The following is a 124879-nucleotide window of genomic DNA, read 5'->3' as shown; positions in this document are numbered from 1 at the left end:
CACATGTCATCCATACTGGTAAACACAAGTGGCAACAATCAAATACAAATAGAGAAAACATGTCATTGATTAAACACAACCACTCAAAATTGATTTCACTTGTATCAAATGATGTGACACAACCAGGGGCGGCCCTAGCACATTTGGCGCTCTAGGCGAGCTTCACTACTGGCGCCCCCCCCCCCCCCCCCCCCCCCCCAAATAAAATATATGTTTTTCCCCCACGAAAACGGAATTGCAACTTTCAAACGCTATTTTGCCCTGTAAGACTGCATTTCTTTCACACAAACACAACAACGATCGCGACGATGAACAAACATTAATTCAAGAACAAATCACTGAGAAAATGTCACCCCTGTGCTGGACTACGCTCCGGCCACGCCCCCTGTTCAACTGTTTATGGACACACACACACCACCACGTCATCTTCCAAATCGCCTGCAAATAATGTTTTCTTAGTCTTCTAAAAGTGAATCTAAAATGATATAACAAAAGTATGTATAATCATAATTTGTTAAATGTAGCTATTATGTAGTTATTAAGCATTTTGGTGTATTTGGACAGTCTGACATTTTTTTATTCCAAGATGCATAGCTCTTGATTAGTTGAATCATGTCTAATTAAACTGGCTAGCTCGCTCCACCTAAACTAAAGCTGTCCAAATGTGATTACTTTTTATGACACAAAATGACGCAAATTGCGGTACAGCTGAACTTGAACTGATGTTTCGACTGAATGGCAATAACAAGGAACGTCACAAGTCACTGGCTAGCTAGCGTTAGCTAACTGGCAAGATTACATATTCAATCCATACAATAGTTGACAATACAACACTTGGATTTTTACCAGTATTCCTCACTTGTTGACAAGTTGCCGTGTTTGGCTTCCTTAATGGGTGTGCTATGCAACGAGTAAGATATGTGTAGTGTTGTTGCACTGGCTATTGGCTTTATATGTGCGCCCCTATTTTAGTCTTTTTTTGTATAATGTAGAATAAATGGACATATCATTTTTTATATACCCGCCTCTGTAAAATCCTTAAAGAACTATGTGACAGGGAGTAGGAAAACTTTCAATGATAAGGTACATCTTTTCTTCTTAACTCCACTAAAGTGCCAGGGGCAATTCACGCATTGTGAACGTTTTCTTATCTGGAATTCGTTCTTGGCTAGAACAGGATTTAAGGATGTACCTTTCTCCTTGGCACGTTTCTCTTCTTCTTCCTTTCTTTTCTTCTTAAATTGCGCCCCGGATGGCTTTTGACTCTAACCAAACGCCTCACTGTGCTAGCATGTTCTGACAACACCAAGGACGTACGTACCCCTTCCGTTTTCGATTTTTGGCTCATTTTACCCTAATGTTAGATTTTTTTTTTTAAGTCAAAATATTGGTTGGAGATATAAAAGGGGGCGCAGTTTTTTGCGCCCCCCTCTGAGTGGCGCCCTAGGCGACCGCCTATACCGCCTGTAGGAAAAACCGCCCCTGGACACAACCAATATAAGCCAGTTTAGAGAGAAAACAGGTTGTTGAAGGTGGGAAGGAGAAAGTCTGAGAATGGATAGAAGAAACAATGTGAGAGGACGAGTGCGTATGCGAGGTGGGCGACGATGAGGAAGAGGGCAAGAAAGAGGAAGAGGAGGACAAAGAGGAAGACAAAGAGTGGAAATATCTGATGAAATTAGAGGCTTCTTCCCCCGTTGCCTCAGGAGAGAAAATATTGCTTGTGATGTCGACAAAGTGCTCTGGCCTGACCCAGCCCAAAGACAAGAAGAAGCACATTGATGACATGTTGACTCCTTTGATTTTTTTTCCCTTTTACTGTAGTAGTGTATACTGTAGTAGGCCTACAGTGAATTGTAGTCTGTATAATAAGTTATATGGCCCTGAACATTGTGCTTTCTATTTGTTACAGTAACAGTACTGACTGCTCAATAGATTTTGACTGGTTGCAGGTTCATATCAACAAAGAACAAGAGTGAGTGTGAGTAGTGAGATGCAGGGTACAGTACTATAGGGGTACAAGGAGGAGAAAGAACCAACAAAAATTAGAGCAAAGCAGAGTAGTAATTTCTGATACATTTTTAGCTACTATGAGAGAACATGTTTGCGTTCATCAAAAGACAATGACGGATGAAATTTGTTTTGAGATTAAAAATGTACTTCTGTGTGTTTTATATTTTTTGGTGTATTGTTTACTGACTGCTTGAAAGTGTACATCATTTTGATCACTTTGTTTATGATTTGAGAGCAATGCTTGATTTTGAGCACAGGTAAAACTGTTTTGAAGTGAAAGTTTCATTTTGCAAGAGGATTCAGAGGTTTTGTAAATAGTGCTTGAAGATGAGGTTTTGTGTTTACAGTTTCGAGAAAATGGGTGACTGTTTCAAGAAATCCAATCGTGAAAAACTGTAATGAGAACATTTCAGGAGCAGCCCCCGAAGTCTTTGTGTGTCTACTAAAGTATTAATATTGTCACATATTCCAACTGGTAATGGAATGAAGGTCTTTTATTTTCAACGTGGAATCCACCACTTTCAGTAAAACTTCATGAAGGGGTTTGCCTCACACTTTGTGACCACTGGAGGGCACTGTTTAATCATTTTACCCTTTTCTGGCCCACATTTTTTTAAAATCTTGTAATGCTTCTATGCCTTTCTAAGTGTTAGTATCTGTTTGTTAGTGTTTCACATGCATTTATGTCCCGTTTTGTGTCAGCTATCCAGATTCCCAGGTCCGATCAACCTATGTCACCAGTACTTCCTGGATTTTTGTTTCGGTGTAGTCCCAGATGGGGGCAGTATGACCTAAATGATGGCACCTGTAAGTGTCTCTTACCAAAGGGGTCATGAAATAGTTTGTTTTAGCACAGTGTGAAACAGTATCCTAGTGTTACCTCAGAAGGATCATTTGCAATTCTTTGCCTTGTATCTCATAGAACAGTTGTGCTGTTGGCCTTATGCAGGGTTTGCACAGAACCATACATGTCAAATAGTTTATCACACCTGCTTTTGAATAAGGAATTGCATAGGAGAAATAGTTGTTGTTTTTTTTGGCTGGGATGGTTTATAATAAGATTATATATACGATTATAATACTTTGAGATGAGAAGTATTCTTTTTGTGCTTATGGGTGTCCCATTTATGACCTGATGGAAAAGAAAAGAAGGAAAGACATCAGACAGCGGTATTGGCTCTAAAATATGTTCATGAATTATTCATGTAATTTTAGTTATCCCCCAGAAGCACCCCCTTCCCCCCACCCCCCACCAATCATCTCAGTCCATACGAAGACAAAGAAGTCAAGGAAATGTAGCATGCATAGCTTCTTGTTGCCTGTTTCTGACATTTTCAAAGCTTTTCAAAGTCATTATATTATTTATTACAAATTTGACATTGGTGTGAAATATTTGACACCTTAAATATTTAGATGAAACCCCCATCAAAATATGTTTCTGTGGAAAAAAAAAGATTATCCATCATTTCACTCAGCAGGCTAGAAATATAAACCTTTCTAAATATGGATTTGCCATGTGGCACAAAAAAAATGTGTCTGGACAGGTGCCATATTGGTGGAGAGCAGACTGGCCATTGTCCACCAGGAAGAGGAGGCGACTGGCGAGTTGCTGCAGCACTGTGGTCAACACGGAGTTAATCCTTAGCCTAGAAGGGGGTGGGGGTTGGGGGATCCATGAGAATGATTGGCTGGCCCAACGCCTGGGGGAGGGCCGTGGCAGATTACAGCTCTCTCTCTCTCTTTCTCTCTCTCTCTCTCTCTCTCTCTCTCTCCCCATCTCTAATGAAAGGAACAGCAGCTGTGATGGAGCTGCACCATCCATTTGCCAACTATCACTCTGTCCCTCCTTCTCTTTCTTTCCCTCCCTCTCTCTCTCTCTCACTCTCTTCCTCTCCCTTCCTTCATCTCTGACAGTGACTGACAGGTTAGAGGGAGTGTCACGTGACGTTTAAATACCCTGTGATTTTCAGCTCCGCCACCGCTCTCTTGAGCAACCCTCCCTCTCTCCTCCTCCTCCCGCTCTGTCACTCCCCTTCTTTATCCATCCTTTTTTTTCTGAGCACAGGAGGATTGTTATTGTGCAGCATCCCCTGCCAGTCCGACACTGCCTCTGGGCCGATGCTGCATCCCCCCCCCCCTCCTCCTCCTCCCACACTGGCAGACGCGGGAAGAACTGGACCAACCTGCTCGCCCTCCCTCCCTCATCCAGCCTGATCTAAAGCCTGACTTGGACTGACGTCTCGAGGGATACACAAGCTTTCTTCTGGACACATCCAAAGGACTGCCATCTTTACAGGAGAGAAAAAAAAAGTATTAATTCATCATTCAGTAATTCTTCCGTTTGACACCTTATTTAAACCTAGCATCTTTTCTTTTCTATTTGGACATATCCCAGGACTGCTATTTCTGCAAACACAAAGCTTTAGGACATATCCCTGTGCTACTATATTATCAAACTCGCTTTTTGGAAATATCACAGGGGATAAAGGCATAATCCATCAGACGATCAGAGCTGGACAAATAGACTGGTGAGTGCACTATTGGCAGTTCATCTTGATCGGTGTCTGACAGTGCGTGTGTGTGCGTGCGTGTGTGTGCTAGTGTGAGACTGGTGTCGTTCATCTCTGCAGCACCACAGCTACTGTTCTCCACATTGGTAACAGCTACTGTGCCTAATCTATTCCTGTTTGAGTAATGAGCTCTCACATGTGCGTGTGTGCTTGCATGCGTGTGTTTTTGGTTCTGTTTGCTGTGTCTGTGTAGATTTTCATTTATACGTGTCTGCTAAATCTCACAGTTTTATTTCTGATTGTGTGTAATTAAGGATGATGTTTTGAAAGCTGTGCGACACCTGTGTGTGTGTGTGTGTGTGTGTGTGTGTGTGTGTGTGTGTGCGTGTGTGTGGTGGAAATTATCCGATTTGTGAATCCAACAGGTTCAACATCAGCGTGAGTCAAGTCAGTATTCATGGCGCAAGTGTGTACATTTTTTGAGCTGTGTGCGTGAGCTGGGTAAAGCATGTGTGTTGATCTTAGTATGTTAACGTGTTTCGTGTGTGTGTGTGTGTGTGCGTGTGTGTGTGTGCGTGTGTGTGTTGGGCGAGTGTCAGTGGCAGCAGCACAGATGCCTGACTGTTGGCAGATGGGCCTCACTGTCCCTTGAGCGGGACACCACCTGCCACTCAAACTCACACACACACACACATTCACACAGACACACTTGCATGTTCAAGCACTGGAACACACGCACACACGCACACACGCACACACACGCATAATCTCCACTGTAATCTCAGTCCTCCTGATCACTCATGCGGTGATGTGAATGCTTGGACAATGGACATGCTTGGAATCTAACACAGCCCAGCCCAGCCCACCACAGCACAGCACAGCACAGCACACAGCCCTTATATGAATGCATCTCACTGAAGAAACCATGACCTTCACCCTGGAGCTGGGGCTGACGTGCTACTGGCATTTCTACTCTAGACAGGAGGAGGCATCCTGCGGGATCTTCAGTCACCCTAATCACACAATGCCTTTCATAAGGGTCTAATGCTGCCACTGAGGCTTTGGTGGTGTGTTGATGCGATTAGTCTGATGAGAGTCAGGGTGGTCAGGCCTGAAGGTGCTCGGGATTAAACAGCATTAGAGGAGATTTGCACGGGCCTGCTAGCCATGAATGAGAGGGCCGTGTGTAGGAGGTGTGAGCGGGAGGGGACCGAGAGGACAGGACGGAGGCGCAGGGTGGAGAACACTTGTATGGTGGAGCTATGAGGGAAGATCGTAGAAGGTAGGTGTTTGTGTGTGTGTGTGTGTGTGTGTGTGTGTGTGTGTGTGTGTGTGTGTGTGTGTGTGTGTGTGTGTGTGTGGAGCAAACAGAATGGAACAAATGGATGATCCTCCCTAGATTAAGTTTGTGTGAGTGCACATGTCTTCTGTAAAGGCTACATTTAGCAAGAGCTACGTTCTCAAATCTCAAAGTGAAATCATGATCAGGAGTGCATGTTTCAGCGTGCATACTCTCTCTCTCTCTTTCTTTCTTTCTCAGTCTCTTTCTTGCACGCACACACACACACACACACAGAGTAACTCAGGCATGCTACTCCTTGAAGTTGTGTTGCGGTCTACATAATCAAAACAGTGCAGCAGGGGTAGCTAGCGAGGAGAGTGAGGCAGCGCTTCACTGCAGAGCCCAGCAGGATTCCCCCTGCACAGAACAGACACACACACAGACCTGCAGCACAGCCCTTATTCAGCATCCGCCGTTTCCCTCCGTCCTCCGCCGGGCTGTTTCTCTTATTCACGATGACACACGTCATGTCCACTCATGTCCCTCGGAGGTGAGTGGTTGCCATGAAGTATGCATGGGTTAAGTCATGGTTGCTTACATAACCCTGCTGCAGGGGCATGGGAATCACACACACACACACACACACACACACATACACACACACACACACACACACACACACACACACACACACACACACACACACTCACACACACACTCGACCTGCTACAGTGTTCCACATTGACCCACTTGTGTTGGCCATGTAATGTGTTGGTAAACTGTAAAATACTGTACAGTGAATGGTACAATACTGAGTACAGGTGTGGACCGAGCCCAAGGCAGTCAGGTTGCACAGGTAGTTTATGTGTCACCTGAAATGGAGAGAAATAGATGGGCTGTGCCCTTAATACCTTAGTAGTATCTAGTGTTTCTGAAAGTTGACTTCAGTGGCCTATAGACATTCACTTCTGTTTTGTAGCTAGGATAGGAACACCAATGATGGATGGATGAACGATGCAATATCTGGTCAAATGTAGTTTGTTTTTTGTTGCAGTTTCACAACCAGTTTCAAACAAGTCAGATGAATGATGCATGTTTTATTGTATGTTTTATATCTATATACACATTTTATATCTAGATATACTTTGCTGAGGCACAGGGTTTTTGCCAGTGATTTTCTCAATTATCATGTGGCATTGAAAAGGACAAACCCGCCTACTCATCCAGTGGTGGGTTTGCACAGGGGCCTGATGATTCACAATACCCCCCACCCTTCACCTCAACAAACAGACACACACACACACACACACACACACACACACACACACACACACACACACACACACACACACACACACACACACACACACACACACACACACACACACGCTCACTTGAACACACGCACACCAACACCGACCCCCCACCAGCCTTGGAGGTCTCCATGGCAACCCATTAAGGAAGGCAATCTGGAGCCACAGTCAAGGAGACGACAGAGGAAAGGGAAGGACAAAGGAGAGAGAAGGTGGTGTGGCAAGCCTAGGGGAGGAGACAAAAAGAGAGACAGAACCAGAGGGAGGAGAGGAGTGGAGATTGTGAGGCCATGTTATTGTTCGCTCTGAAGTGTTTTATGGTGATAGGTTTAGCATGGGATCTATGAAACGAGGGCCGTTCGGCGACACCCTTTTTGTCCGCCGATGTTGTAAATATTTTTAGTAGCCATCAAACATATTATTTAACTGACTATGGATACTTGTGTATACTCCATTATTGCTGGAGATAAAAGCAGTAATATGAAACTGGAGTAATATGGAGTTAATAGCACCTCACTTGGGGCTCTAGGTGTGATTCAGTTCATAATACGTTACTTTTTGACAGTTAAATACCATTTAATACTTAAGTTCACATCTTCACATCTATGTCCTCGGTTTTACTACATCACAGCGTTGGGCTTTCCACTGCTCAGGGATATGATTAGTTATTCCTATGAGTCGGAACTGACATTTAGGATTTTAATCTCAATGAATAAATGATTCATAAGATAATTAAGAAGTCTGTCACTTCCTGTTTTGTTCTGCCTACTGCAGTCCATTTAAATGTACCCTGTAATTTGGATTTGAACAATGGTCCCCTGCACTGTGATAAAAAAGGAACTTATTAATATATTTCAATTTGGAAGTTTTTTGTTGACCTTTTATCGCATTAAACTAATAGGTTTGTGTCACCTAAAATGTACTCAATGTTAGGTACCTAGATAAAGCTAGATTATTTTAAACAATCAGTATATACAAGTATTCTAAAGCAACACACACATGCTTTACTTCTGACAGTATAACAATAGAGAGCAGACAGTAATAGTTACTGATGCACCCCAGAACGTCAATAGTAATTTTAGGGGTGAGGGTGCACATATTTATCTCACTACTAACAATAGCCGAACAATAACCAGGAAATATTCTGTTTTCGTGGATGAGAAGATACAAAAGACCGTCAGTTTTCCTCAGTGGAGATAGGACTGAATGATCATCTGCAAAACGTGTGAATGGACAGCAGCATGTAAGTAACCACAGGGAATTGCTGTGTTGACCATGCACCACAGAAAGGTGTTTATTATCGTGCCATCTTGCTAATGTGGCAGCTGCGCTCTATAAAAGGTGGTTGTGTTGGTCTTCTGGGCTTCTGCATCACCGATCCTGGGAATGGCAGCGCTGACAGGAGCCAGAGTGACCCAGGTGAGAATGGCACCTGCTGGGTGAGTGGGGTGAGGACGACACGAGATAAATGCAGATTAGCTCCGGCGGGCTAACTGAATCATGGCCATCACCGGCTACACGGCCGGAGCTTGGCTAGCGTTGTGCTGGTCTCTGTCCTCGGAGTTTAGATCGTGTTTGCTCCCCATGCGTGGAATCACTGAAAGTAGAAAGAAAGGACATTCGAGGAAATGTTCTTGTATTTACGTTATAATAGAGGCAGAGGACAGAGACAGGATTGCTTTCATGGGCAATGTTTCCACCATATTACACATGTGCTATCTGTGCTGTCTTGGGTGATGCAATTCAGGGTTGGGTTATGGTAAGAGTAGGTTGTATAAGCACAACCCGTTGCTGCTCTTTGGATGTCTTTGACCCCCCGCCACCACCTTCCTAAAAAACGTTGCCTCACTGTCTTATGCTGGTTCAGTCCATCATTTATTCATGATGCTCTCTATTAATATTAATAAGACAGAACATGGCAGAGAGCCAAGAGTTTATGAGGGAGATACTAGCAGACCTCAGGGGACTGCGCCTGTAGACAAAGCTAAGTGCACAAATAACTGCAAGTTAAATATTTTCCCAAAAAGGCGCCCCTGTCCTTGTCCCTTCTGCTTTGCAATGTCTGAGTGACTGCTTTATTGCAATTCACTGCACGGTCCTTTAGTGGTCGGAAATTGCATGAGGAGAGGAAGCTGAGGGGCTGGAGGGTCGGGGTGCTGGTGGCTGATTGGGGATGCAGGCTTGGCAGATGCTCGAGCGGTGGGTGCTACCTCAGGTGGCTGAATATTCCTCCCTCACCACACGGCCGCCAATGCCCGCCAAGCCAAATGGGAAGGAAATGCCTCCTGACAGCCTCATTAATACAAACCCCCATCTATCAGCAGGCACACATATGCATAGCCACATATGCATGGCACGCAGACAGACAGACAGACAGACAGACAGACACACACACACACACACACACACACACACACACACACACACACACACACACACACACACACGCTTTTCCTCTGTGCATATCGGTGTGACTGGAGAACATCCATCTTTGTCAGCAGTTACAGCACTTGGACTCTCTGTTCTTGCTTGTCACCACACGTCCGGAGACGGGCGCTCGTTCAACCCTTTGTTCCCTTCCCTGCTCTAAGATGCTGGGTGTCACACACACAGCCATTGATGGCTAATGCGTCAGACTATTAGTCTCAGTCTCTGTGTTCAGTAGCTCGTTGTTGACTCCTAGCAGTACCACTGGTGCCATTGTTGGAATATATCAAGCCGGTTAGACTGATGCTGTGTCATGTGAGGTGTAGTGCACGTATAAAGAGGAAAGTACAGGAAGCTTCTTCAGATTCACAATCAGTTCAGATCACAGTATACCAGTGAGCATCTAGGCTACTGCAGCAAAAAAGTCAGAGATCACACTTTCCATTGTTTGAGTTTTGGTTGTAATATCCATGAAATTAGATTCATTATTATTCCAAATGGCAGACAGCAATATTTACTGCAAGATAACAAACTTCCATAATCCATTCCAAACAGTACGTTTACTATACATACATTTTTAAAACTACTCGCTATTTATCAGTATTCAGGATGTCACAAACAGAATCATGTACTGCAGATGTTTTGATGAATCGCCAGACTTCACCAGACGATTCCAGAGTGTTCATAAAATGTGCCTCCTCATCTCAAGTGGGAAATTGTTCTCTCTTCTGTCTAGTTCCTCTTTTCACTTTTGGAGACTCGTCGAGATGAGCTGTTCTCTCTTAGGTGAAGAACAGACCAAAACACCTGTTGATTTTTCTCTTGTCGGAGAAACTGTGCAGCTTGACTTTTTCCTATTTTTCAAGGTGAAAGTCTGATCTGTTTCATCCGTGTTTTAATAATTTAGGCATCAATTTTAAATTTGAAGTTTTTTTTTAAGCTGTAGTGATGAATGCTTAAATGCATATTTCTAACATTATGCCAAATATCTCAATAAACTGCACCAAATTACTATTTTCACCTTAAGTAAACGAAAGGTTGAAGTCGGACTTTTGCATTATACTCTTTGAGTTTGATCAGAATAGGCCATATGGTGTGTGCATGCCTGGTCAGCGTCTGTGTGACATGACACTAGGGACTGTTTCAGTCCTTTTAACAGAATAGAGTCCAACTGCTCAATACAGGGTTCATTTTTGTTCACCTTCCTGTCTCTGACATTCACATCTGTGACCTTCACCACTCCCTGTGTGATGTTCCCTACCCATCCCCTAGTCTCTCTCTCTCTCTCTCTCTTGTAGGATGTCTTTAGTATCCAGTGAGTATGGCAGGGATCAGGGCAAGCTGATGATCTGGCCGGGAGGCCGGCTGCCTTGGACCTGGGAGGTGTCTGCTGACCCAGCAAAGACTCCTTAGCTCTGATTATTCCCTTTATCCCACCCTCTCTGGTGGAAGTGTGTCTGCTGTTTATTCCCTTCTGGCAGCCGCCCCCCATCCTCACCCCCACCCCTCCCGGGCTGAGGTTTCTTGCAATGTCTCACCGCTCTCTGTCCTTCAGTGTCATTGCGTGAGTTTTTAGTTTTGTTTGTCCAACACAACGCCTCTCTGTTGGTCCAACTCAGGAAGTCAGACAGTCTACTGTGAGGACAGGCAGGGTTGTAGATGCAGGGGCTTGCTTGAGTCAGACAAGAAAGTGCAAGAAAGGTTACCAAAACCACTAAGGCCAAATTAATGTAAACAAATGTTATTTAAACAAACGTAAATGTGAGTTCACAGCCTCCCTGTTACCAAAGCGGACACGCGGCGGTCCCTCCCTGAAGGATATCCATTGCGGCTCCAGACTGCATGCTGACTGCCTCTCCTTCAGCTTCCTCTCCTTCTGTTTCTCCTCAACTAATTCAGCTGCCCAGAGGCCAAGGCCCATCCCAAAAGAAAATGCCATTTGACCCTTGTTTTTTCGTCTTACAATCATCCGGAGCGCTAAAATCCTTTGAGGCACATTCTCCACTAATGAAGATGCATTTTCCGAATCACTCGGGAAGTGCAGGCTAATCCCTGAGCCATGTCCTCAGGCCTAAACATCCACCAATGATGGGAGCACCTAACGCATTGGTCTACAAAGCCCCAAACCACAAACAAATTAGTTGAAGGTATTGGTTAAGACTTTTTGTTTTCCTTTTTCCTGAATGAGTTTATTAAAAGGCTCCACAGCGCTCTGTAATTACAGAGCAGAGGACTTGCGGTGGTTTCAGGGTTTGGAATGGATGGGGTGGGGAGAGAGAGGGCACGGGCTGATCATGGGGTTGTCTTGTGCTCTTTGGCGCTGAGAGTATAAATCTGTGGGGAACGGCTCGGCCGAGCACGCCCTGAGAAAAAGCCATGCAACCCCTATAAAGCCGACTGATAAAACAATACCAGCGCTCCCTTTTACAAGGTCTCTAATCCTAATCCCTAGGTCCATTATGATCACCACATGTACACATGGTTAGCCATGAGACCAGTAAAACTTCCAGAGAAAAAGTGTAAATGGTATTATTCACATGGCTAAATCGTTGGGTTTTGAGGTCTAGTGGGTACTGAGTTTACTTTGGCTTTAGGGCTTTTGTCGCCTTTGTTCCAGCCCTTAATTGTAGAATTGGTTGAGAACCGAATAGGTCCAGGTTAACACATTATCTCACTAGTGCTGCCAAATTTGTGTTTTTAGAAAGTAACACAAATCACTTAAACCACAATGCAATGTAAATGTGTTTTCAGAAGAAAGAATGGTATGAATCACCTTTGCGGAGTGATTGACATCTTGTGATAGTGTGCTCAAATGCCAGAATCCCTGTGCCTGAAAAAGGAGATTTTCAAGATGGTCAGTACTTTTGTCTGTGGGGACATTTTCTTGTGAGAAGGGTATATCAACTGACATGAAAAAGGACTGGCTCCCGTCAGTAAAACTGCAGACTGACAGAAATAGTAGCATAAGGTAATAGCACCCAAAAGTGCAGATGCAGTCATCCAAAATGTACTGCTGAAATCCCTTCATCCAATATTTATAGTGATGAGCACTTTTTGAAGCTACAGGCCACCCCCATTATGTAATAATAACTTTCCATTTTGTCATAGGGGTGTAAGAACATCTTGATACACGTGAATATTACGATATGATGTTTTGTGATACTGTATCGATTTGTTTCAACAGAGATAGGCAAGTGTTAATACCTTTGCTTAGATTACCCAAGATGTAGTGCTGTGATGTTGGCAGTCCACCTTTTAACTCAGATTTCATACGATTTCATATACCACAATATATTGAATCATAACCCCTGTATCATGATACATATCACATTACCAGATTCCTGCCAATACACAGCCCTATTTTGTAATTTGGGCTACATTTCACAACTTAACAAGTTGGAGTTATTATGTTGTAACGACCTGGAGTGTTATAAGTTATTGCATGTAGGGTCCTTTACAATGGCAGTGATAAGGAGCAAGATGACCTCATCTTCCTATCCTGTAATTTGAACCCTGCCCACTTCTATGTTTATCTTATGAAAAACGCTGCCTATTATGCCTTCAAAGGTTACTGCACACTTGTGTTAACCTGAGACATGCTAAGGCGTGTTGTGCATACCTGAGTCACAACGTATTGTCCTGCCCTCTGTAGCAGGATTCAAGTACTGAGCTTATCTGTCCCCTGCTGCAACAAAGGAGACATGAGCTATACACTACATATACTACAGCTACTACATATATACTACAGCTATAATACATATATACTACAGCTATACAACATATATACTACAGTAGTAGCAAACGGATGTGCTTACCCTTAGCACTCAGTAGAGTTAACAATCTGTACAAAGTCTGATAAAAAAAAGTCTGGCTTGTCTAGCCACATGAGGAGTCGCTGCTAGGAAACCACTCCTTCGGGCAACACTGATGTTGAACACACCCTATTCCATAACAGGTGGGGCTGAGTTTTGGACAGCTAAGCACTGATTGTGCGGTGGTGTATGCTTCACACAGTGATTTTGGAAGGGGCGTGGAGAAGGGGGGGTAGGCAGAGGCGGGAACGCTCGTGGAGAAGCTAGCCACAGGCGCCACACTTCCCCCCAGTGTCTCTCCAGGTGTGAGTGACTCAGCAAGCGGTTGAGCTGCGAAGGCAAAGCTTTTGCTAGAGCGTGTGCCGGCTCGACAGACACAACGCTAGCGTCACCGCACACTGAAAGGACCTGTGTTTGGGCTTGAAGGATGAGGTGAGCCAGACTGAGCCAGGGGCATGTGGTGGTGATGGTGCTGCCTGGGAGGGGGAGGTGGGGGGGTAGGAGTGGGAGGACTGCCGGCTCTGACTCATCCACAGGCTGGGTCCTCTGGGGTCTGCTGTTGTCTCAACAGGTCTGAGCTTCTGACTCTGGAAGGTGTGGGATTTAGGTAGAGCATGGCATTTAACATGTTGGCTATTCTAAGCATCCTATTCTTTGTAGTTAAACCTGTTTTGAACTTGCTGTCTTTCTGTATGCTGTGAGACGATTGATTGACCTCCACTGCCTCTTACATGATGGATACTGATAGGAGATTATGTAGTCTTTTTCAGGAAGTTAATAATCAAATTTGACAAATGTATTTAATCTGTGAGTATTCATGTGATTACTGAGTTTAGACAGGCAGGAAGAGACATGGGGTCTTAAATTGGGCAGCTTTCATCTGATTCAGCTTTCATTTGATTGCGGTCACAAATCTGGACAGCCCAATTTTAAAGTAGTAATCTACAATTTGATGTGTTTTTTAAACAGAATATGAACTCTGCATTAAATACAATAGCAACTAGCCACTTAGCATGGATAGAATAACGCCTCATGTATTTACTCAGTTACTTGAATGTTGTAGCTGAAACCATGGATGCTCTTGAGGCAGAAGGAAAAGGTCACATCGTTTCTGTTCATAGCCTGTAAAATAAATGTGACTTGATTTGATTCGACAGCAATGCAAATGAACTGCCCTCATCTGGAGCATGGAGGGTGGTTGAAAAAGACTGCATCGTTGCCCTGGTAGCCCTCTGTTTGAATGGGAAGAGGTCAGCATGCCTACACAGACCACAGAGACCACAGCAAAACAACGATATGGGTTTTCATTTCACCACTGCTCCCTCAGTGAGAACACTATACAGCATAGACTGATTAGCTGCTTAGTTGCCAATTCACTTCAACAACGCCAGCCTCGGGCTGTTTTGCAGCTAAAATAGCTAGCTGGTTCATCCAGTCTTGTGTGTTGCTGTTGTTGCTTACCCATACCTCTAACCACATTCTGCCATGTGAACGCAGAGTTTTGTAAGCGTCATCACTGGGAATCTGGTATAGTCTGACAGTCTCTAGACGATCTCTGCCAAGTATATTATATACAAGGCTCTGCATCTGCAGGAAGTAGCCTTTGTTGGTTCTTGTGTTTTGTCAGAGAGAAGAAAAGAATAATAATGTTTTTTTTTCTTTCAATTTTATAAAATTCAGGTGCTATTTCTGTTCTGTGTAGTTGAATTAACTGTGGCTTGACTCCCTTTGTGTGTATTCTGATTGCTGTGATGCTGGGTTCTAAGGTTGTGTTGTTAGTTTTGTGTTGACATCACACAATCCTGAGTTTCTGGGCATTGAACAAGTTTATGCCCAAGGCAGACAATGCAGCTTTCTATCACTGCCTCAGAGTTTCTCAATGGCTCCAAAATAACATTCTGGGCATTGCATGGATGTACGTGGGTGGTTGCAAGTTAGGCAGTTGGCCCATAGCTTGCTTTGTTGACGGTACAGCGCATTGTGAACTGAAGTGTCGTGGTTGGACAGAGAGATAGTGAAAAACATGCATCAGTCGCCTCGAGATTCATGGCAGTTCTGTTTAATGCTCCTCCCCATCCACGTCTTACAGTGGCAGCAGTGACTGTGTGACAACTAAGCTCCAGGGTCCATTTCACTCCAGCAAATACTAACGCTCCCAGATTCCACTTCACATTTGCACACACTTGGAGTAATCCCTGACGCCATCTTGTCCAGCGTTCGTGGTGGTGAGAAGTACCAAACGTACTATAAAGAAGAGAGCGCTTACAAAACAGGAACACGATGTACGTGCAAAGTGAGGATGGCGCAGGAGATGCGAGGCAGATGAAAAAGGAGTGGAGTGGAAGCTCAGAGTGGTTCGTGCTTCATCCTATCCTATCTGCTCAATACGTTCATATAACATTAATAATGTTAATATAACATTTAAACTCATCACAAATGTGGCAATCTTTTGTGTTCTATTTCACCAATTTTTTGCAATACATTTGAGTTTTTGTATTGAGCATTTGAACACAAAAATAACTTTAAAAAGTGAATACTATATTTTATATCTGAAAGTGATATTGCAATATGATGTCTCTGTGAACTGAAGGTGTCCTATATTGAATGACACTCCCAAAGCCGGGGTTTGTGAAGTTAATACTGTGCTCAGATCTAGATCATAATACTGCCCAGTGCTGCTCAGGGCTTTTCAGACTGATGTCAGCTCAATTGGCACTCACAGTGACCTATATCATTGCCATATACACGGGGCTGCCTCGTGCAACTGACAACTGACGTGACCCACTAAGGACTGTGGTTCTGTGATTGTTTCTGCTGCACAAATTCTTTCTCTGTGTGTCTCAGAGTACCTCGGCCATGTCTAAATCATGAGTGTGTGTGTGTGTGTGTGTGTGTGTGTGTGTGTGTGTGTCTGGTGTGTGTGTGCGTGCGTGTGTGTGTCTGTGTGTCTGTGCTGTCAGTACTTTTGTAATCAACTTGACTAATTGTCTGTCATTGCAATCAAAATGTGGGTTTTTTTGTTGCTTTGATGGTGTTGTATTTATGAATCATTTCCTGGTGCTGTTATTTTGCCTGTGGGTCTGGAGACATTTTGGCCTTGAATGCTGAAACACTTGGCACAAAAAGAAAGCTGGTATTGTGAGACAGTCTGTTGTGAAATATTAGCACTTGTCATGACATCTCACAATGTCTTTTCCATCCTTTCTGTGTTTGCCAGCATTGTCAAGCCTAGTTTGTTAATGAGAGAGCGAAAGAGAGAGAGAGAGAGAGAGAGAGAGAGAGAGAGTGTGTGTGCGTGATGTTTGTGTGTGTATGTTTGTGTGTGTGGATGCTTTATATAACTCCTACTCCTACGCTGCAGTTGGTCTCCACAGACTGGCCACTGATGCTGTAGCTTCCGGACGTCTCTTCCCTTGGGGGACCTTGGTCTCTCTCTCCCCCAGATCCCACACTTCCTCTCAGGCTCAGGCTCTCAGGCTGCACCCCACCCCACCAGACCAGTCCACTGCCACTCATATGCAAGCAGGCTTTCAGTGAATCTTATTGATTTATCGCAAACGAGCATCTGCATTGCATTCGATACATGCTCAAACAGCCGCATAATTGGCACTAATATGATGGGAGAGGTGTGAATCGCAGAGGTAATGTCCCAGGCTCCCTGCCTAAGCTGTGAGGGACAAAGGCAGAGTGACCGCCCCTCTCCCTGGTCCTCTGTGCATGACCACAACACTGCCCCTCTCTCTGGTCCTCTGTGCATGACCACAACACTGCCCCTCTCCCTGGTCCTCTGTGCATGACCACAACACTGCCCCTCTCCCTGGTCCTCTGTGCATGACCACAACACTGCCCCTCTCCCTGTCACTCAGTTGGAAGACAGGATGGATAGAAGAAAGGAGGAAAAGAATGCTGATTCTCTGCCATGATATTTACTCTATTGATCCCCTTGATCACACAAACACACACACTCACAAACAAACACACACATAAACACACACGGCTACCAACGCCATCCCTCTTTTCATTTCCAGGACAGGCAGGGGGGATTAAGGCGCTCTGCATTTTAAGGCGAGCTCTAATCTGTTCTGTGAAAGGAGGGGGGTTGGGAGGAGAAGTCAGCGGCTGCCCAAGTCGAGGGCTTGCTGTGGATCTGGTTTCTCTTTTGATGGCAAAGCGGTCTCTCAAAAGTGCACTGGCATGATAGAGAAAGAAAAAAAAAAAAAACGAGGGCCAAGGATTTTCCACATCCTTGTTCTGCCAACATTGCGTCCTCAGGCACGCTCCTGCCCTCTTCAGGGGAACTAAACACTCTACCGTGGCATTTCCATCCTATGGCTGTTAAGAAGCGCTTCCGTTTCACTGGAAAGTCTAAGAGAGGTTGGGTAAGAGCATTGTAATAGCATTGTTTCTGGGTTAGTGTCCTACACTGAGCTGGCCAGCTTCTAAGTCTGGGAAAGCACAGACCTTTGAATGATGACATTTTTGCTCCCATGTGACGGTGGGTGTGTTGGGGAGGACAGGCGGTAGAGGGGGGGGGGGGGGGGGGGTTATATCATGTTCCTCTTGGACTCTGATGACCAGATCAAGAGAGTAGAGACAGAGAGGGAGAGGAAGATAGCAGATGTAAAGTGAAAAAAACAGAGAGAATTAATTAATGTGAGAGCTCACTGTGATTGAAAAAAAAGAGAGGAGAGAGAGAGAGAGAGAAAACTGATACGAAGAAGACAGCCAGCCAATGTGACTACACAAGACATTGTAAATGTTTCTTACGTTTTTATTTCTCTTGGCGCACACTAAATATTTCAACGTTAATATATCATAACAAACCATCGGCAATAGACAAAGTAACGGTGTAATGCACAGCTAAAGGAGAAAGAGTGAGATATTACCCTGAGAGTGTTAGCAGTACATATGAGACGGGGTCTGACTGCGGAAGGATCAGTTGTCAGACCTCATTGGCTCCAGTCCACTAACTGAAACTCCCATAGGCTTTACAGTGTACAATGATTGTCAGACTTCTGTCATTGGCTGCTTGGCTACCCATATGACCTGTCGCCCTAAACTTCTGGAGTATGGTAACGTGAGGCAGGTGACACAGCCCTTCCTCCACCGGTCCACGGTCAAGTTACCCAGTGACTTGGTTTTTATCACCTAGTCTCTAGCGAGTCGACTATAAGCTCACAAGTGTGAATGTTTAAAGTGTCTGAACAAGATGAGAACATCTCAAAGTGCCTCCATGTCCTCTCTGTATATCCCCAGTGTGACTGTAAAGCAAGTGGGTAGGGATGACTAACTCATTATTGGGTCATCCGTAGCTACAAGCCTTGCCTTCAACAATCCCTCATCTTGTGATTGAAGGTTTGTGTGTTGCAAACTGGCACAGACAGTGAACAAGAGCTGTCAGCTGGGACGCCTCTCCAGATTTGAATCTTTCACTGATCCCACCCCATCACCACAATTGTGTAGGCAGTATCAGAAGGCCTACAAATCTGATCCACCTTTAGTGCAGAGTAGAGAAAATGAAACTGTTTGGGCTCTTGAATTTAGTCTCACATCATCTGTTTTTGACTTTCTGTCTCTATTTCTCTCTCTTCTCTCCTCCTCTTTACTCCCCTTCCCTTTTCTCTCCATGTATCTGTCTCCTGTCATGCACCACACTGATGTCCTACCCTATGTTCTTGTGAAGCATGCGGTCCTCTGCCTGGGTTGTATCCAGAGGCAGAGACCTTATGCCCATTGCTCAATGACACATTTCCATACGGCCATGTGCATCTGCACTCAAACTGCCCCCCAGCACACTCACTCTTCTAGCGAACAGACTGTTCAAGGCCCCCTGTCCTCTTTCTCTCTCTCTTCCTCTTTCACTCCCTCTGGCTTTCTGTTTCTTTCTATCTCTTTTCCTCTCTTGATTTCTCTCTGCCAATCTTTTTTTACTCTAACTCTTATCTCCGCTCTGACTCTCAGCCCTCAACTCCAGTGAAAGCATTAAAGCATGCATGACTTGTTTGCAAGTCCCCATTCTCTAATCACCAGCCTCAAAAAAAAAGGGGAAAACAGCATGGAGACTCACTACAGCTTATGGACTCCACGTGCTGGCGATAGTGAATGTTACAGCAGTGGCTACTGCGGATTATGAACTTCTGAGACAAGAGGATAAGTGTCCTTTTGTCTTTTTTTAGGTTTAAATCTTCAGCTTAGTTTTACCCCCCAGCCCCTCCCCCCACCCGAGACCACGATGGCCAGCTTTGCCTTGAATTCGGATCCTCAGGATTGCCCAATAAAGCTAACAGCCGTCGCCGTGCCAGCCAAATCAATTTATCTTGATGTACCATCATTTACGAAATCACCTTTTTGTGATTCCTGCCTTTGTGGCTGCTGTGGCTTCTCTAATGACGACGAATGATTGACTTTGTAGGGCTGTGGTTATGTAAGCTTTGCTTGTGTTGACATTGGACTCCAATGTGTCCCAGCGTGTTGTCTGATCGTACTTCTAAAAGGCTCCACCTGAGATCAACTGCAGCATCTGACTGTTGCCAGCTCCATTGCTCAATGTGCATATGTCAACATTTACGCACCCCACGGAATTAAGGTGAATGAGTTGAATGGAACTGCCCTCAAAAAGATTTAATGATGTTCTGAAATGACCATTTTAAAAAACTATGTAATGGAAAAGAAGACTGAATGCAGTATATCAGTGTCCAAGTGAGAGCCTAGATAAACACTCTGTCCTTACAGTCCCTTATCCCTGCTGAATGAAAAGAGCAGAGTGATGTTTGGGATGAAAGAGTGGATGGAGGACATGTGTGTTTTTCCTCCACAGACCTTGACGTGTTGGCCCTGTCACGTCCCTGTGCTCAAGGCCGGGACAGCTTGTCCAGTGTCAGAGCCGTGGCCCCCTCTGCTTGCTCATCATATAGACGTCCAGTGCAGGTTTACATTAGCGTCGCTACTGAGCACGCTTCTGCTCAAGTGGGCTGGGATACTGTCTGGGAACGTGGGTGTGGGGTCGCGTCAGGCTATAGGCTTATGGCCTCCACTCCTCCTACTCTCCTTCAGTCTTTTTCTATCGTTATTATCTCGTACTTCTGTCTCACTCACTCTTTCTCTCTTTTCACTATCACATACTGTACATGCTCGTGCACAGAATCTCTCATCCACTCCATTTCTCCAGTCCAGTACACAGACACTCTACCTCACAGACTGGCTCTTCTCTCTCTCTCTCTCTCTCTCTCTCTCTCTCTCTCTCTCTCTCTCTGTCGCTCATTTTCTTGTAGTCCAACAATGCACATCTGTGCTCACTCACAGGAGGTTGTGTGCATGTCTGCTTATTTGTGTCGTGTACGGGCCAGTTGGCACACAGTTCAAACAGCTTCTCAATTAGGTTCTCCCCTTTCTTTATATGCTCAATTAAACTGAACTACAGCTTACCTTGCAAATTCATCTAGATAGAATTCAAGTCTAGAAGCTTGTGAGACAGTGTGCTAGAAATGCAAATGAACCTGACACAGAAGCGGGCGACTGCCTCAGGATGATATTATACTGTATGTGCAATGATAATTACTCGCATAGTGGTAATCCTGAGTGAATGTAGGCAGTTAAGTATTTCAGACATAATGCTGTGGATCTATACACATTCAAATTATGTGAAATATAGAGACTTTTACACTGAAAAGAATCTAAATTCTTAAAACACACTCCATTCAGACTCATTCTCATCCCCAAATGGATAGGGGATGTTTCACTGTTTGCGTGATGTATGAGTGATTCTCCATGTAGGGCTCAGAACACAAACTAACCAAATAAATGAATGAAAAGTGAGTGTCCTCGACCCAGGGGAGAACTCGCTTACCACCTCCTCTCCGTGTCTGGATGGGATCCAACCTACTCTCAGACTGTGTATTGGAGGGAAAAAAGAAGAAAAAAAAAGAACAATGGATAGAAAGAGAGAAATGAGCTGACTACTATGAGTACAGCTGGCCATTTCATAGTTCTTTTCTTCCTCACTGGGAACTTTCAGTTGTCTTGCTCTCTCACTAAGTCATCTCCCTTGTTCTCTCTCTCTTTTTCCTTTCTCTCTCTCTCTCTCTCTCTCTTTCTCCCTTCCACTTTCCCCGCCCCTCTCGGTCCAGTAACCCCATGCTGTAGCAGACTGCTAGCGGGAAGCCTTCATCAGAGGGAGCACCAGAGGGACCAGAGAGAGAGAGAGGGAGCGAGAGAGAGAGCGAAAGAGCGAAAGGATAGCTGTACTCAGAAAGGTATGCGCTTTCGTCTTTTTCTCATTAAAACTATTTTCGTTCTTCTATTCACTCGTTCCCAGAAGAGGGCATGGGAAGAAACAAAGGGTGGTTTCCAGTTTCTTTCTGTTTCTCTCTTTTCAGTTTCCAAGCCTTCCTTGTGAATGGACCGTTGACTGTGTTAAGCCTGCGCAAAAATTCAGTGTCCTTAAGCCAAACTAGACATTCTACCTGCTCAAATGGCAATGGATGAATGAAAGTATGGCTGTGTGAGTGTGTGTATGCGGGTGTGTATGTGTGAGTGTGTCTGTCTTGAGGGGGTTGGCGGTGTATTATATGTCTTTCAAGGAAAATCTCAGATTTTCTGACAGTGACAGTTTGATGTGGTACTATGTGTAGAGACAGCTTCAAAGCCTCACCCTTTGGGGGAAATTGGCAGTTGATGATTGCTTCAGTATACTCGATAGAATGAGAAAATACTAAATCATTTGTTATGAATTAGGTACTGTAACAATGAGTTTGTCTTGTGAAGTTGGACATACTTTTTCAAGTCTTGAAGTCTCTTCCAAATTTAGTGTGTTTCTTTATCTGGTATCTTCCATTGTTATGTGGTGTAGCTACCACAAATCAGCCATTGGTGGTGCTTTTAACCTTTCCCAGAGAAAATGGTGTTACCAAAGTTATTTCCCCCCTCTTATTACCTGATCTTTATTGTATGCCGCTCTTACACATTGCTGTAGACTACCATTGGAACCATATTTTCAGTATCCATTAATTGTGCCCCTGGTGAGGTGGACATCTGTTTGTTTTACTCTTAGATTACAGATTCAGAACCAGTGTGTAGTTACGACTTGTACTCGATATCTACATCCGTGCGTTGGTGTTTTTGTGTGTGCCATCTGTGTAATGATGGCAGGAGCACACTACTGCCTGTGGTCTGTGTTTGTTTCAGATTACTTTGCCCACTTTCAAAAGAAATAAACAGAACCCCAGAGACTCCAGTGAAATGAAACCCTTCCACGCTTCTCTTCCTCCATGTGGTGCTGTTACAGCCCCGCTAATGTCTAATCTGCATGTGGCCATTAAAGACGATGCTTGTATGTGTGTGTTTCTAATGGGCAATGAGCCGTTAACCACATCAGTAAGGAGATGTATGCTGTATGTGAGTATATAGGAGGCGGGAGCGAGAGAAAGAAAGAAAGAAAAAAAAGAAAGAAAGAGTAGATTTAAACTGGGTGGGGACTTCTGCTAAATTATAGAGTGTTAATTGCCCCCAACAAAGCCACAGCGGGGGTGTCGCAGGTCTGGCTGTGGTTTGGGGGCCAATCTGGGGTGGTTTGGCAGGGAGTGCGCCCTGACAGAAAAGCCCTCTGCCAAACCAATTCCCTAAAGGCCATGGAAATGGGATTTGCACAATCTTTTCCTGTAGCCACCCCAGCATCACAACAGTGGGTGCAACACTAATTAGTGGGCTTTGAGCGATCATCTAATTGATAGCCTTCTCTAAATGTCTATGCGTAACAGTATTACAATGTTGGTGCACTCATCCATTCATTGTTTTCTATCAATTCCTAGTTAGAGCAAAGCTTTCCTTTCTGTGCTGAGGGAATGTGCCACAATCCTGAGATGGGTGGTGCACAGGCCCATCCTTACTGGTGCAGGGAGCATGTCTCTGGTTGTAGTGATGGCGATGGTCGTGTGGAGCACGTCAGAGGTATTGTCTGTTTAACAGTCCAGCGGAGGCGGCTTTTCCATTGGTAGCTCTGTGTTTCACTCAGTCGGTTGCCTGGAAAGACATTGGTGAGATGCCAGGAGTAATCCTCTGGGTGAGAGAGTAACCTAACCTGCCTCCTGCCCCAGTCTGAGGGGACAGGCATGCATGTGGAGACCTGCTGTCCGCCAGGAAGAGGGGGGTGGGGGTAGTTGGGGCAGCTGCAGGACTCACCTGAATACCACCCTGATGAGGCTGAGCTTGTGGTTGCCCCCCATCCCCCCCCCTCCCCCCCACCCGCATAAACACATCATGACAGAGTACAGCTGAATGGGCAGGTGGTAGGGAAACCACCGACACACACACACACACACACACACACACACACACACACTGGAATGATCATGTTATGTTCACATTATGGACATGCACACTCACACACAGACACACACACACACACACATGCGGGCATCAAACACAGGGTTTAGACACAAACAAACAGGCATTGCATCACATCAAATCTAAAACACACCAACCAGACACTTGCATGCACACTTCCCTGCATGTGCACGCAAACACACACAGACACACACAAACAAACTCCCAGAGATGCATTCCGAACACTGCTAGCACTCACTCATTGCCTCGGAAATCACAGACACATGTCTTACGAACTGACTGTGGCATTTCCCTTTGTGGCGGTGATCCTTTGCTTATTGGAAAATCAGTACAAAGACATGATACACATCTACACCAAATCTAGGGACAAAAAACTAACACTACAGCAGAAGTAGAACATTGAGCATTGTGTAGGATTCACTCTGGTGGTTTTACCATACAAAGTGGGAAAATGAAGTGAATACAGCACACATAGTATTGGCAAAAACATAGTTTTTTGTCTTCTCTGTTTGAGTGTTTTTCTGACAGTGATGTTCATAAGCCAGTAAAAAGAGTTTTCTTGGATAAATGAAGACATATAGGAACTTCTTGAACCAATTTAGCTCAAGTTTAACGTACTCTCTTTCTTTCTTGCTTGCTTGCTTGTCTGTCTGTCTGTGATTTCTTTTTGTTTTTATTCAGTCCAACTTTCCTGGAAACTATTCCCCCTCTCTCTGTCTGTCTCCACTGCTAGCCTGCTATGAAAACATCAGCAGAGTACAGTAGCTCTCTAGAGGTTCAGAAATGAGAGGCGTCGTTGTTTAGCGATTAGACAAAGGGCTTGAACCTGAGGAGGGGCCCCGCCACTGAGTCACCGCCGTGTCCAACTGCTCGAGAAGCTGCCCACATTCCTCCTCTTCCTCAGGCCTGCCTCTACCTGTCCCTGCTTAGGGCTGGCGGAAAGGGAAGAGGGAGGAGGTGACTGCTCCAACCTGTAAACCGCTCCTTTACACCTCCTCTTACTCATTCTGCCCTCAAGGCGCGTGGACATTTGAGTCATCATAATGCATGTGTCTATCAGTGAGAGAGGGAGAGAGAGAGAGAGAGAGAGAGAGAGAATAAAGGAAAGACAGAGAGAGAGAAAAAAGTAGGAAGAAAGACCCAACTCATTTATTTATTTTGGAGAAAGAAAGACAAAGTCGACATTCTTTACAAGTTGTTTTTGTTTTGGTGGTCTGCCTTGGCTTCTGTGCGCGGGCATCTAATATTGTGCTTTTGAGCGAGCCCCTCCATGTTCTTACAGATCTAATATTGTGCTTTTGAGCGAGCCCGTCCTTGTTCTTACAAATCCAAGAGTGCTTGGCTGTATTGATCCTTCCCTGATAGACAGAAAAAAACGTGTCTGTGGCATGGCTCAGATTACAGAGACACAGCGGGCGGCACTGAGCCATCAGACATCAGAGATGTGTGTGTGTGTGTGTGTGTGTGTGTGTGGGGTGGTTACAGTGGAATGGTTACAGTGGTGTGTGGAGTAGACTGACATGAAAAAGAGATGATTAAAGAACACATTTGGAAGTGAAGGGAGCATCAGTTTGCAGGTGCAGTTTAAGGTTCCAAACCTTTATTTGAAGTGGCCTTAGGGAGAACATACAATTCACAATTGAATGATTTTAAGACAAAGGTTTGGAACCTTAAATAAACATTATGGAGTTTTGGTCTAAAACTAGCAAGCTACCCTCTTAAAAAGCACGCAGACACACCTTGCAAACACCACCAGCAGGCCAGTTGGCACTGATAAAAGCTGCACCCTGTTAACAAATGATTTAGTACATCATGTGCCGCCTAAGGCTATGTAATGTACCATGCATAGTAGGGCAACTTTTCAGTGAAGAGCACAGTTGAGTATGTACTACAGGGGCGCTAACAGAGTACTGTAGGACACAGAGAACACATTAAGCTCTACAACTATGTGTATCTGTATACACCCAAACATAGGAGGTCTTCTGGAATATTCAGAGTTCAGTTCAAACATTTGGTGCATACACACATGGTTCAGCTTTGCTCTGCTTGTCATTCATTTATTCTGGCTCTTGCACACCAACCAGCAGTGGCTTTACCTGTAGCAGAGGCTTCGTTTGACTCACAGCATAACAGTGACTCTTTGTGTGATTTTCACTCATTCAAGGAGACCTCATAATTAGCCCTCAGGTTATGTCTTCATCAGTTGGCTTAATGAGTTTCACACCTTCTCAGCAGTAGACTCTAAAGTGTTTGCCTGACTGCAGACATACTGTATTGCAATGTGTCTGGAGACCACGGGGGAATTTGGCCTAAAAGTGAATTATTAGCGTGTTAACAGGGTTTGATATTTCTAAACACCTTCTGAAGCAGGATTCAAACAGAAGTCAGAAATGGGGGGTTTCTAGAGGGGGTAGGTTTCTAGAAGGAAAGTCTCCATCGTTTGCAGTGGACATGTCTTGTCACACATTCCTCAGGTCACATCTAATTATGAAACCACCCTGACTAAGGTGCTTTAGGCTGAGCGTGTGTGTGTGTCTTCACGGTCCATCCCATGTGCAAACCAATGTGTTTCAGCACTGACAACTGTGATTGATTCACCATGACCTGTTAAGGATGTACAGTATATGGGTGTTCTGTCAGGCGGTTATATTTTGCTTATGTAAGTCTTCCATGAGCAGTCCTCACATTTTTCTACTGGGTGTATGAATGTCAAGATAAGCTTTAATACACGCCCAACATTTGTACGGATGCTACGAATGTCAGAAAATGCAAATCATTGCATGGTAACTTCTGAGAAATAATTTTTTGGATGGTGAATACACAAAGATTTTTTCTTCCTTTGTGCTCTTTTAGTTCTAGCTCAATAAATCATACATAAGCATACAAATAAAAAGCCAACAAAGCAATTTTTGAATTACTTGTTAAAATATTTAGAATGGTTTCAGAAGCAGAATTTCTGACAGGGATATTGTCTCCGAAGAGAGGTCACATCTCAATTTCCTAAACAGAATTATCTGCCATGAACATTCCTTTATAGAGTAGTCTGTAAACAAAGACTAAATGGGCCTACGCTGCAAAAGAGAGTGAGACAAAGAATGAGAGAGATATAGAGGGAGAGAGAGAGAGAGACAGAGAGACAGAGACAGAGGGGGGGTGGAGGAGGGGGGAGAGAGCGTGAGTTCTTTTGGAGGATGGAATCTGTTAATTGATGGGAGCTGTGCATGGAAGCTCTATCATGCTGAAAGCTGGTTCTGGGAAGGTTCTTCCTCCCCAATGTTTAAAGATGGATGTCATCAGGAACCAGACCCTATGATAATGATGATGGAATGTGCAGCAACAGGCTGACAATGATAGCAGCTTTGGACAGCTGTGTTTTGTATGCATGCATCAGTGTGTGCACGTTTGTGTGTGCGAGTCTGTGTGTGTCTGTGTAGGAGCAGGAAAGATGCTAGAGGGGAAGTACCGCAGAGATGAAAATAACATTATGGACAGCTTGTTGTTCCAGGACAGTCCCTCTTTAATTGACACGTCAGTACAACCCCTCTGTCTCATTTCAGATTTTTCTCATACATAGGGATGCTATTTATAGACTACAACAGATTTATGACTTATTGGAACTTTCACTTATAGCTGTAAATCAGCTATGGACAGTTGAGGTGAACTGGGGAGTAAGTTGAACTTAGCAACGAAGGGGAGGCGGTTTTAAGGGAAGAGCCGTCTGAAACAGGAGCCCTCTGCTCCTCAGGCGGGGGAGAAGAGAGAGAGGAGAGTAAGTGAGAGGTGGAAGATGACGTCCCAGCGGCAATGGCTGAACTTTCATGCTGGACGCCTTAACGAGAGCATGCTGCACAGAGAGTAGAGAAGGAGCTGTGCCATATGGGAGTGATTATAGGTAGGTGTGTGTGTGTGTGTGTGTGTGTGTGTGTGTGTGTGCGTTTGTGTCTGGCTGGCCAGCACCCACCACTATTTGCATGGCTGCAGGGGCAGACTGCTAACCTTCGACCCCGCTGCCCACCACATGCTCCTGACTTGCAAACACTTTCATTTTTTCATCACGTTTCATTCCCCCCCCCCCCCCCCCATTTCATCCCCACAAAGCCATGATCCAAACCCTTTACACGCTCAATGCAGCCTTCTCCCGCAGATTAAAGACTGAGAAGAAAGAGTCACTTTGTGTGAGTCAGATTCACATTTACCAAACAAACGGTATAAACATGTTATTTTCGGATGCAAAAAATTGCATTTCACCGTGACAAATATTTTTCAGCATTTCAGCATACCCAAAAGCTATGTTTTGTCATGCCGTAATGACACGATGACAGACTTATAGGCAGTTTATAGGCAGACTGTTCGTATTTCAGAGTCTGGCGCTGTACCCACCCAGAGCTGGGACTCCAACCAGACTGGCTGAGTGCTCTTCCAGCTCCACCCGGCAGCTCTCCCCTCCCTCCCCTCCTGGTCAACACCTCACACAGAGACCGGGCTCCTTCCAGTGATGGCGGACAGCTCAGTCACCTGGCTCATGGCTCCCCTGGTGGGGGAAGGTGGAAGGGGGAAGAAGGCGCTGGCCTAAAGGGGGGTTAAGTAGCTGGCACATGCTCCGGGCGGGGTTAATGATTAAGAGGAGAGCTGGAGCAGGAGGAAAGGAGCAGGCAGGGGTCTTGTGGAGGAGTGGAGGGAGAGAAAGAGAGTCTTGTGGGGGGAGTGGACGGTGTGTGTGTGTGTGTGTGTGGAGGGGGGTAGGGTAGGGGGGCGTGGACCACGCTGCCGTGTTTAAATCCAGCTGGCCACTCCGCCGAGAATGTAATCCATATGTGTGCCGTGAGTTCAGCTGCAGGAGAGAGAGAAAGAGAGGCAGAAAAGAAAAGAAAAGATATTACCCCGCGATTGTTTCTGCTCTGCTTCTTTTTTGAAATTCCCCCTCCCTTCCTTGAAATTCCACTCATACTAGGCCCCTGCACTCTGGCAAAACTTTCGTAGTCCACACAGCGAGAGTGAGAGAGAGAGAGAGAGAGAGAGAGAGGGAGAAACGGAGTTTGTGAGGGAGAGGTAGTGAACAGCAGACAGCGTCCAACTGTCTGGAGAAACAGCACAGAGGATGAGAGAGGGAGAGCGAAACAGGACGGAAGAAGGAGAAGGAGAAGGAGAAGAAGAAGAAAGATCAGCGAGGTAGGTCCACTCTCTTCAAGCCTCTTTCTGCCATTGTTCTCTGAGAGTGATATTCAGAGAACCAGCCGCAGCAGCAGCAGCAGCAGCAGCAGAAGCCCCATTCTGCACTGGGGCAGCGTGAGCACCATCTGGATGGGGAAGGGAGTGGAGACCATGTGGTGTGTGAGGAGCGCAGAGAGGGAGAAAGGGTGGTGGGTGTGGAACTTGCCAGCCATGGCAGAAACAGGGTCCTGTGCGATCAGGCACATGGAAACCATCCCTCATTGAACAGAAAGGAATAGAACCATAACTATGTTAATCGATCTGCTTTGTTGTGTTCTTTTCTCTACTCTATTGCACTTTTGCATGTTATTGTGAGTGGTGCACACAACACTTTTTTTTGCCAGTTTGCAGGCAGTGAACCCTTTTTTATTCGGATATGAAATGCTCCTTGAGCTGTTAATGACTAACCAGTGCATTCAAAAGTCTACCTCCCATGGCTTTGCACAATTGGCTGTTCCCACTGTTTGTTTAGACCTTGAGTCACTTGCTGAGCTCTGGTATCAGCCAACATGCAAGCTCAGGTTAGATCTGGAACTATCTGTTCTTTCTAACCTGAAAGGTGACTTAAAGTCAGTGCAGATGACTTTATGTGAAGTGATTCTGATTATAACCACTAGAATAATTTGTCTGTACAAAAGTTGTTTTGCAACAGATTGATAAGGTGCTACCTTGAACAAATCTGTATAAGGTCCTCTCTCTCTTTCTCTGACCCTTGGCCTTGGCTCCTTGTAAAACACTGCTGCTAATTGCTGCCAATCTCACAAACCTGGTGACCTGCTGGGGTAAATCATCAGCAAGGCCTCTGCTGTTTGTCAAACGCTCCTGCAAGGTATGAGAGACTCCACGTAAACTTCAGTTTGCTTTGAAAGAGAAAAATCCAGCTACTGCTTGTGCTTTGATGTCTAGCTGGCGAGCCCAATTCTAACATACCTATTTTATCTTTTACTCCTGATGCAAGAAGAACATTCCATTGCATGATCAGAAATAGAATCTTGCAGGCACTGTGGTGAAGATACTGGAAAATAGATCCCAGCCCTTATTACTATAAGTAAGGGATAATTGATGCCACAGCATTGGGGTAGCAGAAAATAATGCACTTTGGAGGTGGTGATGCGGTTACGACACAAAGCGGTGTAAAAATCAGTGTGGTCCTTAGCCCAAATGTAGTGTGACGGTACTCAAAACTATTTCAGACATATGTAACAGGTTGCTACTCTCTATTCTATTGTCAGTCCACTCATTTGTAACTCTGTCATAAGGGGACAGTTCATTTAAACTTCACAACGAGATTACTTCATTAGTTAATTGACGTTCTAAAGAGTGCATCACAATAGGAAATTCAACTAAGCCGTGGTATAAGTGAGGAATATCACATGCCCATGTGGTATTGGCCAATAGGACCATTCGAGTTATGTTTTCACATGAAACCCACCCATCCAAAGAGTGTATCTCAATTAATGAATGGATTTCTTGGCCAGCCATCTGCCATAGAGTGAAGCGAGATAACTCATCATAGTTCATATTGAATTCCACTGCTGTTTTTAGGCCTTTGTACGTGCCCTTGTACATGCATGTGTGTGTGTGTGTGTTTGTGTGTGTGTGTTTGCGTGTGTGTCTTGTGGAGGGGAGTGTTCGGAAGGGGATGTGGGTACATCGTTTGTCCTTATGGACATCTCGGCCTCTGGGTTAAGGAGTGGGAGTTAAACACTCAGAAATGTAGGAGTCTCCAACTCTGCCCCAGAACTCCTGGTCTTGGCAAACAGAGATGGCTCTGGCTTCTTCCCCTCTGGAGGAATGCCTCTAATTTAAACACAGTTCACTTGAGCTCAAGTTCAAACTCTGAATGGGTCACACAGACCAATTTGCTGTACTGTCTCCCCTCCCAGTTCTCCTCTCCGCTATCTATTGGGCTTAGATGAGTTCAGACCACACTGCCTGGACAGGTGGGACCAGCTGCTGTAAGTGCTGCTGATCCATAGGAATGTCTAGTCCTACACATTCCATACTCCCCATGGTACCGGACTCCTTTCAGACAAGGCTGAGACCCTTTAAAACCTCTTTCCCAAGATAATGACAACGTTAGCGTGAGGAAGACATATACAGATGTAAAGAGAAAGAGCCTGTGATGGATGAAGATGTAGTGTAAGCAGGACTATTCTAGAAAGTTCTCTCACTCCCCCACATGAATAAGTGTTCTTACCCCCCAAGCAGGTGCCCCGCCTGAAGACAGACACCAGAAATGGTGCAGAGAGAATAGATAGATAGATAGATAGATGGATACTTTATTAATCCCGAGGGAAATTTAGGTCATCCAGTAGCTTATACACATATACACTTATACACCTCACCGACATACATACATAAATCACATATACATAGGGAGAACATATATACATACACATAGGACATAGGAATAGACATCAGTGTCAGCTGGAGAAAGCGAAGGCTCTGTTTGATCACACTAGCTTGGAAGCAGTTCTGCTGCTCTTCTGTTGCAATCCAAAGGCAGACGGGCTTTTGTCAAAACAGTGAAGGTTTTTCCTGTTTATGTATTTTGGCATTTTGAGTGCTGTGGTAAACACACGAATGTACAACTGAATAGTAGTGTCATATTTACATGTGTTTATATCTCAAAGGTCATTGGAACATTCAAGCTATCTTTGTTTATGTAAGTGCTCCACAGAACCTTGTCGCTTGCAGAGTCTGTATTTCACCAAAACGTCTGTCTCGCATCACGTCATGTAACTGCCTAGCTGCCTGGCTGTCTTGCTTGTCCCACAGCAAACTTCCCAAAAACTTGACCTGGCAGGTAATCTGTGCGTGACATCTGTTGTGTCTGCTGACGTGCCCTACATTTCCCTCCCTGCCCGCCCCGGGGGAACAGATTGGCATGGTTGACTCTTTGGCTGTCCGACTGGCCGGGTCAAACGCAAATCTGATTGGACAGCCCAGCAGGAGTAGGTTGCCGTGTCACCTGCTAGGGGCAGGGCCTGTGAGTTTGAATCGGCGCTGGGCTGTGTTGGAATGTCAGAGTGATCCATGGCATGCAGGTGTTAGGAGGGGAGGAAGCCAGTTACTCACCAGGTACGTGAGTCAGTGCCAGAATCGAGAGGATTTGTTCACAAAATACTTCCACTGTTGTTGTGGGAGGTTGAAGCCCTGTTGTTTCATCTCCTTTGAAAAGCACTTATCTGTTAGCTTGCATTTGATGAAATGAAACATTCCTTCTTTTGAAAAAAATAAAAAACCAAACAAACAAAAAAAAATAATCTTTTAAAATAGAGAGATTTCCAAATACACAAAGATCTCTGTGCTTTCTAAAGGCCTGCTTTTTTCGTCTAGTGGCCCCAGAGCTTTTAGAATCACTCCTCTGTGTTATCTCATCCAATCATCAAATCTAGCCATGAGTAATGCTGAGTGCACTGAGGACAGAATAACAAGTGAATACCAGACTGGCTGTCACCGTTTGACTTAAGGAGAAAAACATGTTTACACTGCCGGGGTATCTGAGACAATGAGCATGGTGAAGAAACGGCAGGCTAATAGATATGGTGACGGTGATCAGGGCGGTACTTTTTCTTTAGTTAGCATGGTTCTCTCTCTTATGTGCTACGGCCAGTGGGATTTGCACCAGCACCTGGAGTCAACCCATACAGTAGCAGTAACAGTTCCTGTAACAGCAGTAACAGTTCCTGAAGATCCTGCTTAGGGTTCCCACGGTTCCCATTTCAGCATGTGAAATACGCCGTCTGTTTCTCTAATATGAGTCAGCTAGAATTAAGGATAGAAGTTGTGCGGAAAGAGCCTTATGTAGAGTGTTTATATCACTCAGTTTGTACAAATACCAGAGTGAACAGTTCACAGAGAAACCAGCTGGGGTTTGTATTTATTTAAGGTTTGAAGTCCTTGTACGCATTCTGCCAGACCTTGCTAGGGAAAGATATTGCGATAGCAATGGAACATCCAGTAAATGAAAAAAGAACAGAAAAACAAAGGATTAATTTTATAAATACACAAGAGAGCATTCTCTGTAATCCCCTTTGGTTTGTATCGATGGAAATTGTACATGGACAGATTGGACTGTCTGAGTGGAGAACTGCAGAAATATGAAGGGGGAAAAGCAGGCCATGGCGGACGCATGCGCTGTAAGACTCTAACAGGCAGGTAATTCATTATTTATGGCATTTCACACTGTAACGTACATGTGTCTGACTGCTCAGAGCCGCCTCTCTGCCTCCTTCATCTTGGGTTCTGTTGTCCTGCTACTGCTAACTGGCTAGGAAAGGAATGTTCCGTCACCTTCCGTCACCCGCTGAAACATATTAAGCCTGCTACCGCTGAGAGGAATGGGGGGGGGGGGGGGGGGGGCAGAGGGTCAAGAGATAGAAGCTAAGCTAAGCTGTCAATGTGTAGAAACTACTGGGAACATGATGTCATCTGAGTCTGCCTAAGGCACAAGACTGTGTAATGTGCCGGGCAAAAAAAAAAAGACCTTCTGAGAAGCAGGTTTTTAGGTTGGGAATGCATGTTGCAATGGCTTTTGCACTGTGGTTCAATGGCAACTGCATTCCAATTCAATCTCTGCTTGTGAAAAGAGCCATTTCAGCATTCTGTCTCATTTTGTGCTTGCACTGTATATTGGAATGGTGGATTTGAATCACTGATTGGTTGCTCCACTGAACAGTAACCGAGGAGGACTAGGTCTGATAATTACATCCAGTTGACCTGTGCACAGGTATAGCTTGAGCTAAGGTTGAGTAAGGACTTGCTGTTATTGAAGAAAACCAGTGGTACGTGGAGAGGGGTCTTGAGGCAAGCCTTGACAGCATGCAACACTACACCACTGGGTATCGACGTACGTGAATGCATCATACAAATCGATACATGCAGACTCCACTTATTAGCCTGTTATCATAAATTAGGAATGGATACCAAATACTTTCCATCTCTCCGAGGACCAGAAGCGCTTCAGCGGGATGGGATTGTAAAAAGATGCCCTGAGCTTTTACACCGCTACACACACACAGATGCACACGCACGCACACACAAACACACACACACACACACACACACACACACGCACACACACACACACTCACAGATGCACACACACACAGAAAGTGATGTAACTCTAGCCATTAGGAATATTGAAGGGGGAACTCCCTGTATCACTTACCGAAACTCCTGAACAGCTCGAGGACAGGCACTACGTGTAAACAATTCCTCAGGAACTGCTCTTTTCTTCTTCTCTTTGTTGCTGCTCTCTTGCTCGCTCATTCTTTAGTTTTTTTGTATTTCTTTAAGTGAATGTCATGCTTATTGGGGTTGGCCAAGTATTATATTGACAAACATCAGCCTTTGACAATTTGATCTGGTTTGACACACATTTGCAACTCAGTGTTTTTCTGCATAGCTGTGACTGCCAAAGAACCTGGAGGGAATTCTAAGCCATCTACATTAAAAAAAAAACGGACTTGGTTGTTTTTGTGGAATAAGAAACTGTTTGGATAGGAACATCATGATACTATAATATGGGGTAGGAGGAAGATAAATTTAAGGGAACGAATGGACAACCAAAATTTACATGTAGAAGAGACAAACCACTGTGGGCCCACCTCTGGCTCGAAGATGCTTGTAGTCTTTGGAAGCCTTGTCTGTGATATTCTGAGGGATAATTGTCTTTTGCTTCAGCAGTTCATCCAAACCATCCGTCATGTAATACATCTCTTGTCATGCATCTCCTGTCATGCTTAACTTAGTACTGCTTTCCTGTCCAAGACAAATAAATCAAATATGCTATCTTGGGCAATCTTCACAATGGTTTTCATGGAGATCTGTAATTTTACTGGAGCTAAGGGTTACTTTGGTGGAGACTAGCTATTCATCAGACTCTCTCCAAGATTCTGAACTTGAATGAAATCTATGCTTGTTAATCATTGTGAGCAAATGACCCGCACTCTTTAGAAGAGAATGACTGTTCCTAAAAGGGCCTCGGACATGATTAGGAGTGTGTCTAACGTAGGTCTGAATGACATAGTGGTGCTTTAATATGACCATCAAAGCCCCAGCCAGAGCCCAGCTCTTTTTATTGCTGACCTTGTTTGAGGATGAATTACGGATTTAATTATGACCGTGTGCACCAGAGAGCCGGCCAGATCCTGACGTTCAGCTACGGCACAGTGCGGTGCGATGCGTGCCTGGGACACATAGAGAGGGGATAGGGGGGGGGGTTTAGGTGGGTGGAGCGTTCAAATTCGCTGCACCTGAGTGGCTGACATTCCTGTTCTACCTTCCCCCCCTGCCTCACGACAACCTCTGTCCTATCCGTGGGTCAAGCTGACATGACTGTTCCCAGGGGGAGGCTTGGGCATGACTCTCTCTCTCTCTCTCCCGCCGTTGGGGGGTGGGGGATGCATCCACATCTCAATCTGGGCTCTGACAGACAGGTCTCGAGTCCCACATGCATCTGTGGTCTTAAGTACCTCCGGCGGGAAAACAGAGTGGGGGGGAAAGATAGAGAGGGAGCGGGAGATAGAGAGAGGATAGAGGGATAGAAGGATAAATTGAGGAAGAGAGAGAGAGAGAGAGAGAGAGAGACCCTGCAAGCAAATAAGCTGAGTTGTGCAGTTCTGGCAGTGCCGGAGAGCTCATGAGGGAGATACAGAGAGAGGTAGAGCAGAGGGACAGTGAAGAGCGAGAGAGAGAAGGAGTGCGAGAGAGAGAGAGAGAGAGACTGGCTCGGCAACAGCATACATTCTCAAGGAGAGAAAGGAGGACGGCAATTATTACAGCCAACAGCCCGTGAGGCAGGCAGCCGTATAAGGGTCTCCCTCTGGCACTCTTTTCACCAGCTGCTTCCCAGCGTTGCCTCTCTCTCTCGTTGTCTTCCCCCTGTCCTGTGCAGTCCATCCCCAGGCTGGCTTATATATGACTGATCCGGGGGACGATGCTGAAGTTCCGAGCCGACCGGAGGGTGAGGTAGGTGGGCGGAGAGGAGTGGATGATGGGAGAAGGTCGCTACGCCTGGTGGTCCTGGAGGACAGCGGCAAGGCGGGAAGGTGAAGTTTATTGTGAGGAGGGGGGTGGGGGGGTGGGGGGGGGAGCTGGCAGCTGCAGCCGAGAGGAGAGGAGAGAAAGTCAGAGCCGTAGATTAGGGGGACGACTGCAATGCAGTGCTGGAGGGAGACGTGGAAGGTGTCTTTTTTTCCCCCGCACGTGTGTTTGTGTGTGAGGCGTGATGTGCAGAGCGTGTCTGAGCTTCATGAGCCGGGTATGTGTCTGTGTCTGTGTCTGTGTGTGGACGTGTGCATTTCTGTCTCTGCAATGACATTCGTTTTCTGCCCTAGCCATGGTGAGCATGCAGAGGGATAGCTTTGAGGGTCTGAACCCATGTGTTTACCTGTGGACTGTGTTGATATACAGACAGGGGGAATGAGTAGTCAGAACAGCTTTGAAATCTCAAATCTGCATTCTCCTCTGTTTGTATATGTTATGCAATGGCTATGTTATGCGACATGCACCAATTTAGTTTTCCTTTGGAGAAGCAAAACCTCTGAGTTTTCTATATAGGTTTGTAGGTTACTCACTTCCAGGCATGCTCAGTAGCAAGACCCTTTGAGACCAAACCAGATATACCACTGCTTTGCTGTCAAGTGCTCGACTATCAGGCACTCTGTGCTACAGTTTGATCCTTTCGAAAAGTTGTGTTCTGTTGTGTTCTGTTGTGCTCTGTTGTGTTGTGTGTTCTGGAAATACAAGTCACTGGTGTGCACTGTGTTTTGTTTCGGAGGCGTGTGCCTCCTGCTTGAGAGTGTTCTTGGCAGGAGTCCACTGTCCTTTCACCTATCAGTGTTTGTGCGTGCATGTGTCTGCGTCTTGGGGGATTGAGGCAACACAGGCCCCCTTTGAATGGTGCTTGTCTAGATGCCACATGTCCTGGGAAATAGGCTCATAACTTTTAGCCTCTCCAGGCCACTTCAAAGCCCCTTGTGGGAATAATATTGCCAAGCGGGAGAAAGGCTCATGTTTTAACTCAGCAGCCGAAACCACCAGGCCTCCTCCTGTCATGGCCCATGATCCCCCTTAGAAGCAGAACTGATAGCAGACATACACAAACATGTGTGGTCCAAAATGGGACTACAACTCCCAGCCTGCTTTGCACAGGATTGTTTTTACTGAGACTGCTGCCCTCAGTGCCAGATTTCCTGTGTTGACTCCTACCCTCAGTGCCTGAGAAAGCCCATGTTGGTGCCCACAGATGAGACTTGACATGTTGCTGGCACTGTTCACCACAACCTCAGGACCAAACTGCTGTTGTCACCGCTTGCTTTTACACAATGCTCAGTGTGCCTTAGAGTGGGATAATGTCACACCTTATCCCCTGTTAAGCTGTAACTATAGAAAAGATCCTGTTTTCTGACATGTTCTCTTAGCAGGAACAAATAAGGACAGGAAGCTGCCAGAGAAAGCAGATAGCCTGTGTTTCTACTTGCCTGTTTTTCCATATCCATATGAAAGCAACACAGCAATTGCTTTTGCTTAACATGACGCAAGAGCAAATAACATATTCAACTCAGGAAAATATTTCCAGGAAGTACAATACTGTGTTTGTTGGACACAAAACAAGCAAACCCCCCTCCTGCTTCAAAGGTGATTAGTGTATCTCAAAATTGAAATAGTATCACTGATAGAGTCTGAACTCATAATTAGCCCTGATGAATTAAGAGCGTTTGACTGCTGAGGTGTTATGATCAATACGCCTCCTACATGTGTTCAGACACAGACCCTCCCCTGACTCTTTCTCTCTCTCGCTCTCTCTCTCTCTCTCTCTCTCTCTCTCTCTCTCTCTCTCTCTCTCTCTCTCTCTTGTTATTGACATGTGTGGGTCCCTCAGCGCTGTTTTGATGGGGTTGAAATTTTAACAGACTTTCTGACCTGGTCCCTCCCTTCTTCTGTCCTCTCCTCAGTCAAAATGACCAAAATGGAACACCTGGACACCCAGTGATCCAGAGCCATTCGGAAGAGAGCGTTCTACTGCAGAAAAGCCTGTGAGTAAAAAGTCTTGCTTTCTACCTTGTTTACACTCCAACTGCTAAATAAAACATGCTTGAGACCTTGACACACACACACTAACCTTACCTGTCAAGAGTTCTGGCCATCGATCTGATGATCATTCATCATAATTGACAAAACAATGGGTTCTGGCCTTGCCCTGAGCTACCCCTGGGTCGTGTATGATCTGATGAGGGGTTGCTCTCTCAGGTTGGTATGTTGAGCGTAGGGGCTCTGGATCAGCATCTTCTCCAGGATGTTAGGCCAATTATGACAACCATTAGGGCTGCCATTTTTGTCTCCTCTGTGGCCGCTGCTACCATAACCATCCCAGTGTCTTTCACCGCTCTTATTCATATTTCAAGAAATGCTTGGCACTATTATCATCACCATCACCACAACTCTGCCACACACCACCTGTTTCTTTGTTATCTAGGCGTATCATCTCATGCTGAGCCAATCTTTTGTCAGTGTGAGCGATTAAAGAACTTTTACTCAGGGCATCCACACCTTCCTCTGTACACATAAGAACACAACCCACAGAGCAGAATATACCACAACAACACCAACAACAAAAAACAAAAACAATCAGACACAGGCCATGAACTGCACTGGTAACCTAATATCGTGATGAGAATGTTCGGCTTGTACTGCACCTTTATGCTCATATGTGAACACTTACTTAGACTAGGCACAATTCATGTCTGCTAAAAAACGATTTTTGATTAAAATTGCCGTTGCTCTGGCTGTGGGTTAAGGCACTAATACATAACATATTGCAGTAGATTATCCTCTGTAATCTGACTCTGGTGAATATTACAGTCTGTAAAATGAAGTGGCTCAGGGACAGGTCTCCAGGGAGACGCTCGTAAATCCACGAGTAGTGCTGGTCAGCGAATCCATGGCCGGGGTAGCGAGCGAGGGATGGAGGCTGTCGAGGGCCTGAGGGAGAGATCAATACCTTGACCAAAAGACTGCAGACTCGCTTCTCACTCTTCTTTTTAATGCGGGCTCTGACTCATTCATTCTATCTCTGTCTGTCTGTCTGTCTGTCTGTCTATCCTTCTGTCTCTCTCTCTCTCCCCCTCTCTCTCTCTCTCCCTCTCTCTCTCTCTCTCTCTCTCTCTCCCTTTCTCTCTCTATCTCTCTATCTCTCTCTCCCTCTCTCTCTCTCCCTCACTCCCTCTCTCTCTCTCTCCTCCCCCCTCTCTCTCTCTCTCTCCCTTTCTCTCTCTATCTCTCTCTCCCTCACTCCCTCTCTCTCTCTCTCTCTCCCCCTCTCTCTCTCTCTCCCCCCCCTCTCTCTCTCTCTCCCTCTCTCTCTCTCCCTCTCTGATCCCTCTGATGCTTCTGCACTCCAATCACATTCCTTGCAAAACCCATTGGCTGTTTTTAAACTGCAACCTCAGTGGGTGCGGCCTTTTCACTCCCTGCCAGTCGGGGCAGTAAAAATAGCACGGCTACGTGTGCTCAAGTGGAGCTCCTTCCCATGCTGCTCTGCTCTGCTCCCCTCTATCAATCAAATGTGCCACTCTCTAGCAAGAAAACAAGAAAGGGGAAGAAAAAAAAACTTCCCCCACATGTTCGGCCAGCACGAGAAGCAGATGCCGTGGAGCGCGCAGTCTTAGTCTGGTTGGGAATGGCGAGGATGGTGGGGATGGGGACTGGCGGGACTGAAGGCTTCTTGTGCGCGTGTGTTGGCAGGAGCATCGCTCTGGACATGAATGGCAAGGCTGGCCGGAGAGAGCCGGAGAACGGCACCGGCACCAACGGCAACACAAGCCACAGCAACACCGGCCACGGCAACACCGGCCACGGCAACGCCAACGGCAACAACACCGCCATGGTGATGGAGGCGCAGCCGGACACACAGCAGCCCCATGTGCGGGTCAGTAGAGGGGCGCCATTCTGCTAACGCAGCTCATGCATACACACACACTCATTCTCTCTCTGTCTTTCTCTCTCTGTCCTTCTCTCTCTCTCACACACACACACTCTCTCTCTCTCACCCACACAGATACACACACACACGCATACACACACACTCTTTCTCTCTCTCTGTCTTTCTCTCTCTGACCTTCTCTCTCTCTCACACACACACTCTCTCTCTTTCTCACCCACACAGATACACACACACACACACACACTCTCTCTTTCTCTCTGTCTTTCTCTGTCTATCCTTCTCTCTCACACACACACACACACACACACTGTCTCTCTCACACACACACAGATACACACACACACACTCTCTCTCTCTGTCTTTTCCTCACTCTCTCATGCACACACACACACACACACACACACACACACACACACACACACACACACACACACACACACACACACACACACACACACACACACACACACACACACACACACACACACTTAGACACATCAGCTCTGATGATACATCTTCTCTAGTGTCTCAGTCACGCACATCCCTCCTGCTGCAGGCTCCCTTTCAGGCTCCTGCAACTAGGGACACATCACCACTGCTGGAGCTCTCCGCTCTCCGCTCCCACAGCTCCAAAAGAACATCGCTGCTTCCGCAGTGTTCCAGTCTGACAAGCGTAAACACAACACTACCGGCGCAACTCTGCGCTGTCACAGCCTCTCTTGTACCACTAGTGATGTGCGTCACACACACACACACACACACACACACACACACACGGAGACACCGTAATTCTGCACTGTCACAGCTCCTCTTGCACCACTAGTGATGTGCTTCTTTATTCTTATAGCAGCACACACATACTCATACTCTCTCTTTCTCTTTCTCTCTCTCTCTCTCTCTCTCTCTCTCTCTCTCATACTCTCACACACACACACACACACACATACACACAGAGTTGGACACTAACCATCTCAAGTGTAAGTCTCCTCTCTACTTAGATTTGACACGTGTACACACTCACTCACATGCAGTTTCACTTTTCACTGCTGCTCGTTTCTCTGTGGAGGGGCTTGTTAAAGGGGGATTAGGCTCTTTATGTTGCGTTATCCTTTAACAGATCACTTTGCATTTCCTAATGTTTGTATTTACATCATGGGCTTTCTTCCTCTGAAACAGTTAAGCCTAATCCTTGAGATTGATTTTGTTTTCAGTGGAAAAGCAGTTGAAGTCAGGATTAGTCTTTGTTAAAACAAAACAAGTTTTCCTGGAAATTAGTCAGTTTCAATTACTCTCATCCCAAAGGCTGTTCTTAATAACCTTGGGGGGGGGTGGGGTCAAATTTGAAGTTTTAGGTTCTTCCATAATGGAAATGTGTCCACCTCATCATCATCATCATCACTAACATCACCTCAGTTTCCTGTCAGGAGTCTGTGTTTTGGGTGGACATGTGAAGTGAAGGGGCTAAGAGAGTAGCGCTAAAGAACAGCAACAATCTGATGACCATCAGTAGGCTGTACATAGACTTTAGAGCGCAGTGTGTGAAACGCTGTTGAGAAATTTAAATAACTTTGATTATATTAAGTGTTTTAACTATTTATACATCATGCCTATATCTAGTTACTGGGCTGTGCCTCGATGAACAACATAGACAGAGAATGTGTTCGAGTTCCTGGGAGTGCATGTACATGTTCCTGAGTCTTTTTGATCTTTCAGATTCTAAGGAAATAAAGGATCAGGAAATGAATGTTTTCATGTCACAGTGTAAACAGTCCATACTGAGCCCAGTGGTTTTTATGTGTCTTTATCAGTCCACAGCCACAGAGCTGAGTCACAGTGTGGCAACAGTCCTCAGACCCTTGATTTGTGTGGGATTTGTTCGTGGCTCCTCTGTGTGCGCTGCTGACAGTGTTGCGATCACAGGATCCATTGTGTGAACACATAGGTCTGAAGGGGCCACCTAGCTGTTTTTCACACCCTGTGATAAAAGCACCTCAGTGTGCAGCACTCTCTCTCTGAACCATCTGTCAAAGTGTGTGTGTGTGTGTGTGTGTGTGTGTGTGTGTGTGTGTGTGTGTGTGTGTGTGAGCGTGAGTGTCTGTCTGTGTGTGTGTCTCTCTCCCCAAGTGCACAACACATCACCAGATTTAGATTTCCTGTCCTGACACTTGTCTGTTCCTTGTTGCTTCAGGTTTCGCGGCCGTCCAAGAAGGCGGCGACATTTGGCAAGCGCTCCAACTCGATGCGCCGGAACCCCAAGGCAGAGGTCGCCAAACAAGGGTGGCTCCACAAGCAGGTGCAGAATCAAGAACTTGTCGAGTCAAGTGTCATCCTGTGACTTGAGCAAACATACTCTCCTCCTAGTCAAACAACCTCGTCATCAACACCTTATGACTTTTTGACCCAGCCACAGGCGTGCGGTACACTTTATATCCTTGTGCTTTCAGGTGATAAAGATGATTTTCTTTTCCTCGTAGGCCAGCAGTGGCGTCAAACAATGGAACAAGCGCTGGTTCGTGCTGACCGATCGATGTCTTTTCTACTATAAAGGTTTGTATTTCTTAATTAAAGTTTAATATCATATTTTGACAGTATGGTGACCAGCTGGGGAATTTCAGCAAATAAACATCCAGGATCATATCCTTTAAAGATATGTTTGCTTGTGCCAGATATATTCCTCTGTTAGCAAATCAGACAATATGATACCTGAAAATAAGGCAAATATCACCATCTGCCAAAAGATGGTCGATTGTATCTTCATTCATTGTATCTTCCTTGTCTGTTTAGCAAAAGCTAAACTGAGGAATACCTTCTTTAATTACTTAATGAAGTGCCTGCTTCCTATATCATATTACATGTAGTGCTTTCTCCCACGTATACTGCCAAAGGGTTACAGACTACCTATAGGCACCATGGGTCACCATGTTTGTGTAGACACCGAAACTCGTTGACCCACCCTATGTTTTCTGGCTCACTCCCAAAGCAAATGCAGTGTTGGAACATTTTTAGATGGAAGTGGAAAAGTTTTACTAGCCATGATACCTTAAAATTTGCAAGTCAAATGGGTTGGTATGTTGCGCTAGATATTAACAATAGGAGGGATAGTATCTTTTAGTATCTCTCAGTATCATCTGTTTGTTAATTTGAAGCTGCCAGACAAAGCAGATAGCCTGTGTTTCTACTTGCCTGTTTCTCCATCCATATGAAAGCAACACAGCAATTGCTTTTGCTTAACATGTCGCAAGAGCAAATAACTTCAACTCAGGAAAATATTTCCAGGAAATACAATACCGTGTTGGTAGTGCACACAACAAGCAAACCCCCCTCCTGCTTCAAAGATGATTAGTGTATCTCGAAATTGAAATTGTCTTTATGATCGAGTGATTCCCACAACTCAACCCACACACAAATACAAAGCACCACTGATAAAGACACGTGCTGTCAGCGCTGTGTTAGGTACAGTACTGTCCGGCTTCAGCTCTGGCGGATGCTGCCGTGGGCAGGGGCAGAACGAGGTCGTCTGCAGAGCAGAATGCTGGAGGGGCCTGGGGCTTCAGTTTGGTCCAGAGGCACTGCAGAGACATGACCTCAGAGGCTATTCAAGGAGGCTGAGTCCAAACTACAACCCAGCATCATCCACTTTGTTTCACCCCATGTTGGACTAAAGATTTGAAATGATAAAATTGCCTACATTCCCATTTTGCTGACCTATGCTGGTGTAGGCTCAAAGTATTCAAACAGCGAAAGGTTTAGTGGGAATGTCACTGCTAGTATATGTACTGTAGGTTGTAAATGGGATATGCTATATGCTAATTTAAGCATATGTTTTGATTACACTGCAAAGTCGCTCTCACCCTTCCTTGCTCTCACTCCCTCTCTTACTCCCCGTGTCTGTGACTCTTTCTCTCTCTCTCTCTTTCTCTCTCCTTATCCCTCTCTCTCTCGCTGTCTATGTGTTGTGTTGACTGTGTTGTCTCCTGGGGCGCTTTCCTCTGCCCAGTATCCGCCGCTGCACTTTTGAGACTGAGCGTGCTCCGTGCTGTCTCAGCCCATCAGCCGTCATCCCAAGGTCTTCCTCTTTCTTTTAAACGGCAGCCTCGAAACGGCTCTCTGCGACGTCACGCAAAGATTGAATGGATAATTCATCACTTTCCCACCACACCCCATCCGCGTTGAGTTGCAGTAGTAGTAGTAGACGCAGTAAACAGTCTGGAGTGTTGACTCGAAAGCAGAGCGACTTTCTTTAGGCATGAATTCTTTCCCCTGTCGTGGAGTGTTGCCTTGAACTGAATAAGCCAGAGCTCGCTGTGTGAATGTTTACAGCTTGAGCTTTACGCGGATTGAACGATGGTCCGGTCGGTTTAGCCAGGCCTCTGACACTGACACCGTGATGTAATGGGGATATGAGCGGTGTCTTTTACACCCCCAAGACCTTCAATGCCAAAATGTCACGTTGTTTTGTGTTTGTATGTGTTTTTGCTGGCTTTGTCCTTGAAATAATTTCGGCTCCACGCCCCCATCTCACTTGGCTCCTTCCTGTGAAGGGAGCCCTCTGGCAAACTTTGTGTTGTTTGCACCTCACACTGACAGTGCATTTGAACTGTTCCATCTCCCAACGCTTCAAATGTTCCGACATTATGAGTTGCCATTAGTTTAACTCAGCTGCATGTCATGCTAGAAGTAGTAAAGAGGAGAGGGGTGTAGAAAATAGACCCATACTGAACAATAGTCCCTGAGATTAATGGTACCAATAGATATCTTGTATAGGGGGACTGTAGACATGCCCCTCTGTCTGTGTGTCTTGATAAGGGGCTCAGTGACGATTCACCTCATTGTAGAGCTCCTCACAGTAATAGCCTACCGTGTTTGTCTTGTGGTTAAGGTCATATTTGAGTGGCATGAGAGCTGACATTGATTATAACATGATTATTTATGAGCTTTAATTTGGAACCTCAAAAGACCTGCAGGAACACGTGCATACCTTTTTTTTTTTTGAGACCGTGGAAGGAATGTGCTCTTCAAAGCCACAGGTTAAATGTACCTGGGGAGATGACCTTTGACCCTTCCTGCATGTGTATGCAGCGGGCCCATGCTGGGGTGGGTTTTTGAAGGTAGCGTGTTGTTGGACTGTGGCGGCCTGCCGGTGACCTGCCCAGTGTGTTCTCTAGCGTGACGGCGTAAACATGGCCAAGTAGCTGTGACCCCGACAGTCGCGCTAGTGGCAGGCATGTTTGTGCGTTTCGGGTACATGTGAGCACAGCCTGGTTGGAGAGCACGGTGTGTACGCCGACCCCGCACTTGCCATTTCTAGACCACAGCAAACACTGAGGGAGAGCTTTGAACTCTCCCCCTCTGGGCAGCTGGACTAATGGTTTTTTTTTTTTTTTTCCCCCTTTGTCACCTTGCCAATCATTTTGTCCTTGTCCTCTAAGGTATCACAGTGGGGCAACATTTTCAGTTGTGGCAGAGTAAAAACTGAAATAAATAATTAGAATGTAATCGGTCTATGCTTGTGGCTAAAGGTGCCCAGGCAGGAAGGGGTACGTAATCAGTGTTTGGTTATTCCTTATTAGAATAATCTGTGGCATAGGTGATTGTGATGTGTGGAGTTAGTGTGTAATGGGTAGCTTTGTGATAGTAATAGTGTTGTGGTGAACATATGGTATGATGCCAGCATCAGCCTAATCTCTCCTAAATAACCAAAACTCTCCTATCGGAAGGGTGTGCCGGTGTGAGAGCCGTGACTCATTCATTAATGATTTTCAACATGCTTTACATAGATTTAAAAACCAGGAGAGCATGGAAGCACGGCTTAGCTAATAAAGGAAACACAGGACTTGTTGTTCAAGTCGGCCAGTGCCATGCGGACTTAACAAGCTTTGCGACATTTCGTGCAGTGCTAATTTAAAATGTATTATTTCGGCCAAATAATGTCTGAATAGCTCTGTGGGATTCTCTTTTTAAACTAAGTAATAATCACAGATTGGCTTTGGTTCAGTTCCTCCCTTCTTCCCTCTGTCTCCATCTTTTTTTTCCCCTCCTTTTTTGTGCTTTTTTTTCCCCCTCCAGTCTCCATGCCAGCAAAGAGAAGCAGAGAAAAAATGGTTGGCCATTAGCTGCTAGTTGTTGTGGTTTAGCAGCACGCTTGCTGTGCTTGGAGATCAGGAGGACGTGAGCTCGCTGTATTAATGTGAAATGAAATGAAATGAGTAGGACAATGGGGGGATGGGCAGCTTCCATACGTTTATGTGACAGAGATCTGTCCCATTTAAACTGGTAGTCAGTACACATTTACACTGAAATTGCCAGTCTGTGGTTGTTGTGTACTATCAGCTCACTGTTGAAATGTTTTATTCTTCTCTTTATTTGACATATCACATCATTTAAAAAAGACAAGAATCATGTGAGGTCTAATTTTAAATATACTATGAGGATATGTTGGTTGACCTTGTTGGATGAAGTTTTGTTTTAAGAGTTGTTGTAGATCCATGCAGGTTTGGGAGTGGTGTCATTGTGATTTTTTTTCCCACCACTTTTCTTGTTCGACCAGACCAATAGAATACTGTATAGCCTGTGTATGTGTCTGAACAAGTGCATGTGTGGCTGTGTTTGTGTGTATGTGTGTTTGTTTGTATGAGTGTGTGTGTGCACGTGGGATCTGCCTCTCTGCTGTCACCTGTGTGATGCGGGCCCACCCATTGGCTGGGGGTGGGGCAGGTGCAGTTGGGCTGATCGCCAGGATTCCAGTAACTCTAAGCCACACACACACACACACACACAGACACACACACACACACACACACACACACACACACACATGGGGGTTGATGGCCATCTCCTCTTCTCTCCAGCTTCGTCACTGCTCAGTTCCCCTCAGCGCACTGCACAAACACAACCCCTCCCCCTCCCTCTCTCTCTCTCTCTCTCTCTTTCTCTACCTCCCTCCCTCTTTCTCTCTCTCTCTCTCACTCTGCTCTACAATACACACATGCTGTCACCAGCAGAGAGAGAGAGAAAGAGAGGGAGTGGGAGAGAGAGAGACGGCCCCTTTTGCATTCTCTCAGCAGCATACACTGACTCAGAAGCAGGAGCAGCAGCAGCAGCAGCAGCAGCAGAGCCAGAGCTGCCCGGCAGCTCGCTACGCTTGCTTTAAAATTTCATGAAGCGCTGCATTATTTAATTATCACAAGTGCTTCTTTCTATTTTCTTCCTCCTCTCTCTCCCCCCTCGTTCTCTCTTTCTCTGTCCGTCCGATTTCGCACACCGCTTGCGTCACGTTTGAGTGTGTGGCTCTCCGCGCTGGTTTGGCTCCCTCCTGGAGTGCCGTAAAATGGATATATATTATGGGATTCACCTGCAGTTTCTGTGGAGTCGGCACAGGCTGATGTGCTGCTGAGAGACCTGCAGTGGGAACGGAGAACTGCCTGCCGGTTTGTGTGTTGCCTTTTTCTTTTTTTTCTTTCTTTCATTCTTTTCTTCTTTCCTTCGGAAGGTTGGAAGCCCAAATCCCGCTTGCCTGGTTTTCAAGGATTTGAATGTTGATTCCATGCGCTAATCCAACCCCCTCTGTTTTTGTCCCCTTCTTGTTTGCTTCTCCCTCCTCCTGCGCAGACGAGAAAGAAGAAGGGGTGCTGGGGAGTCTTCCCCTGCTCAGCTTCCACGTCGGACCTTGTCAGCCCTCGGACAACATCAGCCGCAAGTACGCCTTTAAGGTCAGTATCCACTGCCTGCCTACCTGCCTTCCTTTCAGGGGTTGGGGTTGCTGACAGTGTGGGGGTTAGACACAGAGTGTGTGTGTGAGTTTACACGAGGAACGCAGTGGGACCCTTGTATGTGTGTGCAGTCGCCAAGGAAGACTTGCAAGGCGAGGACAATGAACGAGTTGTCCCTGAATTAATGAGTGCTGAAACAACAAAATGCTGCTTGGCCAGCTCTCAAAACCCTGTCTTTACACTGGCCCTGCCCCTACAGTGGACTTTGCATCTGTACTGTGTGTATGCATCTGTGTGTGTATTTAGTGTGTGCGGGAGTGTGTGTGTGTGTGTGTATGTGTCACGGGTACAAATACACAGTGTGTGCCCAGACAGGCAGAGGCAGTGTCACTTTATATTCTCCTCAGGTCGCCCAAAGTGGGGACCGTCGGTGGTGTCGCTCAGTCGTACAGTACACTAGCTCCAACAAAACATCCCCGCTTAAGTCAGTGCCTCTGTGCTCGTATTCCTCATCTCTCCCTCCCGTGGGTGGGTTCATCGCAAGGAGCTGCTAACACACAGACCTTGTTATCGCACTCCTCGTTATTACGCTGGCAGCATCATCCGGGGGACGAGCCGCTGCCCTGTAAACAGCTGATAGCTGTGGGCTCACTCGCAGTCGAGATCCCATTTCAGCTGCTCAGCCCCCAGCGCCGAGAGGACAAAACATTGAGGCAAAGCCAAGATCTGGCGACGGGACACGGTTCTGTTTCATTAGCACACAATGTAGCAGAAACACTCGCAAGAACATCAGCCCCCCCCCCCCCGCGCCTTTACACACACGCATAGACACACACTCAGAAATGAACTCTGCGGAATGAGGAATGTTTGGGTATAACAGGTGCACAGCGTTTGGCTTATGTGCTGCAGAAATGGCTCTGTATTTATGAAGGTGGCTTCATACCATTCTCTCACCACTTGAGGTATGCCTGAGGCTTCATTGCTGTGGATGTGCTGTTCAATGCGCTGCTTAGACAAATGTTGTATGAAACTACAACTCCCCTACCCCCACAGTGACATATTCTCATGGATGTATGGTGCATCTAAGCTCATTTTCAATAGGGTGCAGCTTAGAGTCTTCAGACTTTTGATGATATACTGGCAATATATGCTGGTTTCCTTGGAAGTGCTTTGTTTCTGCTGTCTTGATATGATCAGTGTTTTGTTTGGGGCAGGGACTTTTCAAGTTTGTACAGGTCTATAGCATTCTGGTGGAGCGGCTTTAAAAAAAAAAAAAAAAATGTAAACTGCCCAATGAGGCCAGGGTTTCAAAATGGGAGGTGTGTGGGGGGGGGGTATTTGTGTCAACTCTTTTCTTATCTTTTACTACTTTTGCAGAACAGGTTAGAGCACGTGGTCAGATAGAGCTCTAGGGAGGGAATAAGATGAGTTAGTGGTTGCATCATTTGAACTGGACTGTGCGTGTCAAATATGAGGCCATCACATTCCTAGGAGTTGTCATGTTTACTGCAGGTTATCGCACGTTATATCACAAAAGGGAGTGGCATTATTGTCATTACAATCCTCATTACTTTAGCTGTCCCACTGTGAGATGAAATTGACAAAGCCCTTTATAACCATTTGTAAAATACTCATAAGTTTTATAACCTTCATCTCAGTGGTCAGATTAATAAAACGTATCAAAACAACCTGATTAATGGAATGCTTCTTATTACCTGCGACTGTTTATGAGCAGAGATGTTCTCACACCCTCTGCCAGTATATCTGTTAGATTGCTGTTTGTGGCATGAGTCACTATGTGACTCCAGGGCCAGACACACTAACAGCTAGTAACAACAGACGCCCATAACACAAATGGCTTGTAGTGTAATCATGTCACATGGTTTTGATCTTCTTGGACAGATGTGTTATTTATGGTTAAGCACAGCACTCCCAGAGCGATAGTCTTATTGGGATGTCTGTACTTAGATGCCAAATGTTTACAATGCAAATGTGTTTAAGACAAATACAGTAGAGCAACTAATTTAGTTTGAAGGGGAACAGGACCCCACAGGACCCCATGCTGCACTTTGCTCTGTCGTCTGTTGTTTTGCCCTGATAAACGTTAACGTTTATGGCTGTGTTTATCTCCAGCAATCAACATTATGAGGTCATATTAAATCACTAATTGTAGGATTACTTATGCAGATAAGCCACCTGCATTTCCTTTCGTCACACCATCAGATCAGGATTTTGATTCTGGTCTATGACAGTCAATCATGCACCTAAATGATAAAATGGTGCTTCTGAAAGCATGCAGACCATGGGCGACACAGCATCTCTTTGTCTCATGTTTGTGGCCCTTGAGTGCCTGTTGCCTGAACTGCTGCCCTGTTGAAATGTAACCAAAACTGCACACGATCCCGGTGACGGCCATGAATATTGTATCATGAACTGGGTTGGCCGTGCACTGTGTTTGCTTGCTTGCCATGACTTAAAGCATGGCAAAGCAAGTCCAAGTTTTGAGGACTTATTGTGTGCTTCCCGTACAAGACTTGAGTGACAGCTGGTGTGTAATTTTAGCCTGTTGTCATTAATGGCCTTTTTTAATGATGAAACACACAGCGCTCTGTCCTTCAGAGTGTTTCAGATGTATTTTTAATGCCGTATTTTTATCATCCCATTTGAACTTAAAGCATGGACTCACGGCTAGAGTCTTGTCAGCTACTTTCATGCTTAGCTCCTCTGATAGGGATGATTTGGACCACTGTGCTGCTCGCTAAGGTAGCGCTGTGCTCCTCTTGCAGTTCTCTGGCCTAATTCTGCCAGTTAGTTTCCTGCTATGACCCTCCAATTGCTTTGCCCTTAAATCTGCTGATTGTTGATGAAGTGGAAAAACTGGTCCACGAACAATTCTCACTTTGGGGAATGTAAGTGCTGTATGTCAGTGGCGTGGATCCCATCTAGGTTCAATATTTGGTTTGAATGGGATGCATGGTAAAGCATTCAACCCCTTTTCAGTCTAAGTCTGCACATAAGAAGATGTTTGTTTTGGTAGGTCATAACCTGGACCTCAAGGAAATAAGTCTTTTACCTCTGACTCTCGCATACAGCATAACTAGTTGCATGACTATGCTTGACATTCCCATGGTTTCCCAGATGTTTGCATTGGTAAGTCTGTTATAAAGAAGTTACTGAGCATTTGTCATTTGTACTTTTTTACATTGTGGAGTATCTGAACTCAGGTGTTTGTTCACTGATGACTGCACATCTGTTTGGGGTTAAAATGTCCCTCATGAGTCTGGATCACGAATAGCATTTCTTGGGTAGACAGACCAAAATCAGAGTTGGTTTGTTGTTTCTGAAATCCCTCACACTGTTACATCTAAAATTGGCTTGTTCAAAGTCAGCTACTTTCTCTCTTGCCATGTCTCTCTACAGTACTGATGCATCTGCTTGAATATAGCTTAAAATCAAGCTCACAAGAAATTGAAAGAAGTTAGGGTAGTCTGTTGCCTTTGTTATCATTTTAAGCGGGGCTTTTCATTCATCTTTTGACAGTTTATCAGCTTTTATACTTACCAACCACATTTGAGAGAAAATAAACATATGATTTTTTATCTGAATATTTTAGTACCATGAGGTCTACGAGAGACCTTATTGACATCTAAAGCATGTAACTGCTGTAAAGTCCTGTGGTTGAAACACTCTTGAGTGTACTTGAACTAGTGCCCTCATATACTCTGTTAAGTGTTAACTGCTGAAGTATATGCTATTATCTATCCCCTCACTCATGCTAAACCATTGGGGCCCTTTAAATCATTGACTTTTGTCTCTAAAGCACTTGCAGGCAATGATAAGCATTGGTGTAGTATTGGTGTGATGAAAAACTTCATACATTTGAGAACAGTTATATCTCATTTATGTCTGAAAATATCTTTAATTGTGGAGTATTTCTCCAAGATGCCAACATTTAAAAAAATATGTACTGTATATTACTGACTCAGTTTTCAAGAGGCAGCGTTAACTTATTGTATTGATGTATTAATGTATTGATTCCTTGAGTAGGCCAATGTCTCCACTGTGTTTTGGCAGAGCGCCACCTACTGTTCCGAGACAAAAGCTGCATGATTTCGAGGGACAAGGGAAGGCGGATGTGCCTGCATGACTTAGCTCTTATCCAGAGTCCTGGCCACAGCCTGGGCAGAGTGCAGCTCTGAATATTGACGAAGGGCTTCGGTTATATAACCGAGCCGAGCAGACGCATCCTGAGTCAGTCATTTCAGCTTTCCCCCTTCCCAGCACCATCTCAGGCTTCCTCGACACCAGTCCCCGCACCTCACTTCTCACTTTCGACCAGTAATAGTGGTGACAAATGTAATTTCATAGCGTCATTTAGCGCTCATCACTTCTGGAACCATCACCAGCTCATGCAGGGTCCGGGAACAGAGAACTAGGAGCCAGCTGAGGATGTTTGTCTTTGCCTGTCTGGCAAAGGAACTCTCTCTCCCTGCCCCTCTGACCAAGATCCCAAGGCACCTTGTGATGCATGCTGGGCAAGGCCTATCTTAGGCTTCTCCCCCTGCACCCTTGCTCTGTGTGGACAATTTGTATTCTCTCTTTCCATGAGAGAGGACACACCCTGGGCAGCCAGTCAACATTTCTCAGCACTCCTCAGCTGCTCTCCCACGGTTACAGACCATGTTTGTTGGTGGTGTTGTGGGTGCTGTGTTCAAGTTCAGGATGGGGGCATCTGTATCTGCCATTTGGGAGGGAAAAAAAGGAAGTGCGAGGGCTGAGAACGAGAGCTAGACAGTGGAGGGCTGAGAGAGAGAGAGAGAGAGAGAGAGAGAGAGTTGTGTTGCCAAGTACATGTGCTGATGTGTTTTCCAAACAGGCATGGCTTTTATTTCAGTCAGTATTCTTCTCCACTGGCCTTTTAGCTTGTTGGTTCGCTGCTGTAACTGGCAGCTGGCGCTACACCGATACAAGAAACACTTAGTACCCATCGCGGTGCCAAATCCAAAGCTGGCCGTTTCACCTGTTAAGCCTACCTGAGGCAAGAAATGTACCTGGGACAAGCAGTAGGAGTGTGAAGAGCTGAATAGCGACTCTTGATGGATAGCAACTCAGAAAAAAAGCTCTCAGTTGAGCCTCATAAGTCTCAAGACTGAAGACAAAAGGAAGCCTATGGGGCTCTCCTGCTGTATTAATGGAGGCACTGAGAGGTTTTGCAGAGCAGCTCTTCCCCTTCAGTTTAAGTGCTTTATTTGTGTCTCCGCAGGATTTATGTGCCCTGGTGATGATCTGTACCCTGGGAGCAGTATTACCAAAGTCAGGGTAGCTGTGTGTGTCGTGTGTGTGTGTGTGTGTGTGTGTGTGTGTGTGTGTGTGTGGGGGGGGGGGGGGGGGGGGGGGGGGGGTGTGCCTGTGTGTGTGTGTCTTCTTTTCTGTGTGTATGAAAAGAGATAGGCAACAGGTGCACCGAGATCTTTAGGCCAAAAAATGCTCCCTTTGTCAGAAGTGTGTCTCATCCCACCGGCCGCTGATGAGTTCTGTCTTCATCTGGACTCCGGTGCCAGAGTGTAAATATAGACCACCAGCACTCTACCTATCTCAGCTCTGTCATCCAGCACTGCTACCCGTCCCAGCCTGTCTCATCTCACATGTGGATGCCAGCACAGGGGGTCAAGTTCAAACAGCTCAAGGATACGTGAGAGCAAAGAATGCCAACATTTTTTGAGCTATAAGGTTGTCCATCAAAACGCAATACTGCAGTGACGATTTGAGGCATGTTAGTTATGGGGGTAGTTGTAGATGTAAAGAACATTGGTTTCTGTAGACGGGGAAGAATGCTTTTATTGTGTATCACTTCTGCTAAACCAGTTCACGGCAGGTGAGGACATGGCCCTGGGACAACAGTTTAGTATCCTTGGCAAACCTTTTGTTTGACATTTCTGTCAGCCGGTGTGGCTGGAGTGTCATGTGACCTGACAGGTAGGGGTGTGTCAAGGGGGATGAGTAACAAACACTGACATGTGAGAGTCGTGAATGAGCTTCATTGTCAGGTGTCCTCTGGTTTAACCCTCCTATTGTCCTTGGATCACAGTGACCCAGAACTATTTTTTTTTATGGCAAAATTATAGAAATCTGTGATGAAACTCCATGGCTTTTCATATAGCTTCTTAAAATGCCCCCCCCCCCCCAAATAATATTTATAAAAAAAAAGATGTTTAATCACTTTCAGTGTACCTGCTATTAAAAAAGGAACACCTAAGTTCAAGAAAGCTGAATCTTTCGAGCAATGCATATGTTTTTCTATGGTGCATCAAAACCACTGATTCTCCCCTCCACACATTTGCCCACAAATCCTTTGTTTTTTGGATATGTTTAGACCTTAGCACTTCAGAATTTGACAGGCTCTCTGGTGATGGTGACTGCACATAATTATTAGCTACTCAAATATAGACCATTGCATCAGGGTTAGCATTAGCACATTGGTGATACCACTATTTCTAACCCTATACCTATCTTTATTGTATTACCATGTGATGTTCTTACCATTGCATTCCATTGCAGAAGACCACTTCATTACTTAATTTAGCATGAGAAGATTCAGTGGATATTCTATTTGGCTAATACATTGTATAGGCCTACCTGAGAAAGGAACCAATCAGAGGTGGCAAAATAACTAACTTTGCTGAAAAAAACTTAAGGGGCACTTGATGATGCAGGGATAGGCTGAAGCACACAACTATAATGCAGCCGTTGTAATCTAGCATCACAACATTTGACACTTCCCCAGGTTCAAATTTGGTGCCATGTGCCTACAGTGTGTTATTCGTTCGTATATGCACTCCTCATTGTGGAATATTACATAATCTACTTTATCTGGTGTAAAGGTGTATATTCCTCCTCCAAAATGGAAGATCAAGTGCATGTGGCCTCCTGGAGGCGCTAGAGAGGGACAAAATCAGCTGACTTTTCAAACACCTGTTTGGGTGAGCTGTACTTAAATATTTATGTGAGTTATAAGATGAATCCCGGGTTTTACTGCCCCAAGGGTAATACATTTGACTTTTTCTAAGGACAATAGGAGGGTTGAGGCCACAGCAGGCATTCTCCTCAGGAAGTGCCTGGTTGTTTTGGTAGGTCATTATCCAGTTGCCGCAGCTGTGAAAATTCCACGGGATTGTTTAGAGTCTCTAGCGTCCCAAACTTAACTTGATTTGTTTTCATATCTTCAGAAAAAAAAAAATCTTCAAAAACTAAAATATGTTTGCTGGACATCCCTGTCTTTTTGGCTGGCTGTCAAACTGAAACTATTACCATTCTTTTGAGTCCAATTCCCAAATGGAGTTACACACCTTACAGATGCTTATTCTGGAACGAGACTGGGCACAAGTCTAGACTGTGATCTTCTCTGCTGTGTGGGCAAACAACAGCAGAATGGAAATGAAACTGCTGCGCTGCTTCAGGGCAGATCGTTTCTCTGATTCTCTTGTAAAACACTATTGGACTTTCAAATGAGGTTTAGCCTGTGCTTTCATATATTTGGGATATGATGTTTTTGCCCTAAACCAACAAAGAAAGTCATAAATTCAAGATTTATCGAGGATGTTACTGAAATGAAGAAGTTTGTGATGCTCTTTATGTCCATGCTCCCATACACTGAATATGCGCCCCTTCTCTCTCTGTGTGCACACGTGTGTGTGTGTGTGTGTGTGTGTGTGTGTGTGTGTGTGTATGTGTGTTTGTGTCTGGCTGGCCAGCGCCCACCACTATTTGCATGGCTGCAGGGGCAGACTGCTAACCTTCGACCCCGCTGCCCACCACATGCTCCTGACTTGCAAACAAGTGTGTGTGTGGTTATGGTGCACTTTCACCAGTTCTAAATTGAACTGAATTGAATGTGAACACTAGTGCAACTAGACTCATGACTATTGTTTTCATGGAGGCAGGCTTGCTGCCATCTGACCACACCCTCTGTTGTCAGGGAACTACACATTACTTCATTCTCCTAAGTTTCCAAGGCAATGACCTCATCTGACCTCTAAATGATTAGAGTATGTGTGTATCTGTGTGTTTGTATGTGTGTCTACTAGCTATACTCTCCCCAGAAATGGTACATTTCATGTAAGAAACTGGTAGCTTTAAAAAGTAATGTTCCATGTATTATCCCCACAAGCTTGTTAATATAGCTAACCAACACTGTTGGAGATGTCTTGAGCAGGGCCTGCTAAAGACTAATGTTTTAGTTGTCCCTACAATGCTGTGGCTACATCTACATCAGATATTCTGTTGTACTACAGGACTCTTCATTAAACCTCACATATACCTGTTGTGCCCTCATGTGGTTGCTTGTTTGTACTACAGGATACTTACTACAGCGTTGGTTCAATTTGGATAAAACATTATGAATAAGCAGCCTGAATGATCTCATGTAGCTGTGTGTTTGAAGACAACTGAAATAACTCATTGCAGAGAAAATTGAAAATAACATTCTTATACAGGTTGTCATTCCTATGGTCCGCCTCAAGAAAAGTGTACAGACCCTTGGAGTCCCCTTGTAACCCCCTTCTAACATCCACACATAACTGATTAGCTGAGCCTCAGCCTACCCGTCACCCTTTTCCTCTGACACCCACTGATCCTCACCCTTTCTCTCCTCTCCGCCCTCTCCCCTGCCCGCCTGTGAGGACCTGAGTGTGGCTCTCACCGGATGTCCCTGTCTGAGCTCCCCAAAGAACCTTATGTGTAGGTAGAAGAAAGTCATCCACTCCTCTCTCTCTCTCAGAGTTTCACTCACTCCTGCATGTGGCCATTTGATGAATGGCTGGATTCACTGTCTATTCAAGAGCACCAGAGTTATAATAACAGCATGCTTTACATAGGATACAAAGGCACAGTTCATTACTGTTATAGTTTGTCCTTTGATTTAAAAAAAGGTTGATTGATGAAAGTATGATTGGCACGAACCCTGAACCCTAACAGATAACATCGGCTCACTGTCAGAAGACAATGATTGGTCGTTGTAATCTTTGGCTAATCTCCTATCATAATAAAAGTCACAGTGACAGTCAGTCTTAGACCACAGGATGCTCTTAACTAAACAGTCAAGCCAAGTGAATCCAGCAGCGCATGTCTGTCACTGTTTGAAACCAGCCGCCTCTTGGGAGCAGCCTCGATTGTGATTAGCACAAAATTCAAACAGGTCATTATGTGAATGTCACTTTATTATTGTCTTTTTTGCAGAACCGTGCAGATAGCGTTGCATAACTGCTAGTGAAAAGCCCGTATTATGCCATCCTATTTGAATGTTAAATTCAAATGCAAACTCTGAGATGGCCATATTAGGAGCTTCTTATGAAGTCAATTATAAAGGCAAAGGCAGAAAGAACAATTGGGTATTCTGTAAGTCATGATTAACTAGCCTTAAATCACTGCAATTACTGTTCAAAATGCTAACTAACTTGTCACTCACCCATGCATCCAGACAATACTTAAACAGAGCTCTTAACAACTGTGTCTGGATTTACTACCAGATGACAGAATGACAAGTAATTTGCATGTTTGCAACTGGTATGCATCATGTGATGTGAGTCTTGCATGATCTGCGCTGAAGCTGTTCTAACATGGGAAGCTACTGACCTCTGTTTACGTCTGCTGACCTTTGTTTGTGTCTGCTGACCTTTGTTTGTGTCTGCTGACCTTTGTTTACGTCTGCTGACCTTTGTTTGTGTCTGCTGACCTCTGTTTACGTCTGCTGACCTTTGTTTGTGTCTGCTGACCTCTGTTTACGTCTGCTGACCTTTGTTTGTGTCTGCTGTGTGTTGCAGGTGTGGTATGAGGAGGAGGCGGAGCAAGACGGGACAGACAGTAAGGGAAGCATTGCGTTCTGTCTGCAGGTGGGGCACCCAGGAACTCGTACCTACTACTTCAGCGCCGAGTGCCAGGAGGAACAAGAGGAGTGGGTGAATGCAATGTGGGACGCAGCCAGCGTTCAGGTCTCTCACACACCAAGGTATCACAACACTCTCTCTCTCTCACACACACACACATACTTGGACAATTACAGACTTGCATCTGACTTGCAACACTGCTGTCATGCCATTACCTGCTTGGGCAGCATTTTAATCAATACAAATTCACTGCAAACTCTGAAGTTTATTTTCCTTGCAAAATGATTGATGTCTACTTTTCCAGTGACAGTTTTGATGATTTAGTCCCAAGTGTTTTTCCACAAGATAAACACACCATCACATGTCACATACATACAGACGTAACAGGTTTTACATTTTTACAAATCCATTAAGTACCACATATATAAGCACACTGTATTTCTTACACTAGATGTCTTACTTCCCACACAAGAAGTTGCATAGAGTCATCACCCTGCGCTTCTCTTTACAGCAGGAGCGATTCTGAACTCACCCCTTCAGAGGAGCTGAACCACAACCAGGTGCCCAAAGACCCAGCGCTGGAGACCAATGGGGAGGCCGATGCCACCCAGAAACTCAGCCTATCCCCAGCCAGAGCTCGGCACCAAATGAACGGAAACGCAGACACACCGGAGAGCAGAGCACCCCCTAGGAGGCCTCAGGAGCATGATGACAGGATGGGGGGGCCTCACCGGCCTCAGCATCCCAATGGTTGGGGGAACTATGGGCCGCCCAGCAGCCCGGCTTACCCCCAGGCCCAGCAGGGGAACCAGCGGCCGGAGAGCGTGGCGATGCGGGAGAGCGTGGCGATGCGGGAGAGCGTGGCGATGCGGCAGAGCATCGCGCCCCACAACGTCCCGGAGAGGCTGGCCCAGAGGAAGAGCTCCATGACCCAGCTGCAGCAGTGGGTCAACCAGCGCCGCGGCATGGCCGCCCAGGAGGACCTGCGCAGGTGAGTGGACACATAGAAACCACAAGAATACATAACGGATAGGGGTTGGTTTTCCGAGGCTTTGCAGCGCAGGTATTGCAGGTCTCAGTAATGTTCAGCACTAGCACTGTGGGTGTCATTCCATTATGTAAATGCTATCTTGTCCTGTTACTAGTATAGTTGTGAAAGGAAATAATTTTCTCATAAGTTAGCATTATGTAGATCATATTGTTATTCATATCTAAAGCGTTTCCATATTATATTGTCTGTTTTGAGGCAGTTGGAAGTTGTGTGTAATAACTAGTTAAAACCTCTTATCTGTAACCACCCCATCCTACTGCACTCTACAGCCCCTCACGATACTACCCAGGGAACCGTGGCATGGCAGACTACTATGGTGGGTACGCTGGGCCACAGTACATGGAGGAGTACCCTATGTACCCGCCAGGCATGCGGCCGGACAGCATCTGCTCGGCCTCGACCGCGTATGAGCACCTCCCCCCACGCTGGACGGCGGAGGAGAAGCGGCGGTCCCTGCGCGATGGCGGCGCCATGTTCCGTGAGCCCCAGTGGCATCCCGGCACGCCGGCCCAGGCCTACTACGGCCCTGCGGATCCCCTGCACGGCTCCATGCGCCGCCTCTCCATCCAGCCGCGCTCCCGCTCCGTCCCGCGTTCACCCTCTTCCTCAGTCTCCGGGGGGCCCTACTCGCCGGGGCCGCACCTCTACGCCTCGCCCCTCCGCTCGCCCAGCACCCACTTCGACAGGGGGGGCCCCGGCCGGCCCCGGGACGATCTCATCTACGCCAACCCTGCGGCTTACGGCCTGCGGCGCTCGCTCAGCTCGCCAAAGGTGAGGCCCCTCTGTCTGTCAGACCCACACAACACAAAGCTTTAATGTAGTACTTCATGTTCTATAAAGTAGTACTTACTGTACATACAAATTTAAATAGTGATAACTGGGCTGTTTTTAAAGCTAAATATGTGCCTGAAACAACTTTCTGCTTTCACTTGAGAAAATAGCTTAATTTGATTAAATCATGGATTTCCTAGTTGCAGGACATGCATGACTGACAAAACCTTTTGTCCTCCCCTTTAGTATGACTATCCTGGAGATCGGCAGTCCATTAGTCAAGGACTATACCCTTACAACTACCCAGCATCACCTGCTCAGCACAATAAAATGGTATTATACTGCTCAATACTTTGCTAAAATAACTGATGTTGTTACAAATGTAATATGCACTTACTGGTGGAGTCGTTGTTATATGCACTTACTGGTGGAGTCGTACTGGTGGTGGCTTTGCGGTATCCCGGCCCATGTGTGTCTCATCATGCTGCTCCAGCTCAGCACTTTTCATGCTCATGTCCCGCCCCCCCCCCCTTCTGTCGCTCTGTCCATCTCCCCGTCTGTCTGCTGGGGCTTCTGCTCCTGTCTGCTGTCCGCCGGCTACTTGCACCAGGATGATATTTTAGACCTGCAGCTTCAGCGCAATTTGGAATACCTTGATCAACAGGTAGGAAATGCACCCTCAGCTGTTACTGCGCTTGGCCTTCTACTTTGAGAGAACTGAAAACTGATTTCCTGCCATAGTGGATTATTGACAAAGCTAGATAATTGAGTGAAACTGTTTTGGTCCTTGACAGTCCATTGTAGGGTTAAGGTTTGGGTAAGGTTTTGGAAAAAAAATATGATTTTGTCCATTTTTATTTACTATCCTATAAGGCACAGACTATGGCTATGGAACTGGAACTATTTGTAGTGCATTATTGCTACAGAATTAGATTCCGTATCAATAGTTTGAATATTATCAGTCCGTTTTTTCTTATTTCCATGAATTTTTCAGAGATTCCTTTCTGTATGGTTTATTCCCATTCCCTGGCATTAGACATGGTGTTTGTCAGTGGAAAGGGTAAAATGAACAGTTGCCTCCCCCACTGTGGTGAATCCAAGTGCGATGCTGAGTCGACACGGGGGCAATAAGGCACTGCTTGGCACGGGCACCTCTGGTCGCTAGCGCTCCCTGCTGGACGCACCTCACAGGGCCCAATGGCCCCCAGTCTGTGTACCTCTATGACTTGGCTTAGTCAGGGTAGACTGTCTCTTTAGTCAGTAACTTTGTGACAACATAAATGCAAAGTAGAAGGTAAAAGTTAATATTTAGCACACGTTTTTGTCCGTGGCGACGTACATTGACTGGGAATCAAACCCGGGTTGACTGTTTATTAGACAACAATGCTATTCACTGTACCAACTTGGGCATGAATCCTAAGGGGGTGCCGGCTATTAATGAACTATTGACAAGGATCCATAGCAATAGTGCCAATCTTATTGCCACGGAATTCCGTAGCAATAGTCACTTCGTTTCTATGGAGTGCACTTATATAAGTGGCCTGTTTTTATTCAACTGCATGAAACTACTTGCTAGTTGAGGGCCATACGCAGAGAGAGGAGGGAATGGTACTACTGTATGTTTGACGGTAAAATAATGAAGATTGATCACAAGCTGAATTGCCATTAAACAATGTAACGTGCAACTTTTTATTAACAGTATTGAAAGGATGGTCAGTAAATTGATACCATGCTACCATATAACGCAAAGGATGTAGTGCTGATCATTTAGATTCAATAGAAAACATGGTGCATTAGATGTAGTTGAGTAAGGATTCATTTTATTCTGAATTATAGGCAGACATGATCCTGATGGAACTTGCTGAATATTCTAAATGTCTCAGGGTTGTTGTCAGTGATGTTGTCTTCCCTCGACCCCACTACCTGTCACGAAGCACCTCCCACATTTGAACTGTCTTCCTCCTCCTGTGTCTCCTGTTTCCTCTCTGCTGTCTTCGTCCTAACACTGACACACCCTTACCTCCCTAAAACCCTTATCTGCTAAACACTCTTCCGGCAGTGACGGCAATACATATAAGAAAGACAAGTGTGTGTTCAGGAATGTTTGCCTGAACTAGGAAGCATCTTCTCATAGCTGTGTTTCTGTAGTTGGGTGAACATGGTGCTAGAGACACCAAGGGTGTGGATTCTGTTTACTCAACACATGCAACAATAAAGTATACATTCTCTTTGTTTAAGGTTGCTTTGAGGATTGGACCAATTAGTGTAATAAATGACTGTTCAAATATTAGTGAACGACTGGTTGCCATCTCATATTAGTGTATTTGGCAACACCATGATTCATGACTTAGTGTCGAGATTTGCGGATCACGGTTCACATGATTTGGTCCCACTGTTTTCGATCCTTTACATGACAAGAATTTCTGTTGGGGACTTTTGAACATAAAAATATATGTCTCCATGACTGATGAATGTAGTTGTTGAGTGACAGTATGTTTCACCCCAGGTGACTGAAGGAGATCACCTAATCAGCATGGTAACCAGAATGGTTGAGCGTACTTCCCCTCGACCAAAGTTATACTCACAAGTAAGAGAGAGGAGAGTCAAGCAGAGAGTCAGGCTTCATCTACTTTACTGTTTAGAGGAGCAGTACTCACCCCAGACTGCCTTGGTCCAGGCTCATTCAGGCTGAATGACTCTTAACTGGGCCATGTTTTCACTCTGCTAGTCTTGCCCCTAAAGATAGACCTGACTCTCTCTGGATGCTCTCTAGTGATGTGGCATGCTTGAGTAAATGTTGCGGTAGTTTTTTTATTTATTTATTTTTTATTTTGTTTTCATTTGAGATCACTGCGTTCTTTTTGTGTAATGCTTAATGTTCATTACGTGGCGTGAACCCTGTTTCTCCATCTCATGCTGTTTTGTTCTGTCAATTTATGTGTTCCATGTTTGTGCTGGTCATTACACAACTGTGAGTGTTCATGTCATAACTGTTGACAGTGATGGAGAAGGGGTGTGCAGCTGTTATGAAAACAATTCTGGTGGATTTTGCTTGACCATATTTTAAATGCTGGAATTTGTTTTGTTTCTTTTTTTAAGTTATCGGTGTGGTATTCGCTTCATAGCCTCAATGTTTTTGCTGCTATTTGTCTCTGGAAATGATATATCAAAGACACATTCAGTGATATAATGACGAGGAGTAATAACGAGGAGTACATTTTCTCTTCCTTTTCTGTTTGTTTTTTCTTTGTGTGTGTGTGTGTGTGTGTGTCTGTGTGTCTGTTTGTGTGTGTGTCTGTTTGTGTGTGTGTGTGTGTGTGTGTCTGTTTGTGTGTGATCCTGGTGTAGGTGCCTCCATTCCATGATGTCTATAGAGACCTTCATCCTACCCTGAAGCTCAATGAGATGGAGACAAGTGTAAGGCATTTATTAACCAAAGTTTTTAACCAAAGTTTTTCATTGCCTATTTAATTCTGTCTCTATATGTGTGACTATACAAAATGCATAGCGCTATCAAAATAATCACCATTGTCATTGTTCTTGTTGTTATATTTGAGGGGAGAGAGGAGGATGTGCTTTGTGAAACTGTGTGTGCCGAATTTGTTCTGGCAGTGAGGACACACTATGAGTTTAACCGGCATTCTGTATTTCATCATTGAGGCTATTAGACTTTATTTATCTGATATAGTAAGCATTCATAATGACTGGCATTGTACTTTATTTTACTGCAGAAACTTCTGGGCCGATTGTGTGAGCACCACCGATTTATGAAGGAACATGAGGCAGTGGTCCACCGGTTGCGGATGGATAAGGTAGGACATTTGTTTCACCGGCTGTCCAGTGCCAAAATGATGCACAAATGAGCACATAAAAAAAGCCATGTTTGAATATTCAGTGTAGTAGATGCATGACCTTGTTGTGTGCACTTCTCAGGATACCCTGGAGGAGGCGCTGGTGGCCACGCACCAGGAGATGGAGATGTACAGGAGTCAGGCCATGAGCTCAGACAAGCTGCAGATGAAGAAGGAGACTCTTCAGAGTCAGCTGATCAACATTCGTGGAGAGCTCTCCCAAGCCTCCAGTGTAAGAACAGGGGGAATGCATTGTTTGAGGACAGGGGGAAATGGGGAGCATATTATTTTAGACAGGAAAAAAAAGAGTGAAGCAAGGGAGCGGATGAGGATAGAACTGGATTTTAATCAGTGAATTTGCTTTAAAAGGGTTAGGATTCGATGCTGTAGAGCCGGGGAGGAGGGGTGTTAAGGCTGAAAGGAGGGTAATACATCACAAAAAGAGACAGGCGAAGATGGCCCAAATCACAATGGACATTTGGTATAGGGATTTAATGTTTCCAGTGGTGTTGATGTATCAAAGACTTGGACTGCATATCCATTGATAATTTTATCCGGTACAATCTTTCTGTGAGCTTTCATACATCCATACACATGTTTCACTATTTCCACCTGGTGAATAAAGTTTATGCCGCATTAAGAGCTTTTTTTGGAGTCATACCTTAGAGGAGACATTCTAAATGTGGGCCCTACTCTTCCACCAGGAGTTTAGAAGGAGTAATGTTTTAGAGTTTCAAATCAAATTACTTGATTTAAGAACATTCTTGTTCCCCTCAGGCATTGACATCCACCAGAGTGGAGTTTGAGGCTTTAGAGGATGAAGTCAACGCCATCCATGGGGACCTCTGGGAACAACTAAATGCTGGTGGGCAGGTAAGACACTTCCTGTTGTTGATTTAGGAGTAGGATTATACATAGACACAATTTTGAGGGGACTTGGGGACTTTTTTTTATATTTATAACTTATTTATGAAGGTAATCAAAAAGACTGTATGGGAGTCGATTCAGCAGGCTTTTTCAGCATGAAGACACAATCCCACTGGCAGTGTTATCAATAATTGATAGCCTCTGAATGATGGCTCATGATTAAAATATAAGTAAGCATTACAGTTCCTGACAGTATTCATGAATTACCTAGTAAGGGACATTTGAGACCCTTATACTTCTGTAGTTGACAAAAAGGGAGGGAAAGCATTATAACGAGCTACCTAAATCACTATTTAGGCTATCTAGCTAGTTAGCTAACTAATTAGCTGACTAGTTAGCTAGCTAACGAATTAGCTGACTAGTTAGCTAACTGCAACCACCTAAATGCCTTGCAAACTATTTGTCTGTGGATAGTTGATGTTTGAAAGAAAGTGAAACAAAAATATTGATACAGCCATCATAAAGGTATTTTGTTGATAAGTTGTTCCTCCACTTTCTAGTCTTCTGCTCTCCTTTCGTTCCATGTCCTTTTAATTTCCCTCACTTTTTTTCAATGCTCTTGTCCCCAGAGTGAACTGGTACACAGACACATTCAGAAGGAGTTCTGGAGGGTCCAAGATGTGTTAGAGGGGCTGCACAAGAACAACCTCTCTCGTGGGACAGACACTGCTAAGCACAGAGGTAACTGCCCACACACATCTACAACAATAAGACATAGACTGGGCCTGACACAGTTATATCAAAGCATGAATAATTAAAAAGTAAAAGTACTTTTAATGTCAGCCCTTCCAGGTGAATGTTAGCCGAGATGAGAACATTTAAGTGTGGATGTGTCACTATGACTCTACTCTGTAGTAAAATATTCCATTTCCTCTTGAAATTGCATCTGATGTGCTACAATATGGGCTCTAACATCACATACAAGACCAATGTTATTTAAGGCATTGGTTTTAACTAGCAGAGCATAACTACATAACTCTAAAAATGTATGTTTCATGAGTGAACATAACTCAGCTCTCCAGCCCTAACTCGCGTCTCTGTCTCTTCACACTTCCACAGTGGCTAGTGGGGCATCGGGTTCCTTCTGCACAAATAGTCCTGCCAGTCCCCTGAGCTCTGTTAGCCTCACTAGCCCCCTGAGCCCCTTCTCCCCTGTCTCTGGCTCCCAGGTGTCCCCCACCAAGCAGACAGGCTCAGAGGTAAGCGTCTGTGGCCCCCGGCCCTCTCACCTGCACTGAGTGAGAAACCTCATTTGCCTTCTCTTTTCTTCTCCTAGAAGCCTCCAGTAAGAGTTAATATGGGACTAGAAGTTGTTAAGGGTTGATCTCTTATCCTTCCCCTTGGCTCAAGTGTAGCATGTCAAAAATGTTCCAACTGCTAAAGTAGAAATGTTAACCTCAAAAGTCATTCAAAATAGACCTGCTCATTTCAGTTTTTGTTTGCATCTTGTTCCTGTTTTAGCTAATCCAATTAACACCATTTCTCTAAAATAGTAAGTAATTAACCATGGCCTCGTCAGGCCTATTTGTTAGAAAAATGCTCATTTGGACTGAATGATGTTCAAAAAGATTCACAATGATGAAACAAAGCACCTTTGTGCACACACAGAACTTTATTTTGTAATAGGATTAGCTGACTTACATTTTGTCTGTGAAACCTTTGAGATGCTTGGTTGGCAATATTACAGATAGGCATTTTCGGATAAGCCAGCTCTTTTCAAACTGTCATCAGCATTCTACCTTGTGATATTCTGTGCAGTAAATGCGCATCCATGATAGGCACCTATTCAGACATGTTGCTGGAGGCATATCACCGGAGCTCCATTTCTCAAAGCCTGCCATGAACCTCTCTGCGCTCCTCACAGCCTGGCTTCTGTTGCTGCTCTGATGCACAGGGCTCTCTCTTCCTCCTCTTTCTCTGCTCTCCTCTACCTCCCTCTTTTCTCTCTCCTTTCCCCCCATCTCTTCCTCTCTCTCTCTCTCTCTCTCTGCCTCTCTCTCTGCCTCTTTGTTCTTGTTGCTCTAGGACAATGGGCCTCCGAGGCCACCCCTCCCTAAGTCCTACCTCCCCTTGGAGACCTCCCCCACTGCCCCACCCTCTGTACCCCCCTTGCCCTCTTACAGCAGTGCCTGGCACTCTAGCAGCCTAGAGGACCCCTACAGAGATGACGACAATGACTACCGCGGAAGAAAGGTACCTCAGACACGGGGGCGGCCGCTCGCTCACTGAGAGAGAGGGAGAGGGCCTCAGGGGAGCCAATCCCCCACCCCTCTAAAAAGCTGGCACTGACGGACTCACCCCTCGAAACACCCCAAACACCCCCCTAATGTCACCATCCCACCCATTCCCCTCATTCCCATCACCTCTCATTTCACCCATCCTCATCTTTGCCACTCTCCCTCTATCAGTTCTTGTACCTCATTTCTTTTCTGACATCTCCTTCAGCTAGATTTACAAGCTTGTTCATCTGTGAGTAAAACTGTGGCAGACGGCCTGAGCAGGTACAGGACTGTTAAGCCTGCTTCTAAATTATATTTCAAATGACCTTCAGGTTTAAATCCATGGAACCAAATGTATGCTCTCTAATTGGGTTCAAGCCAAGGTTGTTTATTTGCACAGGGGATTTTTTAATTCTAAAAATACCCTATCACAAAGAACCTTCACAAACAACTAAAACCACGTAAATCCACCATGACAAGGAGATTCCCTCACATAAACAAAAAAGGAAAATGTAAGCACCTGACCTGCAAAAGCTGCCTTTCAATAGACAAGAGCTTCTGTGTTTAAATACACTACTGTCATGGTACTTGCACTCCACGTAATGGCAACGTTTAATCAAATTTGATTGTAAATCCAGAAGGTCCGGTTTCTCAAGCGTAGTCGTTCAGATGTTTGTGGGAAGTTGCAGGAAAAGAGCCTCGGTTTCTTGTCACTGTTGGAAATCCTGCTGGTCCAGTAGCTGCTCAGGCCCAATTGAGAGGATAGTGATCTGGTTTCGGTTAGATTGGCACTGTCTTGTGAGACCTTGGTGACAACAGAAAACTCCCATGGCCATAAACTAAAGCACCTGTCTTGAACTACTCCCTCTACACCCCTTTGAATTGGCCCATCATTCATATATAAATGCTAACTGCCTGAAGACTTTGTCTTGCCCAGATATGATGTTGTTTCTGATGACAGCATTATTTCCCATATAATGAGTTTGTAATGGTAGCAGTATCTATGTCATTGATAAGGAGAAAGCATCTCCATCAGTGAGAGTAAATGAACACATTGCCCTCCAGTGCCAACCTGACTCACAAATCCACTCCCTCTTGTATTTGCCATCCTTGATTTGTGTTGTCTGAGCTTGGTGATTTATGTGCCAGTGTTTCTGTTGCGTGTATCCGCTTGGCGAAATATTCCACTTCCTGAATCTGAGCTTCATTCAGGAAGCTTCCTGTGGTGGCCTGGAGCAAAGTACAGTTCAATTCCATCTTGCTTGTTGACGTAAATATCACCTTAACACATTTGTGTGTGTATACCTAAACTAAACACCTAGGGGATGCCCAAGACGGAGCTCTGTGTCATAGTGCAGCTGGCTTTTCACCCCCCTCTAACCAAAAATGCTGAAGTCAACTTTTTTTTTGTTCCAGCAGAGGCACTCATCTGGAGATAAGACCAGTTATAGTGACCAGTACTTGGAGCAAACTAATGTAAACAAAGGTGAGATCTTATAGGAATGCAAGCCGAATTTATTCAAATCAATTTCGATTTTTATAGAATTGCTTTTCTGGTGGTCTTTGTTTGTAGCAGATCAGACTATGTGAACTCTTAAAAGTGTTCTTGACTTTCAATGCAAAACCTAATGGCGACTCAGTGTGGCGTGTCTGGGACCTGTGCTTTTCCACCAATCTGTGCTAATGATGGTATGTCATGATGCTATGTTTCACACAGTAGGCATAGTTCCTCCAGTGGCGAGGTCTCCCAATGAGGACCACACCAGGAGCTCCGCCCCCATCCATCGGAGAAATGGAAAGGTGTCCAATGGCCATATCTCCAGGGTGAGGCTCTGCGACCTAGCTTATAGCTTCATTTAATACACAGGTCAGAAGTTAATTGAATTGAATAATTCCCTCTCTCTACATGCAGATAGATTGAGTTTTTGGACTGCAGCTTAGAACTGACATATTTACACGTGTACAGTATGTGTCTTATACGCTGACTGGATAGAAAGACAGTAGCTATGGCGATTTTCCTCTTAATGGAAAGAGATGAGGTGTGCAGCCTCAAGAACACCCATGGAGACTTCTGTCCTGCCACTCTAAGTTGGTTCTGTCTCACGCCTCAGGAGCGACCGAAGAGTGCAGTGTTCCCCGCAGAGGTGAAGTCCAAGATGAGCGTGGAGGAGCAGAACGAACGCATCAGACGGAACCTTAGCAACTCGGTCAGGGACAAGAGGCGCAGTCTGAACCTGTCCAGCTCCCAACAGTTAGACGGGGCCAAGCCCAGCTACAGGGTGGTGAGTCTGTCAGACAAATGCATGATAACGTTCTCAGGACAAAACAAACCCACAATGTGTGTGGTCACTGTAGACATGCTTCTTTAGCAGTCTTGTGGCAATTTCTTTAATTATACAGCCTTATATGGCATTTTCCCATTTTGAAAATAATGGGACAAACTACACTGGCTTTCCTACCCTTCTCCAATTATAGAGTTCATGAAAGAGTTCCATAATCTACCCATGACCCCATCGTTGGATGTAATATGTAGAAGTTGCAGTACATTCGTTGCAGACTCCTAGAAATCAGATGATCTGGATTGTAATATGATTCCGATCCCTGCCACAAATCCCTTCGTCTTATGCTCATTGTGAAGTTGTGATTATGCAATATACTTAAATGATAGGTCACATATAGGATTGTAGATGCAAAAAAGTAGGTTATAAGAAGACAGGGATCAAAGGGCAATGGGACAAAGAGGAAAACAGTCTTGATGAAAAAAAAAGAGATTGTGAAGATACCATGTGAAGTCATGTGCACCTCCTTAGCAATAGAGTTCTGTGTCATGAAGGTCAAGTTGATTGCATGTCATGTGTGTTTCTGGGATTCAAGAACATTGGGCTTAAAAATAACAGGAAACCAGTTAGGCAGTCTTTTTTTGGCACAGTCTGCAAACGCAATATTTTCTTTCAAAGAGGACTTGTTCCTTCCTTGTTTTTCAAAGGGGGTTTGACTTTTTCCACAAATTTGAAGTGATGAGTGTTGTTGTTGAATAGGTGAGGAGGAGACAAACAGCACACGAGGTCGACATTAAAGACCTGGAGGCCGCAGTTCGAGGAGAAGGGTTGGAGACGCCGCGGGAGGAGATTGCCCGCCTGCGGCGACTACAGATTGAGCCACAGCACTACGACCTGGACATCAGCAAAGAGGCAAGGATGCCCTTAGTTGTAGCCTCCCAGTGACCTGCACAAGGAAGGCTGCAAACTGCAAACCTAAATAGCAAGGTTTCTGTAGATTGACCTTCCATGGTTATATTTACAGCCCTTTGCTGAAGGGTTTTCTCTTGAATTTCCTTCTTTCTAGCCTCTACATCCAATGTTTAGTTTTAAGAAGATGTAATTTTAGAAAGTTAAGCTTTCTTAAGGGCCTTTACTTTTCTACTTATTATATCACTTAGATCTTTAACTGATGGTTCCTGAATGCTCCTTTACCTTTCAGTTATTAGCACCAGACAAGATTTTGATCCCTGAGCGGTACTTTGACGTAGATCCCAGCAAACCTCTAAGCCCTGAGGAGATGCGTGAAAAACAGAAGAAAGTGGAGAGGATCAAGACTCTTATCGCCAAATCAAAGTATGAATAAGGAGTTTTTGAAATGCTTTGATGCAATGCTGCATCCTAGCCAGTCACGAAGTATCAAAGTGTCAGCTCTTGGTCTGCTTCAATTATGTGGTAACAAATGTCTCTGTGTATACTCCCCTTCAAATATATTTGTAATGTTTATATGTTGAAACTGGTCATTTCAGGTAGATCAATGGCACAACTCTCTGGATATTTATTGTTCTTTCAAATGAGAAAACATGGATCCAATGCTTCATGGATCGATTTTAGCTGTAGTTTTCCCAGTCACCTTCATGTTAATGCAGTAATATTTGACAGTTAGTCAATTGGACATCTGACAGTTAGTTTGAAGTAAGCCAGTCCAGAGTTTTATCACATTTGTGGTTAAGGTCAGATTATGGTAAGTATGACATGTAGTTGATAGTTTAGCAGATAAATAAGTTGAAACGTTGTTGAATGTTGCATAGCTACTACTGGTTTGTCGACCATACAACACCGAACATCTGACTAAAGTGTTAGCGCTTGGTGCTAACAGCCGTCTGCTCTCTCCCAGCCTGCAGAACGTAGTTCCCCAGCTAGACGGCCCAGTTGAGGGCCAGCCCAACCCCGAGCAGCAGCTGCACGAGCAGGAGAAGCGTATCGAGATCTCCTGCGCCCTGGCTGCCGAGGCCTCGCGCCGCAGCCGCCTGCTGTCTGGTGAGGAAGCCTCCCATCCTGAAGACCACCAGAGGCAAATCGCAACCCCGAGTGTCTGACACCCCAACCTGACCCCTAACCCACTTGCTAACCATGCCCTGACCACCACCACCACCACCCCCCCCCCCCCCCCCCACACACACACACACACACCCCTTTCACCCTCACATTCACTCCTTCTCTAACACATCCTATTGTTGGATCACACCTTAGTCCACCATCATTGCCTGTGGCCCGCTATCATAATCAGTCTTTTGATTCTTCTCCCTGATGTCACTCCCACGACACCCATTCCCAGTGTCTTAGCCTTTCACTGTCTGTCCCTGTCTATGCCACATTGAGTCCTACTACCCCTGTCTGAATCATTACAAGATTTTCTGTACAATCCAGACTCCACCCTCTCTGTTACAGCCTCACCCCCACTCATTGAAGTGTCTCAGTTCCTCTGTCTGTAATCTGGGGGGTTTCGCAAGCATCACTCTCTAGAGGGCCACACACTTTACAATGTAGTGTGACTTCAGAATTGAGGTTGCAGACTCCACTTTTGACAAAATTGTTTCCGATAAACCAGACACACCTGTAAATATTTACATAATGGGTACAATTTCACCCATGCATGTTAATGACAATGTTTGCCTTTCATTTCTCTTTGTCACGAAGGCCCAGCATGGTTCACCATTAAAAGAAACTGCCATAAAATCATATCACTAAATCATGTTTTGACACCAAATATATTTATGCAACCTCTAATCTGAAGTCCATGCACTTATAATATCACATTGTTTCTTATAATGCACAGGTTTACATGTACAAACTCAACCATAATATACACTTATTGCTATTCAAATTGGGTATTATGTTGAATTATATACTCAGGCACATGGCTGTACCTATCAAACTATTAGACAAAACACCTTGGTCATGTTAATAACTCATGTTAGGTCATGTTGGTCCCTCCATAGCTAAACAGTTTGTTCCACAGTGTGAGATTATACAATGTCTTTGACTTTCCACCAAATGATTTAAGATTGTTCATTAGCAGACTGTCACCTAAAATGTCACCTAAAATGTTGGCATGAAATAGACTATACAAACTTTTTTGACAACCAAATTTGAATCCAACCTCAAAATAAGTTAACTCTCAAAAAATCTTTTGAGTATCCCCATATTTCTTCTCTGGATGCTACTTAGACTGATTGCACAAAGTGCCTTACTGTCCATTCGCAACAGTCAAATCAAATGTTGGACCTGAACTGCCTTGTGTTAGCGGATCTTTTGATTTTCTTTTGTTTTTCTTTTGTTTGATCGGTACAATGTGATTTTTGTCTGGCTTGCACACTTAACCTGTCTTAAAGACATATCTGTATACTTTTGTGACATTATATCTGAATATACACTTAAGTAACATGCTACATCTTTTATTCTTTTCGGAGCAGGTATACTTAAACGAGACTTAAAAGAGACCTATGAGTGTCTCTTTTGATCTGGTGTATGTGTATAAATCCAAGCTAAAGCCAAACTCCAAACCTGCATGTTTTTCTTAATGCTAATTTTCCAGGCATGAATCCCAACCTCTCCGTATATCCTTCCTAGCTTGATCCCTTCATTCGGCCCACATCATGTATATATATATATATATATATGTTATTTTTTGCATTCTGTTTCCCCCGTCCCCTCATCATGCCATTCTGTTCCAGCCCCGTGTGGCCCCAGCCCCCCCACCTCCCCCACCAGCCTGGCCCCTCCCCCTTCTGCTGAGTTCTCTGAATCCTCCCACGTCATGAAAGTGTGAGCCCGTGCAGGTGAGTCCCCGTCCTCCCAATGTCCCCTCTGTCCCTTGTCTGTTTGCCTGCTTCCACAAAGCTGACAACTGGCAACCTCCTTTTCATTCCCTGATATGCTTCGATGAGCCTTGTGCCTTGTGAGATGTTGTCTCGCGGTCTAAAAATGGTCACAAAATGATTCATTGGTTTAAAGCTTTTTAAAAGCTTTGTTTTACCCTACATGGGATTCTTTTTTCAAGTTTGGCTTGAAACCCCCCTTAAAGCTGACAATTTTGTGCCTCACATATAACAAATATGCAGTACCAGACAGGTTAAAAAACGACAGCCTTTTCTATAATGCATCCACTGTATCTCACTGTTGAATTTGAAGATGATAAATTTGATTAATTTACATGTTGTATTTAATCTTCTTGATGGCTTTTATGGTGTCGTGGTATTCTATAGGACTGTGCCAGAATATTTCTGCACCTGTTTAATAGTGTTGGGATGATAATTGATTTAATTTATCATAAACATTTATCATGATAATAATTATTCTATTATTATGACACTTTTCTCCAGACTCATGTGTGTGAACCTTATCCTAGAACCTTACCATTAGAAGGATAAGTTAACAACACTAAAATAAAAAAAGAATAAAAATACTGATGAATACTGAATAGCAATATGAATCATATATCATATTTATTCTCATACTTCAATTATTGACCCAATACCAATGCTGGATAAATCAATCGATCAAGCGATCAACAATAAGTTCTCAAGGAATTTGCTTAAAAATCTGTGAACTGCATTATAATGATATAAACTAAAAACAACACTGTTGAACTTGATATTTTTACACCATTTTCACTGACAGAAGAAACATGGACGGTCACATTCACTAACAGAACTACATCAATAGAACATACAGCTGAAACAGTTAACCGACTTATTTACTTATTTTTTTGTTAATGTCCAATCACATGGTCATTGCCAAACTATGCCAAATTAACTATATAATTGATTGAGGTGCAAAACATACCCACTGAAATTCAATCCCAAGCGTTTGATGTTTTTGATGTTTTTCTGACCACAATAAAGACCAGTTGGGCTGTACATGTTGGAACCAAATATAGACCATTTAGCTCACGCATTGTCCATTTTCAAGATAGGAAAACTCAGCCTGTTTCTGTTTCTTCTCTTGGTTTTGCTTCCTCCTTCTCTCCATCTTCTGTCCTTTCTTCCAGCGCAAGCCCTGGCTGCCGTGAAGTTTGATGGTGCATCCTTCTGAAGATGCACAGAGACCCACTGGACAAAGCAACTATATTTTGTCTCCCCCCAAACACTGTAATTCTCTCGATCGACCTTTCACAACAGTTGGAGAGGAAATGTGACAAGATGTTTGGAGAATAGATTACATGTCCCGTAATCATTGTGGACGCAGTCATCTGACAGGAGCGAGGCTACAGGCCACCCACCACCAGAGGGCAGCACTTCAGACCCACTTCCCCTCTATCACTCTTTGCATTGACACGCTTCTGTTGGGGCCTTATAGACATATCAGCAAACCTTGGCAGGAAAACAGCCACACTAATAACCAGTGATGTTATTTTACATTTGAAACATACTGAAACACTTTGGGTTGCAGCAGTATCATATATCAAGCTATAAAACTAGCCAGAGGAGGTCATGTTTACTTGCTCTGCCACTTTGGAAGTGACAAGCTCAGGGTAGAACCTGTGGTCAGACAAGTGAGATGAGAAGGGAGCCGCCCGAATAGAATGCAGTGGTTAGACAGGGATGTCAGACAGGTGGAATTCTGGTATGTGCCACTAGAGGGCTCTCCCAGAGAGATGAAAGTCAGTCGGACCCGGTAGTCAGTGGAGGATGCCCTTCGCCAGAGGAGACAGGACCAGTCCGAAAATGATGGTTTGAGTGGAACACGACACATGTAGCAGTAAGTGACCATTTACTTGGCGAAGCTGTTGTTTCAGTTTCAAGTCCGAAGCTTTGTACAATGCAGTACACCGAGCTCCCTGTACACAGTAGGGTAGAGACATATAGAAAAAATGTGGTCCTATTGATTTCATTTTCCCCCAGTCTGGACATAGACACAATTGCACAGGACTTCCCACAGTACCCAAAACATTACCAGAAGGGCTTCTGTGTCCAATGCTAGCGTAGGTATCCAATCTTTGACCAATTACTCTGGAGACGGAGAGTAGCCGAGGACTGTAGCGGAAAGCTAGACTCACTGTGACTCCTCTGTCCTCGTTCACCCGTCAACATAGGGCTTTCCAGTGGTCAAACATCTCAAACTCAGACAGAATCCCAACGTCCAACCAAATCCCAGCCGTCTGTCGGAAGTTAGCATATCTAATACAATACAAGTACTGATGTAAATATTAACTACACCTTCACATCAAAGCCATGTGGACTACACTTAGTGCTTCAACTGCTAGGACCATACTTTGGTGGTACCTAAATACTAATTGTTTTGGTGAACTATTATTTCAAGAGAATAGAGGTTGAAAAAGCAAAACAACAATAAAGAAGTGACCTTAGAAATGTCTGCTAGTGCAAATATGTGTCTAAGATGGGCCAGCAACTTGAAACGCAGAGATGATAATGATTATTGAAGTAATTATGACTATTATGATGAGGATTAAAGTACATAAGCATGATATGGGGCTGCATTTCACTGAGCCTGAAGCATATATCACTGTGCCATTTCTGGATGGAACTGTGCTTGGGCAAGTCCGTTTTTTGTTGATACATGGATCCTGTTTGTTACGGATATTACTATTGTAACTATTTTTCTATGTCTACAAACACCTTTTGATGTGTCATCAGCCAACAGTAGTTTTGACCATTCGGAAAAGCTGTCTGCTCCTTCCTGTGTCTTTATACCTGATTTGTTTACAAAGACGTTGTCCTTATTTCATCTCTCAGCCTCCATGTCACGTACCGAAGCATTGCCTCATCGCTCCCAAAACAGGCTCTGCATACAAGTTGTTGACCTATCAACCACTGTTGTGTCTCTGTATAGGAAGGTTCCATTTGTTGTGTGGTTCACCACCTGTGTTTTCTAAAGCGAGGTCTAAAAGTGGGTTTTCAGTGCATAGATCTAGTACGCAGGTACACAGAGAGATGTTGTTTTTCTTTCATCTGTCATTTTTCTCAGTATCATATTTACATAATAGAAAAAAATACCTACAGGAAGCTGTGCTGACTGTATCGAAATGTCATATTTGACAGCAAGAAGAGAACATTTGTATGCCACAGTCAGTTTTATTGATCCCACAAAAGATATGCAGGCAGAAGTGACTCGAAGCTATATTTTTTATTCTTTTTGAAGAAGGTTTTAAAAAACACAAAGGTCAAGAAGATGCAGTAAATATTTTTTTAAACATGGGAATTTGACGACAGGTCAGTGAATACAAAAAGAAAAAGAAACTATAGATAGTTTCTCTTTTTTTCATGTACTGGGAAGATATTTTTAATTTATTGATTCTAAGAATTGACTGAACGGCTTTGGTCAGAGACAACCGCGAAAACATATTTTTGAATAATTTGGGGGATAATGATGTGTTGAAAAAAAATGATAAAAAACATTCAAAGTACAGGTTTCCACTATTTGCAGCATATGAGGCCAAGTTGGACAGGGACAAAATGAGTATATTGGTCTGTGTACATATTTATGATCTAGGCTGTATCTGTATAAATAATACATGTTGCTACTTTTGGGAAAACAGAATTTGCTTGAACTATGCAAACATGAATAAACATGATAAATATGCTTGCTTTAGAAATACCCTCATGCAATAAAGTGAATGTATACAAAACATGTGAGTGGTTCATTTGGGGAAGGGGAAGAAGAAGAATATATTTTTTTTTAGATCAGATTCAACTTTATTGTCATTGCACAGAGTACCAGTACTGAGACAACGAAATGCAGTCTATTGCGGTATGGCTGGAATCAACATAGCATTGAAAACAGTGGTTTACAACTCAACTTTACAGAATGAAAGGTCATGGTGTGACATCTTCATACATTAGATAAGGACCACACAATCACAAACAAAATGTATCGAAGTGTTAGCACTAAAACAGCTCATCGAATACTTGCAAGTAGACTCAACTATATCCATATCAACACTTTCTTCAGTGTTCTGGCTGGTCCCCAATAGAAGTATAATTTGATTAGGCCTTTTTCTAATGACATACCGTCCCCCTGTCCTTATTAGTTCAAGTCTGTTATCTGGTTGCACTAATATACTTGAGTTCTGTTATAATAATAATAATACTTTATTTTTATATAGCGCTTTTCTAGATACTCAAAGATGCTTTACATATGGTGAAGACAAACAAAACAAAACAAAAAATAACAAGACAGGATCAAACAAAACAAACAAACAACATTTTAGTAAAAAAAACTGCGGAATGAGTCATGTAGTGGAGGGTAGGGAGCAGGGGTTAGCAGGTGAAGGCAAGTTTGAAGAGGTGAGTTTTGAGGGCTTGTTTGAATGATGATAGGGTGGGAGCCTGACGGATGTGGATGGGGAGGGCGTTCCAGAGGGAGGGTGCAGCAACTGAGAAGGCCCTCTCACCCTAGGTCCGGCGCTTGGTCCTGATGGTCTTCAGAGTTTGCGCCGGCGGACCTGAGGCAACGGGTTGAGGCGTGGAGGGGGAGGAGGTCTGAAAGGTAGGGAGGGGCCAGGTTGGTTAGGGCTTTGTAGATGGTGAGTAATATTTTAAAGTCTATCTTGTATTTGACCGGGAGCCAGTGGAGGTTGCGTAGGACCGGGGTGATGTGTTCATAGCGGCGGGTGGAGGTGAGCAGTCGAGCTGCAGAGTTCTGAACATATTGAAGTTTATTGAGGATTGTGTTGGGAGAGCCATAGAGGATGCTGTTGCAGTAGTCGAGTCTGGAGGTTCTGAGGGCATGGATGAGAATTTCAGTGGTGGCAGAGGACAGGGAGGGCTGGAGGCGTGCAATGTTCCTGAGGTGAAAGAAGGCAGTTTTGGTGATGTGGTTGGCGTGGGGTAGGAAAGAAAGGGTGGGGACGAGGAGGATACAGAGGTTGCGGACCTGGGTGGAGGGGGTGACGATGGAGCCATCAATGTTGAGAGAGAAGGTCTGGGCTGAGCGGGTGAGGGAGTTAGGCCCAATGATGAGTATTTCAGATTTATTGCAGTTGAGTTTGAGGCTCACCCGCTGTTATGACATCCATCGTTTTACATAACCGGCACATATGTTTTTAACTACAAATGACTCATCTTCCTTTTACATGTGATGCACTTTAGCCTAATACAGCTGATGACATGTAGCCAATCTGTAATTTGTCAGAGCTGTCAAGGAGCAGAAAAGCATTGTATGCATAGGCTTCTCATTTAGTTAATGTTCACCGGCAACTGTGATTGGACAGTTCAAAGGTCAATGCTGAAAGGGTGACACATCACACACTGCCTGGAGAGAAAGACAGAACTACGCCGGATGAAGCTGTAGAAAACACCATGTTGGCAATCACAGAGTTTCAGAGTGAGTTCCTTCTTCTTTCCTTTCTTTTTTTGGATTAACCGCAACCCCTCTTCTATGTAAAGTGACTTACAGTACTGGCATGGTGTATTCATTACAGTGTGTGCTCTGCAAAATAAACACACTGCAGTGTTCTGAGCAGCTTTCTCTTACCAGTTGAGCTGTCGGAAAACACATATATTAATGACATATTTATTCATTAAAAATCAATTTGTCATACAATGTAAGATTAAATATGCTCACTTTGCACACTCCTTACTCAAGCAGATCCACCAGAATAGTTTTTACAGCTTGTCTAACGATTGGCTTTTCTGACTTGACTCTCCCAAAGAGATCGGAGTGGGCTTGACAGGCTTCGGGATGTTCTTTCTGCTCTTTGGTGTGCTACTGTACTTTGACTCGGTCCTGCTGGCATTTGGAAATGTGAGTCAGTCTTCTTATCAGAAAGTGTAACATGATCTCTAGAGATTATTAGAAGATATAATTTACTTCGAATGTAATTGCTCAACATTACTTATAAAAGCAGTTATAGGGTCTTTCTGTTGGCATACTTAAAGGTGGAGTCCCTGATTCTAATCCAAATCACTGTCAGTCAAATTAAGTGAATTGTTCCCAACTGTCTGTTCAGTGTGTGTGTGCTCAGAACAATTCCAGCCAATCAACACGTTGCTTCAGGAGCATGTAAAGGGAGGGGTGCAATTTCATTGGCTGTTGAGCTCAGACAGCAACATTCTTTCACCAGATTTGCGGGCTCCACCTCTCAAGCATAATTAATATGGATCAAACATGGATAGAAACAAAAATGAAGACAAGCCTCTCCACACATTGTATGTGAATAACTCTCTGGTCATCTACAGGTGCTGTTTCTGGCTGGCTTGGCCTTCATCATTGGCCTGAGAAGGACAGCGCACTTCTTTTTCCAGAGGCACAAGCTAAAGGCATCTACCTTCTTCCTGGGTGGTGTGGTGCTGGTGCTCATGCGATGGCCAATCATTGGGATGGCAGTGGAGAGTTATGGTTTCGTATTGCTGTTCAAGTAAGTGGGTACAGGCATGGACGTAGAACTCATTTCAAGTGGCCAAAAGCCCTACGATGATGTGCTGGACCAGGCCTGTGCCATAGCCTGTACCTAAATACCTGATAAAAGACAAAGGCACTAACCATGTTCATGGTATGCATTAAAAGGGGCACTGTGGTTTGTAGCAAATCATGTTTTCTATATCCATTACCTCAAGGCAAGTCTGTGTGAATCCTAGGATGTTTGTCTAGTGTTGCCATTTCCCCATCCTCTCTATTGATTAATGTGTTTCACAGGTAGCTGAACACAGTTTTAATGGACAATGGAGGTACACAAGTTAGCTAGCAATGGTACAAATATTTAGGACATAGTATCTAAGACTACATAGGGCTTTCTTTTTTTTGTTTTACAAAACTAAAATGAATTTCTAATGTTCCCAGGTCATTCTTCCCTATGGTGTTTGGATTTTTGGGATCGCTGGTAAATATCCCTTATCTCAGCTCGGTAAGGGAACTGACCGCTTTGGCACTAATGCTCTAGTGTGGTGTGTGTGTAACAGAAGAGATAGTGGATGAAGATGTAATCATTAGGTCCTATTACCTCTGCAGTAAATACACCCACACTCCAAAGCAATCAACCACTGCATTTCTATGGCCATGTTTCAGAATTGTAATCAGTGGGTTCTAGTCAGAAATGGTCTTATCAGAGGTAGTTGTAACCCACTTCAGTTTTTGTAGACATGTAAGATAGGGTCTGCTTATTTCAATTGAACATGCCATAGGTTCATTACACTCTGACTTAGATAACCTACAGGCTGTATTACAATCAACTGTCTCTTATATTGTTTTTTATGAATACTGATCTACTCATTAAGGGGGAAATAATGTATTAAATTAGCCTAATGTTTCTGTTCCTCCAGCAAGCCTTGAGCAACTGAACACTGTCACATAGAGACTGTCAAACTGTCAAATCACTGTGTCACTGTGAGTCGCAATTCTGATTGAATTGTCAAGCAATTTAATCCTTTAACAGATTTGGTATTTATTTCCATATTTCCATAGTTCCTCAGCAGTTTATCTGGAGGCAGTCCATCTATGGTTTGAAAGCACAGAAGAGAAGGAGCAAATGCAGTCATGTTACCTGAGAACCTGAGAATGCTGCAAGTGTTTACTCAGTGTGGAAAAAAACACTGACATGGACATTTCATACACATTTTGTGTATGAATTTTTACATATTATGTATTTATGATGATGGTAAAGTTTTATTTATGATTATTTTGAAGAAAAAAAAAGAATTCATCCAGTTTGTCTTCACATGCAGCTAAATTATTGTTAAGTAAGGTGGTGAAAGTATTGTAGATAAAAAACAAAGTAGCTGCTGGATTTGTGAAATATACTGTATAGTGTACAACTGCATACGCATTATTGTTAAATACTAAATACAAATACAAATAAATAAAAATGGGACTGGTGCAAATTCAAATATTTCTGTTATTGTCTGATCTTAGAACCAAATAGCTCTTAGTAACCTTGTATCCTTCACTGCATTGGTAAATATCATAGCTAATGCTCTGCTAGATGCTAAGCATTTTACTTCTAAATTTGTATTACAGCTTAAAGGTGCAGCATGTGGGATTTAGTGGCATCTAGCAGTGAGGTTGCAGATTGCAACCGAATGAATACGAATGAATGGTGTCTGTCAGGGCCAGTAGCTAGTTCCAAAATTATGTAATCTATGACCAAGTATCAAGTGATGAGGTTACTGTAGACAGATATTTAAAAATTGTATTTACTTATTTAGTTTGGCTATGTTGGCTGACATGAGGTCCAAGCATTTTTGTTTAACATTAACATAAACACTTTTATTCACAATCATTTTTAGCAGCTACAGTATGGGCTGATCTTGGTAACACCACTAGATCTTTTGGGTCCAAATAACAAAGATAAAGTCTAGTTTGGGCGCACAAATGTAAAATTACAAACTTGGTGGCAATTCGATTTCAACTTTGACATGAGGAAATGGTTTACATTCTGGAGTGTATTTTATATGTAATGACAAACTGACCCAGTATGACAAAAATCCCTCTAAAGGCCAGATTCTAAGGCCTTTTATCAAGTCCACTCTGGTTGTTCCAGAAGAGGTGCCTAGCTGGCTAACTTTTCAGACACACTCGATGCATGACTTCTAGCCTGCCTCCTCCGCCTATTGCTCTCAGCTCATAAATTCATGTCCCCCTTTAGACTTTTGTCATGTACTGGACTTTTTCTGCATCTAGTGATCTTGAATTAATAATATATGGTGTGCGATGAGGTGAGCTACTATGATTGGATAAAGCAGGTCACTCCCATGATACTCCATGGTGATCACTGACTGTGGCATGAACATCAGGGTGCTCAGAGCAAAGGCACCCTGGGGTGGGTCGCAGCCTGTTTGAAGTCAGTACAGTCATCCACTTCAGCTTTATTCATGGGTACCAAAGACGTCACTTCCAAAAAGCCTGCTGACATATTTGTGCCCGATTCGACAATGATGTTCTATTTCAAATGCAGCATTCTATTAGTTTATATTAATATGTTCTATTCCAAATGCAGCATTGTACGATAAATGAGTCACATGAGAATGGATTTCCTTTCCAAATTTTCCAACCTTTCGCTTATCATCTGTATCATATGTAGGCACTTTTAAGCCTTCTGCTGTTACATGTCCTATACAATTGTCAAATCTATACTTTATACTATATACGTATATATGGTCCCTTCTAATTGAAGCCAACCATTTATTCCGCCGATCTAAATCCTTTGGGATAGAATACAATTGTAGATCGGGGTTTCTTTGGCGATTGTTGTTACAGCCAACAGCACAACATATCCCGGGCATGTTGAACTTTCTCTATCTTCCTCCATCTTCTCTGGTAGTTGTGGGTTGATCAAACTACATGGTAACATGGTAATAATGAGTGAGATACCATTCAACTATAAACGTGTTTCATATAGGTCTCAACCTCTTTACCATTAATGCTACTAAACTAGAGTTTTATATATAGGGTGGCCAAGGATACTTCAGGGGGTCCATAGGCCATGACCCTAACCTGCCTGGCATCTAAGGAGCATGAATGAATCCTCTGGCTGCTGATTCGAGGTAGAAGTGATAATTCCATTAGTTACTTCACGATACTTCTTAAATGCACTATGAAAAGCCACTGTCTCTATCTCGGAATGCAATTTCTTTCACACACACACACACACACACACACACACACACACACACACACACACACACACACACACACTCTGATCTGGTGGTGGTCCTTGTGAAATTTGACCACTCTGACTCTGTGGGGTGCGGTGGTGATGCAGGGGCTGTGGTTTGTACCTGATCCATGCTGTTTTGCTATGAAAGTGTCACTGTTTCAAAAGCTTCAAAATGTCACTTTCACTGCTGGTCTGCCATAGTTCTATCAGTAGAGACGTTATGCGGGAGGAGACAAATCACTGACGGGAAAAAGAATAAAGAATCAGAGGGGGGAACCTGTAATGCCAAATATGGCAGATGTGTAACTGTAAGTCCTTTCCTGTATTATAACGAGCCAATCACATTGTTGGAAACAGCATAACTGACATTTCACCTGACCTGAACATTCTATTTCCACCCTTACCCTAGATAGAAGTCTGTTTTGTTTGTCTGGAAATGCTGCCCAGAGGTGTTGTCAAGATGGCTGCCGAGTGGCGAGACTTGCCTATGGTGTCAGTTGCTTGCGTGACTTGCAAGCTGTGGAGATATTCTCCTCAATTAAAAAAAAAGGCGCCACAAGATGTCAAAACAAATGCTTCTTTCAACAAGAGGTGAAACGAGATGTCAATCAGCATCAAATTGCCAGTGATTACATTTTAGGGTGGCACCCGGGGTGGCCAATCAGATATCAGGGGTGTCCAGTGCCACCCCAGACACCCCTCTGGCTCCAGAACTTACTAAAAGAAACAGCTTGAGGGCCTACAGCTAGGCATGTGCTGAGCAAAGCTTTTGAAGGCACTTTCATAGCAAAAGTGGTTTGGCACTTTGAAGCATTTGACACCCACCTCTATCGCGACACCTGGCAGTTAATAACATTCGTAGGCCTACTGCGAGTGCCATCACTCCAATACTTCACTGGTTTTAACATTGATTTGTATCAAGTGTATTCTGCTTCATTTGTATTCACCTGTTACAGATATATTTTCTTTGCATTTCATGTTCTGAGATCACCTACAGACCCAGTGTAGGCGTAATACTATTTTCAGTGCACGGTTTGCTCTCTTTATAAAGTCCCAAAACATATGATTGATCACCCAGAAAACCATCAAAATCATGAAATATTCAAGTAGTACACATTGCAAGCCAAATCTGTCTGAGGCAACTACAATTTTTGCCTTTCATTTTTTGCCTCCAAAGACCATACAGATACGACTTGACCTCCCCGCAATTTGTAAATAAAAAAGACCTATCCTAAAAATAGAATCCAATTAACAATTATTGTGGTGGGCCCCAGGAGCTAAACGTGAATACTGGAGCCTATTCAATAATTCTATGGAAGGAATGTCCGCAATCACCAGCCGGAAACCCAAAGAACACAGAGAAAGGAGAGCAATGGGCGGAGGCGGGATGGCAGGGACAAATGTCACATTGGCCCACCTGTGTCCACCCACCCACTGTGGTGATGATGACGCAGGCAACGTTCATATTTAAGACCCATCACCTCACAGAAGGGAGTGACAGTACGAAGGGATTTGCAACCATACATGACCCACCCCATCAGGAATCAAGGTAAGACAATATGACTGTCTTTGACATGAGCTGATAAAATGATACTGGGAACAACAAAAAGTACAGGGATGCTGCAGGGACTACAGGGATGCTGCAGGGATGGGTTTGATCCTTAAAGCCAATTACAACTGACAAGTTGGTGGCTTTTACCATTGTACTTGTTATTTTCACTATATGTAGATCATTAGTGTAGGGCAGTAATGTGGATATGCCATGTCCCTCAAATGTTGAACAGATAATTTGCTTTTGTGCTAGTTTCTTGTTAAAATACCTGGTTATGGTAAATCAAAGTTTAGACATTTAAATTCTTCTGAATCTCAGTAACTCTCAGAGTTAGTGAGGCACACCCAGTGGTCAATCTGTGCGGTGTTAGTAGAGGGTTATTATATAATTTCAATGAAGTAATGTGTAAATAAGAAAATACTTTAGTGAATGAACAAATAAATAACAAGCTAATTGAATTACATTTCTTTAAAGAATGAATTCATTCCACATTAATACTTCATTTATTTATTAAAAACAATTCCTAGGCTTAGACTTTTCTTCTGCACTATAAAAAGGAAAACTGATTGTGAAACTAATGTATGTTTTTCAATGTGGCATTGAGATGATGGTGCAGCAGATAAAGGCAGCCCAGGGATAGCAGATGAGCAGATAGGTATAAAACCACATAATATTTCCATGGGGCAGATGTCAGAGCAGCAGATGTTAGATCTGCTTAGATACGTATATCAGTCATAGAATGCCATGAATACAAATTAATAAATAAACAAATAAAACAGTGTAAAATATAGGACTCAGATAAGATGAGCAAATAGGCAAATAGGCTAATGTTACAAAAATAAATGAGATCTGTCAAGGAAAAGTACCTTTCACTGCCATCAGAACCAAAATCATTTGGTCACAGACATCATTTACACTGAAGAGCAGAAAACATGCAGGTGGTCTCTGGTCTGCTACGCTTAATGCGAGAGTTCTTTTGATGACCTTTTTGATGTAGTGTGTGTGTGTGTGTCTGTCTGTCTCTATGTCTGTCTCCATTGACCTCCACTGTTATTCTATTTGCTGAATTCATCATGGAGTTGTCACTGTGTGTGTGTGTGTGTGTGTGTGTGTGTGTGTGTGTGTGTGTGTGTGTGTGTGTGCGTATGCATGTGTGTGTTTGATTTTTCAGGTAACTTGAGCGTCCACAGCCACACGATGTTGTACATTATCCTGATGTTGATGTTTGCTACCTGCTTTGGACAGTCTTTTCCAGTAGAGGATCTCGGAAGTCCCCTCTACACAAATGGTACTTGTGTGATTCACTCATTCATTACTCATTTGGCTTATAGAAGTAAACACTGGTGACACTTCACTTGATCCCTCTGTCATGAATCTAATCAAACCACTCCAAGAACACACCCTATCATGACTGTTAGCGGCAGATGAGATAGACGTGTCATGTTAAGGTCAAATATCGGGTCTCCAGCAGGCCAAACAGAAACAGGGTTTTTTCTTCTTTCTGTCATAAAAGACAATATGATGTAAATCTTGACTAACCTATAATGACTAGCTAAGGGTGAAACATAAAACCTATAAAATGGGAATCTCACTTCAAATGAACGCAGACCCAAATCCCCAAAGGAGGCATCCAACAGAATTCTCTGTGCCAGTTTCTGGTGTGTAGTATGCTAAAGGAGGGTTTACCCCAAGGATGTTTTGTTCATGATACTTACTCCCGATATCACACAGCTGAAGAGGAGGATATGCTGAGAATACTGCAAGACACCCCAGCAACTCGAGCGGCGGTACCTTCATCCATATTCTCTCCCCGCCTCCCTGTGGAAATGGATAATGACATACCAGAGAGGATGGAGCTGCTCAGGAGGTTATGGTGGCTCTCTAAGGAGGTGGCCATTCCAAAAATTAAGAAAAGACGCAATTTGTCCTCGTACAATCTGAACTCATTTGGCCTACGCTATGGAAAATGAAGACACTGAAGTGGAGCATCCATACAAAATGACAAGATTTCTGTGTAGCTCAAATGTCCCATTACTTGAAAAAAAAGTTTTTGAACTGAAATAAGAGCTACACAGTATATCAAGTTACACACTTCTGTCAGTGTTTGTACAGTAGGTCATTTGTAAGTGTTTGTACAGTAGGTCCTCTGTAGTTTGGATAACATTGTATTGGGTGCTCTCATTTTTGCTTGTTGTTAAATAAATTTACAAATAAATTTGTACGATACATTAGAAAGTTATAGTGTCTGTGTTTGCACTAGTTTTTTTTATGGGGCCCAATTTTTATGTCCAATGCAGTCCAATGCAGACAGTATGGGCGACATGGGCAGCCTCCCAGGGCGGCATCTTGCCAGGCACAGCACGGGGTGCCTGCACAAACAAATTCGGAAGGGTGACATTTGTGTTTCTCTATCGCTTGTTTATACCTTACGTCAATAATATCATCTTACCGTGTAGATCAATTTACCTTGTCGGAGTGGATGCCCTGATTCTAGTTTGTGAGCTAGGCAGGCCTGGGAAGGTGTCCTACTTAGAAGTACAAGATGGGCAGGGGCAGGGGGGTAGGTTGACCTCAGGTCTCCCCATTGGAAATCTGTCACAAATGCTACTAAATACACAAAACCACAATGAATTCATAATACTGAAAATATTTAGTTTCACAGACATATTGTTGCATATATTTTTTTCCTGGTTTGTGCAAAATCGTTAAAAATGATATAAAACCAGTCGAAACAGAGTTTTTGAGGGGGGGGGGTCTTCGCCCAAGGCACCATACAAGATAGAACACCACTGAATATAGTTATGACATAAGCATGCAGTGGTTTCTTCTCCTCTTTGATTGTATCTATGCAAAACCATAGATGTTTCCATTACAGGAAGTTACTTATCTGCAATCTGAGGGAGGTGAGACAACATTTCCTGCCCCTAAATGTTACTTCATCAGCTTTATTATGAGTCAGGCCCAAGGAAATCATTCTAGTTGACTGACAGTTGACAGGCAACTGTAACACATTTTAGCATACTAATAAGGTTAATTTCCATCTTGGCACCAGGAGGTAAGACTTACGCAATCAATATTGTCTAAAGTTATTGAATATGGTCATTGCAGCCAGATCACACTTCTTGAGATACAAAAGGTTGTACTATTTTGCTCAGATCTTTGAATAACCTTGAATAATCTCATTTGATCAGTTCAGAGCTCAACACTAGGCACTGTTTCCATACTTTTGAGTCCTGCCTGTGTAAAATGACATAGGTACTTCCAAGGCCCCCTATGATGTTCAGGTTTTCATGAATTACATAGGAACTCCAAGTAATATTTAGAAGAGTTTAGAAGCACATATGCACTGTATACAATGCACACGTATACTAGTAAGATAAAATAAGAATCAGTATTTTTGTAACCTATTTTTAAGCCTTTTCACACTGTCTCTTTCTTTACTGCCCCCAGAGGTCATAGGAAGGCAGAGACAGGTTTCTAATATTTGACAACGTGACGACAGCAAACTCAGGAGGAGCACCCACAGTCTTTTTTCCCCAGAACATGGATATACCGTATGCTGTTGTAGTTGTTTCTTTGTTTCTTTTGTGCGTTGCTCTTCTCTTGATTATAGTGAAGCTTTGCAAAGGTGAGAACGTTTTCTATCCCATTATTATCCACTTTGGAAATTGCTAATATTACTTTTTACACAGAATTCTAAATGGTAGACATTGATCAACGCATAGGAATGCCTTGCGTACATACTGTATTGTGTAGTCTAAGTGCTGCAATTGCAAATGAACGTGCAAACAATGACCAAAAATCAGAAAGGGGAGTGAAAAAATAATCATAGGACTTCTTTAGGTTCTTCAGTGCTAGGCTTATTTTAATGGAAGAGTTTATAAACCACTGGTTGACGGTGAGGTATAGAAATAGCTGTGTAGTGTGTCTATAGGTTTAGGGTCAGATTCAAACAAATTTAAAAAAGCTTTTTGAGTGTTTGGATTGGGTGGTAGTTATGCTCAAAGTTAACTAGCTAGCTAGATAGATAGATAGATAGATAGATGGATACTTTATTTATCCCTAGGGAAATTTAGGAGTAGCTACTGTTTCATCGGACCACTATAGCTTTACTCTTGTTCAGAGCTGGGGCATATGTCTCTGTGCGGTGGGTATATTTTATAATTATAATTAGCATTATATGCTGTTAATAAAATTGCCTTTTCAGATTTGGTGGGACACACTACAGAGAGTAGATTCTATGTCGCACGTAGAAGGAACCAGCATCATGACACAAGCCAGGGTAAAGTAGTTCAACAAGTCCAACCATCCTACTGAGAATCATTTCTGGAAGTTTACTGATTTTCAGTCATTTGTAAGGAAAGAATCGTCCTATTCACTCAAGCAGGTGTCCTCTAATCTTTGTTATTTTAACCCCCCATAGGTAGAGATGTGTCTACTCCTGTCATTACTGATGGTAATACCTCCACCACCTCAGGAAGTTCTGCTTCATTGGTAAGTTGTGGTTGTGTAATATAAAACAGCAAATGCAACATTTAATGCAATTCAACACGATGTAAACAAAAGTTATCTCAACTGTCACTGAGTATGCAAGAAAAAAAGCAGCACTGTTGCATCTGATAGTCTAATAATGAAACAAATTACTTGTTGGTAATATGCATTTGTGCATAAGACTATGAGCATGGAAACTGTGCCATGCACAACATGCAGCAAGCTAAATTACAACCCTGCTCATAAGGGCTCTTTCATCTTCCCTGTGTGTGTGTGTGTGTGTGTCTGTGTGTGTCTGTTTGACGATGAGTTTATTGACAGCATCTTGAGCCAATTCGAGTGTTATTTGTAATGCTTTGACTTCCATCATGATGTGATCAGGCAAAAATGAGCAGGGAGAAGCAAATTTTCAATTACAGACTCTCCAGAGCCAGGAGGGTCACGGGACACTATGTCGTTCTGCTATGGAACCGCTCCCTCTGGTGTCAGAAAGAATTGCGTAAATTCATTCATCACACCCATAGCAGCTCTGGTGGAACGGCTCCTTGAGATCTGTGGTGTCTGTGATAGATTGGAGTCGCCAGCCACCACTCTGCGCCACTCACCGGGCTGTACCGATCCTCCTGAGTCTCCTTTAAAATGCTGCCGTCTCTCTCCCGTCCATATCCCCCGCCGTCCGCCATAGTGAAGCGATACCTGGCATCGCAAGTTGCCATCAGGACAATGGAGTGACTACCTTTATAATTGAAGTAGTCACTCCCGGCATGAGGTGGTGCCTTGATGGTAACGTGCTTCCTGTCGAGGCTTCCAACACAGTTTGGGAAGTTCCAGAGTCGCCAAAAATCTGCTGCTATCGCTGTCCACTGGCTGGTTGAAGGACAGGGCAGGTAACCTAGCTTTCCACAACGCCTTGCAGACCTCGGACACAATGCCGCAGTGACACAGTGCAGGACACCAGTTTGTAGCTCGCCGCTACAGCCTGTTGGCTTCCACCAGAGGCTAAAACTCATAACGTCACAGCCAGTCTCTGGGCGACATCAATTGGCATGCTGTGTGTGCCACGATGCTGTATGCAAAGAAAGTCATCAAATCTGTCAGCCGACATTCGAAAATTCTGGAAGTGCATTTCTTCGTCCATATCCCTCAGAGGTCGAACAAGACATGCATATTCGCCCGTCCTCCACCTCGATTGATTCAGTGGACGTACATGCCACTTTCGTCTCCTCTTTTGTGGTTGTTCTTCTCAGCTCCTCCTTCGCAATATTATCAGTTGCTGTTCAATGGTCAACAGCTCCAGCTCCACCAACTGACTTCGACTCAAGGTTGCCATCGTTCAGTAACTGTGTGTGGAGAAAAAGACCGGGTTAATAAACAATCAACACCTTCCAGGCCCACAGATGTCATGGGATAGTGGGCTTCTCTAAGGTCGTCTTCGAAAACAAAACCGCTGCTCCACCTACTGTTCTGGCAACACGCACAACCCTTGCAGAACCATAAACCAAAACGAGTCCCTCGATGCAACTGCGTGGCCAGCCGCAGTCGCAGAACTATAATTCAGCCTTAAGTGTGCCGTTTCACTCTCCCAGCTGCACTTCAGTCACCTTCCCAATAGCCTGCACCTGCATCACTCACATTCACCTGATTACACAATCACCTACACCTGTTTCACAAACTATATACAATCCTCACTTCCCTGTCGACCTCGTCAAACTACGGACACAATTCCGATGACTACAGCGCCCGACCAGTTTCTCCACTATTCCGCGACTCCCAGGTCACTCTGTTCCCTCCGACTTCGGACGGGCGATTTCCACATCACCCAGGACTCCAGTTCCGCAGCTCCCAGGTCGCTTTGTCCCCTTGATCCCGATTGGTGAATTCCACTTCACCAAAGCCTCAAATTCCACGACTCCCAGGTTTCGTTATCTTGCCTTCGTTAATAGATATCTTCTGTGCTTTCCCTGTTTTTTGGACTTTATCATTTGTGTTTGGATCTCTTGTGTTTTAGTATCCAGTCTACCGTGTTTAATGCCAGTTATCTCCCTGTTCCCTCGGCTTTGGTTTCCCCAAATAAACTATTACTTGTTCTACATCCTGGTGTTTCCTGAGGTCCGTGACACAGACGCTCATTCTTGCTCTGCGATGGCATTTTAGGGTCGTGTTGAGAGTCCACAAGGGACTAGGGTGGGGTTTTTTAACTCACAATATTGCCACTTGTCAAACACGGAAGAGACACAAAGGTATTTACATATTTGCATTCTTGTTCTTGTGGCAGTTCGCAGAGACAATGACATTATATCCCCAGATATACCAGTATTTGTTTCAATCATGGAAATGTCTGTTCTAAAGGGATTTTAAATGAAAATAAACAAATGGTTCTTTTCATTTCATGTTGTTTTTCACTGACTCCTTTTGATTTCCTTGATTTTAACAAGCAAAAATCGGTGCTTGTGCTATTAAAAAAAGCTTTATGGATACCAGTGTTGCAGGAATGTGTGTAAAAGTGAGCTACAGCTATATAGTAGTTTGGGAAATAAAGTATCCACAAGTAACATCAATATGGATGAAGTGATGCCTACTATTAATTGGAAAGTGGCAACTTCTCCAGATTTTCAACATAGAAAAATTCCTCTGCCCCTCCTGGTCTTTTTACAGTAATTGGGTTAATCACTAAAATGAAATTCCAGAGCTTGAACACCGGATTCTTTGGGTTACTGGATGCTACTTTCTAACTCATAAACACCACCTGCTAAGGGAGTCTCAAATTCTCCAAAATGTCGCATCTACTACTGACTGACACCAGTGTTTGTCTCTTACGAGGGTATGTGTTTTCATATTGTTCAAAGAGGTTTTGAAACCTAAGCTGGAGAAGAGAGACAGATCTACCCTGACTGAAATGATACAGTTGTGTAACTTTAATGCTGTCTGTTCATTTTCAGTTTGTTCATTTTGACCCTCGCCTTCAAACATGTGAATATACTTCAGGACATAAGGACGCCTACGAGAATGTCTCAGATGTGGCCGAAATGGCCTGCAGCAATGAAAATGTGAAGCCTGACTGTACAAATGAGGACTATGAGAATGTGGTGAAAGCCCAAGACGTGGATGAAACCGCACAGCTGTCTAATGATGAAGGTGAAGGAGAGAACTGCGATTACACCAATGATGTCGACAGTGACACCTCCTCATTGAATTACTCCATAATAGTCTTCCACAAATAGATGGACTCTACCTCTTTGCTTATCTGATCAGTGGAAGTAAGCAGAGACAATGACATATCTTGCCTTACATATTTGTTTTAATCATGGAAATGTCTATCCCGAAAGTTTATTTTTTGAATACAAATAAATAGTCTAATTTCAGGTTTTCAGGCTCTCCTATCAATTCCCATCATTTTTTTATTTTCATTTTAATAAGCAACAGTGTTTAATCCATTACAATCTGTATGATATGATAATCATTTATCCCCAAGATACAGGTCGGACTCTGTTTGGCTGAAGTGTGGGGTCAGTGAGCGGATCACTAGCAGTAGCAGTGCCGCCTTTTTGTCCCTTTGAGTCTAAAACGTCTGTGTTGTCATCACCAGTGCCAGCTGATTGGGATGACCATGCTGTGGCTATTGTAGTACTGTGTGGCTGAGAGGATCTTTCCGGAGCTTCTGTTGTTAGCTCTGATGGAGATGGGCTTGTCCATTTGCTTGTTGGCGCATAGCTTTCTGAAGTAGACAGCCACTCATCTGTGGAAGGACAGTGAAAACACGCAGTGCTGGTATGAGGGTGACAATATGATAATATTACATTTATTATGTAAATTTTGAAAGTAATCCACATAAATAAATATTTGTTATTGGTAACATTGTCTTGCATGATCATTATTACATTGTGACTTTATTAAGTACAGTGAAACATAATAATTATCAGGATGTAACAGCTTGACAATGGTGAGATATTTTTCCGTCATACAAAAGTACATTTATATTTGATGACATTTTCTTTTTTCATACCTGATTAGCTGATAAACAGGCTAACACACACAGACACACCAAAGGATAGTTCCATTTAACAACCACTTGCTCTATATTGCACCGTGGTGGTCAAGTACTTTACTTCAAATGTTTACTGCAGATGAAGTTGTTCATACCCTACAGTGCATTGTTTGCCAAGGATAGAACATACAGTAAGTCAAAAACTTTGTCTTGCATGCATATGTACTTCTGTAATTATAAGTTATGAGAGAGAAGATATCTTAAATCACGTTAGTATTTTAATTCCAACCTGATTTCATTTTATGAAGACTGCAAAGACAAAGATAGAAATTAGCAAGTATTTTTGTATCTTATGGCTATGGGCTGAACCTTGTGTATGGTGGTAAACGTCATGAGACTCAGGAAGATCCACGGCATACTCGTCTTCACAGCCCCAGTCTATAAGCTCTCTGCTCTCCATCATCAGGGTCATGTACATGGTCAGAACATTGTGGACTTTCTCCAGACTCTCTTGTGGTGACGTGTTGTAGTCTTTCGTAAATTTCTCTGGATTGTCCTAAGGGGAGAACTGGTATTATTGGTTCTTCAACACATGCATGGCACGGATTTCATGAGCAAAATCATCTTTTTAACCAGTGTCTTGAAAGTGTTGTTTAATCATTGTAGTATATTCTGGAACATGGAGAGATTGCAATACATTCTGGACTATGGAGGGATTTGTATATAGCGCTTGTTTCTGTAATGCTGAGCAAGGATCAGATTAAAACACAGCCTGGTCATGACCTTCTTGTCTAGCAATCCTCAATATCATACAACTGACTATGGCACCCTCTGGAGAGAGTCACGTGCTCAACAGCTTCTTAAAAGACACTTTGAGGAATAATCTTAAACCATTAGAACCCCTAAAAATATATATTTTCACGATTTACTTTAAAAGTCAGTGTTTGAGGCTGCTTTGCTGGCCTACCTAATCACTGGCATTGGCTGAACCTGTGGTTTCAATGGCACATGGTGTATAGTCTCTGTATTAACTGTGAGGTGAAGACGCTGTAGTTTCCCATTCTTATTAGCCTGTATTTGTTTGCAGTGCCTGTGCCCTGTTCTCCTCAGAAGTAATCTGACTATTTTTCATAATTATCATTGTATTGTAGCCGACAACACAAACAAACATCATCAGTATTTACCATGCTGACATTCTATTTTTGATCGTATTTTATCATGCTTTATATCTCAGTGACAAAATATACTCTTTTTTGATTGGCTGCCAGGTGGTCGTTACAAAAAGGTTCATCACCATTCTATATCAATAGTCTGGAAGGCAAATAATCTAGAGCACAGAGCTCTATGACCTTTGCTGGAAACTATGAATAGTAACCTTATCTTTCATCTCGCTTACCCCGGTTGTCACACAGTTTCGAGTGTTGATATAGCCTACAATGATCTTTTGCCCGCTTCTGTTTCTTAGGTAAATGCTGTTTTGTAGACACGGTCTCAACTCTTTGATGAACAGCAAGCCTGTTCAGCTCATGTCAAAAAAGATAGCTTTAAACACATTCGGAAGATATAGATAAAGATTGAACTAGTACAACCCCATGTTTACCCATGAAACCATTTAAGGCTGTCGCCTTGATCATACTTTCCTAGTTACATTATCTCCCCATTCATATGGAAACACGTACATTTCCTCAGATAAAAATGAATTAGAAAAGTAACAGGCAGATCAGAGCAAGGGGACGTCTGAGGCCTGTGCTGCTTGTGTCACTCAGTGTCTACTAAGATGGCACCAGCCAATTCCATGACCTCGATCTAATTGTAGGCTAATCTAATTTATTGTGAATCCAACTTTGTTCTGGTCTTAAACAGACTCATCAGTCTTTTGATGTGCACCAGGGGCTGGAGAACAGGCTGGCGTGCCTCCCGGGACTTTACCCTTTGTGGTTAATACAGGTCACATTGTTGGCATTAGATCCAGAAGCTTGAATTAACCTCTTGCCTTTCAGAAACTAGCCTTAGAACATGAGAACATGCTTCTGCACTTTGAAGGGATTCACAGTTCCCAGCTATCACACATCATTTAGCTTTATGTCTTCAGATCAAAAGAATTTGTGATAACATTTCAGCAATCAGCAACAAAGCGATCATCATAATTGTATTATACATTGGCCTCCTCCCTAAAAAGAAATTGGGGAAGAAGCTGAAGATAAAACTTGTGCTCCAGCTCATCATTATTGTGTTGTTCTTTAATTCTGTATTTCCTAAATGTGTTTGGCAAGTTAAACCGTGTAAAAATTCAGAACTGTTTCTAATTATAATTTGAAAACAAATTGTCTCTAAGAATTAATGTTATACATCAAACCGACTATGGAACCCAACCTGATGTGCAGATTCTGCACTGTGACAACGGCCCACTTGCAACAGTTCATGTTTATCTGATATGGATAACATATATAGCTAAGCCCTATGGCTGTCTTTTATAGTAGCATATAGAACACTCATTCAAACCACTCTCTTTAATATGCTTCTTTTGAGGAACCCCACATGGGCAGATCTCTTCCCCCATCAAGAAACACTCATGTCCAGATTCTTTGACTGAGACATTCAGCCATTCAGGACACATACAATTATACCACAAGACTGCATTGTATTGCATTGCGTAAAGATGAACAGCAGTGTGGAAACAGAAATGTTACCTCCTGTTCTTCATTGATTTCAGGAATACATCTGTGGGTGTAGATGTTATATATGACATTTTCCAAGGATGTGACGTAGCGATTGTTATCCGACTTTGGGACATAGTTGAAATGTGTCTTGATTAAATCGAGGATCTGAGGGATTGCCGCTTTGACGTAACACACGTCACTCTGAAATAGGACACAGGAAGCAGAATGTTTACCATTTTAAGACTTGACACATTTCACCAATTCTTTTTCACTTCCTGAAATTATTTGGTGCTTTTTCTGCAATGGTGCATAGGGATAACCGTATTCCTCATGCGCCAATGTACTTGGAAACAGTACAGTGTCACTCCATTATTTACACCACTGTAGTGACATAAAACTCTCTGTAGAGCCCTGTGTTTATGCATGTGTGTCATTTGTGTTTTCTTTCTCAGAATCAGCAAGGATACTGCAGTGCTTGGAGAGGCATACTTAAGTCCGTTTTAATAAATGTGTGTACGCCACATGAGTACAAGTATAGTATTAAAGTATGCTAAATGAGTGTATGGCATAGAGTAGAGGTATAGTATTAAAGGATCGTCTATGGATGTATGGCACATGAGTAGAGGTATAGTATTAAAGGCTAGTAAATGAGTGTATGGCACATGAGTAGAGGTATAGTATTAAAGTATACTAAATGGCTTGATGGACGTGTCACTCACAGCTGCCTTCTCTATGACCTTCCATTTTCAAAACAAGAAGAACATTTCTCCAGTTCGCTAACTGGCTATTTACATCTCAAAGAAGGCACTGACTTTCTCCTTGGATGTGATTCATGTCTTCACTACCCGGGTGATTTAGTATTGCGCAAATGTATCTTTCTTCTGAGTAAACTGGAGTTGTGCAAGAAGACTCCTACTCCTACTGCCTTCTCATGATACTCTCCACCTGCAAAACCCTGACACATTATCTGCATACCTTTGAAAAAGAACTGCATTCTGGATCGAATAATGGGGATTCATTTTTATTCTTCTACTTGAGTAAAAGTAAAGTAAAATACCTACCAAATGTTGGCGCTCTATGAAGGCATATTTCATTGAACAGCCATTTAATAACTGGTTTTGAATCTGTAAAGAGACAGCAAAGCACTTCATGAAGGTTACTGCCAGTACGGATACTGCCACAGAAATGAATGTAACTAAAGTAAAACTATAACTAAAACTGCATCTAAAATAGTAACAATAATAAGAGGACAAAATGTGGCAGGAGAGTAAAAAAAAGAATGCATTATAAATCAATTTAGTAAAAAAGACGACATTATAAATCTATTTAGTAAAAAAAAACCAGGAGGCTTCATAAATCAGTTTAGTAAAAAAAAGACGACGTTATAAATCAATTTAGTAACAAAACAGGAGGCTTTATAAATCAATTTAGACAGGCTACTTAAAGGACCAGGTTAACAGGGCAGAAGATGCCATTGTGTACAGGTTCATGTAAAATAAGGGCACACATGGTCTGGATATTTGTGACATAAGAGTTTAGATGATACCTGCCATCAGAGAAACAAATGAAATAACATTCCAGATTGAACTTCTAACCACTAAGGCAATATAATAAAAAAGAGGGATGTTGCGTAACTTGGACTTCTTCGAGGAGGAAATCATAATTGAATTCATGCTATTACGGCATTTCTGATTTGAAATAGCAATCAATAAATGCCCATGTTAATCCTCCCGCATTCATTTAATTAGTTCCTTATTCAGCACAGTGGAGATTTTTTTTTTTAAAGTACTTCACTACTAGGCCCGAAAACAATGTCACTGCATACTGTTGTGCACTTGATGTGTTGAATCAATGTACCAGTTTTCTGAGTGTCAGAAGGTGGTCGTGGGTCACTGAGTGCTTGCATGGACCTGGAGGAGGAGCCCTGGCCAGATGAAAGCAGAGGATGAGGACGAAAGTCAGACGCCTTGCCTGTGGATGAACCGAGACAACATCATATACACTGTGGCATTAGTCCTAAAATCAGGACCTACCAGAGGTCAAGCAAGACTATTTAAACCTTTACTTGTGTGACATGCATCATAGCTATGCAGAAGTGCTAAAAGAATACCCTTCATTTTTGTTGCGTCTAAATAGTGCAGTTTGATTACATCATATGGATGACTTATGACACTCATAGCTTTCTCAGAGCCCGATATTCAAAACCAGGCAGCTACCTGTTTGAACTGGTAAGCCAGAGATTCAGCAAGTTTGCATTCTGTGAAGCTACATATATCCAAATTAGCATCTAATTTAAGGAGGTCGGCTAATAGATAAACGTTTCTTGAGATGTCCTGCAGGAGATTTGGAAAAGATTTGGCACTGATGCTCCATGTAAATCGTTTGTCCTTGTTTTGCACTTTTTGAAACAGGAGGTGCTGTATGTCTGTGGTCAGGAGATTGTTAGCTTGCAGCTGTCAGAATACAAGCTTCACTTGTATGGTCTCTACTCACTGGTGCAGTACATAGATTTAGTAAAGCTACACTGATTTACAATGTTTGTAGGGGGTTTCACAGTTTGTTGCCGGTAAACAGAGACCAACTGCAAAATCAGAGAGAGCACGGACAATATTTGTACTCTTTTCATAACATCAGAAAATCACAAGGCCAATCTACATGAATTGAATGCACAATAGCATGACATTTCCCCACAATCTCTACCAGATTTCAGAAAGCACTGCCATCAAGTATACTATGAGAAACAGGCAGGTTGATAAAAGATTGCTATCACAGATATTTGGATCATGAGCTATCAAAGATCAATACTGTGGTATGCAGATATGTTTATTGGGAAACAACATGTGATGTTCAGCTACAACTGAATTATTTCATTAACTTTAACATGATTATGAAATCAGCTCCAAAGACATTTTAAACAGTGCTCTGGTAGCTTATTATCTACCCCAACTATGAAAGCTAAGCCTATTGATGATAGGCAGAAGATAGGTCTCAAGTTAGGGTGAGCTAAGAATAAAGTATGCACTTCTTTCTTGCCAAAAAGTAGCAGTGGATAACTGTCTGCTAACGTTTGTTCTAATGATAAAAGTAATTAGATAAGTCATCGATAATTATGCAGGTGTCTATTTCCAATTGTTCTAATTTAAACTCAGCGATGATCTCTTTTCAAAGAGGTTCGAGAAGATTCTGCATTCAAACATGTTTTATTAGAAGTTGTCTGGACAAAGCCATGAATAGAACTGAGAAGAAATTCTCTTCGACCTGTCCTGTGGGAAAGGATGTTGTGGCACATTAGTTGTCTGTGATGTAAGCTACAAGGCGCTTTCAATTGATGTTTAGTAGCTACACCCCTAATGATATTGAAGACCAACTGAATGTCCCCAGACCCCAGGGAATGGTGTGAATATGTCTTGGTGAATATGTCTACGAGTTCCCTGCTACTGCCTTTCCTTCTATGTGAGGCTTGGCAAACTAGCATGTGGCATTTGCATGTTCTAATATTAGGTGATTTCAACTGAATTTGGGTCTGTAGGCTACAATGATTGGATAATGAGAGTTAACAAACTCTTAACATGATTAAAAGACAGACAACAAAAAATAGTCCTACTTTAAACTGGCTCAATCGAGGAGAGGCTTCCATTGAGCACTGAAAATAGTCAAATGTCCACGTACACTAAGAAAAAGAATCGACTAGTTAAAAATAAAAAGATGCCTATCAGCTGTTGCATAGCTTTTCTTAAACATTCTTTCTACATTTTAATGGTTAAACATATTCAATTTAATTTCATCAATCAGTTCAACTTCAATATTTTATCAGTTAAAAATTTATATTTTATTTGATCAAAGCTGTTGTCAGGTTTGTGTTAGGCACATGTCTGTTGTATTAATAATAAGGCTAGCTATTCCTTCTAACATAAAGTCTAAACAGTAGGCCCTGACCATACTATAAGTACTAAGTAGGCTACAAACGAATCACCAAATAGGTGAGTTGCAGGCTACTAAGCTGTAAGAGCACTGCCATACTTCATTTGACCAGGGTTTTTAAGGAGTCTTGCCCCACTGTTCTGGAACCACTTCATTAAACCTAGATTCTATAATAGAGCCACTTGATTGTGTGGGAGTGTGGAATTGTGCTCCTTTGACCTCAGCCTTGATTGTGTGCTGTAAATATTGTTAATCAAGAATGAATCATGTAACATAAAAATCATCATAACACAACCATACCCTGTAGTTCTACTGTAGCCGTTTTATTTAAATTTAAGAGATTTTAGTAGGGTAAACAGCTAAGGCATTCTAAGGTCTAAGAAATGTTAACAGAATAATGAGCACAGCCTGTTAGTAAGATGTTTTTTAGAACAACTTGAACCTAATGGGTTGCAAGAATAAACCGTTTGGAAATCAGTAGCGACATTGTGGACTTAAAATGGAAAGCTATTAGTCTAAAGGATTTGGTAATTTATAACACAAAAGTGTGGTTAAACAGAACAAGAGATTAATGAAATATATAAGCTTCTGTAGCATATTTCAAAATACAAATTAATTATCACTACTGCTATGAATTTACTTACAACATTTAGGATTTGGTAATTTATAACACAAAAGTGTGGTTAAACAGAACAAGAGATTAATGAAATATATAAGCTTCTGTAGCATATTTCAAAATTAAAATGAATTACCACTACTGCTATGAATTTACTTACAACATTTAAGGTGCAGTTTGTAATTCTTGTTGTAACATTTTCAATGTTTTCTAGACATACAATAAAGATGTAATACTAAAGGAACAGTGAGGAGACTCTCAGTCTCTCAATGTCACTCATCTCCCAAGGTCATTCATACTCTGTCCATGATGAGTAGTCTTTTGGATGTATTGCATGGTTCTGATTACATTTCCAGGTAAGAATGCAATTCAATGCCCGAAAAAGGGAAAGGCAAGAAGGATGCATACGATTTATAGCAATACTAGGACATGCTGTTTCTTCATCAAGGTCATCATTGTAAGAGGCATTTTGACAAAAACGACATATTTAACCTTTTAGCATTCTGAGTTCAAGTCAAGACATCCTACTTTGCTGGATTCAAAATCATATACATTTGTAACATATGCAATAAATCAATCGCAAATCTATAGAATTATCATAACAGAAAATGAATTATATGCACGTACCTTTTCTTTGTGGCCTGGCTTGAATGTGTTCATCTGGACAATCTATGCAAGCAAAAAATGACAAACTCCTCTTTTAGATGCATTGGAAAATAGTCCTTAGGTTTTTTGCCTTTTCAGGTTAGGATCAAGGAATTTCATTAGAAAGGCAATACAACTGTAATCAAAATGATTGCTACTACTAAATGTCCTGCAGTGATATGTCAGATGTGATCTGTTGTCATATGTGTGTTGAATGTCTGTCCTCAGCAGACTTTAAGCATAGAGTTTCTCTTTAAAGACCTCCTTCTCTCATGGTTTACAGGAAATGAATGACTCAACCTTTTAGTTTTGGCCACCATTCAACAGTTATCATGTTGACAGGATGAAGGATCTGATCTTATCTGTTCTCATCCTCACTGATCTGCAATGCATTATGTCTAATAGACTATTATACAATTTGTATCAGACACTGAAATAGTATACATTTGTTAACTGTACTGCCACTGAACAACTTGAAACTTCACAGTTAGGTTGCTGGTAATATGCAGTAATATGCAACATTCAGTGATCCAGACTCACAAGGTTTGGAATCCTTTCTGCAGAATACTGGCTTTCTTTTGACATAGTTGTTAGGGATTGAGTTTAGAATTACAACATGGTGATATATAACTTCTCCACCTCTTGCGCGGTGAAAATGATGAAACCATGCTTTGTTGATACATGTCTGTGTGTATTAATTATGCTCCCTATTCTTATCTAGGAGGTATCAAAGAGGAGTGCCTAGCACAGCCAAGCACAGCCTGCATCTTGGGTGTGCACTGCTGGGCATGTCAGTCCTCATACCTACTGTGTAGAACGTGTGTGGGGCATAAACAGCTGTCTTAGCACTTCTTCACTGTAAGTCTTAACAAATGAATTCACATAACTTAATCCTTAAAAAAGATAGTCACTTATTACCATTCATTTTATCTAACTGGTTCAAATAATAACTCAGTTCTGCTGAGTGTAAATATTTCTGAGCACTTGAAATTGATTCCCATGAACCATTGCAAGAACATCCAAATAATCAAACTTAGCTATCGGTGTTAACAACAGTTTTTATATGTTCTATTTTAAGAAATGGGTTGTGTCTATGCTGAGCTTTGAAATGTACTATGCTTTATTCAAGTATTGAAAATAATCAAGATTTCAGATGGCCCACTGTTTTATTCATCCCTTGAAATAAAAAATGTATTGCACTACAATAGCATAAGACTTTGCTCAGTGTGTGCCTGTTTATCAACATGTCAGGTTTAAATCTATACAAATCTATAAATCTATTTCTTAAAGTAAAAGATGAATGCTGTGTTGATAAAACCTGTGTCATAAAACCAATGTCCACATTACATTGAAGTACGTTTAATGGAGAATGTTTAGTTTAAATACAAAGGAGCCATTAATGGCTTTATTTTGCAGTTGTCAGTTAGGTTGATGAGTTCCCGGCTCTAGTGATTGTGGGTAAATGCTGCTTTCTTGTTTTAGTGTATTATTCATCTAACTGGTAAGTGTGGCATCTCAAGATGTGTGCATGCATGATAAACTGTTTTTTAGCATGCTAATTTGTTATTTGTGTTACCTGTTGTATGCCGTCTACTGCGTAGATGTTGGCTGCCAAGTCATAAGAATTTCGCTGCGCTGAAGAAATTTGGTGTATGCGACAATAAACACTTTGACTTTGACTTTAATTCCAGGTGCTTTTGAGAGTATGCAGGGACACCGTTATGGAGAGGTCCATTGGCAAAACTTTAGGCAGCTATATGAAAATTGGTATGACTTCTCTGTGCCCTCAATGTGAAACTGAATGATTAGTCAAGTAGCATTGCCAAGCACATCAAAAGATGTCACACAGTTATGGCCTTATTGCATAACTGTGTTGTCCATCGATGTCTTCCCTGCTGATGGTAGATGTTCAATACACTGCTGTCTGCTACATTCCATTCTTATGAATAGATGAAACTGACGTTGTAAAAAATGTATGATGTAGATACGTATAAAGGAGTTTTTGTGAATAAAGATATGTTGTACTAACATATTTTGAGTAAGTTATGAGAAATGCTCACGTTTGCAAAATACTCCATAGGTCTAAGTCCAAGGAACTAAATTGAATTGCTGTTACTGACTTTATTGCCCTATGTTCCCATAAAAATATCCAAGTACCCAAATAAAATAATTATTCATGTTTAAATTGATTGAGTAAATAAACTTCATACAGTGCGCCATACTTCATACAGTGCAGCAACGTATTGTAAATGACACTGAATGCCTTGTAAAGCGTAGTCATGTGGAGGATGCCAGGGCTGGTGAGGGCTAATTTAACCTGACTTATCCCCAGGGCTCATCACTTCTGTCTCCGTGAGCAATTTGCTGCAATTACCATCACATAATTAAATTACAATCGATGATTTTGTAAAGGACACAGAAGGGGGGCCTGTTATAATTAGACTGAGGTGAACTGAGATACTTACGTCAAATACTAAATACTTCAACAAGTAATACGTTTGATAAGGCTGACTTACACCCTACACTTACACCCGTAAATCATTATGTGCCATGCGGCCACTCTCCAGGTTGATTCAAATATTCACTGCATTTTTTTTTAACACAAACTGCTGCCAGATACATTTTGAGTTAATTTGAAAGTCACACTAACATTAAAAACATTTTTTTACAATAATTTCACTACAGAAAAAATGCATAAAGAATGTCTGTCCATTAATACAGCCATGTGCAATGAATATACAAACTAGAAACTCCACAAAAACCATACTCTGCCCTCTCATTGTTCCTCTCAGTACCATCATCGCCACTACGTCTATAATCTCTGCTGATCAGCTCTTCCTTGAGATAGATACCAAAACAGTATTCCAACTGCATTTTAGACAGATCATTTTAAAAAGATTTTGTAAGACTGCAAATATGGATGGACCTTTTGGCCAGAACATTCTAGGGTAATTAAATAATTAAATTAAATTTGCGAAAAAATGTGACCAGCTTCTCAGTAGCACCTGGTAATACTCAGACTTCAGAATACTTCTACAGGCATGTTCGGCATCTGACTGCTCAAAGTTCCCTCGCTGTTGCACTTGGTCCAGGTGCACAAAAAATAAGTATTTTTTCAGTATTTTTGGGACTTTTTGTTTATTGCAGTGGCAGTCATCCACCACTAGATGTTCTCATTTTGCCTGTTTTTTTGTTTCTGTATTCTATTGGATTTGGGGGTATTTATTGCGTGTCTTACCTAGTGCACCTTGTTGAGTTCTACTGTCTCTGCAAACTTGTGAGTTTTGAGAATCTTTCAGTTATGTGGTTTTGACCCTGAGCCTGTCTTTTGAGTTTTGCTTTTTGGACTGTGGTTAAGGATAGTTTGCTCGGATATACTTGGCCCTTTGAATTCACTGACTATTGGTTTGTTGTTTGGACTATGGATCTGCGTATCTGGATCTGGTACCTTTTCAGTAAAAAAATTACTCTTTTGAGACTGTGAGCTTCTCACCTGGGTTCAACACATCCAGTGATTCTGGAGAACCAGGGTCACGTCCCAATTCCTGTGACAGAAGAACTCCAGTCATTGACCCAGCAGAGAGCTCCTGTCCAGAGTTGGTAACCACTGCTTCCCACTATGTTTCTGCAGTAACCAGTCAGGTGGACATTTTGCAGCAGCAGGAGCCAGTTTTGTGTGGTATGGACCACTGTGGTGCTGTGCTGTGCTGAGGGAAATCCTTCAAACTAAGCAAGCAAGCAAGTTTTGCAAGCTCCACCTCCCAGTCCAGCAAGTGCTTTACCTGGGGTCTTGTTAGTCTCCGGCCTAGAACCTAGAACCATGTCTGCCTAATCTACAGGGATCAGTGGAGTGTTGTGGGTTCCTGACACAGTTCACCTGACATTTGAGCTACAACCTTTCACACAGAGGACTCCCGGGTTGCCTACATCATCACCCTCCTGACCAGCAGAGCCCTGGCCTGGGCAACAGTGCTGCTTGAGCAGCAAGATCCAGATCTGTTCGTCCTTCCAGTGCTTCTCTGAGAGATGAGAAGGGTCATTGATCTGACAGCTGCACCAGGGGAATACTTGATCCGATTTTGGGCACTCACAGCCTAGAGTGGCAGAGGAGCTGAGAGCTTTTTTGGACTCAGTGGCGGCTAAATGTCTGTGGATCCCTACAACCACCACGGACTCCTCTTTCTGTAATGGCCTTAGACCAGTGTTTCTCAAACTTTTTGAGACCAAGGACCACTTAGCCAATAAAAAAAAAACTCGCGTACCATCTAACTAAATAGTATATCCCCGGAACAACAGGCCACCTACCCAGACCTGGCGCCAGACAATTGTTAGCGGCACATGATTTTCGCGGGTGGGCTCTCCTTTTTTACGTACCGGTAGGCTAGTTATAGATATGACAATGCGCTAGGCAACGCATCTGGAACCCTGCTCCATGCGTGACTTGGTTGTGTTACAAACTATAGTTCACTCACAGCCTCATACTCTCATCACACACTCAGACACGCCAATGTATCACACCACACAACCAATAAACACAACGAATGCAGCTCAGCGGCGGGATGATGCCCAATTTCGCCGGGATGAGAACCATCTCGCCGTTGCACCTTCTCCTTGTCTGTGTCAGAGGCTTTCTCATTTAATTTTCTTTTCATTGTCCCTGTCTTAAGCCACCAATCCATGACCTTGTTAATAGAGTAGGCAACTCTTTAATAGATTAGGCTACTACGGACTGTGTTCTCTTCATTCTGAGTTGTATGTTAGAAATGTCGCAATAATTTAATTTTGCCCGTCGCGGACCATTACGGGGCACTGGCGGACCACCAGTGGTCCGCGGACCACACTTTGAGAACGACTGCCTTAGACAGATGGGCAATAGTCATGTTCTTCAGAGAACTGTCGCAGTAAGGGTCCAGATCAGTGATCATTGTGAGGAGTCATCTTTTTACCTCATCCACTCTCCAGAGTACCCTATGGCTTTAGGGTGTCCTTGCTTGAAGCACCACAACCCTCATCTGGACTGGTCCACATGATCAGTTCATGAGAGGGGATCCACTTGTCATGCCACCTGCCTCCTGCGTCCACCTGTTCAGTTTCTCGAGCCTCCGATGCCTCCCAAGGTATGCTGATCTCCCTCACAGTATCTTGACCTGCAGGAAGTGATCAGCAAGAAGGGGACATTTTCCTTCCACCTCATAGACCTTATGACTGCGCCATTGACCTGCTACCTCAGTTCACCCCCAGTTTCTGGCGGACGTTCTTCAGGCTCACTGGTGCTACAGTCAGCCTATCATCTGGCTTCCACCCACAGTCAAATGGGCCGACAGAGAGGCTGAACCAGGACTTGGAAGCCACCTTGAGATGCCTGGTGTCAGCTAATCCAGCCTCCTTGGATTATCCAGCTTCCTTCGGCAGAATATGCTCACAACACCTTCAAATGCACCCCCATCGGTATGTGTACATTTGAGTACCTGTTTGGTTACCAGCACCCCCCTCCCCTCCCTGTTTCCTGAGCAGGAGGATGGCAGCGGTGTCCCCTCGGCCAGTAACTTTGTGCAGGCGGAACTGGAGGAGGGCATTGCAGGCTTCGAACCTCCAGGAGGTAACAGCACAATGATATTCAGCGTTGCCGACCTGCTCCATCTTTCCAGCCAGGGCAGAGGGTTTGGCTGTCTGCTAAGGACCTGTCCCTTACGCAAGGTTTCCAATGCAGCGAGTTTTGCTTCGCTCTCATTCAGGTTGTACGTGGGACGAAATTCGCTCTTTTTGGGTCAAAACCGGAGCAAATCTGCCAAGGCAAGCAAAATTGAGATGGTGAATCCCTAGCTTTATGCGAATGAGAACCATGTGAGAACCAATCAGTTTGGTGTGTGATGTGTTTGGTACATGACATTCTCTATAGAAGCGTGAGTAACAAATAAGTCAGACCAAGATGGCGGAGGTTTAATGTACATTAGGGCTACATGTAGCAAGAAAACATTTATTTGATTAAAAGATGTCTGGGCATCCATTAGTGTCTACATCAAAACGGATTGTTGTTTATGTAATATAAAAATAGTCTGGGCAAATAGGCCACTGTTGATCTTCATTTAAGCACTCAAACCTTTGCGTTAGCTGACAGGCTAACGGTAACCTCTAAATACACCAAAACTACACTTTTGCCAGGCTACATGTTATATTAGCATGAAAACATTGATATGATTAAATTATGCCTGGGTGAACTTATTCTCTTCATGAATACAAGTTGTTGTTTATATGAACAATCATCTTAGAGGGTTAAATAGACCCTTGTGTGGATCTTCACTCAAACATATGAGCTAGCTGACAGGCCCCAGTCCCCAGAGCAGAAGTGCTAGGGCAAGATTTGCATTGTGTTTCGCTATGTGGAAAACCAGAAGTTGGCTCCTTGTTTTATTGGCCCATTTAAGGTTGTGCAGTGGGTCAATCCAGTCACCTACAGGCTGCAATTACCTCGCTCCATGTGAGTCAATCCCACCTTACATGTCTCCCAGTTTTGGCCAGTTGTTACCTGTACTTCACTGTCCACAGGCTCCTGAATTCTCGCCGGGTCCAGTGTAGCATCCAGTACCTGGTAGATTGGGAGGGATATGGGGCGGACGAAAGGACTTGGGTTCTGGCTCGGGACATTTTGGATCGGACCCTCATGTCAGGAAACACTATCAGGCTTTGGGACTTTTTGTTCTTTGCAATGGCAGGTATCCACACGATGTACTCATCTTTTGTGTCTTATCTAGTGCACCTTGCTGAGTTATAAAGTCTGCTACCCATGTCTCTGTAAACGTCAGCAGTGATTCGGGTTTGAGAAGCTTTGTGGTTTTGACCTGGTGCCTGTCTTTGGATTTTTGCTCACTAATAATTAACACTAATAACAACCATACCACACCACCAATAACCACCTATTGACAGCCTAATGAAACTATATATTGTTTATTGGCTTTAAGTCTAACACAGCAGTGCTACACAGTTGAACAACACTGATGTAAGTTGTTTATACACTTTTGGAGGCTGTTCAACTACCTGCACACAATTTATTAATTTATTCCCCATTTAGCTTAGCAATTTATTACACAATGTTACCTTCAAGGACAGTGCCTTCATTCATTCAGCTTTTGGTAGGTGACTCTCAGCTATTTCTGTCTGTAAATCAGGGTTATCCTGACAGAGCCACATCTAATCTAATATCATATCTTAAATGTCAGAGCGTCCTCCTGTTGAGTTCATGAGGACTGATGACGACAGACATTTTTCTTGTTGGTCAGGTCATGTCATGCTTGGTTATGTACGTTTGTCACATAACGATGAGCAAGACAGATCACAATCCATTGAAAACATCAAATAGTGGTTTTGAAGATTATATGTTATAACATTGCATCAGTCTTAACTCATACACAAACTGTACTCATATTTGATGGTTTAGAGACAGTATCTGGAGCACCTACTACAGTTTTTAGAATGTACTCATAATCTGTGTTATGTCTCTTTTCTAACTCTTTTTGTGTGATGTTAACTTCCACGGATTCTGGGATTAGCACGTACGCAGTATTTCATGAGGTGGAAGGGTGCACTTTCTTCCTTCTTCCCTGGCAGTGATTGCCTGTTAAAAGTCATTAGCAGTGGAATGCTTGAGGCTTAAATAACCAAGACCTATTTAGAATGTGTGTTTGTGTGTGTACACTGTCCCTCCCCCTCCACCATAAGACATCCTTGACAAGAGTTGCCTGTGTGGACTGACCGGTGCCAGTCAAATAGACGCCACTAAATTCTCAGACAGGATCAACTTAAGTCAGCTGTTGAGACGGCCTGTTTACAGAGCAGTACAAAATCTTTTGTTGAGTCCATCCTGTCATTACAGCAAATTAAAACAAATTACCTTGCATAAAGAGATATAATCCACTGGTTTTGAAACAGTTTCAAGCCCCAAAGATTCTATTGTCAAAACAGTACAACAAGCTCTTGGTCACAATAATAAAAACAGAACCAAAGTTTTACTAAATTAACAAAAGTGTGTATGACTGACTGTGACCTAACATGAGTTTTCTTTTTGCATATTTTAACCTCTGAAGTAAAGTAGTCTACTTGTAGTGCTGTTTTCAAATTCATTTGTTAAAAAAAGAGTTGTGAGTGAAAAGAGAATCAGCAAACAACTGTTGGAATGTTTTGCTAATGGCATGATAACAATTACCAGACCATACCATTTTATTTCAAACCATTTCAGCTGACCCGTTCAGTGATATTTAGGCATTCAAAATATGTATTGACTTCCAGGCCTACATATATACTACATTCCATCAACAAGATAATTAAATTGAGCAAATACAATGTCAATCTCTGGTTTAGTTTTGTACCATCAAATATTCTATGGTGTCCAATGACATATTTCTGTTAATTTATATTTTTATTTTTAGTAACCTTTTAGAAATTCTGTTGGATTCATGGAATCATTCACTGGAATCTTTGTTACTACATGACGTTGTGGGTTTCCCCCTTCTGCCATGAATGGTTTGATATTTTCATTACAGTTTAGTAGATTAGAATTAGGCACACCATTAATAATTTGAGCTGCTTTTTGAAACTGATGCTTTAAAAAAAAAAAAGCCAAATGCACAGACTTTCTCTTGTATTCTGAAAATGTATCATAAATACTTAAAGACATCACTGGTACTTCAAAGGGTTAAACGGTACTTACAAAGAATTCTTTAGCCTTTTACATCATACATTGATATTATCATTGTTAAGGCAAATATAAGGAAGAAAACATATTTCACTTCAGGCTCAGACATGCCATGCATTTCATTTGTAGTCCAATTGTCCTGCATACGAACAAGCTTAATCAAATATAATGTAGATGTCAATGTTTACCAAACTTAATTGAATGACTTGTTGCAATATGGTCTTTATGTCCAACACTAGGGTTGAATCAGTCCCTTTCATTTAGTCTGTACTGTCTTGAGATGTTTTGAGACTGTTCTGTCAAAATAGGCTGCATATTTTCTTTGCTACATTAAAAGAATTGCAAAGAATATAGTCTCTAAACACCATTCAATTAATGGATATTATGCAGAACACAAGAATGCATCTCGTTTAGTCTGTATAATGATACCAAAGCAAATACGTGGCCACTGGTGAGAGGTGGTGTGGTAACTAGCAAGGTCAAACTAAAAGAATGCACGGCACATGGCACAGAGTATATTCTGGAGAAGAGAAAAGATTAAACTTCTGTGGGAACACTGTTGGCAGGCATCCTGGAGTCTGGCTTAGCTCTGAGGAGAACAAACTGATGGAATCATCATGGACATTAAAGGTGTGATATAATAACCACACTTTGTATTCTAGTCAATATTTTAATGTTTTTGGTATTTGATGTATTAGAATCAATAGGTCAATGCATGCTGTTTTCAGTAGGTTCCAGGAATGCAGTCTAGCAGAACAGTGTGTCTACATAAACTATGTGTAGTGAAGTGCCGTAAAACTGTTCAAAAACCGCTATAGACTCCATCAAAGCCAATTAGTTCCATTTGGCAAAGCAAATAATAGCAATAATACAGACACAGTTTAAATACCAGGTTAGCACAGGATCAGAGAAACTGACTACTACTTGCCAAATTGGTTGCTCTGTGCCCGCTGATCTTCGTGTGAAGCAACCTGTTAAAAAGGGTCAAAGCCAAGAAAAAAGATAGAAGTGAGAGTAGACTGAAATATTGAAGTGGATTGAATTGGTTACAGCTGAGCAAACACAGACTCAAATGACCTCTTCTGGAGTCATACCCCCCTTTGCTTTTCTTTTCCCGGCCATTCTGCCCTCACTCCAGCCTCGGCTGATAATTGACAGTTTGCAGAGTGTGCCTGCTACACTCTGAGGCTATATCACCAGGGGTTCGCAAAACTCAACTGGACTGAAATAATTCCACACACGGAAAAACACACACAAGGTATGTTTCTTTGTTTCAGATGTGAAATGTGCCGTCTAACTAGTAAAACATAGTCTTTCATGTGACTTATTTGTATTAGGTTGCTTGACAACTGCTTTTCTCTGGTCAAAAAATAAATAAATACTGTATGATCAGCGGACAAGGAGGCTAAATTTGTCATGTCACTGTTAGTTATTCTTACATGAAATACCAAGAATGTTAACTTAATGACAGTTCTACAGTCTGCCAGATATGTTTATAATTAAAATAGTTGATAATAGGTGTGTGTGTGTTAATGGTAATAGGTGGGTGAGATGATGCTGTAGTGTAGAGGATGCTAAGGAATGTCTTGCCTCATATCAAGATTTTAACTAAAACAACTTTAGTTTAGTACACACTGACTTTGCCTGTAATTGATGAATACTTCTGGGGATTCTTCCCTGGTGATAGTCTGCTACTGTTACTTTTCCAGCTTGGGTTTAGATTCCACTCACAAGTTTGTGTCAGCCTCCAAGGCAAACATTCTTCCTGGAGTCTTAAACACACCCGATAATAGCTCCTTTGGTTCCATTTAAAGAGGGTCCCAAAGGTCAGCTCTTTGGGTCCTCCCAAAACTATTTAAAAACATTGACATTGTTGTTAAAAAGAGTTTGTATTTCATATCCATTGCAACACAGTGCTGAGAAAATGTTTCCAAAGATGTCTTTGAACAAAAATGCTTAATATGATGTTAACACAAGACATCTTCTCTTATGCTAATATGACTGAGGGAGTAGACTACAGAGAGATTGTCGGCAAGGGTCAAGTAAACATTGGAGCAACTGTCTAACACAAATACTGCAACCAAATTCCTTGGAATCCTTCCTTTTAAAGGCCTCCACAACTAAATTTGTGGTACTGCCTCCAGCGATTGAAAAACAACTAATAATAATAATAATAATACATTTCATTGCAGTGAAAACGAACGCATTGGTTAAATGTTGCTAAGTTGTTCCTACACGTTGATTTGTATATGTAATTTTATCCATAATATATACAGGTTTCACTTGTTCCACATCAAGTGTGCACACTGTAGTAATCCGATTGAAGCATCAGTCAATTTCCCTCTAAGGTAATTCTCTGTATGCCCTGCAGATGGTGCTGTTCACGGCTCTCCTTGTGGCCCTGAGCCTGATCACAGGAAGCAACAGTGCCCCACCGATGGATTCAAATCCAGTCATCTATGACCTGGAGAACTACGACGTGGAGACCGACCCCTGGGAACATAATAACTATGCAGAAGGCTACGACTATGATGACGTTGATGAAGAGGTGCGGTCACCCAAGGTCCCATCACATGCTATGAATGCGTAGAAAATAGGCCTCAAAATTCAAAGTTCATAAATGATCACAAAGCACAAAATAGTAATTCCATTCAACGATATTACCAAGTTCATGGCTTACATTAATGTCTGACATTGTCAACCTTAATGCCACACCTCTTTAGGGCATCGGTATTTGATCAAATAGAACTGAGCAGAAGGAACTCAGCAGCACACAAGTAGTCCTGCACTGAGGGACGGTACAGGTTATAAACCTCATCATTGAAAAGGGTCTGCGTCATACTGAAAGGGCTTGTTGTGAAAAAGTCTCCGGGAACTGATTTAGATTTAAATGATTGGGATGTAAATTGAAATCAAACTGTAATTGACTGTAATTGATATTAATGAGTTGTGTAAATCCTCATTTGTTGCTGACACACGGGCCTGTCAGAGACAATATTCTACCTTTACAAATCTTTGGTCCCACTTTTTTGTCAACACAATCTAATGATGGTGAGGAACATAAACATTCCAAAACTCAAGAGTTAGCAGCACAATGAACCATGTCACCAAATATATATCACTGCAAAAATAACACGTGTAAGATTCTACAGACTGCAAAAATATACAAACATGTATATGTAACATTAATTCTTAACTGCCCATCACTGTGAGATTCTACAAGACTAAAAATTATAAATAATACTGTACGTATTACTTTAAAAACTGTAAATGTCTACCAAAACCCCTGACTCAATTGGAGTGTGCTTCATGTTTAGCTCTTCACACTCTTCTGTCTTTCTGGGTTTATTTTCCTCTTAGATTGAAGTGGGCACAATCGCTCCCCCTCCCCTCCCCAGCCCTGAGCCACCTGCCGTCATCCATGTGGAGGAGGTGCCTCTTGCTCTCCTTCCCACCAAAGCCCCAACCCCTCCCACCCTAGATTTCACTGGAACAGGATTATTTGGCCCGGATTCAGGATTAGGTGAATTCATAATTCAATTTTGCATTCATACACTCCTCGTGTTAATCCTTTCAGTCTAGCACCCTTGTTTTTTTTTTTTTCATGGACACATTTGGAGTTTATTCTCAGGGAATAGTGGAAGACTAGTATGGGGGGAATGGCAAGGTAAAGTGATTGGGGTGATTATGTATTCGCATATGAAATGGGGGGCCACGGTGACACAGTGTCTTCTTGAAAACCCTTCCAGTTTGTCCACCGCTGAACTAACTTAGTTTCCTCCACAGGCATGCCCACCTGTTTGCTGTGTGTGTGTATAAGTGGCAGTGTTTACTGTGATGATGCTGAATTGGACCAGATTCCTCCCCTGCCAAAGGACACCACTCACTTCTATGCTCGCTTTAACAGCATCAAACGACTTCAAACCAAGGACTTTGTCCACTTGAGTAATCGCACTTTCACTAAAACTGATCATGTCTTTTTGTTTGTACATATATTACAAAATGCAGAGTGAAAACATGGACACAGTGTCGGAACATAATTTGAATTGGCTTACTTAGGTCAACAGGTTTCTTAATTGAGAGTAGAAAGCTTGAGAAACAGAATGGGAAACATGTTCGTTTTACACATGAGCTCAGTGTGTGCTATGTGCTAGTGCACACGATTTGGAGCAGGGAACTGTTAGCTGATATACCTCTGAAGTGATACATATTAGGCTAGCATGTTTTAATTTCTTGACCAATGCTCACTGAACAAGTGTAAATTGTTGCTTTATTTTCCAGATCAGCTGAAGCGCATTGACCTGACAGGAAACCAGATCTCTGCTATTGAGGAGGATGCTTTACGGTCCCTGTCTCAGCTACAAGAGCTGCTCCTAGCTGACAATCGTATTCAGACCCTACCAGAACTCCCCAAAACCATTAAGCATTTGGATGTCAGCAACAACCAGCTGAAAAGTGCTAGACTCCACGATGAAGCCTTTAAGGTCAGGAGAAAAGGAGAATTGTTAGAGTCCTTGTGCCTTGCAAGAGACATTTGTTTGTCCTCGATTCACCTAACCCTTTGGTACAAGTGTTTTGTGAAGAGCATTAACCTTGTTCTTTAAAACAGTTAAAAGATGTATGCATCCACCTTTGGAGGATGACAGATAAGAACCCAATGATCCTGATAACAATTTATTTGCTGACCAATCAAGCTTTTTTTTTTTTAATGTTCTTTGTAGAATTTGCAGACATCGAAACAGGTGGCTGGCTTGTTGTTTTCCTATTTCTCATTATTATGCTCATTATTATGAGATTTGATCTCGTTATTTAAAGATATTAAGTCTTTATTTCAAGATACTATCTTGATATTTGAAGACATTAAGAAATCTTGAAATAAAGACTTAATATCTTTAAATAACAAGATAGTATCTTGATATTGCGATTTAATATGTCATTATTTTGAGATTATCTTGAAATAACAAGAAAAAATCTCATAATAATGAGTGAAGGTTTTCACTCATGTATCACATGCGGTTCAGGGCTTCTGTAAATAGTAACTACAGAATGGACATATGATGTGGTTAAGAGAGAGAACATCCCACAGTTGCTTTTTTATATATAGTTAACATGACTGAGACACAACTTTAAAGCCAAACTTCTGCTGTGGCAAATAAAAAATGATAAGTGTGCTGTGTGAACCTGACACTCCCCTAAGGCATCCGAGTAACCGTTAGCTAAACACTGTTGATGAACCCATTGAAGCCTCATTTTTGCAATCTAATCAAGTGTAACCACATCACTGACTACTAGGCATTCCCCCACAGGACATGAGCAATCTACAGTTCCTGTATCTCTCCAAGAACCAGTTAGACTATGTCCCTGTTCCACTGCCTGAGAGCTTGCGAGTACTCCATCTCCAGGTAAGATATCCGAATCCTGAAAAACAAATCCTAAGATATGTAGAACCACATGACTTGCGTTGATGGCTCCAGGTTCTTGGTGTTGGTAGCTGGAAGTAAGTGGGATCTAGAAAGATAATCCCCATATTCTGTCATGCCCATTCTTTTAATGATCTGTCATGCAGTTTTCCAAATGATGCCTAGCCAATTATTTGGGCACAGAGTCTTTTGTCTTCTTATCAGGTGTGTGGAATGATTTAATTGGGCCTTTCTCTAGAGGAATGAAGTTAACTGATGGGATAATAGTTATCAAAGCATGAATCTGTTATGCTGTGGTTTTCATGGTCGGAGAAGAACAGGCATGTAGATGAAATTAGGTGAATAGAGATGAACTGCCTCTCTGCATCAGTGTTTTTTTTGGGGGGTTTTTCACACCACTTCAGCATGAGTCGATGATTTTATGTTGGTATGTGGAAAGGGCTGAACAGCATAGCATACTCTGATCATTTACAGAGAATTTTGTTTTATTCATTTGTATTTATTTTGACCATGATATGGATAGACCTCATTATCCAAACTGAGTTATTACCGGTGCATGTTCACTTTCTTCTTTATTGACTCTGGGTGACTGATGACTGACCCTGGTCAGATTGAGATTGAGACAGTACCGATTGAGATAACTGCCTGACCCTGCTGTGAACTCAGCCTCCACCCTGAGGTCATGATATTGATTCAGAAGATGCTCTTTCTTGTATGTGGACAGATGTCCTAAAAAGATGAAATGCCATTGAACAGAAACATACATTAATGTGTTTAACTACTTTAACTAGTCGATTACTGACACACACATATGCAAGCCTCAGGGTAAGCATTTTCTTGTTAATAGTGTAAATGTGTGGATATTCTTACCCTGCTCATAGGATGACATAGCATCACATTTTCAATTTTCAAATTGTAACTGAAGGGAGCCGAGTAAGAAGAGCTGGTTGCCATTTTAGTGAATTAACCACAACATAATGTTTAATGATAAGGCCTGAAATGAGTAGGAGAGCTCATTTCCTGTTCCTGTGCACGTTCTTCTTTTTGAGAGGGCTGTCTTTCACGAGAGCATTATACATAAATGACTTGCATTTGACATTTTCTTCACCACTACACACAACAAACTCAAAAATGACATTGAAAATAAATGCAGTGGACGTTTAAATAAGTTAAGAAATAAAAATATGATGGATGGACACACGCAAAATAAAAAAATATTAAGGTACATGAAATATCAATAACCTCCTAGCAGTTCATCTCATTAGACATTCAGCAGGTTCCATGGCTCTGAATGAAACAGCACACCCAGTTTGAAACCAGGTAATAACCATATAACCAACTATATAAGTCCCATATATTTGGAATGACAGCCTTATATGGCAGGGCATCTCATGACATTTTCTCTGGGGGGGGGGGGTCATTCTAATTAATGGGTTCATCTTTGTCATGTGAGTCCTCTTCCTGCACAATCTGGGACCACGAGTTTGTCTGTCTGGCGAGTGCAGTCACTTTGGAACATCAGCTGCCTAAAGCGGCAGTAAGGAGTTTTGGTCTAACACTAGCAAGTTAACTACCTAAAGTGCATGCCAAACCTGCACAGCTGAACACTGTTGGCTCTAGTTGGATCTAACTGTGAAAGATTCACTAGCGGGAACGACAGGTGTGTTAATCTGTCTTTCATGTGATCAATTTGAAGATGATACTGAAACTAGTTGCCTATACAAATATATCTTTAAAAAGTGGCAAATTGCTGCATACTGTTGTTTTAAAGTCTTAGGTCATTAGCTGGTGATACCTTGTTTTTCTCTGGAGCTTCCTATTTGCCATAATACTCCAGCCAGTGATCAGACCAGAATCCCTGGCTGACACATATTACTCCAGATCAACCTGAATGAACTACTAACTCCATGGATCACTGAACTGGCATACAGCACCCCCTGCCTCTCTTTACACCCATTCCCCTGTCGAGCTACAAACAGTGCCATACACTTATCAGTCATTTCATACTTAAAGTGCGGTTGATTTTTAAAGTCTGAGAAAATTAGTTTTCTCCTGCAGCTGAGATCCCATCCTACTTGTTTCCAAATTTCCAAGAATAATATTGTACTAAGGTAGGCATTCAGTTGATTCAGTTTTTACAGGCTGATTTGAGTCTTAGTATACATTTGATATGCAAAGTGTTAATAAAATAGCTAAGGTCAAGCATAGAATTATAAAATCATTTTTTCTGTGATGTTCCATGAGGTCACTATGTTCGTATTTGTGTTGTTTTTCGTATACCCGATAGCTTCAGTTCAGTCAAGATAAGCCTGACTACTTAGATCATGACCAGTGTTAGCACAGGACATTTAAGGCTGATTGACGTGTAATCCAACAATATGATTGCATTTACATTTACATTTAGTCATTTAGCAGACGCTTTTATCCAAAGCGACTTACATATGTGCGACTTACAATGTATACACATTTTACATTTTTACACTGATGGCACACTGCACATCAGGAGCAATTAGGGGTTCAGTGTCTTGCTCAAGGACGCTTCGACAGGGAATCGAACTAGCTGATTGCTCTAATATCAAAATTTGAAGAGCTATTGTAAAGTTACAAATTGTGTATCCAAATGTACCTGAGGTTACAGAACCCACCGGCTAGCCAGCACATTTTCACTTAAACATGTTCAGTAGGCACAGGAAGATATATTTTAAGTTGGTTCCAAGGCATTTTGAAGCCTAAACAACAGCCCCTATACAGTATGACCATAAACACAGGAGTTAACGCTTTGTAATACATGACTACAGTGAAGTAAACTTTATGGTGTCTTTTTAAGCTCTGTGGGAGTATCCTAAAGCCTACTTATAATGACAAATGTAGAAAGGCAGGCTATCCTTATGGGAACATTCTCCTCTCTTTGTATTCATCCAGAACAACAACATCCAGACACTCCACGAAGACACTTTCTGTAATCACCACAACACTCGATATGTCCGGCCAGCCCTGGAGGACATCAGACTGGATGGCAATCCACTGAATATCAATCTCTTCCCTCGCGCTTACGTGTGTTTGCCACGCCTTCCGGTTGGCAATGCGAATTAACAGAGGAACGCTACAACAACTACAAAGTTTCACACCAATTGATGTCAGTGATCGATATCATTTCCCCACATGAATTGCTGCATTTCTGTAAAAAAAAACAAGAAAACAAGAAAATGAAAAAGTATACATTTAAGTCTCCTCCCTGTAAATTAAAGGACTGTTGGCTTTGTTCTGTTTGTAGGCTACTTTATTTTAAAGGTCAGTTAACATTTTTGGTGCAGTACCTAAAATCGAACACTTGTGGGAGAACTTTACCCATTTATCTCACACAGTGCAGCGAGGATACTGCTACTGCTGGTGATTTCAGCTCCTTCAATTTTGTAGATTGGAGTGCGAGTCTATTGATTCTGACATGCATGTGAATATCACCATAAGAATAGGTTGAAATATGTGAATGTTGTAGAAAGTATGATTTCCCCATAGTTATTCCCGTAACCAGCTATGAGGTCACCGAGGTCCGGACCTCGGCAGTTTTTTTACATCTGAAAATGAAATTTGAAGCTAAATGCAACTGGATTGAGAACTTCTCCTCCGAGACGAGTGTATGCTTAATTCAGTTTAGACGATATTATTCTTATGTAGGCTAGTGTCCGCTGTCTGAGAGCGTAGCGCGAGTGCAGCCCCTTACACCATCAATCGCACATTGGCAGCAGGCAGCAGGTGGCATGGGTGAGAGCTGACACAATACTATACAAAGCAATGATCGTTATACCATAATCTGTATGAAACGTTCAAAACAGTAACCTGGTACCGCGTCTGGCGTATGTATGAAACATGCTAACATTTCACATAATGCCATTGAAAATTTATATCGGCAACAGTATCAATAACAGCTTCGAAACATTTCAAACCCAAATTTGTAAATGAATATATACACAATGACGTAAGGTTGTAGGCTAATGGTGTCACTCTCAAGCATTTTTCTTTTCTTTTGATTATAGCTAACCAAGGTTACAAATAACTTAGCTTAATTACCATCATACCGTAGTAATACTGTATTTTGATCACTTAATATTCATAGTACAGGTAATTCGGTTCAGTCCAGTTCAGGTGGTATAGGTCTACCTTACAAGTAAAACACAAATAAAATGTGTTTCCCGAAATAGCAACAGGTATCTATGTTGAGCAGGAAGGGTTAATTTTGCGTCATGACACCGCTTGTTTACTTCTCCCTGCCCTGTCTATTCTACGCGTTAATTGGCACTAATTGGCACTCTATTAGTCTGTCCAGCCCCTATAAAACGGCAACAAGGTGGCGTCTGTCTCTGCGTGTGCTGACGAAGGTTAACGGTACCTGTTACTGCCAACTCCAGTTCGCTCCTCTGTGACTAATTCTACTTTGATCGGGTCCTCGTACCCGGCTGTAGACCGTTTCCTGATGAACTAGGCGAGTCAGATCATCTTACGTTCGTTATACACTGCTTGCAGATATGTTTGTGCCCTCGCTCTGTGTATGAACGTCTGTTAGTTACTCACCCACTCATTATACCCTGTTTTGTGCTAGCTAATCGACGTGTAGGTGGAGTCCCCATAATATATCTCCATTAATCAAGTTTCTGCCTGTTAGTGCTGCTGCTAATGTGTCATTGTCTGCCTATGTATGTCATGTTTTTTTGTCTAATGACTTACTGGTTTAGTGGCCCTTGTGTACTACATTTAGTTTTCTCTTTTCCTGCTTTTCTGTTTGCTATTTATTCACACTGTTTGGTTAGTTGTAGTGTGGTTATTTTCTGCATATCTAGTATCTCTTCATTTGCGGCTGCATGTAACTTGCTTTGGCAACTGGGCTGAAATTATTTGGGTTTTGTTTCTTTGGCAAGGTCAGATGGTTCTTTGTCTGTGTTGGTACTATTGTCTGTTGCCCCTTGTTTACCCTCTCCTGCAGCTACAAATTCTTGTATTTTACCTGGTGATTTTTATTTAATAATGTGTGTGTGTGTGTGTGTGTGTGTACACACTCCTTATGGAAACCACGTCTCTGCTTCCTCAGTAAATGAACCTGTGTGCACTTAATGGGCTAGTTTGATATCCTAACTATTTCCCTGGGTGAAATTCCAAGGGTGGTGTAGTCGTGTGTGTATGCTCTCTACTCCGACATTGTCATGCCACATATGTAAATTATATAATTTTGATAACCTGATCACCTCCATGGACCTCACTATTCTTTAAACCCTGGTTACGGCCCTGTCCATAGTGTAGGCTAGAATCTGATTATTTTGCAATTTGTTGTAAGGTGGTGGTCTTTCTTCCTGATAGCCAGTTGGTAGCTGCTTTTGTTATATAGCCATTAGCATACTGCAAGTGGTTGCCTTGGATTCTTAGCAGCTCTTAAAACAAATTATATTGTAGTCGCTTCCATATGTGATATGATCCCAGAGTGCTGTGCAAATGTAGCCGGAATGTTAATGTGTAATTGTGTTCGATTTTGGTATGTACTCATGTTTTCCTCCTTTGTGTTGATGTAAGCATCTATTTCTGTCACCAGTTTTAGTCTGTGTAGATGCCTGTGTGTTGGATTCTGTGTAGTTGGTGTATTTATCCACCCTTACCCACTGTGTTATGTAGAGATTAGACCTCCCTTGTGTGTTATCCCATCCAGTGGCCGTGCTTCCTGCCTATTTGTTTTGTGTGTAAATAAAATAAATGGCTTGATGCCAAAGAAGCTTGTCCCTTGTTCCTGCTGGATGTTACAATGGTGTCAGAAATGAGATCCAGAATGACCAGGCTGGTAAACGATAAAGGTTTCTTTGACCAGCTGTAGCGGGGTGGGGCATGGCCGAAAGGCTTTATTAGGGCCTTAACAAGGCTGGACCTGGCCGTGTCTCCGTCCTGATGACTACAGGAAGAAGTGGCTGATGGAGCCAGTGCCCCACGCCTTGGATGACTAGTGGGGAGTGAATGAATGAATGAATGAATGAATGAAGCTGCAAAGGAGAAGGCCCGCTCGAGACCTACCTTGTCCGATTTCAGCTGGCAGCACGCCTGGTCGGCAGGCCCAGGCTGTGTTCGCCACTGATGGATCTGCAGCCGGCAGAGCAGGCCAGTTGGCCAGCCATGAAGGGGGGCACTCCAGCGGCGCTTCGGCCAGCAGGTGTTCGCTGACGACGCCTGTAATAAGCTGGTTGCCCGCCGCCAGAGTGAGAAGGAGAGCCTGGGGCGCCTCTGATGACGGCAAGCACACTGAAACATTGAGTGTGCCTGGCTTTCCTGGAAGGGAGCAAGAGGAGGTGACTCATCAGGTCGTGGCTGCAGCTCCTCAGCAAACGAAGCAGGGGGCCCCGGAGGCGACAGGGCTGTCCGATGGATGCTGCCATTGCTCAGCACCAGCCCTCATTAACCTGATGCTGAAGGTAAGCCAGAGAGACCAGCTACAAGAGCTCCAGGAGCCATTCAGACATCCTCGCGCGCCAGAGACAAGGACTGCATGTGCACCAGCACGACATTGACACTGGAGACACACAGCCCCTTAGCTAAACGGGCAACAGCTGAGCAGGCGATTCAACAGATCCCAGCAGCAGTCCTTGGGCCACGCCCACCATCCTGGTCAAGAAGAAGGCACCTGGCATTTCGGTGTCGACTGTCACCGCCTCAATGAAGGTGAGAATCCTACCTTCTGCCACGTATTGATGATGCCCCCGACTACTTCTCTGGTTCAGCTCCCTCGACCACAGCAACCGCTGCTGGCATGTGGAGCTGATGCCAGGGGCATGCCCAAAGACTCCAGGGGCCCTGCCAGTCCTGGCTTGTGTTCCGGAACCGCTGTGTCGTCTACATAGATGACCTCCTACAATATGTTATAATACAATACATCTTACCCATGTTCAGTGTATAAATAGGCACCTATTATTGACTATTATTTGCTATTATTGAAGACAGAATGTTTTACACTTTTAGAGGACCATAAAAGTCTTGCTGTTTGTAAAGTTTACAGCAGTACAGCTGCTGTGTGCTATTTGTCAGAAATGAATGTGTGTGCGTGTCTGTTTCATACAAGTGGGCTTGCACAAATGTGAAGAATTACGTCTTAGTCACCGCTAATTGCAAGGAGCGGAAATCAACAAGGGTCTAATTCCTGTCGGGTCTCAGAACCTCAACTGACTGACTTGATTACTATGGATGTATGAGAGACTCTAAATCTGTTGTTGACTGAGCTTAGCAGAAGGGTTAAATCTGTGAACGTTACGTCAGTGTGTGTTATTATTCAAACAGCGGATTAGTGACGTCCTGATGCCAAATAAGGCACAATCTGAGTCACCAGAAGGCCAAAAGGACATGGCCACATCACAACTGTCCATTTCCCCCTTTGTGTTAACAACATATTGCACATTCAGAGTAGATGGTCTTAAATAATAACAACGTCAACTGTCCTGTCTTTTATATTCAGTGTGATCTTACTTTTCTTGTGACAAATCATTCTTACAATGATCATTTGTTCAGAGATGACATCTAATGACTCAGGCTCAGGAGTGTGTTATAAAAGTGTGCGGTGGGTAGGGAAAGGAAGGTGGGGTGGTGGTGGTATTGGAGGGGAGGGGGAGTGAAAGGAGGATTAAGAAGCCGAGTATCAAACCAAGGCCAGGCAGAGGATCAGTGGGATGCCTTCTTCCTCTCATCTTTTTTATTCCATCTCTTTTGTCAGACTCTCCCCGCCAGGGCCGCCCCGTGCCGTTCCTCAGCCCGTGTTCTAGCAGAATTCGGCTGTTTATACTGCATGCTCGCTCTCCGTTCCCTCCCGCTTTCATTCCTTCTCTTCTCTCACTCTGTGCCTCATGCACACTGTCACACACCCATACACACACATTTGAGTTCATGACTCACCTGATGAATAAAAATGTGACAATACTGCTTGCTTCTCCCCCTCACCTCATCAGCCTCAGCACCACAAATCATGGGGGGAGGGGCGTGAAACAGAAACGAGGTGTATCGTGGTGGTGGTTGAGGCGGGGGGGGGGGGGGGGGGGGGGAGAGCTGGATGGATGGTAGAAAAAAGGAGTGGGGATGGAGAGTATCCATCTCTGCAAATGGTGGGGGAGGGGAGAGCCTGGTGTTCTCAGGACCGGCAGTTTCCATTTTTTTTACCTTCCCTTCCTTCCGCTGCCACACCCACCGCACACTTCAATGTCTGCCGCGGACACAAAACTTGCCTCTGATTTCCTGGGATCAGTGGTTGCTCTGTCGTGGCCACATTCCTTTCTGCTCTCTCCATCCTCAGTGTCTGATAGTGTACCCCGTCTCGCGCCTGCCTCTGTTTCGCTTGCCTGTCTCATTTGGTCCTATATCAATCATGTATGGATTTTTGCACGGTTTTGCACCCGTTAACTGTCTCTCTATCTCCCACTCTTTAACGCCCCCCCCCCTCCCCCTCTCTCTCTAGGCTGCTGCTGCTGTCTCACTCCTGTCAGTGCATGAAGGTGACCTTGCAGTCTGCCTGCTCTCATATCTGTCGATTGCATAGCCTGGGAGGACCCGGGGGCTTCCCTTCCTACTCGGGGTGCAGGGAGGCTGCAGTGTGTGCCTAAGTGCATCTGGTGCGGAGGAGTGGTGGTGTGCTGCAGTGTGTGTGTGTGTGTGTGTGTGTGTGTGTGTGCGTGTGAGAGTGTGTGTGTGTGTGTGTCTGTGTGTGTGCGTGTCTGTGTGTGCACGCCATGTGTGGGAGGCACGGCGAGGAGAAAAGGGGTAGCGGAGAACACGCGTCCCCCCCATCCTCCTGCCAGTCAGTGAGCCAGCACACCCCTCAGCCATCAAATCTCATAGCCCTGACCCCCCCCCCCCCCCAAACACACACACACACACCATCGTCGCACCCCCTCCCTTCCCTGGTACATACACAACCAGCTTCATCACTGCCTGCCTACGCAGACCCACCCACGCATGCACACAGACACACACGTACACGTACACACACACACACAAGCACACACTTGTACACCCATGCTTCAAGAGATATATGACCAGACATGATATGGGAATCAAAGATGCAGAGGACTGCAGCTGTGCCTGTGAACATGCTGTTGGGCGGGGTAGGGGGTTGTCAGTAGTTGGGGGAGGGTGTATGTTCATGGCCTTAAATTAAGTCTCGCTTCATTTTATGCTTTTCTTATAGAATGTGTTTACCCCCTTCTAGGGGATATAATCTGGAATTGTCTTGCCAGTAATTGTCAAACAATACAAGCTGTAATTATGCAAGTATTGTGCAACTAAAAAGAGCATTACCTAGAATAGACCTAGTGTACTAAATATGGTAGGGAAAGCCTGCTGTGTATAGCATAGCCTTGTATGTATAATTACATCCATCTTAGATTCTGTTGATTTCAGTGAATCCTGACAATTTAAAACTGATAAAATGGCAGCTGTGTGCAAATGGGTATTTGAGTGATAAATGGACACCAAACCAGTTACGGCCACAAAAAAAAGAAAAACAACAACAAAAGAAAAGAAAAAAAACAGCACAACTTCATGAACATGGATGCACTGTTCTCTCAGCACGGTGCCGGAAATGCAGAGGAAGGCAGGCAGGGATAAATTGCAGTGAAGGGGTGAGGACGACAAATGAAGGAGAGGAGGAGGAAGAAGAAGAAGAAAGGACGAGGGAATGGTTAAGCTGCAGGCTGTCGTGTGGGAGGGTGAGCGGTGTGGGGGCGAACGGGCTCGCGTTTGCCATCAATAACGGCAGCAGCGGTGGAGAAGGAGGCAGGTCATTGGCATTGGGATTCTATTCACAAGCACAGAGCGAGGAGGCTGGGAGCCCAACACAGGTCTACCGACGCCAGAGACCACGGCTGGAGATGGAGAGAGAGAGAGAGAGAGAGAGAGAGAAGATGATATAGTGGTGAGGGGGTGAAAGAAAGGGCAGCAAAAATGTAGGAAGTAAAACTGAATGAGGGATCCATGAACATGTGTGTGTGTGTGTGTGTGTGTGTGTGTGTTTGTGTATGTGGAGCACAGGGGGGAACAAAGACGTGAAACCCTAACCGAGGTGGCAGTGAATGAACATAGAAAAGCTCCTAGATAATCCAGCTAATGCTGCACCCCCCTAGAGCCCTATTTAGATGATTACCCTCTCTGTCCTCTGCTAACTAGTACTGTCTCAGCGTGTAACAGGACCTGTTTTTTACCCCAAAGTAGACTCCTCCCGTGTTCCGTCCGCAGCACATGATCTTCAATCCACAAGTCCTCCCAGCGTCAAAATATAACCTCATATTTATATTACTGGTTTCTGTAAACGTATTAGCCTGGGTGTATTACGTTTTTTGACAAGGGAGTATTGTTTGTTAGCAACGGGACATGTACACAGTTAATCATAGCGCTCCCACTCCCTGCACCGTTGCACAGAGATGATTATGTCTTGGAGCCCTTGATGTAATATCCCCACTCCCGATGTAAACTGGGTGCTGGTTGGAGTAAATGTGCAGTGAAGAGTGAAGCGGTGTTGAGTTAGGGGTGGACACTCTGTCCCAGCTGCACACGGTCAGGCGGTCGGGGGAACAAACCCAAGAGGTCCGAGGGGAATTCCAGCACAGCCAACAGCCAGCCACTGCTGTACGCTGTATACCCTATTTTTGTATTTGCGTAGTGTATGAGATTAAAGCAGTTTGAACTAGTTTGATTTTGTACTGAAAATTTGCAGCACATTAATTACTAAGGGCGAGTGACCGCCATCTC

General features: G+C 43.4%; 4 protein-coding genes across 19 annotated transcripts; 3 read left to right on the top strand and 1 right to left on the bottom strand.

The window, feature by feature from the left end:
- The first annotated feature begins 3910 nt into the window (after positions 1-3910).
- plekha6 (pleckstrin homology domain containing, family A member 6) lies at positions 3911-76181 on the top strand. Of its 16 annotated transcripts, none has more exons than XM_031568150.2 (28): positions 3911-4541; positions 21484-21609; positions 37876-37956; positions 39665-39848; positions 42052-42156; positions 42338-42410; positions 47472-47572; positions 57391-57575; positions 57965-58444; positions 58774-59275; positions 59522-59608; positions 59886-59939; positions 61782-61862; positions 62624-62692; positions 63007-63087; positions 63209-63358; positions 63904-63999; positions 64623-64734; positions 65113-65252; positions 66079-66246; positions 67689-67758; positions 67990-68096; positions 68384-68554; positions 69311-69463; positions 69753-69886; positions 70428-70570; positions 72268-72372; positions 73584-76181. In XM_031568150.2, the coding sequence occupies exons 4-27, from the start codon at positions 39681-39683 to the stop codon at positions 72360-72362; spliced, it is 3525 nt and encodes a 1174-aa protein (XP_031424010.1). In that variant the 5' UTR covers positions 3911-4541; positions 21484-21609; positions 37876-37956; positions 39665-39680; the 3' UTR covers positions 72363-72372; positions 73584-76181. The 16 variants fall into 16 exon arrangements, with proteins under 16 accessions (XP_031424010.1, XP_031424014.1, XP_031424006.1 ...); XM_031568151.2 differs by lacking the exon at positions 3911-4541 and adding an exon at positions 13638-13789; XM_031568152.2 differs by lacking the exon at positions 3911-4541 and adding an exon at positions 15481-15711.
- A 1604-nt stretch (positions 76182-77785) lies between these two features.
- On the top strand, positions 77786-80376 carry golt1a (golgi transport 1A). The gene is made up of 5 exons (XM_012822610.3): positions 77786-77878; positions 78207-78298; positions 78733-78911; positions 79334-79397; positions 79955-80376. The coding sequence occupies exons 1-5, from the start codon at positions 77854-77856 to the stop codon at positions 79994-79996; spliced, it is 402 nt and encodes a 133-aa protein (XP_012678064.1). The 5' UTR covers positions 77786-77853; the 3' UTR covers positions 79997-80376.
- An 11092-nt stretch (positions 80377-91468) lies between these two features.
- On the bottom strand, positions 91469-100212 carry csf1a (colony stimulating factor 1a (macrophage)). The gene is made up of 6 exons (XM_031568155.1): positions 99998-100212; positions 96691-96804; positions 95895-95957; positions 94864-95034; positions 92543-92729; positions 91469-91924 (listed from the first exon to the last, which is right to left on the bottom strand). Exons 1-6 carry the CDS (start codon positions 100028-100030, stop codon positions 91650-91652), a joined length of 843 nt encoding a protein of 280 aa, XP_031424015.1. The 5' UTR covers positions 100031-100212; the 3' UTR covers positions 91469-91649.
- Positions 100213-109826: 9614 nt separating this feature from the next.
- On the top strand, positions 109827-117386 carry optc (opticin). Its single transcript, XM_031567116.2, has 7 exons — positions 109827-109962; positions 111076-111252; positions 112065-112227; positions 112491-112649; positions 112986-113188; positions 114011-114106; positions 117047-117386. Exons 2-7 carry the CDS (start codon positions 111076-111078, stop codon positions 117215-117217), a joined length of 969 nt encoding a protein of 322 aa, XP_031422976.1. The 5' UTR covers positions 109827-109962; the 3' UTR covers positions 117218-117386.
- The last annotated feature ends 7493 nt before the right edge of the window (positions 117387-124879 follow it).

Source organism: Clupea harengus, chromosome 5 (genome assembly GCF_900700415.2).
Source record: "Clupea harengus chromosome 5, Ch_v2.0.2, whole genome shotgun sequence".
Classification (NCBI taxonomy): domain Eukaryota; kingdom Metazoa; phylum Chordata; class Actinopteri; order Clupeiformes; family Clupeidae; genus Clupea; species Clupea harengus.
This window is presented reverse-complemented; position numbering and strand designations above follow the sequence as displayed.

What these genes read in the sequence shown, in the direction of transcription:
- optc (XM_031567116.2), top strand. Translation starts at nt 111,076, where the DNA reads ATGGTGCTGTTCACGGCTCTCCTTGTGGCCCTGAGCCTGATCACAGGA. An exon ending in TCCACGATGAAGCCTTTAAG is followed by an intron (nt 113,189 to 114,010) that starts GTCAGGAGAAAA and finishes ATTCCCCCACAG; the next exon opens with GACATGAGCAATCTACAGTT. An exon ending in TGCGAGTACTCCATCTCCAG is followed by an intron (nt 114,107 to 117,046) that starts GTAAGATATCCG and finishes GTATTCATCCAG; the next exon opens with AACAACAACATCCAGACACT.
- plekha6 (XM_031568138.2), top strand. Translation starts at nt 35,837, where the DNA reads ATGACTGATCCGGGGGACGATGCTGAAGTTCCGAGCCGACCGGAGGGT. An exon ending in ACCGGTTGCGGATGGATAAG is followed by an intron (nt 63,088 to 63,208) that starts GTAGGACATTTG and finishes TGCACTTCTCAG; the next exon opens with GATACCCTGGAGGAGGCGCT. An exon ending in AGCTCTCCCAAGCCTCCAGT is followed by an intron (nt 63,359 to 63,903) that starts GTAAGAACAGGG and finishes TGTTCCCCTCAG; the next exon opens with GCATTGACATCCACCAGAGT.
- csf1a (XM_031568155.1), bottom strand. Translation starts at nt 100,030, where the DNA reads ATGAACACATTCAAGCCAGGCCACAAAGAAAAG. An exon ending in AAATCAATGAAGAACAGGAG is followed by an intron (nt 92,730 to 94,863) that starts GTAACATTTCTG and finishes TTCTCCCCTTAG; the next exon opens with GACAATCCAGAGAAATTTAC. An exon ending in CGTTTACCACCATACACAAG is followed by an intron (nt 91,925 to 92,542) that starts GTTCAGCCCATA and finishes GTCCTTCCACAG; the next exon opens with ATGAGTGGCTGTCTACTTCA.
- golt1a (XM_012822610.3), top strand. Translation starts at nt 77,854, where the DNA reads ATGTTGGCAATCACAGAGTTTCAGA. An exon ending in GGCAATCACAGAGTTTCAGA is followed by an intron (nt 77,879 to 78,206) that starts GTGAGTTCCTTC and finishes ACTCTCCCAAAG; the next exon opens with AGATCGGAGTGGGCTTGACA. An exon ending in ATATCCCTTATCTCAGCTCG is followed by an intron (nt 79,398 to 79,954) that starts GTAAGGGAACTG and finishes ATATTTCCATAG; the next exon opens with TTCCTCAGCAGTTTATCTGG.